This window comes from Haliotis asinina, chromosome 14 (assembly GCF_037392515.1).
Source record: "Haliotis asinina isolate JCU_RB_2024 chromosome 14, JCU_Hal_asi_v2, whole genome shotgun sequence".
NCBI lineage: Eukaryota > Metazoa > Mollusca > Gastropoda > Lepetellida > Haliotidae > Haliotis > Haliotis asinina.
In genome coordinates, this window is record NC_090293.1 from 33,455,374 (window position 1) to 33,599,552 (window position 144,179).

At 40.7% G+C, this 144,179-nt stretch overlaps 1 protein-coding gene across 1 annotated transcript; it reads right to left on the reverse strand.

Annotated features, from left to right (window-relative positions):
* Nucleotides 1-23,711: 23,711 nt before the first annotated feature.
* Nucleotides 23,712-66,779, reverse strand: LOC137262290 (inactive cell surface hyaluronidase CEMIP2-like). Its single transcript, XM_067800106.1, has 36 exons — nucleotides 66,677-66,779; nucleotides 65,328-65,545; nucleotides 62,714-62,918; nucleotides 61,517-61,683; nucleotides 60,536-60,680; nucleotides 60,003-60,179; nucleotides 57,894-58,130; nucleotides 57,545-57,649; nucleotides 57,125-57,318; nucleotides 56,536-56,608; nucleotides 55,631-55,749; nucleotides 54,718-54,890; nucleotides 54,179-54,248; nucleotides 52,294-52,455; nucleotides 51,217-51,365; nucleotides 50,070-50,141; nucleotides 49,352-49,540; nucleotides 47,325-47,547; nucleotides 46,720-46,935; nucleotides 45,580-45,670; nucleotides 45,204-45,309; nucleotides 44,264-44,434; nucleotides 43,909-44,068; nucleotides 42,723-42,773; nucleotides 42,081-42,168; nucleotides 39,079-39,369; nucleotides 37,904-38,067; nucleotides 36,615-36,774; nucleotides 35,715-35,816; nucleotides 34,766-34,917; nucleotides 32,083-32,191; nucleotides 31,112-31,186; nucleotides 30,473-30,502; nucleotides 28,498-28,582; nucleotides 25,304-25,407; nucleotides 23,712-23,998 (listed from the first exon to the last, which is right to left on the reverse strand). The coding sequence occupies exons 2-36, from the start codon at nucleotides 65,493-65,495 to the stop codon at nucleotides 23,775-23,777; spliced, it is 5,007 nt and encodes a 1,668-aa protein (XP_067656207.1). The 5' UTR covers nucleotides 65,496-65,545; nucleotides 66,677-66,779; the 3' UTR covers nucleotides 23,712-23,774.
* Between the last annotated feature and the right edge of the window lie 77,400 nt (nucleotides 66,780-144,179).

Genomic DNA, 144,179 nt, shown 5'->3' on the forward strand with positions numbered 1-144,179 from the left:
TGAGGCTACACTATAACTTGGTAGGGTTCATGTCCAGATACCCACGACAACATCTTTACTTTGAGGCTACACTATAACTTGGTAGGGTTCATTTACAGATACCCACGACAACATCTTTACTTTGAGGCTACACTATAACTGGGTAGGGTTCATCTCCAGATACCCACGACAACATCTTTACTTTGAGGCTACACTAAAACTTGGTAGGGTTCATTTACAGATACCCACGACAACAGCTTTACTTTGAGGCTACACTATAACTTGGTAGGGTTCATTTACAGATACCCACGACAACATCTTTACTTTGAGGCTACACTATAACTTGGTAGGGTTCATCTCCAGATACCCACGACAACATCTTTACTTTGAGGCTACACTATAACTTGGTAGGGTTCATTTACAGATACCCACGACAACATCTTTACTTTGAGGCTACACTAAAACTTGGTAGGGTTCATTTACAGATACCCCCGACAACATCTTTACTTTGAGGCTACACTATAACTTGGTAGGGTTCATCTCCAGATACCCACGACAACATCTTTACTTTGAGGCTACACTAAAACTTGGTAGGGTTCATTTACAGATACCCACGACAACAGCTTTACTTTGAGGCTACACTATAACTTGGTAGGGTTCATTTACAGATACCCACGACAACATCTTTACTTTGAGGCTACACTATAACTTGGTAGGGTTCATTTACAGATACCCACGACAACATCTTTACTTTGAGGCTACACTAAAACTTGGTAGGGTTCATTTACAGATACCCACGACAACAGCTTTACTTTGAGGCTACACTATAACTTGGTAGGGTTCATCTCCAGATACCCACGACAACAGCTTTACTTTGAGGCTACACTATAACTTGGTAGGGTTCATTTACAGATACCCACGACAACATCTTTACTTTGAGGCTACACTATAACTTGGTAGGGTTCATTTACAGATACCCACGACAACATCTTTACTTTGAGGCTACACTAAAACTTGGTAGGGTTCATCTCCAGATACCCACGACAACAGCTTTACTTTGAGGCTACACTATAACTTGGTAGGGTTCATTTACAGATACCCACGACAACAGCTTTACTTTGAGGCTACACTATAACTTGGTAGGGTTCATTTACAGATACCCACGACAACATCTTTACTTTGAGGCTACACTAAAACTTGGTAGGGTTCATCTCCAGATACCCACGACAACAGCTTTACTTTGAGGCTACACTATAACTTGGTAGGGTTCATTTACAGATACCCACGACAACAGCTTTACTTTGAGGCTACACTATAACTTGGTAGGGTTCATTTACAGATACCCACGACAACAGCTTTACTTTGAGGCTACACTATAACTTGGTAGGGTTCATTTACAGATACCCACGACAACATCTTTACTTTGAGGCTACACTAAAACTTGGTAGGGTTCATCTCCAGATACCCACGACAACAGCTTTACTTTGAGGCTACACTATAACTTGGTAGGGTTCATCTCCAGATACCCACGACAACAGCTTTACTTTGAGGCTACACTATAACTTGGTAGGGTTCATTTACAGATACCCACGACAACATCTTTACTTTGAGGCTACACTAAAACTTGGTAGGGTTCATCTCCAGATACCCACGACAACAGCTTTACTTTGAGGCTACACTATAACTTGGTAGGGTTCATTTACAGATACCCACGACAACAGCTTTACTTTGAGGCTACACTAAAACTTGGTAGGGTTCATTTACAGATACCCACGACAACATCTTTACTTTGATTTTCATACATTTATTGTGACACACAAGATGTATCTGTATATCCTGATTCGACATCATGCCTGTTTTGATGTGAAAGGGAATAGATGTTCTTGATTGTCATTCAGCAACATGAAGCTTGTTGACCTGTTCGTTGAATGCATTATTATCGACAACGTTTTTACGTTCTTACACTGATGAGCAAGGGTGGTGGTGTAGCGTTCGCTCGTAACGCCAAAGACCAGGGTTTGATTCCCTACATGGGTATGATGTGTGAAGTCCAGATCAGGTGTTCCCCTTCGTGGTAATGTTGGAATATCAATATATAAATATACACTCACTCACACATGAACACCGATACAGTGGAAGCTGTCAAAACTGGCACGCACTGGGGCTGAAGAAACGATCCGGTTTAAACAAAGTGCCGGATTGTAGAGCTGATGGTAAATGTACAAGGCATGGAAGGGCTGAGATTGTGTACCGGTGTTGACAACTTGCCGGATTGGACAGATGCCGGTTTTAACAGCTTCCATTGTATTTGGTTCGGAAAGGGTTGGAACAATCGCCATGTTGAAAATATCGATTGCTAAACTGAAATCGAATCACCACATGTATGTTTCTGCTTCACCCAACACTTCCGCAAGATGTACTTCAACATGTTATCCAAATTTTCACGCCTTCCTTGACCAGTATGGGCTCTCGAGGGTCGTCACACACACAATCCGATTATCTTGAACTCAGTGTTATTCTTGCCCAAACCTTGAAAACTCACACAGAGAGGACGACAGATGTGGGCTTACCGCATTGTCACATAGGTACTGACCCCAGTTTCCGTTATACAATACTTCCGATAAATTAGCGATACCAGAACACGCCACTAATATAATGAACACACAATCCTTTAACCGATAATTCTACAAGTGGTCCTGCTAAGAATAGAACCTTTTGAATGTCTTAATTCTTTGTAATTTCATTATGTATCCGAGTGGGGAGAGATAAAATGGGATTTGTGACGACGTCTAGGGTGGCGTGGTGATCACATTACGACGTTAAATACACGCTGGCTGTGAATTACATGGATGGCGTTGACGAGTGTGTACGTTGCATCTGGTAACGTAATATTAACGTATCCTCTCACACTTGGATGCAGTCTGCTGCATTATTACGTCTCGTGGGTTACGGACTGTAACACTCGGAGGTTGTTGATAGAATGAATTTACGACAAGTCGGTGTTCATTGTATTAACACAGTAAGACGCGACGTCGAAAAGTGTTGACGTTTGATAAAATTGTACTGACATCGCTAGTCCAATACTTGTTGGAAGGCTAGACGTTCCCGGTCTGTGTCGTGAGACTGCCACGGAGGTGAATTTAATGTCAGGTGATTTGAGATTGTAAGACACTTCAGAGCACTTGAGGCAGACACAGTTGACGTTCTGTGTTCAACGGAAGAAAGCGTTTCAGTTAAAAGGGGGAAGTCAGTGAACGAGGAGCTAATACTAGAAGCGACGTTAATTCGACACATGCACAAGTTGTAACCATTGTTGGTAAGCTTCGGTCGTATCGCAATTTAACCCAGATTAAGGTCCTGAAGAGAATGCAACTACATATGACCATTCCTTATTTCTGCAGAAGAGCATTAGCAAATTGTTTTGTAGGCTTTGACGAGGTCAGTGACGGATCTGTTGACTGAGTTTAGTTTCACGCCGCTTTTCAGCAATATTGCGGCAAAATTGCGGCGGGGGACACCAGAAATTGGCTTCACACATTGTACGAAGCCCACTGCGTGAAGCCTATTTCTTGTGTTCCCCGTCATGATGTTGCTGAAATATTGGTAAATCTTATCCCGTTATAAAACGCGCCACCATTCTGCTTAAAGCCTACGGTAGTTTCTCTTCGGGTCATGTATAGAATATTTGCTCAATGAATAAAGTTATTGCTCTTTATTATCTTGACATTTCATTGAATTGATACACCAAACTCGGGGAAACGTGCAATTTGACAAGGGGCGAAAAAATCGGCAGCGACAGTTGAATTTCTTACAAAAGCTCGCAGTCTCTTGGCATGCCAGATTAAGCCAGTATATACTGTCCACTCAGGGTAAAAACAATCTTCATTAAGAAGCGTTTCTTGGTAGTAGCAGGTATGTTTACAGTTTTATGCTGTGTGTCAGATTTATAGTCGTGAAAACATGAACTTCATGAATATAGTTGTAATACCCGGAAATGCGGTAAGTCTTCTCGTTTTAATTACTCTTGCCAACAGCACATGACGTTCATCCTTAATCATTGCGTTGGAAACACGCCCTTTCATTAAAGTTCATACTTGAATATCTGCCTATAGGGGTGCAGCAATGGGTCTATACTTGGAAAGGGCAGATCGATAGGAGCTTTACCATCAGACCGTGGCGGCTCATCATATTTGGACTTTTGAATTACCTTTTTGTTCAGGCAGTCGCGTGTAATGAGACAAAACAATCCTGATATTATTCTGCCATGTACATTGCCACTGTATCACTCAAACTCACCATTTTCATCATTATCAATAGCAGTCTTCGTTGTGCTTGCAGTAATACTTACGGTATCAGGATGGTAAACAAAAGAACGTGCAATTTAGGGGGTCCCTGGTTCACTTCCCGATTTCTTAAAACGTGAGACAATATGGTGTGGGAAAAATTAATATTATTGTGCTGTTTAAATACAACAACGTCATTGTAATGTGACAATGCACCAAAGTATCTATTGTAAGAAAATCTACTGGGTGGAATTTGAGCCAAGTCCATCGATCGAAAACATAGCTAACTTTGTGTTTTGGTATTGTGTGAGGCAGTCAGAGAACACCACACTGGAATCTGTGCTCTCTGCCAGGGTTCCTTTGTAATCCAATTCATGGGGCATCTGAGAGTAGGCCTCTCGTTCACCATTGTGCTATAGATGGCTTCTTATTACATGTTAACTGCCAGAGGTAACAGGCAATTAAGTTTTAGCAACCCGAAATGTTTTCGGGCATTTAAATGATATTTGTAGTCACTGATTTTTTATTTTTTATTTTTTTTGTTTAACTTTCCAGACAAATGAAAGAGTCCCATCGTCGTACCTATCGCAGTATTGGAAACAGTGTGCCATTGCAAAGAAACAGATTAACTTTTGGGATCATGGATAAACGAGGGCACTTGAGACCAACAATACTTTCCCACGGAAGTGTTTTGCTTGTTCGTATTTTTGTGTGTGAGTGTGTGTGAGAGTGTGTGAATGTGTGAGTGAGACTAACAATGCTCTCCCATTGAAGTGTTTTGTTTGCTTGTTTGTATTTTTGGGTGTGTGCGAGTGTGTGTGTGAGTGAGTGAGTAAGTGGATGAGTGTGTGTGTGTGTGTGTGTGTGTGTGTGTGTGTGTGTGTGCGGGTGCGTGTGTGCATGTGTTCTGCGTGCGGAACAATGAGTTACTTTGGGATGTGTGCACAAGTGCACGCAGCCGTATAGATATCATGGATTGTTGTGTAAATATTGTGGTGTTATTTACTCTGTGTATATTTACTCTCTGTCATAACTCTCTGTTATGAACGTATGCATACGTGTCCCCGAATTTGAGACAGTTTACTAATGCGGACGTGAAGACTAATGAGGCATGTGTTACATCGAAATAATTGTTGAATATTTTGGAATGTGTTTGAAACAGATCATTGTCATGCATTTGCAATGCCTTTGAAGATGCATTTGGAATGTGTTACAACATGATGATTGATGACACATGTGGAATATATTACTAAGATACGGGTCACTAATATGGAATGTGCTGCAAAAATACAATTGTGATGTTCATGAAATGTGTTAATTCTTGACTAATTTGGCATGTGTTACGACGAGATGCGCGTTGAATATTTTTATTTTATTTTATTTTTTTATAAAGAAATCATTGTGACGCACATGCAATGTGTTACTAAAACAAGATTGATAACCTATGCGGAATATATTACTAACATACTAAATGGTATTATTGAATGTGCAGCCCCAAAAGACAGTTATAACATGTGTTACAAATACTTCATCCACAAACACTCCGTAACACATTCTAATGTGTCATTATTGCTTTTTAGTACTTTCCAAAACAGGTGTCAGTTATTTCTTTCTAACATATTCAAGTTTCATCCCCAAATAACACAGTTCAAGCAATACGTAATTATTTTTAATATCTTTTTCTATCTTTCTGTAATAGTTGTTTTTTCACAGATGCCACCAATCGTCTTTTTTGTAATGTCTTATAACAGGTCAACAAGTCACTGTGTAATCACAGTGGTAATCTCATTAAATCTGAAAACAGATTATCTAACACTCAGTCGGACATAGTGTCTTATGTGGGTTTTTTTATTTATTTTTGTTGTTCCAGCTATTTATTATGACTTTTTGGCCACGGTTTTAAGGATATATATCCTACCAATACTACAATACTACTGATTATTTGCGAAACATTATAAGATTATCAAAACGAATAATAATAAGCAAGGATAGCTGCACACTGAAACATGTCGATCTCCATGGCCAATATTGCAGTTGCAATTAAGCGATGGTTTTGATAAACTTTTTGATTGTTTGATTGCCTTGCCTCTTAACATAAAAGGATATATATTCAGTGTTTCTCTGTGATCTCTGTAACTGTATACCACTGAATGCAATGGTCAGCATTATCTTCTTACATTGATCGCTGACCAGCACAGGCCTTGCAGACAGTATGGCATTGGCGCCGAGTACCAGCAACGTCATGGGTTTCACTGGAGGAGGCTTAAGATCTCCGCTGTTCACCCCCACACGCCTACACGTAAATATAGCCCGAATATTCAGGCTCCCCTGTATTTCGCTTCAAGTCAAAGTGCTCATGGAGGCTTTCAGTCAAACACTTACATCCCATCGAATTAAAAGATTCTGTTATACTTTAAGAATAATTCACTGTTTCAAACGGATATGAATTACTAGTAATACCACTTCATTCACGGATAATATGTAATATATCACAATGATCTCAAGTAATATTACCTCACGCAATACGAAAATGCAAATGTGAATATATGTGTGATTGATATATTTCTCCTAACGTCCCTAATCAGGTGTTTCGCATTGTCACGTTCCAAAGTAGTTTTTTTTTTATTTAAACAACAATATTATTCCCACACATTATTGTCTCCCGGTAATTAAATTAAATTCTGACAAGAGGTTTGGTTTCTGAATCGTACGTTACGATTTTTTGAACATTCCGAAGCGGTAAGTTAAGTTAATTAGGAATGAAAAATGTGTCATGATAATTAGGCAAACAAATAAAATAAGACGAAGAACTAGACTCAGACAAATGTATACGTTTTTACTAAAGCTACTACAGTAGGATGCTTGCTTTATAAAGGCAGATGATATTGAAAGTGCATACGCTTTGGACAGATTCAGTTGCATAAAGAAATGCAAACCCACATTCTCTATGACATTTTGGTTTTCACATCATTTCCTGATGAAATAACTACATAACTTGTTAAAAGTGTTAGTAGTTCAAAAGTGCATTCCAACCAATCTGTTAACTTGTATTAGTATGTGATACTGTCTTGACGAACTCTGTCGTGCCCAAATATCAATAGAAAATAAAATGTTTAAGAAAAACAACAAGAAAGAAAACAGAGATTCACTTAATCCACCATAGCACTGTGCTGTTGCAGCTACTACTACTGCTGCTGCTGCTGCTGGTGCTACTACTACTACTACTACCGATGCTGCTGCCGCTTTTACTACTACTACTACTACTACTACTACTACTACTACTACTACTACTACTACTACTACTACTACTACTACCGATGCTGCTGCCGCTTTTACTACTGCTATTACTACTACTACTACTACTACTACTACTACTACTACTACTACTACTACTACTACTACTACTACTACTACCGATGCTGCTGCCGCTTTTACTACTGCTATTATTACTACTACTACTACTACTACTACTACTACTACTACTACTACTACTACTACCGATGCTGCTGCCGCTTTTACTACTGCTATTACTACTACTACTACTACTACTACTACTACTACTGCCATTACTACTGTAACTTGTGCTGCTACTATTACAACCACTACAAATATAACTACTGTTGCTGCTACTACTACTACTACTACTACTACTACTACTACTACAACAACTACAACTACTTCCACTACTTCCACTACTACCACTACTGCTACTATGACTACTGCTGTTTCTACCGTTACTCCACTACCACACTTTTACTACTACAGCTGATACAACTCACATACAACATCACCCTCACTGTTTCTACTAACCTACGAGCTATTTCGTTGGTTCCAATCTACAGTTCCGTGTTTCGGGCTAGGAGGCGCGATATCCCCTCAGACATATGTGTTTAATGGAGGCCAGCGTGCGTCACCACTCCAAATGAAATGACTCTCACAGTAACTTCGATTTTTGAAACCTGTTTGAATGTAAGGGGAGCTCGTCAAGCAGCGGGTAGAGCAACATTGACCAATTTCTTCAAAAGGTTTCTTAATTTGCTTCCACACAAGGTGTGATCAATATCGAGGTATAGTATTAGTTGCCTCCTCACCACCTTGTAACCAATGCCTCTTGTATAAACTTAACCCTTCATACCTAAACAAGTGAAAACGTACCAAGACTCTTGTAAATGTCCGAGTATTTAATCATTTGTTAATATCCGTCGAAGCAAACTTGAAGCAAACATTTCAGTCAGATACCTGACGTCATTCGCAATTATGTCAAAGTAAGTTGCGCTTTTGTACTAAAAACGTTTTACAAATGGTTTCTTTAAATATTTCGAAACACTTACTTCAAAGATCAGCGGCCATGCATGTACTTGTGCTAAAAGACCGAGGAATGAATTTCGTTTTACACCGCTTTTAGCAATACCCCAGCAATATCACGACGGTGACAGAGTAACAGTGTACTCATGGGGGAATCGAACCCGAGTCTTTGGCGTGAGAAGCGGACTCTTTAACCATTTGGCTACCAAACAGCCCTTAAACACTGAAGACTAAGCGTTTACTCCTTTGAGTGAGTGAGTGAGTGAGTTAAGGTTTACGCCGCTCTTAGCAATATTCCAGCAATAGCACAACAGGGGACACCAGAAAATGGGTTTCACACATTGTACCCATGGGGGGAATCGAACCCGGGTCTTCGGCGTGACGAGCGAACGCCGGAACCACTAGGCTACCTCATCGTCCCTAATCCTTTAGAGTTAATATGAGCAGACACGCACTATATAAAGTTAAGTAATCCGTTTGCGTTGTCGTTCCGAAGAAAAGTAAACGGGGCCGGGTTACCTGCCTCTGCATTTGTTTGCAGCGTATGTCATCCTGAAGTGATTGATCGACCTCTTTGAAAACCGTCAAAATCAAGAATGAAGCCTCATGGGGCTGTATGGGGTACAGCTTCGCGGCGATATAATGAAAAATGGTGGCGCTTTCATTAGTTGTTTTTGCTAACGCTTATACTTCCTATCTAAAGTGAAAGTTCAGCTTCCCCTACGCCGTTTTAGGAGTATCTATAGATTAATGACTAATTAAGAAAAAATATCTTTCATAATATATTCACGAAATATACTGTCGATGCACAGTTTGCAAGTGCATGTTCAAACACGGCACGCTCTTTGGATCATGATGTTTTCCTATTTATGTGGAATATGTACATTTCGTTTGTGCGTTTGTTGTTTACAGGTGCATGTATGTTTGTTGTTTATTACTGCAGTTGCAATATTCCAGCTATATGACGTTGTAAATTATCCTGTCTCGCCCAGCAATCCAGTGATAAACAATATGAGTATCTAACAAACTTTATATTTGGGATTACATTTTCTAAGAAAAGTAAAAATTCGAGTACTTTTTGTTCAAAGTTGAGTTCCATCCGGGATTCGAACCCACACCCTAAGAGTCAGGCACCTAATTGCCAGCAGACAAAGTCAGATGCCTAACCCGCTCAGCCACTGCGACTTCCACAAAGTGAAAGTGGGACAGCTGGTAGTCTAGGCTTATCAGAGGGGTACACAAAAAAGACCGAAAAAAAGACTTTCATTTTGTGGAAGTCGTGGTGGCTGAGCAGGTTTAGCGGTTGACTAGAATGTGTACTTTACTAAGAAAGTGTAATCCCAAATATAACATGCCACATTTGATCACTTTCTAAATGACATTATGTAATAATATGAGCATCGATCTACGCACTGGGATACTTGGTGTCAACCGAGTCACCAAGCCTGATCATCGTTGTTAATTTTGCAATGAAAATGTAATGGTACGGTGTGGTATCACAACGTATGAGAGATTACATCTTTTCACTGTTGGTGGTCATTTGGATCGCCCCCATATTTTTACTTGCTGAACGAGAAGCCATTGTCACGGTTAAAACGTGGGGGCGAGCAAAAGTGTGGATTATACTCGTGGAATACTACGTGGAGACAAACACGGAGAAACGTGAGTTATGCCCTAGAATACCACGTGGTGTCAGGCTGAGAGAGTCCGATGTTCCAGAATACCAAGACTTAGTGTGGATAAGTATGGACAAATGGGAGTTATGCTCCAGAATACCAAGACATAGTGTGGAAAAGTATGGACAAAGGGGAGGTACGCTCAAGAATACCAAGACTTTGTGTGGAAAGGTATGGACAAAGGGGAGTTATGCTCCAGAATACCAAGCGGAGACCAGTCAGAGGTAAAGAGTTATCTTCTAGACTTGGACAAGCATGGGCAAAAGAGATTTATGACTTAGAATACCAGGTGGAGGCTAGCGTGGAAAAGAGAAAGTTAGGCCAAAGAATACCAAGTGAGGACAAACATGGAAAAAGTAAATTATGACCTTAGAAAAGCACGTGTGGACAAGCACGGGCAAAGCGGAAGTATACCATAGAAGGATAGCGTGGAGAGCTATGCTTTATAGCACCAAACGTGGACAGTCATGGACAAAATGGCGCAATACCACAGACTACCACCTTTCTGTAAACATGTACCCCGGAATTCCACGGGGACAGGGTTAACCGAGTTCCCTGTGAGGTTTCCCTCATCAGAACATAGACACATTGACCACTAACACGGTGATCCACTATACCAAACAATAATATTTACTCTTCTATCATGCTGGCACAACTCCGGCGCGGGCTGTTTACACAATTTGCTCAATGAGGCCCACCAATTGCGTTTTAAATTATGTCTGAAGGGCTGATAGGCCTCGCTGAGACACAGCCATGTTAGGAGTACAGGCGTTCTCTTCTTCTTCCAGGTGGTGAAGCTCCCGACACGTCCTCTTATCTCCTTGAAGGAGTGTTTAGATTTGAAAGACCAGACATTGGTTAACGCATCCTGTTTTTAACGCTTTCTGTAGTTGTATCGACGTAACCTAGCCATTGAAACAGGATGTTTTCGGGTCAATATATACAGTGTGACAGACAGCGTTGGTCATACAATGTACTTTGAAGAGTAGAAACTGGTGTGTACATTATACATCCATGCTTTTATTGTGGCGAAGGATGAAACAAACCGAAAATACTTATCTTGTGGTGGTGTGCGTGGTATCATAGCTGTATGTGAGACCTAAAGTTTACAGGTAAATTTTTATCCTATAAACTTTGCAATATTAATGTTTGTAACTCGTTGCTTCATTCAAGTCTATGCTTTCATTTCATTACGCATTTGTCTTACATCAAGACCGGTGGGGTAGCATAATGGTTAAAAGCGTTCGCTCATCATGCCGAAGATCCGAGTTTATTTCTCCACATGGGTAGAATGTATGAAGCCTACTTCTGGCGTTCCCAGAATATTGCTAACAGCGGTATAAAAGTAAATGCACTCACGTACTTATCTTAAATGATGGCGTGTCAGCATGACTGTAAGGGAATGCTGAAATAATGCATGTCCAAGACGTTTTGTATTTTGGTGGAACCCGCGAACGCAGTTCTTTGGAGAAGGAATTCTGGATTTTCGATGGCGACTTATATCAACATTCATGACGTTGCTATTGCAACGGAGATAGTTATCATCAACATTTCCATTGTTTTTATGCTACTGTCTGATTTATTCAGGTTTTTCGTTTCTTTTAAAAGTAATCTCACTAGTCTAAGACATTAACTACCCTCGATGTTGAACATATCTTATACATGAAGTGTACATTGTTGCAACAGCAAAGTGACATGAGTGAAATGGCGAGCAAGTTACGTACAATGTTGTTTTTACTGTTTTTGCTGCCATTCAAACACTTTCCAAGGAAAATTTGGCTTTGAGGATGACTAGTTTAAAGTGCTTAAATGCGAAGGTAAATGCAAACATGTCAATATTTTATGATACGGCACTTTGATGTTAGATGTTTCAGGTCGTTTGAGTGCGTGTAGTGCCAATGATTCCTGAATTGACACAGACGTTTGGGGAATGTCATCAGGCTTTACAAGCAAGCTGTCAGTGTAATTGTTGCTGAATCAGAGTATGAACAAATCGTATCACTTTGCGTCAATTCCATTTTGAAAAAATACCCCTGACAATCGCTAACTGTTTTTGCATCAGCCGAGACATTCAGGCTTAATTTTGTCAGGTTGATTGGAATAAATGGTACATGTCATTTATCATTAGGATATGATTACTGGCTAAGCTATGCATGTACAGCTACGACCGTCGTAGGGCTATGTTAAAGAAAAACCCTTACGGCCATCTAAGCGCTGATATCGCTTTGTGAAACTGAGCCCAAAACTTTCATTGATCAAGCAGCATGTGTATTGCTACGACTCTTATAAGGCTGGGTCAAAGGAAGGGAGTTTCGAAGACCTTAACGATGAGATCATTTTGTGGAACCGGACCCAAATCTTTCCCCACTGAACAAACGGTGTATGTTGGCTTGGATAGGGTAAGCCATTCTGCTTGAAAAATACCAAAATGGCAATGATATCTACGGATGTACTCTAACTAGTATCCAGGAAAGTAGTGCTTGTGAAAATCCGGAGAACTGATCTTCAACAACCCTAGCTGGTCGTAGGAGGCGATTAACGGGATCGGGTGGTCTGGATCCCTGACTTGGTTGACATCGTATCCCAACTGAATAGATCAATGCTCATGCTGTTGATCATTGGGTTGTCTTGTCCAGGCTCGATTATTTCAGCCGCCTCCATACAGCTGGAATATTGCTGACGCTGGCGTTAAACAAACAAAACCAAGTGCGGCGTAAAACTAACCTCACTTAATATTATCATATATCTACTAAACCAGTCCCGAATACTTAAATCAGCTATGTATTTTCTGAATGCATTGACCAACACTTAAAACCTGCATTCCTTCGTGTATAGTGTATCAATTATCTAATAACTCAGATACTACGTAGGTTCGTTAACGTGCTGCATGCGCCACTCATGAAATCATTAGGCGTTGATGAACCGGAGCTTCTGCTATCAATATGGGGATGTATGTTCACGTAATATGTTTTATTACACATCTGACCTAGTGACCTTGATCCTGCACATGGTCGGCAAACGGTCACTGTTCCGCTTCAGTGTAATACATCTTGTGCGACCCTTGTCCGGTCTTAACAAAACATTGTCTCACACGGCAGACAGTGCGAAAAAAACAACGTGATGTGTTTATCTGGCACAATTTTGCTCTGCTGACGCACTGAATTATCCTGACTGTGCGGATGTGAGACAACCTCAATAACGTATCAAACCATCCTTGGCACTGTTTCGTGCGTTTGAATTAGAAAGATCTATAATTCCCATCACAACAACTGGAAGGTCTTTCTGACCTTGGATCATTTTCTAGACTCAGAACCGTGAGGATCCGAATTAGAATTGGTGTTGCATCCCTCTCTCCTGACAAGAGGCGACTAACGGGATACGGGTGGTTAGGCTCGATGGCGTAGTAACTCTTGACGCGCCATGGTATCACAATCTTGTAGATTGAGGCTCATGAAAGTGATCACTGGATTGTCTAATTGATTAATTACAGGCCGTCGCTATATAGACGGGATAATGCTGAGTGCGAAGTTAAACAACACACCAACCCGCCAATCAACGAACTTGTCAAGACGGAATCATACCACCCAACACGTGCAGAACTCCAAGTTTTAAACAAAGAACGTCGGCCCCAAAAGACAGTTGTTATTAAATCCGGACCTAAAATGCTTCTATTTACTCAGTTGTACCAAACCAGAAGCATTTACTTCAATTCCGAAAATAATTAATAATAATAATAATCACTGCCAATATTAGGAGGAATATTCACCCTGATATTGAACATACCATAGTGGCAATTACAGTCTTAATGTGAGTAGATCGCGATTCAACGGACACTAAACAATCAGGGCATTTGGAACATCCAACGTCTCTTCCCAACAAGAGGACAAGGTCTAATAGGCTGGACAGATGTGCAGGGTTTGTTGGATAATTCTACAGGCCGCGTGCCACAGAAACATCCCACAGGGTTAGGGTTAACAAACAGCAACAGACCAGAAAGGGTTACTGAAGATCAGTTCTCCGGATTTTCACGAACAGCAAAAGAAACCCACCTCTGTTTTTTTTATTCAAATAAGACGTAAACATAAACGCTTTATGAGATTTCAGTTTTTTTTCGACACTTGCGTTTCTTTTGCTCTTCAGCATATTATGCTAATCTCCAAAGAGAGTAAGTGAGAATGTAGGTTAATCCGAAAATGTCATCTACGTGGCCACGGTGTCACTTCAGATGACGTTCCTCCAGCTGCATTAAGAGATGGGCAGCTGAGTTCAAGAGGGGAAGAGCGTCTAGAAGATGTTCCAAGGTCAGAAAAGACGTATATATAATAACAATCACTATGAAACCACTTAAACAACAGCAATAAACGTTTAGGTTATGTTGATCCGTCGCGACCATACATTTGTGTGCAAACCTGTTGTCACTATACAGGGTTGTAGAATTGAGAGGATTTAACATAATACCATTCAAATGGTTTTGCAACCGTCCGATTTCCTTCCCAAACTTAAGGAGAAAACTTATGCTGACAAGGTCTCTGTCGTGGATGATTTTGGAGCTTTTGAACTTTTGAGACATAGGCTCACAAACATTCATTTTGTTACAATATATTGATAGTTTATAGAGACTTCTCTCAGATAACATGTGACTGGTTGCATGCAACCAAAACATACACACAGAACTTAGTTTAACACCCTCATACACACCTCACGATTGAATGGCATAATTGTCATCGTGTGCAACAAAGGGATCCACCTGCACAGAACCTGGCCCATTTGGAAGCTGTTTTACAAGACGAAGGACGTAGACGGTACCTTCAGAGTATCAGGAGGCTGCCAGAGTATATGGGAAGGAGAGACCAGTCACATGGAGGTTACACTCAATATTGGTATTTTGAATGTTCACATTCACTAATAGATTTAACATTGAACATTCCAGAACAATATGCAGACATGGCTTTGTAAGGAAATCAGTGATTTTCTTATCATAAAATGAACGTGGATTCCAATCATTTTGTCGTTATTTTTTGAGTCAAATATACGTGTCAGAAAAAAAACTTACTTTTTTCCTTCGTGGTCACTACGAAACGTTTTATGTATGTGCCGAATAGCAATCAGTGCAGAAATACATTAGGTGCTTAATTGTTCTCTGTGAATATGTTTGTGAACGACTATCGTGGGCATAATATTGTTAAAAATTGGAAACGATTGTAGTTTGGGTCAGCACTCTGTCAAACCTGTCACACTAAACAAACCTCTTTGCAACCTGTTTTGCAATGTTCGCCCACATGCATCTGTTATATTCACCTTGCCGCGTGAAGGCAATACGTTACAATTGCAACGCATTACACCAAGGTTTCACAGCTATTGCGGAGCGGTTGCGATAAGCGAGCTGTTTATGCAATGACTCGTAACGCATGGATACAATGTACGAAGCCTATTACAGAATGTGCAGTAGATGGCCTTAAATATGTCATCTTTTGTGAAAATGCCATAGACTTGCATGTTAATTAACTGTTGCAAGAATAATTTTCAAAACTTTAGTTTCGGTCGAATTGTTTGCAATACTCATCTGCTACGGTATGGTAGCCAATGGGTTAATGCGTTCGCTCGTCACTCCGAAGACCCGGGTTCGATTCCACACATGGGAACAGTATTTGAAGTCCATGTCGGGTGGCCCATGCCATGATATTGTTGGAATATTGCTACATGCGACCGAAAACCATACTCACTCACTTCACAGCTATTGCATCTTTCAGCACTTCGAACCTACGTGTGTCGAACCTACGCAAATGCTTCGAGTTCCCCGCAGTTAATGATGAATAAACAAAACAACATTCAAGTCACTACTGAAAACGCTTCCTACAGAACTTGAACAGTGTCTTTCAAAACTCGAATCTTCTTCAGCGCTTTTCACTGGTTCATACCAGAATCGAGTCGTACATACGAAATTTTAGGCAAACAACAACAAGGAGCTTTTGCTTCGACAGAACCGTATGTTCGACACCACGATGTAACAATAACACTTATACCAAACGGTTTTTAATCATGTGGACTCAATCAAGGGATCGGTTAATGGCAGCTCCAAGATCTCTTTATTTGACTGTGTACGGGGGTCAGCTGAGAGTTTCCCTTGTGTAGCGGCATATAGCTGATTACTGTTGTGGGGGTGATATCAAAGCCTGGCATCCATGGGTCATCAATATATACCTCTCCATTAAGAAAGAAGCTTAATCCTATTATTTTCCAAAGTACTTTTGGGTGTTTATCTCTGACCAGATTTATGTGTATGAAATGGAACAAAAGCATACCACGAACTGATAATCATCGAACCATTATCTAACAATCTGCCTTTCAAGCTACTTAAATGGCCAATGAATGGATATGAAAGAGTTGATCACAACCTCGGGGGAGAGCTAACCTTAATCGCTCATATTCTTACAAATGTTAATCGTTTTCTATGATGATCTTAATCATTTAGGAACGTGTAACTGGTTGTTCAATAATTCATTATGAAATACATTCGAATGTACCAAACAGGCACCAGTCAGTGAGTATGTTTTTACGCCGCTTTTAGCAATATTACAGCAGAATCACCATAACTGTCCTTCACACATTGTGCACATGTGGGGAATCGAAACCCTTTCTTAGGCAGGAATAGCGAACTCTTTAACTACCTGGCTACCTCACCTCGTCATAATCGTATTGCATCAGTAATTCATTGAATGTGTCACATTCGGGTGAGTGAGTGATTTAGTTTTACGCCGCACTCAGCAATATTCCAGCTATATGGCGGCAGTCTGTAAATAATCGAGTCTGGTCCAGGCAAATCCAGTGATCAACAACATGAGCATCGATCTGTGTAATTGTCAGCCAAGTAAGCGAGGATGACCACCCGATCCCGTTAGTCGCCTCTTACGACAAGCGTAGTCATCTATTATGGCAAGCATGGGTTGCTGAAGGCCTATTCTACCCCGGGACCTTCACTGGTCGTCATATTCGGAAAGTAAGGCAATGGCAATATGGAATGACGTATGTTGTCGTTATATGAGTGCGCTGTCGCTTGACGTTGTTCATGCCGTGAGGGGTAAAATAACATCAAGAGAAAATGTCGAATGACAAAGACGTTCAGACTGCTTTGTGACGCGAAGTCCTGATGTCTGGCGTGGTATGGGAACATGAGATATTTCAAGGGTTGTATTACGTACGTCAGTATGAAAGCTAAAATCTTTCTATTTAATATTACGACAATATGCAATTTTAGGATTTCTCTACCTCGATTAAGCTGAATGTCGCACTGACATGTACTTTTCGTATAGAGAACGGATTTCGTTATTTTGCTGCTCACATTGTGTTGAATATATAGACATCATATGCCACTTTATTCTCTAAATGCTATTGTGAAATGAGAGCGAGTGAGTTTGGTTTGATGCCGCTTTTAGCAATGATCTAGCAATACCATGGCGGAGGATAACGGATATGGGCTTCACACATTAGGGAACAGAACCCCTGACGAGTGAACTCTTTAACCACTGGGCTACCTCCATTGTCCTTGTTGCAATAAAGAAGAATTATGTCATGATAACTGCTATAAGATGTTGTTCTATACTATACTTAATGTAGGCGTCATCTTCAAATGTTCGGTGAGTGAGGGAGTTTAGTTTTACGCCGCACTCAGCAACATTTCAGGCGTAGGTTAAAAAAAATCGAATCTGGACCAGACAATCCAGTGATCGACCGCGTATGACTATCAACCAAGGCAGCGACCCTGACCATCCGGTCCCGTTAGCATGGGTTACTGATGGCCAATGTTCTAACCCGGAACATCACGGGTCAACACATCTTGATGCTTCGTAGAACAAGGTGCAGTTGTTATTCAGATCACAAATGTCTTGCTACTCATGGTCGATCGTTATTGCAATCACGGGCCGACCGCCCATATTACCCTAAATACATTAGGGTAACGAACTAATCGACTAGGCACGCATGTACTCGGACAGTGATTGTCGGGATATGCTCATTATATATCAATCATGTCGATATTTATCAGAGACATATGTATCTAAACCGCTTACATATATACAAATATACATGCATACTAAATTGGTCAGCTCTCTGCTCAAAGACGCTTTTCTTCCCCTTGATCACTGGATGTCAGTCTCAACGGAACGTCGTATTATCAGTATCGACTCCCTGGGGAGTATATTACACTCGCTGCCACCATGCGCACAGAGTTCATTTGGCTTTTACATCCAAACGAGGTATCCATTCACAGCTGGGTGGATTTAGACACATAGTCACAGCACTTTATCCAGGTTCACTGCACGTTGCTGTACCCACGAACTGCGTGTTTGCACGTATTCATGTAGCAACCATCTGGTCCTATACCACCGGATTCGTACGAGTCAGCGGATTAAACGTTGAATTAAAGTTCTTAAAGCCAACTCGGCGAAGTGTTAGTTGAGATGGTTTTTTTTCTCTTGGTCCTCTTTTTAACTGTGTGAGTTCATTAGAATGTCTTTAAAACTCTCGTTAGTCAAATAAAAAAATAAGATGAAAATAGTTTTGTTTTTTTTTCCATATTCAACTCTCCGCCAAAATACAATATGTTAATGGGTGAACTTAAAATAGGTATTTTATTTGGCTTAAGCTGGGGGAAGAGCAGCCTTTAATATCATAAAAATGGTCCTTTTCATTTGAAAACTTTCTCGGAATACAACCAAACTGTATTTCATATGAGTGAGTGAGTGAGTTTAGTTTTACCCCGCACTCCGCAATATTCCAGCTATATGGCGGCGGTCTGTAAATAATCGAGTCTGGACCAGACAATCCAGTGATCAACAACATGAGCATCGATCTGCGTTATTGGGAACTGATGACATGTGTCAACCAAGTCAGCGAGCCTGACCACCCGATCCCGTTAGTCGCCTCTTACGACAAGCTGAGTCGCCTTTAATGGCAAGCATGGGTTGCTGAAGACCTATTCTACCCCGGGACCTTCACGGGTCTAATTTCATATGAAAGTATGTGTACTAGAAAATTAAAACCTGTACACTTCAAGGGGATTTTTGATCCCATAAAATGTTTTCTGATGAACTAAATATCATGGCTGATACATGTATCCCAACCAAATCCATGGTTAAAAACGACAGCTGCACACAAGCGAGGAGTGAGTTTAGTTTTACGTCGAACTCAGCAACATTCCAACTATATAGCGGTGATCTGTAAATAATCGAGTCTGGACCAGACAATCCAGTGATCAAGAGCATGAGCATCGATCTGCGCAATTGGGTGAGTGAGTGAGTTTAGTTTTACGCTGCACTCAGCAATATTACAGCCATATGGCGGCGGTCTGTAAATCGAGTCTGGACCGGACAATCCAGTGATCAACAACATGAGCATCGATCAATTGGGAAACGATGACATGTGTCAACCAAGTCAGCGAGGATGACCACCCAACCCCATTAGTGACCTCTTATGACAAGCATAATCACTTTTTGTGGCAAGCATGGGTTGCTGAAGGCCTATTCGACCCCGGACCTTCACAGGCCCACAAGAGGCTAAGGCTGAATGCTATTTCCGTCGCCATCCTATGGTTTATAATGTAAATAGGCTTACCTATAAACAAAGTTATTGTCAGTCTTGGCAAGAAGAAATTCACGCACGCCAATGTCCAGGACATGGTAAAGGCTCTAAAACCAGTATCCATCAAATTAAAATGAAAAAGACATCAGACATTGCACATAAACTAGATACAACTTTGGCTAAACATTCTTCCTCGTCTAAAACACGTACATCGATTTAAGAATTATCTAAATTAGCAAGAACAGAAACTTGAGAAGAAAGGTTTTCTATTCATGGACATCATAAAGCTGTTGAACAAGCTCACGATACTCATGCAGGAACTGAAGCACTTACAGTATCCTGTTTAGATACCACTTTTAATATTTGTGATAAAATTCGGAGAGACACCAAAATGAGATTCACACATGAATCGAACCTGGGTCTTTGGTGTGACAAGCGAACGCTTTAACCACTCGACTACCCCACCGCCCCATCACATTATGCCAGTTTCGAATGTAGATATCAAGTTTCTATACGACATTGGTTTCCACGTGATTTATACATAGGATTTGTTTTGCACACAACTGGGTAATTATATACTTTTGATTTAGCAAAGGTAAATATACAGCATTTATATGAACGTCTGTACACGAGTATACGATTTCTTGTAAGGTTTTACATACAGGACATAACATGAAGGCTTACTTTTGTGATTCACTTTACTGAAACATGTGTTTCTTTTGCTATTCATGCATGCAAATGAGTAAGAATAAATATACACGAGAACGGTGAAGAATTAAGTAGCATCCATAGAATGTTAGGTATGGCCAGTGCTGTTTCATTGAACATACAGTGTTCCCAGAAATTATTGAGAAAATCTTTGTTTTTTTTCTAATGATGCTAAGATTGGAAAAAGGGCTTTCACTATGCACTAAGCATACTAAATAAGGGAGACAACTCTTGAAGGCTTAGAAGGCAGCTCATTACGTCAAGAGTTATCTCCCTTGTCTGAGCAGACGGCTTCCTGTGTTGACATGGCAGAATTTACAGCAAGAGAGAAAAGAAAGCTCATTCTAGATGATTTTGAAAGGGGTGAGGCTGATGCTAAAGTGTTAGCTTGTAGACATGGTATTCCTCTGTCTACAGAATACAGAACTTTGTAGAATATTCAAACAGGAACCGGGATAGAGCACAAACCAGGGGCAGGTCGGCCAAGGAAATTCAGTGTTGTGGATCGCCGAAGACTTGGGCAGATTGTGAGTAGGGGCAAATTGAAAAGTGTTGAGAACATCAGAAATGAAATGATTAGCAGAGGAAGTCCTCAGGTATGCAATGAAACAGTTAGGCAGGAATTACGGAGACTTAATTGGGTGAAAAAACGTGGAATCCCCTCGCCGTTGATGAAAGATGCACAAAAGGAAAAACGTTTAAACTGGTGTCGGGCTCATGAAAATCAAGATTGGGATAATGTTTTCTTTTCGGATGAAAGTTCTGTTTGGCTTTTCCCTAATTGTGTGAACATTTGGACCAAAGATACTGTCAAACCCATCTACCAGCGACCAAAACATAGCCCGAAGTTTCACATGTGGGGTGGCATATCGGCTCGCGGAGTAACGCCATTGTGTGTTTTCACGGGAAACTTGACAAACGAAAGATACGTTGACATTCTAAATGGTCACCTTCTTCCGACAGCACAAACATTGTATGAAGATGATTGGATTTTCCAGCATGATGATGACCCAAAACACAGTGCGCGCTACACAAAACAGTGGTTGTCGGGCGAAAATGTTCAAGTTTTAGACTGGCCCAGTTACAGCCCAGACCTAAACCCTATTGAGAATGTGTTGGGAGTCATGAAGGACAGAATAAACCAAAAGGGACTGAGAAATATTGAAGATATGAAGGCCGAGGTGGTCCAATATTGGGATACCCTGTCACACGATTACCTACAAACTTTGATGGGTAGTGTGCCTATGCGTATTCAGGCATGCATTGCTGAGCGAGGAGGTCTAACAAAGTACTAAAACAAGACTGAGACTGTAAAAGGATGATGTTTTAACATGTTTATGTAAGTAAAACGCCAGAAGTTAATAAACGTAATGAGTTACATGACGCAACATGATTCTCAATAATTTCTGGGAATACTATATAAAATTAAACGGTGTTTTAGATCCACATACTGAACAGCAAAAAAAACGGAAGTTTCCAGAAAAAAGCGTTCATGTTTATGCCTTCTATTTAAAACGTTGACCAAAAACCTAATTGCATTTCTTTTGGTGTTGAGTATATTTCGGCTGGTTTCGTTAAAATTTGTATCCAGGCGAAGTTTCTTTAAACACAGGCACTTGAAATATTACACAGGCCACCTGTGTCAACATATTCTTATATTGGATAGGCACACACGCAGTAGATGTAGACAAAAGAGAGTTTGGTTAAAAATAGAGAGAAATGATGTGTTCAAATCACGTTTTGCGCAGCCTGCTGATATCGAAATGAAAAGGAATGGCTAAAAACGGAGCCCGCTGTGAACTGTTTTTCGATTATTTTCAATATTCCTATGCTGCAAGACACCGATGAAAGCAAAACAATGACAGGTTGACCAATATAGTCATGGAGAAGTGCCTCCTCAATGTCAAGAGAATGAGGGGTGAGGATGTCGATGGCGAGGATGTCGATGGAAGCCTCACGGGGATGCTGGAGCGAGACGGCGTTTACCACAATCAGCACGGTCAACTGTAGTAGCCGAGTCAAGGCCGTTATGCGACGGTAACAACTTCCTTACTTGGAGATGTTCAAACTACGGAGTGAGGTCTCTTGCTCAGGTGGTAGTTGGCATTAGTTCAAATTGTCGGTATTAAAACGCTTTCGCTTAGTAGTAGTATATTTGATCTCAGCTCTCATCAAAACTGGTTCATGCATTATCTGTAGAATAAGTGGCACTTGACAATGCCAGTTTAGTTGGAAGGCTATTTATTATTCAAGTTCGATGCCAAAAGGAGTAGAAGAAAAGAGTTTTCCCTCTCTCGTTATGTTCGGATTATTATGGAGTATTATTGTTGGTGTTGAGTTTAAAGATTTTGAAGATACTCATACAGAAGTTGTATTGACTACATCCAGAAATAGACATGGTTTCTTTTTTCACATTCCTTCAGATCTTGAGTATGAGGCACATTCAAAAGTGCGAGACACACAGGAATGAGTGTAGTTGTACGCCGTTGTTAGCAACATTCCAGGAACATCACGGCTGGGGACACCAGGCTCACCTTTCGTAGAAGAACAATTCTAACCCGTCTTCTCACGGATCCCATCTTCTCTACTGTATCACCAGTATTCACGGAACATTTTAGCACTGTTGCTGCCTTGTCTCCCATATATTCACGGTGGGCCTTGGCAATTCCCCGCCTTCAGTTACTTTACCGTATCTGAAATCCAGTGGAGCAGGATGTGGCTTCGGCAGAACTGGCCAAGATGTGCCCTTGGGTTGACTGAGTGAGTGAGCATAGTTTTACGTCCCTTTAAACAATACTCCAACAATATCACGCCTTGGCACCAGAAATGGGTTCTCACATTGTACCCATGTTGGGACTCGAACCCGAGTCTTCGGCGCGACGAGGAACCAACCCTGTAACTACTAGGCTACCCCACTAGGCTAAGAATAAATGGTAAGGCCTAGGTTTTCGAAGTTCTCTTTGCGCTAAGACAGTCGTACGTGCCATACATTAATATTTAACATTAACTTACGACTATCTTAGCGCTAAGAGAGCTTCAAAACTCTAGGCCCAGGAGCTTGGTACTTAGTGTCTTCTGTGTTACTTCCACCCTTTAATCACACAGCTACCATGCTTACTCTACTATATGCCTTCCATACATGTTTACTGCCCAAAATACACATCTTTCCTGTCAAGAATACACGTTTACTGTAATGAATACGCATCTTTACTGTGATGAATACACGTTTACTTCCAATAATACATGTTTACTGTGAAGTTACAGGGTCACGCGCTATCTTGCAAACGACCGCGTAGTCTTGATCCACGCATGGAGTGTTCTTCCACGAGGTATTTTTGTCAGAATAGGATATCTTCGTGCAGTAGCCACCGGTCAGTCCAGACATGCCGTGTCCGTCACTCCAGTTCTCGTAAACGGAGTCAGACCCGTCCAGCCAGGTGAACTTGTCAAACACGCTACGGTACCGGTAACCTGGCAACAAAACACAAGACAACTTCAAACATGGAAACGCAGTGAGATACAGAACAAAGTACTGACTAAAATGAAGATGGCGATTTGCCATTTATGGAAATCCATTAGCAGGTAAGGAGTGGAACGACCATGACGGCACTAGTGTAACGCGGCGAAACCGTTTGTGCACGCCGTTGGTGGTGCTACGGTATCCCATATGAAAACACACCGCAAGTTAATCCATAAATTGATAAGCATTTACTAGTCGGATTTGTACAAATGGACTCGGCTTACAAAAGAGATTCGTAATGATTAAGGACTGGGTTTTAACGCTTGCATCTGCGTATATGCCCTGAACTCCCGTGTATACATTTGTAATTATATACAATACTAATGATTAAGTATTTCTAATGAGACTGCTTCATTTAGTGTTTCACATCTTTACATATGACGTTTTTAGCAGACTTTTAGCATTAGCTCTGCAAACATGGCATTAATATAATTGAAAATGTATGTGTATATTTAGCTAAAACTCCGATGCGTGAACATAACGACTGGAACGATGTCTTTGACATTGTCGAGCTGGTGTTTTTACCTGAATACTATGTGGGTGTTTCAAAATTATACATGAAACATGCTTTAGCCATTTGCATAACGTTACATAATTTCTGTGTTCTGATAACGCTGAGTTTCATTCTTTACCTGACTTAAATCCAGATTGGAAGGTCGAGCCCTAAGCCCCCTTCCTTCCGATTACAATAAGCCTCTCGGCAGTATATTTTTTTCCTGAGGATTGTCCTCAGTGATAATGTCAACGATACTATCCACATTAAGCTGAACCATAGCATGAAACTGTTAAACAGTAAGGAACCCAATTCACTCCCCACCAATGTCATTACATACGAGACCTGTGAAGGTCCCGGGGTAGAATAGGCCTTCAGCAACCCATGCTTGCCACAAAAGGCGACTATGCTTGTCGTAAGAGGCGACTAACGGGATCGGGTGGTCAGGCTCGCTGACTTGGTTGACACATGTCATCGGTTCCCAATTGCGCAGATCGATGCTCATGTTGTTGATCACTGGATTGTCTGGTCCAGACTCGATTATTTACAGACCGCCGTGATATAGCTGGAATATTGGTGAGTGTGGCGTAAAACTAAACTCACTCACTCACTCATTACATACGAGACATACTTGGATACATAATAATCACTATATGGAGAACAAAATGTGTTAATGATAGTTGATGCAATGTGTTCTCCTGGCGGCTTTGCAGGAACTAATCTCAACTATTCAGACCATACAGTGTACAAGTGCTGCAACTACCTATGAGGACATCCTTCCCATTTCCGTCGTGGAAGTCCTTCACCAGGTTGTAGACGAAGTCGTTCTCAGCCTTGCTGTGGACTGTCACCATGTTGCTGTCGCCCCTGTTGCAATGCAGCAATACAAGTATACATTAATTACGTACAAACTTCAAATCTCATGTGTAACCTATTTAACATCTTAAAGCAATATATGTCAATGTCTTGAAGTAAAGGAAGGCGATTATTGTTGTCACTTTGAAAAAGTATCCAGTATGATAGTGATCCTAACTATGGTTACTTAGGTTATTGCCTTCGAAGACAACCACAGTACTACAAAAAGCAATGTAAACAATGTTACAAAATGGATTTTGGCGCTCATTCTATAATAATATATATAGGAAAGTGTTTCATACCATATATCGCATAACCCGAGCCTTACCTATCTTGACCAACAGTTGTTTGGGAGAATATCGGATAAGTCCTAGTTTACCCTTAAAAAATTGGAAAACTTGAAAAAAAAAATCAGCATCTTGTATTAGACTCGGAAACAAGACTCTCGTTGACCTGTTGGCTGTGGCCAAAGTCAATTGTAGCACTCAGGTCTGCTTGATCTACAATACTACTTGAGGTGGTAGAACTGAAGGCGGGAACACATAGGCTTTTTGTCCTTCATGTTCAGTGCTTGTTGCCCAGGCTTGAGTATCTGATACTAAAGTAATGTAAACAATACTACAAAAAAATGTTTTTAGCGCTCATTCTATAATAATATATAGGAAAGTGTTTCATACCATATATCGCATATAAACCAAACATTACCTATATTGAGCAACAGTTGTTTGGGAGACTTAACAGATAAGTCCTGGTTTACCATTAAAAAAATCAGAAACTATAGAAAAAGAAAATCAGCAATGTTCACGGTTGTATGAAACAGATCATAACATGACCCGAGTCAGAGACTTTCATGCATTGCATGGGAAAGGGTCATCTCATAAGAGAGTTGTCATTGTACGAGAATACTGAACACCATACGCACATAAATAATTTCAGGACATTAGAATCCGAGGACATGGTCAACTGTAAACGAGCGTTATACTGCTGACGATGTATGTCAGATAAGTGTCGAAATGTAATAATTTGTTTAGTTTTGAATTATATGTATTTCCATTGTTTTGTGTTGTGCTGGTATATATTTAATTTACTTATAGAATAATGACAGGAAAAGAACTGATGTGTTCACGTATCATGGTGTGCCGGTCAGCTAACATTATGGCGATGACTTCAGATGTAGTGTTGACTTGGAATGCCAAGTGTCATCATCGGTACTTGTGTTATCAACTGAATCATCCAGATGGATGATAACGGGGCAATTTTGTGATTTACACCTTCTGACCTGCGATAGTCCCCTTCGATTTTCAGCACGTGACCTTCAGCCGTTTGCCACACGTTTGGGGTAATTCTAGCATAGGAGGCATAGACCAGGCCCTTGACATCAGATAGTTTGAGCGTCGTGATGTTTCTTGATATGAACCCTTTGCAATTAGCCCAGATGAGCTCGATGGGGTTGAGCTAACAGTGCCTGCACGGAGGACAAAGTGACCATGTCGGAAAGTCAGGTCATCGGTGAGTAATGGACTGGTTTTACTGTTTTGCTATATCTTCTGTAACAAATGCACCTTGGTTTCTGATTGCTTGTAAGGCACATTGCAGGAAGTAAGATATTCCCGCATATGTGCTTTAAGGCTACTCATGGTAGGAGTAATGGTACCAGGAAACTGTATGTTATGGTATCTGGCGTTATCCATAATAATGACGCTGGGTTTGTCTAGGCAGGGCAACAGTTGGTGTTCAAACAGTCCAAGAATACCTCACCATTCATTTCATGGTGATAATCCCCGTCTGTGCACTTAGCCTCGAATACACGATCACACCCCTCTATCAAATCCTTGTCAGAGATGCCTGTGTGAAAGATGACCAGACGCTTGCCCTTTCCTGGCGGCAGTGTAGGCGCGTCGGCGTTATCTGACGGTAGCCACATACGATCAGTTGAGTGTTTTTTGTTTCCCCACGTTTTGTCAAGACAAACGCACTGAAAACCTTGGTTTCGATATTCCTCGATGGACCTTAGATACGATACCCGCATGGACACAATGGAATATTTTTTTCTCTGAAGGCATGTCTATTATCCCCGCTGTTTGTATATTTGAGCCCCATTTCTACCAGTGGAACGGCTAACGTTGGACGTGACACGTTTGTGATGTCTTATTTCCTCTTGTATTTGGGCACAGGTTGGTGGTACTTTCCGTTCATATAACTCCGGGACAGCTCCACGGATAACACTTTTATCAAAAATGTCCAGCTTGTGTTTCCTACCTGGCTTAATATGGGTTACTGGTTTTGAGACACCCCCCCACCGTAAATTTCTTTGCAACCCCATATACCTGGTTATATGACAACTCCAGTGCACAACTAGCCCTATAGTACACCCTATCAACGCTAAGAATGGTTTTCCTCAATCTCTGTCAAGACGGAAGTATTTAATGACGATATGAACAAGCTTCGCTGTAATGCTATCCACGATGCAGCACCGGAATACCGGGATTAATATGTCATATAAAACCTACACATCTCACACACAAAATAACTGATATACTACAGACGTTCGAGGCCTCAATAATGCAGACTGATTCCAAATTATGATTTGAAATAATAATCTACTCTAGTGTTCATTTCTGGCCAATTGCATAATTAATGTCTGCCTCTTATTAGTATTGTTTGGACAAAAATAAGAATTTCAAAGCGGTACCTTTTCAGAGTTTCCCCTCTTTAAACGATGGTACTTGATCGGTGATATCATTGAAAAAAAGCTTGAAATCCCAACTAGGTAGTTGTTACCTTAGTTGATATTTTATATGAGCCTTTTGAAGAGAGTTGAGATGAGAAAATACACGGTAATAACCACTTTTGTAGCACTGTTAACTGTACAGTGTGACTTCTGGTTACACAGTGTGGCCACAGTGACTACTTAAGTGTGACTTGCTGCCTCCACAGAGCGGCCACTGACTGTACGCAAGTGTGATTTACTTGTTACACAGTGCGGCCAAAGAGACTGTGTTAAAGTGTGACTTGCTGGCTATATAGAGCAGCCACAGACACAGTACTAAAGTCTGACTTACTAGTTGCTTTCAGCGACTGTTCTAAAGTAGTGTGACTTACTGGTTACACAGAGCAGCCACAGAGTCGTAGTGGGGTGCCATCTTGCCCGTGTACAGATAGCAGGATCCACTATGTTGCTTCCAGCCTGGGAACAGAGATATATCATCAGCTATCCTGGAGGATGAAGAAATACGACAAGTTGATCAACTGCGGGTAGACTGGATGTGTGGGGACTAAGAAAGGGCTTACGGCATTGTGTTCACAAGACTTGTTAACAAGTTGGGTGAGTACCCATTCTTGTAGCATTAATATTACCAGTGTCTTTTCGTAATTTTCTGATTTCTAGTTTTGCATTACAGCTCACGGCTTCACAACTGATTTTGAAACTACAGTAGAAGTTGATAAATAATATACTGTTGTTATTAAACTAAATGTACTATTGTTTTGTCCTACGCAAAAGACATGAGCTAAATTGAATGGACTTCAGTTGATAGGAATGTGTAGTGTTTTACGACTATTCTGAATGTTTTGTTTTGTTTATTAGGTAAAGTAGCAACTCAGCAACATTGTCTATAGAAACATCAAGTCATGACCAGACATTACAGTCACCGGAAGCATGGCAATCGATCTGCACAAGCTCCCCCTAGTCACATGGTATTACATGGTACCATAGAATCTAGGGATGGAGTATTTCCAAAAGCATCTTGAAACCTTACTCACCAGTGAAACGATGAAAATGAATGCGTCTGTCAATGATCGAGTATATTCATTATACACTGTATACACTGAACAGCAAAAGAAACGAAACTTTTTGTCAAGTTCTATTATTTGAAGAACGCAAAACATGAACGCTTGCTTTTCAGATTTCATTTTTGGACATTTGCGTTTCTTTGGCGTTCAGTATAGTATACATTTCAAGACGTTTGTTCTGACATTCCCTCCTAATGCAGTCTCACTACACTTCAACCAGTGTCTTATCGGAGCGGCCTGCTACATTGGTGAGTGAGTTTAGTACTCAGTAACATTCCAGCTTCAGCGGTCTGTAAGTAATCGAGTCTGGACCAGACAATGCAGTGGTCAAAACATGAGTATCGACCTGCGCAGAGGAGAACCGATGACTTGTGTCAACCAAGTCAGCGAGCCTGACCGCCCGATCCCGTTAGTCTACTATTACAACAGGCATAGTCGCCTTTTATGGCAAGCATGGGTTGCTGAAGGACTATTCTACCCCGGGACCTTCACATGTCTCTGCTTTATTGCCTTGGTTACAAGGCAGTTATTGTCAGTTGTAGTGAAATTGATAAATTTGAATGGAAAACACTGGCAAAACTGTACCAGTTGATTGATGGTACATTGACTATTAGTTTTACTTATGAAAGGAACTCCGATCCTCGCTGACTGGAAAGAGTTCTCATAGAAATCGGAAAGTTATATATGCTTGGCTCAGATCTGTTTGTTGGAGGAATATTGTAGCGTCTTGAGTTATGATCCCCAAGGAGCCCAAAGCTCGATCTAATTACGAAACCTTTCTGAAATTCCTCAACAGCAAAAAGGCACATGTTCACGTTTACACCAATATTTGAGCAGCTCGTGGAAAAGATTTTAAACGGTTTTGAGTTTATGCTCTGGAAATGAAAGGTGACGGACACCAAGACGCAAAACATCCTTCTTACAATCCCCTCCAACCTTTTGTAATCCCCTTCCAATTCCTATATCTCCCTGCCGCTTCCTATATCCCCCTCCGACTTCCTACATTTGTGTTTTCCCCTCCCAGTTCCAATATCCCCCTAACATGTCCTATATTCCCCACTCCCTCTTTCTTTGCCCCCCCCCCCCCCCCCCTCCCACTTCAAATTTCTTTATCCACCTTCATATATCACTACAACGTGTGAAGCCCATGTCAGGCGTGCCCCGCCGTGATGTTGTTGGAATATTGCTAAAAACGGCGTAAAACCAAATTCATTCAGTCAGTCTTATATGGACCCCCTACTTCACTGCGGTATATAACAATAAGATACAAAAGTTGTCATCTTACGTTGTGGGCAGATGCTGTCAGATGTGGATTCTGGAATAAACAGAAAGGTAGTCAACATCAGCATAATCAGGATTTATTACATGCATACAGTTCACTGACAACGTTCCTGAGCACCATAGTGAGTATGGATTTTACGCTGCTTTTAGCAAAATTCCAACAATACAACGGCGGCGGAGAATGGGGTTTACAAATTGTATCCATGTGGAGAATCGAACTGGGTGTTCTGCGTCACAGGCCAATGCCTTAACCACTGGGCTATCCCACCGCACCTCAAGTGCCGGAGAAACACCTATATAACACAAACATTATTTGACATTCTTATTGTACATCCATCTCATAAGGAGATGATGGGTGGTGGGGTAGCCTACTGGTTAAAGCGTTCGCTTGTCACACCGTACAAGGCGATGTGACAAACATCTTAATCTACGTAGAAAATACTTAACTTGTATATTGTCATGAAATGAAATATAAATATATTATCTATCATGCTGACGTACGTAATACAATCCTTGAAACATCTCATATAGATTGTCACTTTACGTGGACGTCTTTGTCAATGGACATTTTCTCTTGCTGTTATTTGCTGCAGAGGACATGCACGCACGCGTACACACAAAGAACAACGCCATGCATACCAACCTAGAAGACAAGCGACGCCGTTCCTCACAGTGGCACGGGCAGGCTTCTTGTTGAACAAGGAGGTGAAGGTCAGTTCTGACAACACAATCAGCAGGGTAACATCCATGTTTGATTTCAAAGAATATCCTGTTTTACATTCATGATATCCCATCTGCATACAATGAACTCGTACAAACCAGCCATATTTTGTTTTTTTTTGCCTCAAGGACTATTGGCTTCCTCTTATTGTCACTATATCTTTACCACCGTCCACTGTTGTTGTCAATCCCCTTGATGTATGCAAGTCCGTTCTGCAGTGATGTCCTTGACAACGGTATAAGAATCCATACCGAAACGTTGCATCATAAGAGCTGTTATCCGCAACGAATCTTGCTTTGTTATTACTCACCAACTTCTAAGTGTTCGACCCGTAAAGGTCCTGGGGTAGAATAGGCCTTCAGCAACCCATGTTGCCATAAAAGGCGACTATGCTCGTTGTATGAAGCGACTAACGGGATCGGGTGGTCAGGCTCGCTGACTTGATTCCCAATTGCGCAGATCGATGCTCACGTTGTTTATCACTGGATTGTCTGGTCCAGACTCGATTATTTACAGACCACCGCCATGTAGCTGGAATATTGCTGAATGCGGCGTAAAACTAAAATCACTCTAAGTGTTCATGATAACAGTGACTTAATAACGGATCTGTGCAACAACAGTTCTATGAGATCTGACATGGTTTACGGCTTTCAAAGAATAAAGGAAAAATAATATAGGTAGTATGTGTACCACCACACACCACACACCACCACACCACACCACACCACACCACCACACCACACACACACATATATATAAGAGAGAGAGAGAGAGAGAGAGAGAGAGAGAGAGAGATTGATAAATAGTTAGTATGTATCTATCCCTATCTATCTAGTTAAATATAGTAATATTTTTTAACTACAAGAATAATTACCACAAAAAAATGATCTCACCATAATAAGTGTCAACACGCTCGTCGGTGTCATCGCTGTCGACCACAACGTCGTTAGTCCAGTAGTCCATGTCGGCGCCGAATGCCAGCAGCTGGTTTCTTATCTCTCGCTAAACAAAATGACAAGTCGACACATCACACTGCCAACCACTAGTGCTGTTGTTCGCGTAAACGTTTAATGACAATTCTAAGATGCTTCGGTGAAAGATCAAAGGCGCCGACAATACTTTATCAGACGACAATGTACCCCCTCGTAATCGAACTTTTTTGCATTACGTCACAATGTAACCGACGTCACGTCAGAGACACGGTGATGTCTGCAATGTTTACATTCCCACAATGCAATCGTGGAATGTCGCATGACAAGTCAGCTTCAGCTGAATGTACTGATCTAAACTTTCGTTGGTAGTAGAAATGAGACGGTCGTATTGCCTTGTATGGTTTACGAGAATCACAGAATCACATGTGTAATTAAAGTGATCTGGAGAAGATATTTAACCCGGACATAAACCGTCACCAAACTGTTCATTATTTTTTCTAGTAACGCTTGTCTTAATGTAGGGGGCTGACACGTCAAAAGAACAGCGCGTCAGTTAGCCCTGTGCGAGGACTCTTAAAGGTCACAGACACCGTCGTTTGTTTTCTGCCATGGATTAATAGAAATTAGGCTTAGAAATTATTAAATACGGCATCTTTGAAAAGAAATACAGTTCGCTCTACCACCATGTATATATAGCGTAATAAAGCACACTTTCGTCCTGAACTATACTGAACATCATTGAAAACGCACCACCCCTAAAATTGTGGATTTCTAAGAGCAGAAGTGAGCAATCTATGTAAATTTTACATATTTGTGTAGACCAATGTTTGATAAAGAAAAGAAGCAAAAAACAATCAAGCAAAACAGTGAAGATTTAATGCAGCTGACAATGAAATAAAGATGGGGTCAAAATGGAAAGTCAGTAGCGTGTATGACCCCCGTTAGCAGCAACACAAGCTGTGCAACGTCTCCTCATTGAATGGATAAGTCTCTGAATAAAGTCCTGAGGCACTGCATTCCACTCTTGCTGCAAGGCATTGTCGAGTTCCCCAAGGTTGTTGATCTGCGGACGACGTGCGAGGCGTTGGCCGATGTAATCCCACAAGTGTTCGATGGGTGACAAATCTGGTGACAATGCAGGCCAATGAAGTAGAGGAATGTTGTTGTTAGCCAGATACTGTATCGAAACACGTGCAGTGTGGGCTCGTGCATTGTCATGTTGAAATGTGTGCAGATCTTGATGCTGGTGAAAGAAGGGAACGACGTTGTTCTGAAGAATGTTGTCACGGTAGTAAACGGCATTCACTCTGCCACGACAAACAATCAGAGCGGTTCTGTGGTGATAACTTATCCCTCCCCACACCATAATGCTGCCTCCCCCCCCACCGATCGGTTTGCACAACACAATCCTGATGATAACGTTCACCCCGTCGACGCCATACCCGTAGACGCCCGTCAGCATTTCGCAAGTGAAAACGCGACTCGTCGGAGAACACCACACCATGCCAACGTCGTAACAACCACACACGATGCTGTTCAGCCCATTGTCGGAGTTCACGGCGATGCCTGTCAGTCAGGATGGGTCCAACGTAAGGGCGTCGACAACGTAACCCTGCCGCACGGAGACGGCGTCGGACGGTGGAAGCGCTGATCAAACCACGTCGACCCTGGACAGCGTTGGCGGTTCTGGCAGCGGGCAAGGTTCGATCCCGAATATGGCGCCGTACAATTCTCGATCTTGACGAGGGGTGGTAACACGTGCCTGACCTGGGCGTTGCCGGTCCCTGCTGGTTCCTGTTTGTTGGTATCTGTTAGCAAGCCTCAGAATGGTCGAATGATGACACCCAAATCGTCGTGCAATGTTTCTGCTTGAAGCGCCGACCTGCAACATACCCAAGGCCTGTTCTCGTTCCTCTGGTGACAATCTTGGCATGGCGAAAAAACTTTACTTACGAAAGTACTGCGAAAATGAGAACGGTTTTGTGCCGAAGGTCATTTATACCCCTGAACAGCATGCTTTCTGCATGCAGTTTGTGCCCTTCGTGTGTGATGTGCATGAATTTTGTTGTTTTCATGTGATGTGTTCGATGATGTGTTCGAACGATCCGTTTTTTACTGTAGAGCGTTATTTACGATCTAGTGTGTTATTATCAAAATTCCCACCATTAATTTTCCATTTCCAAAAGATTCTATTGCCTTATTTCAAAATTTACAGGTGGTGCGTTTTCAATGATGTTCAGTATATTATAGTTAAAGCACGAGCGAACTGTATTTCTTAATTAATGGACTCCCTTATCGACACTAAGCAATCCATACGTTCGCTCTTTTATCTGATTGGGTGGCCACGTGGTCATTTTATCAACGCATCCAAGATAATATTTCACAGTATTAACAATAGTCCCATATCTGATGTAAGGACTGAGAAATCTGACATCAGACGGACGCTCAACGAGTGCGTGAGTGAGATTACTTACATTCATGCAATGTCACGGCGGGGGACACCAGAAATGGGCTTTACACCTTTTACCCATGTGGGGAATCGAACCGAGTCTTCAGCATGACGACTTGAAGCTTTAACCACAAAGGCAGCTCACCGCGACAAAAGTCAACGAGCCTTTAAACGAACATGTTTATTTTAACAAACCTGTGCGACATCATCTGTGATGGTGGGAAGCACACCCTGGCGAGTTAAACACTGGTACTCTGCTGTGTCGTGGTCAGTCTTGGTGTTGAGGATGATGTAGCACCTGCCGTTGCTGGCCAGTCTGTGTCCGTCACCGTCAGGTCCGCAGCTTTCTGATAATTAGGGAACGGGTCACCAAAGGTAAAATGTTAAATTAAATGAAAAACGTTTCCCGTGAAAATCCGGGTTACAATTGGTCCTCAGCAACCCGTGAATGGTGTAACAGGCTACCAAGGGGATCGGGTTGTCAGGCTCGCTGACCTGGTTGATAAATGTCATCGTAAGTCAACTGCGTAGATTGGTGATCACGATGTTGATCACCGGATTATTGGGTCCAGATTATTATTTACAGACCGCCGCCACATTGGGTGGTTCTTGTTTAATTCCGCACTCAACAATATTCCAGCAAACTAATGGCATACGTCAATTCAGTGCCGTACACGGTCTAACTTGGTGTTAAAAGGTTTGTTAAAGCTATGAACATTTCTGTGAACTGACAAATGCAAAATCAATATTAACACCAGGTTAGCACGTCCTGACCTTGCCGCAACACCAGCAATTCGCAAAGTTTGTTTCTTATTTGACGTCGCACTCAGCAAAATTCCAGCTGTATGGCGGCGGTCTGTAAATAATCGAATCTGGACCAGAAAATGCAGTGATCAACTGCATGACCATCGCTTACGACAAATATAGTCAAATTTTATGGCACGCCTGGGTTGCTGACGACCAATTCTAACCCGGATCTTCACGGGCAACACCAGAAATGGACTTCTGGCACTTTGGCCATGGAGGGGAAGGAAAACCGAACCCGGCGTGACGATCGAACGCTTTTACCATCAGGCTACCCCCTTTTACAAATAGGTTACAATATTATCCACAGTGCTACCGTCTCCTCTTTCCCATTCCTTACCAAACTGAGTAATTACTGGAGTCACTGGCAGCTGACAGAGGTAACGGTTTTCGTGTTGCCATCGTCGTCCACGCCACTTGTAGTCTGCACCAACGTCCATAACTGAAACACGGAAGGCATCGACTCTATAAGACAAATGTTATTTCTTATCTATGCAACATCAAAATGGCTGACGTTATGCATATCGTTTCTTAAAGGCACAATGTCACACATTTTCGACAATATTTTTGTTAACTGGGAAACATGCAGTCACTTTCACTTCCTAGTGATGCAATAAAAGTCTTATTATCCCACACCAGTTGCCTAAAGTCGATAACAGAAACCTCATGGCGAACAGCTTCCAAACAGAACACTTGCAATACATGGAATGTAAACAGTTGCTTCGAAAATCAAAAACTGTAGCACGTGGTGTCTGCCGAACTGGTTTCCATCACATGTTGTGCGTACGCCTTTATTGGATAATCGTAGAGAGCGCCCCAAAGGGACAGAACATATGGAGTTCGTTTCAAACAAATCACATTTGACCAGTAGATGGCGGTTCCATTTAATGCAACGTTGCATTAATTCAACTGTTTATGTTACATTGCAATCCAAATACGCATAAATTATATGGCATCTTTCACGAGAGCTAATAAATAGTATTATCGAGGGAAATGCACTGTTCTTTTCTATAGACGTGTGGTGTGAAATAGTACCTTTAAGGAACACCTTCCTTAAGCTTGTTTTCTTTATGATCCTGGGCCTAGATTTTCGAAGCCTCCTTTTGGTGCTAAGATAGTGTCAAGTTAATGTTAATGTATGGCACATACGACTGTCTTAGCGCTAAGAGCGCTCCGAAAATCAAGCCCTGTTCTTTCTCCGCTAATACGATCTAAAGCAAGTTGTAGGAATTTACCGTACCGACAAAGTCGTCGTAGATTCGTTTATCGTCGGGTTTGAGGTCGTTGACATATGTAGCTGGCGTGCCATCCATGAAGACGAATGCTCCTTCTTTGGCAATATCCGTCAAACCAATCCAAATGTGAAACGGACTCTGCCCAAGGTATGCCTTGATTTCAGTCTAAAATGAACATACACTTAACAGCAAACGTTTTGGTAAAGTTTTTCAGCGGGAGACAAACATGAACGCTTACTTCTATGTGATTGTATGTTTTCGAAAGTACTGTAAAAATGACCGTCAGGCCACAACGTTGTGAAAACGTAAATTTTGTTTCTACAGTTCACACTGTACCTGTAACAAAGCCTAACGTTGTGACAACGTGAAATTGTTAGCTGGTTTACAAGTATCACTACATAACTTAAATACCAGCCGTACCTTCTGTCGACTTAATAACTATAATATAATATATTTACTATAATTTCGTGTGGCTATGAATGGGGGTCGTATATCTTCTTAGAATGATAACTGCCTATTGCTAAGATTAGATGTCATGTGATTGAAGTTATTACTTTATATTCATATTTGCATGAAATCCAAAGTACGTTGACACTCGGCACAGAAAAAGTCAGAACCTAATACCAAGCAGTGTTGTAGGCCATGAGTGATACATAACGTATGTTATAGTACTTACGTATCCAAATGAGCTTTAAGATTAAAACACATGTATCGATGTCAACTTAATGTAAGTAAGCATAGAAACGAACATATCTGTCCAATGAGTGAGTGAGTTTAGTTTTGCGCCGCACTAAGCAATATTACAGCTACATGACGGTGGTCTGTAAATAATCGAGTCTGGACCAGACAATCCAATGATTAACAACATGAGCATCGATCTGCACAATTGGGAACCGATGACGTGTCAACCAAGTCAGCGAGAATGACCACCCGATCCCGCTAATCGCCTTTTATGGCAAGCATGAGTTTCTGAAGGTCTATTCTACCCCGGGACCTTCACGGGTCACTTATCTGTCCAAACCCCCCAAAATATACAAGTATGTGACTGTTCTTTAAAACAACACTATACAATACTCGCCATGTGTGAGCGAGTGAGTATAGTTTTACGATGCTTTTAGCAATATTTTGGCAATATCACGGTCGGGACACCAGAAATGGGCTTCACACATTGTACCCATGTGGGGAATCAAACCTGGCTCTTAGGCGTGAAGAGCCAACACTTTAACCACTAGGCTACCTCACCGCCGGATGCCTACTACGAAAACAACCATGTTGGAGATGCCAGAACACGTACATGTTGAGCTTCTGAGGACACAGTTGCCAGGTTACCGCCCATCTTGACGCATGCGCGTTGAGCGTACATGAAGTTGAGTCGATCCTGTCCAACATAATAGCACCTTCCGCCATAGACAATACCACGAGATCCCGGACCACAACTTGGCCATGCACTGGGGGCAACTGAAGAGATATTTATTACGCCATCCAAAAACACACTTCAACTAAAAGCTTTAAGTCGTCATTCTTGATGAAGATGAAAGTATTAAACTAAACAACACATCTAATGGTAACACATCAGTAAACACACTCTTGCTTTTTCTAAAAGTATGTTACGTTTTAATCGTAATATTTATCGCAATGGTAAGATTCCTGGAATAGTTCTCACCATGATATAGACATGCACTCATCATCTATGCACAAAGAACTAAAACACCCCCTCGTATTTTTGCAATGATAGGTTTTATGCACATGTTGAAAACCTTTCATTCTGACCATGATGGAAAGCATGAGGTTTTCTGATCACTATGATCCTTTGACTCATTAAAATCCAAGTTGATTTTCTAATCAGTGTTGCATCCAGGAATCTGAGATTAAAGGGAGGATTCCCCCTTAAAAGAGGGGGACCTAACACCAAAGAAGGTGGGGGATCACATACTGACTAATGATAGTTATGTACTATAATGCTGATGCCGTCACAAACATGCTAAACTCTTCACATGAAATTTCTGTAATTACAATTGCTCATTTTCTTCTGAGAAAAAACCCCACAGATTTTCATACAAAACCATGCCTGTACAACGTTTACTGAATTGATTGGTGAATGTGAACGTTCAAAATGCCATTTTGCGTGTCTTACAAAATTCAAGGTCCATACGGAGTGTAATCTTCAAATGACTGACAGCCACTACATTCCTCCTCATACACCTAGTCAGAGTCCTGATCCTCTGAAAGGGCAGTCTAAAGCAGCTTACAGTCGGGCCAGGTTCTGTACAGGAGGATCCCTTTTGTTGCACGCAACGACCAGTGCTCTCCCAAATATGCTCCAAAGGGTTCAGACAGAGATATGTCAGGTGGTGCTTAATACAGTTCTCTGTGTATACGTATGTAACGATCGATCCTGCTAGGCATCCAGACCCATATCTAAAGTCGTTAGAACACCAGATCAAACGGTTTCAAACTCGACAGACTCACCTGCACCCGTGGCAAACACCTCATTCCTCCAGCCGCCCCCACAGGAGATCCCATTTTTCGCGCTGCACTCCTTGGTACAACCCTCACCAGAACCGTACAGACCGAAACTGTTGCTACATCGACATTCAAAGCTGTACTGCAGGCCAGCATATCTGTAGCCGTTCTGACCACATCTCTGGACACAGAAGCCCCTGGTCAGGGATTTCTGGAGCTGTATGGTCATGTCATTCATGTCCCTCCGCCAGTTGTCCACAGCACATCCTCGGGACTGACTGGACTGTGGTTCAGGAGCTGAAACACACAGTTGTTAAGTGGCATCAGTTAAACCTGATCCCCGACTGGGCATTACCGACAGGGGACAGAAACAAAGAGTCTTTGAGCAGGTGATCTGGACACTGGCGCTATATAAATATATATAAATACATATTTATATCTGCTATGGTAAAGTCAGGGCAGGACCAGCTAGACCAGTGACCATAACGGACCAAGACCATGGACCTAGCATCCCAAATACACAACCAAACCACTTCGATGCTTACGATACTGTGTAACAATGCCGCACTCACGGGTATTTTGTGGTGGCAGCATGCTGATAATCGAGTGTGGACCATACAATCCATAGTTTGGCAACTGGCATCATGAGCATCAATCGAAGACCAATTCTGACACGAATCATGGGTGGATGAACAATAAACTTGAGAACGGAGTGCAAAACATACGCTTCAAAAATGAAAAAAAAACAACCAAAAAACATGATATGTGACACCAACCAGTCCATGCTGAATCCCAACATGTTGAGGAATGGCCGCCAACTAACCGTTTAACACTAGAAACGTTCAACAGAAATGTAACGTTACACTCACGTTTGTAGTGAATCGCCATACATCGCCCGATTATCATGGCACTGGGCATCACCTCGAGCTGAAGCGTATGATTGCAAACCTTAAACACAACGGTAGTGTACACCAGTTGCTTTAAGCCACTATAGACGACAAAAGAATGCTAGGACTGACAGAAGTTCAATTCAACAAGGCGATCGACCATCTAGGAAGGGCATCGCAGCATCAGCCGGCAAGGTACTTCGGCGTGTCAAGACAGACCATCTCAAACCTAAGGATCTGATACGACAATCCTGGGAGTGTTGATTATAGACTCAGGTCAGGCAGACGGCTATGGATCGCTACATTCGTTTGAAACATCTTCGTTTATACGCACCACGACCCAAACATCCACATCAACCCCAAAACCACCAGGACAGCGCCGAATCTCCGACTTTCGGTGGCCATCGGACCTGTTCGACGAAACGTCTTGAGACAATCTCACCGGACTGCAGGTCTGCAATGGTGCAGACTGCGAGTAAGATGGTCGCATGTGAGGTGGAGATAATTTGTCCTCAGGTGAGTCTCGCTTTCGTCTCGGACGTGCTGATGGACATTCACGTCTATATAGGCGTCGGAACGTTACAAACGGTATAATAAGGTATACCGAAACGTCGCTATTGTGGAATAGCGACGCTGATCTTCCATAAAATTACATCTCAACTGTACAGCTGGGCCTCGATTTTCGACAGTCGTAACTGAATGATAATGTATGGCACTTACGACTATCTTAGCGCTATGAGAGCGTAGAAAATCTAGGCCCAGGTCAGTAGATTCGGTGATGGAAGTGTCATGACGTTGGTAAATATCCATCATAATGGCCTGACAGATCTTGTGCACGTGACAGGTGTTTTGAATGGGGCTGGTTATGGAGACACGATTTGGCAACGTTCAACGGCGGTCTTTCCAGCATGACAGGGGACGACCTCACTTTGCACGTGTTTGTCATGACTTCCTCCAGAAAAACAGTGCTCAGGTTCACCATGGCCTTCATGGTCAATCGATTTGTACCCCACTGAACATGTATGGTATTCTCTTGATCGGCGCTTGCGACAGCGTAATCCGCCACCTCATGCACTACAAGAACAACCAGCTCTTCAGCAAGAGTATCAAATCATTCCTGAAGAACTCGGCATCTTCATTTTTTTTATGGGCCACCGCTGCCAAAATGTTATCGACGCTCAAGGTGGTCGCACCAGCTGCAGATGCTGACATCTCTGCCCAGGTGGCTGTAATAGACCCCGTGGTTTAGCTAAAACTCTCTCTGGATAATCATGTTTCGGAAAGTTGTGAAGTGATATTTTTGCTGTAATTTAGCAATGCTGTCATGTTTGAATCAGCTATATGCATTCGGTAAATAAACTCCGAAACAGCCAGTCCAAGTAAACAGAGGCTCAGTATTATTTATTGCATGGAGCTGTACTTTGTCGAACAAACTCTAGTAGAAGGTCGCTTTAGCTAACCTTTGAGCTACCTGTGACCGGGAAATCAAACGCGGGACGGCCGAACGCATTTAACAAATCAGACAAAGGCCGCTATTTTGGGTTGGGCAGGACAAATGTTTTTGGATCTTCTCTTCCCCTGTCACGGATACTCATCTCCCACCAAACGAAACTCGGCATAGACACAAATATTATTTGACCTGCTGAAAAATGTTTAGGGGTTTCTGATGACACTGTTACAATTAGCTTATAAAGTCCGCAAGATGACACCCTGGAATACTGACAAGGCTGTTTTCAGCGACTGTTGATTCACTGTTGTGAATAATGGCGTCCTCCATGTATGTCACTCGGAAACGATCGTGTGGAAAATGGCATTTGGAATTAGTTCGAGTACAAACGTTAAACGGTATGTGCGAATGTTACCTTTCGCTATTTGGTAAGCTGTTTCTAATTGGTCCAGTCAAATGGTTAGCTGACGCGACCTACTACTGGGGTTTGTTAGCAGTGTAACGAAAAATACATAGCCCAAGTGTACATTCATTACAAACACTACGTCAAGTATATTTTTGAAGACTACATGCCACACAATAAAATGTCGGGTAGTCAGTTCCAAATAATTCTAATTTAAACTTATGATCGGCCCATTGTGCCCATGTCGGTGTGAAGAGAGGTGCTACGCTACCTGGTTCGGCACGAGGTGGACAATGGTCCTCTCCTCGGTCACTGGTCAGTTTAACAGTCGTAGGTCGAGTCTCACCGGCGCCAATGCCCTTTTGGAGAAAACAAAATATATTTACACATTATGGCATTTTTGGCCGGCTATGGAAACCTTTCTTTGTATAAAGAATGTAGAACACTTTCAGTAATATAATCCAGTGAACATCCAGAACATTTGTTCTGATGTAAGGACTGAAATTACGGATATAAGAATTCATCTTCAGGAACCCATGCTTGTCGCAAAAGGCGACTAAAGGGATCGGTTGATCATGCTCACAGATTTGGCTAACACGCCAGCTGCGCAGATGGATGTTCACGCTGTCGATCACTAGACTGACTGGTCCACATTTGATTGTTCAGAGACGGATGTCATACGACATATTGCCGAGTGGAGGGTTACGTAACAGTCAAACAAAAAGAATTGAGTATCGGGCAAGAGCACTTTACATTTGCAGGTGGATTTCACCGCGGTAACCTTGACATCCAACTGAAAGTATGCCGTAACAGTGACATTATAGCGACGGTAAACCTAGCGAACACACACACTCGTTCCGTATGATATGCATATGGACCTATTACATTTGTCACCCATTATAGAGTTACCTACCTTTGATGATGCCTTGACACAAGAGGGCGCTGCGGTCTGTACTGTGGCCTCCTGCACAGGGATTTACACATTACTAATCAACCAATGAGATTCGCAGTTGTGAAGAAAAAACAAAGTTAATCGGTACTCACTAGTTCATTGTCATCTTGGTTTTAAACCTCAATGTCATTTAAGGTTCACCATTATGTCGTTGCAAAGTCATTACGAATTAGGTGCAATGACTGCCGTTGTTAAACTGGACCCCTAGCACGGTGCAATTGTAACAGTTAGGTGGGACAAAGAAGGTTGAAATGTAACGATCTGTATATTTTCCAGAAAGAACTAAATCCTCAAAATAAAATCGATCTTGATCAATTGAGGTTGGCATCGAACTTTTATCATCATCGACATTTAAAATATGTTTGGTTCTTGTATTGGTATGCCCAGAATTTAATCCAAAAATTAACACCAAAACTTTCATCCGAGGGCCAATACTGAAAATGTTTACTACCATAAAACTAGCAAGGACGAAGCATTAAACCACCATAATTTGCTTCATTATCATAACACAAGGAAAGAATTACATGGGGTCAGTAGTAACGGTAATAATATTAATGACTCTAGACTTCTCAAATATTTCATACCAAGTAACATTAAGACTGTTTTCTTACGTTTTTTGAAAAAAAAAATCACTTACCCTTGTGAAAAACGCGTTTTCGTCAATGTATCTCGCCATGAGCGAGCATCGGAAAAAACGCCTGGATGTGTACCGCAGTGAAGCAAAGGGAAATAACTGAACGCACCTTTACAATACTTGAGCAAAAAACCTTTTCGTGAGTAATAACCCCTTGTTACAATTGACGCGTGATTGGCCCCGGTCTCCCTTACATCATTATATATATATTCGGTGAGTGAGTCAGTGAGTTTAGTTTTACGCCACACTCAGCAATATTCCAGCTACATGGTGGCGGTCTGTAAATAATCGAGTCTGGACCGGACAATCCAGTGATCAACAACGTGAGCGTCGATCTGCACAATTGGGAACCGATGACATGTGTCAACCTAGTTAGCGAGTCTGACCAAACCATCCCGTTAGTCGCCTCTTACGACAAGCATAGTCGCCTTTTATGGTAAGCATGGGTTTCTGAAGGCCTAAACTACCCCGGGACCTTCACGGGTCTATGCTTATTCAGCGTATATTCAGTACCTCTGGTTGTCTGACGTAAGGGCCATAGGCTGACTGCCGACAGTCTGCAGTGTTGCCTCCGTCTTTTCTCACGATGTTGAAGTGTGGACATTTTCCGTTGGGGCACAGCATCTGCCTCTCAGTTCGAGTCTCATTTGACATCAGCTTGATGAAGACCATGCTGTGAAACAGGGATAGTCAGTAATAACGCCAAGAGTTTAGTTTTACGCCGCACTCAACAACATTCCAGTTATATGGCAGGGGTCTGTAAATAATCGAGTCTGGAACAGACAATGCAGTGATCAACAACATGAGCATCGATCTGCGCAACTGAACTGAACTTACGCACTCCCTCTCTGGATCGGAGCAAACTTACCCAACTTGTTTGTCCCAGAAGTACACCGCACCGGAAGTATCAGCATCCAGTTCTTGTATAGTGGCGACCTCTCGCGGTGGCCGCCATTTGTTGTAGAAAGGGTACCTGCTTGACAGCTCGAATGTTGTCGTGTCTTTGGGCATGCATACGCCGATACGAATGACGTCTCCTCTGAAATACAAACATTTTTTTATGATTGCTTTCTTCTTGTGTATTTGTTATTTAACGCCACTCTCTGCAACATTCCAGCTATAAGGTCGGGGTTTCTAAACCAAACAATCCAGTGATCAATTTAATGAGCATCGCCCTGCGCAAATGGGATACGATGATATCCATCAACCAAGTCAGCGAGCCTGAGTCGCTTCTGTCGATAAGCATGGGCTACTGAAGTCCAGTTCTAAACCTCACGAGTTTAAAACACAGTGATGATCAAATGTGCTAATATTATACATTCATTACACCGATGTGCTCAGACTATAGTACTATAGTCATGTTCGAGATTTTAACTGCAGGTAGACCTATGATTGGCTGAACATAGATCTGTACTATAATATCTATTACCAGACTCTGAAGCCGGATGTGTGGTTCAAATTTCTATTTGGTCGTCAAAGTGTGCGAGTGAGTTAGTTTTACGCCGCTTTAGCAATATTCCACCAATATCACGGCAGGGGACACTAGAAATAAGCTTTCATACGTTGTACCCGCGTAGAATCGAAACCGACTCTTCGGTGTGACGTGCGAACGCTTTAACCAATAGACTACCCTATCAACCGACCTTGCCATGGCGGCGATAACAGAATGATACGAAAAGCTAAGCACGACACTGGGAACATGGCAGAGCCAAACTGATATCAACGATGGTCGCCGAATGCAAATTAGAACTGAGGAGTGACATAACTTGTTAGGTCCTTATCTATCACAGTGTTGACAGATTCCTCACCTCTCCATGTTTAACGCCACCATCTTGAACTGTTTAGGTATTGCTTTGTTGAAGTGGACGGTGTAGGTCTTGTTAACCATGAAATTGTATCCTCTGCCCTGATTTCCTGAGAAAATAACAAAGGTGATTATGTTAATATTTTTCTGTGATCGACTTTTGAACAAACTCACTTGCTTAAAGTGAAACCAGTTGTATCACATGTGTTTTGTTGTGGGGATGGACTGAAATCCTACAAACTCTCAGAATTCAAGCTGCTGAAAACGGCCATCCTTCCAAGGACTGTCCGAGCACGACGTGATATAATGTAATTGATTTGTCACCTGAGCACTAGGCACATGCCCACATACCGTCACAAATATAAAGAAAGGGAACTCACTGTTCATTGCGAATGGGTGTTCATGGGCGTCATCTCGGATGAAGGTGACAGGCTGTTTACTCAGTCTCCAAATATCGGTATAAATGTTAACCTTGAAAAAAGGAGAAATGGTATCATGAGCCAAATTACTGAATCATTAATGAAGGTTCAGGCTGTTGGTAACATTTTTAAAAGTAGTAAAATCTTCGGGTTTTTTTTAAATATACAGAATTGAATGTTTTACAAACTTAAAAAGTATGGAAAAACAATCAGGCAGATCTTCAGAACACTTCATGTTAACAATGTAAGGATATCCAGGAGCACCGACGGTCGACGTTTAAGGGACAGCCGTATTCCTCTGTAGGAGACCTGAAGTTCGTACACCACTAAAACCAACATATCTATAGTTCAGATGGATAAGATATGGCCGCTGATGTAAATTGTGTCGTGTGTCTTAATAAATGGTCGACCGACGCTTGGGCTAAGATTGTCGGGGAATTCCTTAAGCAGCAGGGTGTAGGGACAGAGGGATTGGCCAGACCCAGGTGAACGTGCCTGGGATGAACTGTGACGTGTGTACATTCATCATCCCGCACCAGGCGTGTAAGAAAAGGTATGTAGTTCTTTCTAACGAAATACCTATCGACCATCCATGACTTCTACGACCGTCAACCGTGTTGTTGGCTAGAAGTGGAACAAGAGAACCTTCTGGTCATGCATAAGCTTGAGCAGCTGCTAGAATCCGCCCAAAAGGGGACCTACCTTTCGCTAGCCATGGTGTTTGTCTGGAAGGTCGGGAGGAAACCTGGAAACACTGCATACCAGTCAACGAGAAGATATCAACGCACAAACCTAGCGACTCCTTCCACATGGACACGAAAGAAGTTTGTCTTCGTATGCATGTTTGCATGCTTTTAGGTTGTTGGATATTGGAAAGGACATCAAACAACGCCTCTGCTCGTGAATCATGATGTTCAGAGGTTAGTGGGAACTGAATTTGCCCAATAGATCCGCCATTCCCCATACTACTTCTTACATCAACCATGGACTGTTGAAGATCAATTCTTCACGGGTTTAATTCACATGCATTGGCAATGGCAGACTGATGCCAATGATTCAGGCTACTTGTCGATCTTAGGTGTCATCACCTACTCTGCTCACCTTGACGTATTTGTGGGGGCATACGGCCATGTTCCAGTTGTCCCTCAAGGAACACTTGGGTGTGGTAAAGAACGGATTGTTCTTGACAACCTGCGAGTTGATCATGCCCGTCACGCTCCCGTCAAAGTCGTGAAACGATATTTGCTGTTTCCCCTCGCCGTCCTTCTCAAATCCGGGGGTGGTGTTGTTGCCGTCGAATACTCTGTTTCCTTCCGACTGTTGGGAAGAAAAGGTTTGCATGGTAAACAGGTAATGTGACAGCGTGTGTAAATAGCATTTTGGACAACATGCCTCTCAAAGCTCCAGTCTGTGTTTTATCGAGTCTGGACCAGACAATCCAATGATTAGGACAACAGCATAAGCATTGTTCAGTGCAGCTGAGATACGACAACGTGTCAACCAAGTCAGCGGTCATGATCATCCTGCCTTGTTAGTCGCCTCTCAAGAGACGCATGGGTTGCAGAAGGCCAAATCTAAGCAGGATCTTCAGATTTCAGTTTCTGTATTTTGGATACCAGGGTAAATACTGGCTACAGCTGGGGATTGATGATCTCATGTCTGACCTGCGGTATCTAGCGCATCTTGCCATAAGGGTACCAACCCACCTTATCACAGAATCCAAACTTGAGACCGGATACTGAGCTTCTAGGATTGAAGACAGGCATGCTGGTTCTCTTGAAACCAAGTGCGCCTCCAGTTCGATATCCAGGGATTTCATAGACTTTATCCCATGTAGTGTTCCAGTGCCAGTGAGCGAAGTCGTTGAAGTAGCAGTTGGTGACGTAGGTAGGTCCGTTGTAGAAGACGAAGCCTTGCAAAGGATCAGTTCTGAATTGAACAAATACATATCACAATATCTATTCACTGCTATTAGCAATATTCCAGCAGTATCTGAGACACCAGAAAATGGCTCTGCACATTGCACCCATGTGAGAAACCGAACCCGGGTTTTTGGTGCTACGAGCACAAACCTTAGCAACGAGGCCACCCATGGCCCCTACACGCTTTTATGAGATGATTCATTTTGATAAAGGATAAGCCAGAGTATGCAGTGAGTGAGTGAGTTTAGTTTTACACCGTACTCAGCAATATTACAGCTATATGGCGGCGGTCTGTAAATAATCGAGTCTGGACCAGACAATCCAGTGATCAACAACATAAGCATCGATCTGCGCAATTGGGAACCGATGCCATGTGTCAACCAAGTCAGCAAGCCTGACCACCCGATCCCGTTAGTCGCCTCTTATCACAAGCATAGTCGCCTTTTTATGGCAAGCATGGGTTGCTGAAGACCTATTCTACCCCGGGACCTTAACGGGTACCAGAGTATGCATAACTAACTGACAGTCATATTTAATGTAAAGCTCGAGCTGACGACAGTCACACGAAGTCATAGCTATAGCGCTGCAGATATTGTGTGTCTGATAGGAATAGCACAGCTTCACATGCCTTAGGTTAAAAAGTATGTTGCAGCGTTAAGGTCACCCATGCGTGAATAATAAGCATTCTTTAAACGTTTGAGTGAGTGATCAATTACAGTTTCAAACAATACACCTGCAATACTAAGGTGGGATATTCAAGAAATGAGTGAGCTTCACACATTGTACCCATGTAAGGAATTGAAACTATGTTCGAAATAGTAGGTTCGATGCTCAGAGCGAGTGAGGAAAAATTAAAGTAACTTTGGCAACAGTGATTGAGGAGTGAGTGAGTTGAGTTTCACGCCGAGCTCAGCAATATTCCCGCTACATGGCGGCGGTGTCGCCAAAAGACAGTAAAACTAGTACATCATAGAGATTTACAACGAACATGTAACTTAAAATTACATGCTATACTGAACAGCAAAAGAAACGTAACTATTTTAGTAGTTCCAAGTTTTTAAACAGAAAACAAAGCTAACTTTGAGATTTTATTTCTGCGAACGTGCATTTCTTTAGCTGTTCAGTATATTTAGGACACTGCAACATAAAAATTGTCTGTAGATCGCCACCAACTGAAGGTGTATCACTATACTAGGTAGCGTGGTGACCTACAGCGCCTTGCATAGATTCGATGTTCAGAACAGTTTTTCAGTCATTTACAACTGATTGTGTAGTCTGATCTCACTGAAGCGGTCTTTAATGGAGGCCATACTCGATGCCTAAATGTGATGGCCTCCTGTCTGACCCTTACGTGGCTTGATGTTACCAAATGGCACAATGTAATTATACCATTGATGGTCCGGATTAGAATATCGATCTTCGGTAACCCATGCGTGTCATAAGCGGCGACTAACGGGATTGGTAGTCAGTTCCACGTGGCTGACGCTTGTCATCGGTTCCCAATTGAGCTCATGCTGTTGGTCACTGGCTTGTCTGGTCCAAACTCACTTATTTACAGACCGCCGCCATATATATAAATAGTACTGCTGAGAAAGCGGCGCAAAACTAAGCTCACTCACTCACAATGACGCATTTTTGATAACACCCACCACAACTGAGAACGTAAACCTCTCAGACAAATTGCACAGGGCAGGAATGACCACATCGTCGGCGTACACTGAAGATAACGCTTAAAGGCTTTACATCATGCTTGTGGGAAAAAACATGTAGTAGGTGATGCTGGATAAATGGTATAGTGGACATGTACTCACGGTCTCCTGTCTGGGAATGATCTGTTGAACGTGTGTACTGGCTTTACTGGCCCTTTATAGCTCCACATAGTGTATGTAGTGCCGACACCCAAATTGCCCGACATCCCAATAAACACGGAGTTCTTGACTTCATTGACGCGGTTGCCCTTTGACAGTGGCATGATGAGACCGCGCTGGGAGTCAGCAATACTGGAACAGGAAATTGTACTCATGGCGGTGGGAGTCAGCAATACAGGGAAGGGGACATATGATATACATGACTCTCAGAAACACATACATCCATATCACAACTGTGGGATCTCCCAGACAGAAACACGACATCATATGACGCTCCAGAAATCCCTCAAGGCTTTAGTAGTAGTTAATCGTCTACAGATGACCAAATCACTTACCATTCAATGACGGGGTTTTCAGTCTTCGACTTGTATATCACGTTGTTTCAATTTAATATGAGTGTGGGGTGTGGTTTGTGGGGTTTGGGGTGTGAGGGCGCCCGACGTGATACAGCCCTTGGATATGAAACAATGCTATAGGTACGGCGTTGTACCCGTGTGGGAAATCGTACCGTGTGTCACAAGCAAACGTTTAAACGACTAGGCTACTCCACCGCCAACCTTGAAGCAACACCGAGACTAAAAAGGAATTCGACAGCAGAGTCAGGGGTTCCTAGTAAACTAGCGTATTCTCCATGACAGAACTGCCCCTCGAATAGTCTCACCTGGAGTTTACCAAAATGGTGTTGGCAGCCCTCAGCCAGATATTCTCCCTGCGGTTCTTGTACACAGTAAGTCTGTCGGAGAGATGGAAACAGGTAAAATACAACAGTTTTCTGTGCACCAAGTTCAAGCTGGTGAGTGAGGCTTTATCGCGCTACCGCATATTCTAGCTATATGAGTGAGTTCAGTTTTAAGCCGCACCCAGCAACGTTTCTGCTATACAGCGGCAGTCCGGTAATCAGCAGCATGAGCATCGATCTGATGGGAACCGATGACGTGTGCCAACCAAGTCAGCAAGCTTGACCACCCTATCCCGTTAGTCGCCTCTTGCAGGCATGGGCTACTGAAGGCCAATATTCTAACCCGTACCTTCACGGGTTTCTAGCCACATGACGTTATAGTACGTTTAGAGTTCTTACAGCCGACAACTTACACCAAAAACGTATGATCATTGACTTCTTTACATTACTTATAAAAAAAGTCTGACCAATCCCTGTATATTTCTGGTTCATGTTCTGTATATTGTTTGACTACTCTTGCAAAAAGTAGGGGAACTTCATTTTTAATTTGCGATTGAACAAACTGGGACATATATATGAATCAATGATGATGCGGTGATGAATGTTTTGAGAAAGCACGAACTCTTGTACATCTATAAGACCATAGTTGTTTACATAGTACTTGCTCTTGACTGATTTTTGTGTGCCGTGACATGAAATATGCATGTGTACGATTTTCATTTAAAAAAAAAACACACACACACAAAAAAACAAAAACAAAAACAACCAAAAAAAAACCAAACAAAAAAAACCAAAACGCTAGAAACATGCAGTTCCAAATGTACATGATTGTCAAAATAGTCTACAGTCATGGAAAACCGTCCAAATCAATGACCCGGTGCACGTGTATGGGGCAACTCCGTTGTGGACGCATGCCCCATGCATTGTGTTTAGAAGAGGGAATAAAGAAAAATGGTGGTGCATTCATGAGATATTTGTATTTGAAAAGTTTGTTAACGCTTATATTCCTTATCAAAACTGAAAATTCAGGTTCCCCGACTTTGGTGTAAAGACTATGCTTTAAAAGGTCATAATTCTTACATAGACAGTAATTGGACATCCCTTACTCCATGTGGTATGAACGGAATACCTCTTAATGGTGGTGGTGACGGGTTTTCCTCTTGGGGTATTCGGCACTCTAGGGTCATAAATGTTGGTTCCAAACCTGGCATTCTCCGGCACGAACGTCTTCCGGCGCATATGGCCGTTTGAAATTCTGTTGTCAAACATCAGACCTCTCTGTAAGTACAATATTGGCAGTTTAAGTCTTGGCCTACATTTTCGAAGCTCTCTTAGCGCTAAGATAACACACATGAACATTTACTTACGACTAGCTTCGCGCTTCGAAAATCTATGCCCTGGTTTATTTTGTTCACAGGTGTCTGTCAGCCCAACGTTTGGCGCCCACCTTTTTGTCGAAAATCTTCCAGATAACACCAACTGACCACACGCCATTAACGTATATCTTAGTGACCAACTATACGAATTACGAAATTTACACATTTTAAGCTGGTCACGTGAGGAAAAACGTTATCTGTTTTTTGTTTGTTTTGATGTCAAGAGACGGGGAGTAGTCTCAGTAAACGTAATAGCTTCCGGGCTACGTCACCTCGCTGTTTACGTGCATAAGCTCGGGTCATCTTCACAAGTGACCTAGGACAGAGTTGTTCCCCCCTCAAGATAATTTCCCAATGTTAAGCAAATATATGCAAACTTAGATCAAGAATGTGTATAGCTTTGTGTTGTGTTTTTTTCTATTTACAAAAATGAAGCCGAAAGTGGGTATCATTTACAATCTATCACCGGTTTACAGAAAGAACAGGGTCAGCTTTAGAAATAAAGCGTTCAACACCTCATCGTCATCTCCCCTGATCAGGTAATTACTAGTAGTCATTTAGGGACCGTCTCAAAATCAAAGATTACTGTAAAGTTGGACAGTTTCAATTTGAGACTGATCAGGGCTATAATTCGCCGTTTTCAAGAGAGAAGCCATCTCTCGTCCACAAAACTGAAGATCATTCTTAAAGATGAACACGACATGTGTATTTCCGGATTTACAATATGTCACTGAATTTGTGTTGTTGGATAAAACGTGCATTAACCGTAACTATACGCCTTCATATCGTGCAGGTTTGAAAACCTGCACAGATATAGAGAAATGTCTCACCTCACGGTTTGAGTGCGCCACGTTGTTGTCAAACTCCAAGATGGGGGTGTGTCTGGTCTGGAACTCTGTGACAGATGGCTGGTTGTTGGCCAACTTCTCTGCTTGACGGGCTGCTGATGGTCCGAGGGGACGATCGGCGTAGTTGAACCAGAAACCAGCGTTCTGGAGAAGGAAGAGTTCATCGATACGTTATGCTTCAAATCCTGTTCAATAAGTCGTTGTCACTGTCGTCAGTAAGACAGGAATAAATATTTTACACTAAATTATGTCCTTCATAATCTATGTGAATTACATATGAAACCGCAGTGTAATATTTGAATAAATAGTTTTTTTAATAAACTGAAAGGAAAAAATATCTAATGATCTGTTTTCTTCCCACCCGACTCGTTACAGTACTGTCGGACATAACAAAACAACTGTTTTTAGGCTGTTATCCAAAAAAATATACAATTGCAAACAGCATATGTCGAATTAAGCTACATCGGCTTAACTTCGTGTTCAGTGGGAAGTGTAATACCACATCCAGAGAAGCATGTTTACCAGTAAATTCGGACAAAAAGGAAAAGCTGCTAAAAAGAATAGATCAGACTATAAATTGCAGTTAGGCCACTCAGCTGGGTATCATGATGGGGCGTCAACTCACCCTGCCATCAAATGCACGTGCTGTTTCAAGGGGTCATATTTGTGTGCTTTTTCATGTGTGTTCAATATGCCTCACCCATTGTTTAATATCTTACGTGGCTTGTTTTCATAAAGTTTATGTTGAGATATGTAAATGTATGATAGTTATAGACAAACTTAAATCTGCCGTTGTATTAAATGTGTCAAAATATCTAGGTGACATGATCACGACTGGATATTATTTGTAAAGTGTTATGACATACCGTCTACTTACCAAGTTTATTTCCCCTAAAGGGTTGCCTTATCTGATATCTCTGACCACAACCACTGTCCGTCCTGGTTTTGCATTTGAGAGGACCCCTTCTGTCGGTTTCTTTCATTTATAGTGATAGTGAGACTCAGTGGTAGCTGCAATGCTCATTTCTGCACTGATATGTGCTCAGTAACGTCCCTCTCCCTGTTTCCTATCTCCCTACCACTGAAACTGAATGTATTTTAACAGATACTTCACACCCTTACACATTAACTGCACAGATTGTGGAAATAATGCGAAAACTGGGGATGTTTTTTTATCTATTTCCCACAGTATTTTAAGTCTTATCTATCAGTTATTCTCTGCTATGAATCGTTAAGTGGATTTGATTTTACGCCGTTTTTTGGCAATATTCCAGCAATATCACGGAAGGCGACATCTGAATTGCGGTCCATGTGGAGAATCGAACCCGGGTCTCTGGTGGGACGTGGGAACGTGTAAACCACTGGACTACCGCCCTTTGGAATCTTTGAATGTGAAGTTTGTAGTCCGGATACGCTAAGGTGGGGCTGCATTCCTTGTAAGTCAGTTAACAGCTTCGGGTAGTCAGACTGGGTGAGATGGCTGAGACATGCCACCTTATCCCAAATGCATCGATCGATGGTCATGATGCTCATCAATGGATTGTCTGGTCCACACTCGATGACATAAGCTTTCCTCCCTCGTTTGCAACCAGAGACTGATGCGGTGGGTTACCTACGTGAGTGAGTTTAACTTTGAGCGGCATTCAGCAATGTTTCAGCTATATGGCGGCGGTCTGTAAATAATCGAGTCTGGACCGGACAATACAGTGATCAACAACATGAATATCGATCTGTGGAATTAGGAACCGATGACTTGACCACCCTATCCTGTTAGTCGTCTCTTACGACAAGTACGGTCGCCTTTGAGGCAGGCGTGGGTTGCTGAGGACCTACCTACCCCCGGATCTTCATGGGTCGTGTTACTTACGTCCGAGCCGGCGGCCACGTTGTTTCTGATGTAATTGTTGAAGTGAGTGACCCAGAACGTGGACAGAGAACTGGACGGAGAAGGAAGCAGAGATAATGAAAGCGACATGAAGACGCCTTTACCCTATTACTGAAATATACTGAACATCAAAAGAAACGCAACTCAGTTTTTGTTAAGGTTATAAATAGCAAACAAATATGAACGCCCTCATTGCGTTTACTTAGCTGCTCACTATACTAGATTATTCATATCATTGGGCAAGTTAGTGAGCATGGTTTTACGACAGTTTTAGCAATGTTCCCGCGATATCACGACGGGGTACACCAGAAAAAGTCTTTACATGTACCCATGTTAGGAATCGAAGCCGAGTCTTGGGCCTAACGAGCGAACGCTTAAACCACTAGGCTATCCCCATAGCCACGGGTCAAAAGCGGATTTTACTTATGTCCAGCGGATACTCAAACGTGGACAATGGATAACGCCGAGCATGAAATATCAATTCCCGAGTGGTACACCAGTCAATACAATACACGGCGTACTTGCAGTTCCAAGCCAGGGTTTTATTGCACCAGCGGTTTTTCATATCCGTCATTATGTGTGTTCCGTGTTTCGTTCCGATTCCGATGTTCCCGTCCAGAATATTGTACTGCTCCACACTGTCTTCTAGGAAATAGCCATGGCCAAGATGATCGTAGCAGGTGTTGTTGCTCACCTGCACACATAACGAAATTTATAAATATGCCAAGACACCGCTGTGTTAAGTGAACAGACATCGATTATTGGGAACTTCTGAACAGTGTATGTACACATCTGAGGTGTCTTCCGGAATGAAGGTGAAATTGCGCCGATGCGTAAGCAATGTCTACTTTATGTTCATAAAAAACAAGACATGTGGCTTAATAAAGTACTTATGGCTTATTAAAGTACCTCTTAGGCTCAAGTTTACACAACTGCAAACAGGAAATGTCGAAATACCTTACTTCGGCCTAACTGGGCATTTTGTGAGACGCGTAAGAGGATGTCCATATCTTTATTCGTAAAATCGGTGCAAATACGAGTAGCTGCTGGTAACAATAGATCAGATGATAGAGGACAGTTAGGTAGCTCGACCAGGTATGATGACGGAAGGTATACTCACCTGGCATCCATGATATGCATACTCTGCCTACTGGCGCAAGGGGCCATCTCAAACATTATGTGCTTTGTCATTATTATGTTTTGAATGTGTCTCATCTATTGGTTAACCTCTTACGTGTCTTTCTCTAGTGAAGTTTATGTTAAGATATGTAAAGTGAATGATGCCTGATACCCATTGTTAGGCATCGTATTAAATGTCATGTGCATGATGTTGAGGTAGCTGGGTCACTGAGAGGACAAAGTAAAGACTTTATAAACCCTAGCGTCATCATTTGTTGTAGTCATCTCAGCCTACTGGGCACAGTGGGCCTTTACCTCAAGTGAGTCTGTGCCGTGGATGGTGACACATCTAGCCAGGCTGTGGTGGATGGAGTTGTTGCGGACCCAGGTGCCGTTGACGTCGTCACACATGTGGAAGTGTATAGGGTAGGAGCCTGCAATTTACGTAATGAATTCGTAAATTCACGACGATATAGATGTATTCTGAACAGCAAACGAAACGCAACTTCCGTTTTTGACAAGCTTTTGAATAGACGGCATAAACATGAACGCTTACTTTTATGGGATTTCATTTTCTGGAAACTTGTGGTTTTTTTGGGGTTTTTTGGTTTTTTTGTTCAGTATACATGAATAGGGTGCTTTCTTAAGATATTGTCTAATACGGTGAAACGATTCCATATGTTATAAAGGTGAACAGGCAGAATGTTTAAACGTTAGCGCATCTGTGTCTCTTTTGAGGGATATTTTTGTGAATTCAGCAATCCATGCTTGCCGAAAGATGCGACTAACGGGATCCAGTAGTTATACTCGCTGACGTAGTTGACAGGTCATCGTATCCCAGTTGCTTATGCTGTTGATCAAAGGATTTTTGGCAAGTATTCAAATAATTACATACTGCCGCCATACTGCTGAAATATGGCTGCGTGTTACGTTAATCAACAATCAAATATTTTAACTTATATAATAGAGGACGTCAAATACTGAAAATCTGTTGATGTTGACATAGTGAGTTTAGTTTTATGTCGCTTTATGCAATATTCCAGCAATATCACGGCGGGGGGACACCAGAAATGGGCATTACATATTGTACACATAAGGAGATTTGAATCCGGGTTTTCAGCGCGACATGCGAACGCTTTCACCACCCGGCTACTCCACCGTACCTTGTCAAATAAGTAACTATTGGACTTATTGACTTCTTATGACTGATATCACATTACCTGGGAACTCCTGTTGCCCCATGTGGTAGAACTCAATGCCTTGGATGTGAACTGACTTGAAACCCTTTGTCACCTGTAAATACGTTCAACGTCATCAATACGTTCAACGTCATCAATACGTTCGGTCGCAATGACTGCGTTTAAGAAGACACTGTACTTGTTCTACCTATGTTCCTGGCGGGATGATCATACAATCCCATGTCACAACACCGCGATGCCCTGTTGAGGTGAAGTGTTTGGGGGTTGGGGGTTGGGGGTTGGGGGTTGGGGGTGTGGGGAATTGAGAGGGCAATGTTCATCTTATATCCACAGAATCGTTTACATCAATGACTTGTTTGTTGTTTAACGCCACACTCAGTGATGTTTCATCAGTACCCACTTGTTCAAATTTGAACAAAATCCATGATTTTGTTTGTTTGAGTTATAGCCATATGATGTATGTAATGCAGCGAAAAACGAAAAAGTGCGTATTTACGAGTGATGAAAACTTGTATTACAATTTGCGTTAATATTTATCACATTTTACCGTTAAATTTTTTATTACAAATGTTGTTTTTATTACAATTTACGTCGAAACAACTTGTCTTACCTTTAAATGTCCACCGAAGTGGTCAAAGTCAAAGAGTGAGCACAACCATTTTTCTTTTTCCATATATGTATCTGTTACGTAACATCCGGTTTCCATCTGACCTTGGATGACGAAGTCACGTGAGAGCAGAGCCACTTCACCTCTCATGTCCACTCCGTCATACACCTCGCCGTAGTGGGGAAACTTGAATTCTCCTTCACAAAGTAACGTGGATGAATTTGGGAGGATGGAAAGAAATTAAGTGATATGAACATACTATTTCGATTAGCGCATCACAAACAACATCTATTACAAGCATCTTAATGCTTCTTTCATGTTTTCATTTTTTATATACTTTCCACGTGTAAATATTAAATTAACGCATCCGACACGTGTACAGACCGACTGACACAACCCTGCCAGCTAACCACCTGACCTAACCTTTGACCCGGAACTGATGGCTGGCGCAGTCGTCACAACGAAACACTTCAAGTTCTTCCGCCTGCTTCCAGTCAAAGTCCGTGGACGTGAACACAAGACGATCACCTGAGGAGATAGGCAATGTATACTATGTGAACACATGACGAACACCTAAAGATATCGCCAATGTATACACAGGTGAACACACCACGATCACCTGAAGATATCGCCAATGTATACACAGGTGAACACACCACGATCACCTGAACAGGAACAGTCAATTTACCAACTTGTGCAGCAACTTTCACCTGTATTATTCGTTGCTGATAGCAATCACTGATCAATACATCAACAACCGATGCTCGTTTACCTGGTTTCCATGTAGGCACGTCATTGATTACGTCGATCTTTGGGTAGGCGACATCAGTTGACATCACCCGGAAGTTAACGTCGTGAGGGAGCCTCCAGTCTCTCACCAGCCTGACAGCACTTTCAACATAGAACTTGAGTTTCTTCCCCCAGAGGGTGACGTGAACGTCGTCAGTGATTGTGTACTTTGTGTTTTCCTGTGCGGCTACGTGCTGTTCCATTGTGACGTTCGGACTTCCTGAGGCAATATATACTACCCATCAAATGTTAAGATTCACTGGTGTAATTGTAGCTACTTACTTCAGTCAACTGTTCTAACCTAGATTTTGCAAAATATTCCTCACTGTTTAAATGTACAGTTTACACATGCACTGATGCATTGCGAAACAAATTTGAAACATTAAAAAAAATATAGTCTGGAGTTCAATAAATAATGACACTCAGTGAAAATTAGCGAATTCATAAATCTTCAAACCCAAATGCAATTGTTCACATACACTATATTTGCACATGCCTTTTTCAGCAATACGATGCACCGTCCCCGTGCAATTCATCAGTATCCGGTTTACAGTTGATTCCGATAAGTTAGTGAAGATGACCATCTTCGATGTAACCATATTTAAGCGGGTCTAGTGAGCGAGTGAGTTGGATTTTATGCAATATCACTGCAGGTGATGCCAGAATTGGGCTTCACTTCACATATTGTACCCATGTTGGGAATCGATCACATATCTTCGGCTAGCAAAGGCGAGTGTAAACTTTTCTCCAAACCGAGGAGGTATTAATGAACTTAGTCCCCAATATTTGAGTTAAGAGACACTGAACAGTTACTTTGAGCTTTCTAGAAAAAATAAATAAATAAAAAAAATTAGAAAATACCCCCTACTTTGTTGCAAAAGAAAAAAAATAACTCTTAAAGGATTATTTATAGAAAAGGCATGTGCTTTAGTTTCAAACATTGAGAAATGTTACAAGATTTGTTGGCATGTTTCGTGACTTAACTGTTTGGGGCAGCAAGAATTTACGTGTTGCTGCAAGCTATACGAGTGTCAGTTTATAAAGGTAAGGAAGAACTTGTTCACCGGTCTTTATAGCGTGGAAGCTGTAAAAACCGGCAGCTGTCCATTGTGGCAAGTTGAAAACACCGGCATAAAATCTCAGTCCCGTCCGTGGCTTGTACATTTATCATTGGAAAGCTTCGCAATCCAGTATGTGTCATTTCCGTATCTCGGTGTGAAATGAGCCTCCCGAATGTGTTTTTTACTGTAATTAGTGCTGTCTAACCCGGTGCATCACAATGTATTTTCTTTAAGAGGAAGTCATTCATCTTATACATGAATTTGGAATGATGCCTAATATGGGTTGTTAGGTTCTTTATCGTTTCCCCAGCATAAGAGTGAGTGTGAGTTTGATTTTACGCCGCTTTTAGCAATGTTCCAGTAACGACAGGGACACCAGAAATGGGCGTCACACGGTATACCTGTGTGTGGAATAGACCCCGGGTCTTTGGCGTGACGAGCGAACACTTTAATCACTAGGTTACCCCACCGCTCCTCACTGCATAAGAGGTTCCTTAAATATACTACTCCCACTTTCCTAAGGATCAAATAATGGGTTTCAACAGACAACTTATGTAGGATCAAACTTGGTCTAATCACCAAAGCATGGGTCCTAGGTTTCAGTCTGTCATTGTATCTTGTGGACCCCATACCTGTATTTGACATGTGCTGTTTATTTGTCCTGGACTTGTTCCATGATTTGCAAAATGATTGATTTGTGCCATGAAAACCATTTCTATGGTTGCTCGTGTATCAAGTTTAGAATAAAGTGGCTGTTTGCCTATAGGGGTGTTGCCATATGATTATTTATCCAGTTGTAATTGGATGCAATTTCCAATTATTACACTGCAGTTAAGGAAAGTTGTGAAATTTTGTGATCCTTTGCAAATTGTGAGCAGTAAACTTAGTTTGATTTAATCGACAACATGTTAACTATGCAGCGTGTCACACATATGCATATGTTTGCAGTTGAACAGTGTGCGAGGGCTACGCTTCAGAAAAGATCTGTAAAGGTTTCGGCAGGCTTACATTGCAATTACTCTCGGCCATACCTGTCATAGTTATAAAGGCATAAGCCTCTCTATCCTTCACATCCCTGATCCGTGACCGTTTCAATCCACCGAGAGTCTCGACGGCAGAATATATGGCCTCCCAGTTCCAGTCTGGTCTGACTTCAACACCCAACCTCCTCATCACACTGATGGCCACGACTCTACCAGTGGGGATAACTGATAAAACCGTAAAGACGCATTAATAAGAATATTGACTTGAATCCGATGTGAATTGGCGTTTCACACTTAGTCGCCCTGTCACGCAGTGCTGGTTCGATTTGTTTTATCAGCAATAGTTCCGCTACATGAAAATAATCGAGTCCGTTGCGTAGAATCCAATGATTAACAGCATGAACATCGATACAATGACGTGTCACCAAGTCAGCGAGCCTATTAGTCGCCTCTTACGACAAGCATGAGTTGCTGAAGATCGATTCTAACCCGGATCTTCACGGACCCGAACTTGTTACGAGACAATGCTGTTGGTGAAGAACTATTTACACTGTTTAGAGAAGAGTTAACACTGAACTTACTACTAAGGAGCTTCAGAAACAATCTCTCCGCGTCAGACTTCCTAGTCTCGCCCGTGTAGAAGGCGCCGAAGTCATAAAGACTCCCGTCTTGGTTCCACACCACCACATGGAGCCCCATGCCTGTTTCCTTACCATAGTCGGTATCCTTCAACAGACAAGGTGCATGAAGACTGATAGGGCTGTTCAGGAATCACTTGGTCCTCAAGGAATGGAGATACGGGACAGCAATTCTATCAGAGTGCCAATATCAGTTTGTGGATCATAGTACATGTATAAAGCTTGTAACTGTACACACTGACTTCAAGGTCGTATTCGTGGAAGCGTGATACTCTTAATGTGCATCTGAATCTGGTATTTGTGTTTACCGTTACCAAGTCAGCGTGCCTGACGCCCCGATCCCATTAGTCGCCTCTTATGACGAGTAGTTGCATTTTATGGCGAGCATGGACTGCTGTAGGCCTATTCTACCCCGTACCTTCACGGGTCTACTCTCTTTAACGATTTAAAAGTGTTAAGGTTTTATATACTAACTGATAAAGACAGTGGACAACCATAATCACAAAATTATGACAAATCAGCCATCAGTTTTGATAGCTACTACAGCTTGCGTCAAGACATATGTAACGTTAGTTGTTTGGTTGCTTGGCTAACGCCACACCATATGGCGGCGATCTGGAAATAATTAAGTGTGGGCCAGATAATCAAGTCATCCACATCACGATCACCAGTCTACGCAATTGGGTTTACGATGACGTGTGCGAGTCTGGCCATCTGTTGCCTCGTGCTACAATCAGGGGTTAATGAGGATCAATTCTAAATCAGATCTCACTGGTGACACATGTTAAGAAACTGTCAATGTATAAATGTTTAGAGGATATTTCTATTGTATTTCAGGATCAGCGAATCACACTTTTCTCGACCCGAGTATCAAGACCTCCATGGAAAGACGATAGTTTCATTCTCTCCTTCCTTGAACCGTACCATGTGATTGTAGACAACTCCACATGTCTGATCTGCAGCAGGGATGGAGGTTGCCAGCTTTGTCCATGACATCTTCTCTCTGCCGTGAAGCTCAAGAACGCCCCCTGCCGTCACACCGATGAACTTCCGGCCGAAATCAGGAACATTCAGCGTCGAGTTGCTGAGGCCTGTAACGGGAACGTTAACCTATAGCTACTTGGGCTGGGTGGTACCTTACCAACCCAGTTAACATCACGTAACTGGACCATTACTGGCCTAGTAAAGTCAGAAAAAAATCAGGCCCATTTGAGGCGTTCTAGAACTGGGCAGTACAATTTTGCACATTAACGTTGAACTGGCCCAGAACATCCAATGAAGTATGACACCTGTACACAGCAATAGCGGTTGGAAATGGGCCCTTTACAATTTCCCTGCACTGGCCTGGTTGAGTTTGATACTGTTTCTACAATTTAAAACAAGCTGATACCAAAAGGAACTCTGAAAAAGAAATAAACATCAACATCAATTAAAGTTTAATTCATAAAAGAACATATTCTTTCATTGCCCTTCTGGATGAGCTTGTTCAACATCAGGTTCTACATTAAATTCATCTGATACAGTCTTTTCTTAAAACATTTTTGAAGGTTCCATTGACCAGTCAATCCTTTGACATTTTGTCCACTGTGACAGGATTATCAAACAGTACTATAACCTACGCCATATATTGAATTTATGCTTTAGTTCCACGCATAACCTTAGTTGAAAATGTAACCTTTATAAGTGCTTCTCAACAAATACCCTTACTTTCTAGTGTCACGTTAAGTAAATTCACATTCAGAAATGCAGAAAATGTCACGCTACATTTGGACATCTCTCTCGGCCCGATGACATGGTACGGATATAATCCCCCACAATTCACCAGACAAGAAGTGCACAGTCTGTGATGGGCTAGTACTGGGCCTGTGAAGAGCAACTAACGAAGAACAAGCACTGGTCTAATACTGGCGTACATTATACCAGTACCAACAGTGCAGACCAGACGACGCCAGTATTGGCCCAGTCATGTGATGCTAGCTGGAATGGGTATTTAAAAAATCAGGTCGGACTTTTCATCTGTAAAAATCATAGCGATGTTCGTTTGTTGGCTAATGTGCTGTCGCTATGAAAACTTTGCTGGGAAATCTACTGCGGTTTACTTGGTGGGGTAATATACTGAACCTGTAAGGACGATGTTGCCTTTCTGGGTGAATCTGCAATCGTCGCTGCCGACGTGGAACCCCCCCTTAACCAGGACGTAGCTGACGGTGAGGGTGATGTCGGCCTTGTCGTCCCACACTAGACTGGCGCCAGACTCCACCGTGATGGACCCCAGTGACGGAGTGGACTCGTCCAGTAGCACGTGCATGCCCGGAGTCAGGCTGACCTGCAGCGTAACTTCAAGTCATCTTGCGCTCATGTGAAGAAGCTTAACTTATCACAAATGTCTCCTTAGGTTTTCCTTAACATTTACCTTGTGTCTTTACATGAGTGAGTGAGGTAAAGAGTTTAGTTTTAAGCCGCACTAGCAATATTCCAGCTATATAGTGGCAGTCTGTAAACAAATCGAGACAATCCAGAGTGAACAGCATGAACATAGATCTACGCAAATGGGAACCGATTACATGTATGAACCGAGATTATGAGCCTGACCACTCGATCCTGTTAACCTCTTACGACAAACATGGGCCGCAGAAGGTCACATCCAATTCGTATCTTCACGAGTGTCAGTTTTCGTGAGGATACCTGTGTAATTACGCACTACAGTTGGGGATTGAATGGTCTCATGTATGACCCTGAGTATTTGGGGCCAAGTAGGAGTGAGTGAGTGAGTTTAATTTTACGTTGCACTCGGCAATATTCTAGTCATATGGCTGTGGTCTGTAAATAATCGAGTCTGGACCAGTCAATCCAGTGAGCAACAGCATGAGCATCGATCTGCGCAGTTTGGAACCGAAGACGTATGTCAACCAAGTAAGCGAGATATACTGCCATCACTGACTTCTCTAAAGCGTTTGATAATGTTTGGAGAGTCAGTTTGTGGCTTAAAATACTGAAGCAAGGTATACGTGGGCAGGTTTTCGACTTAATACAAAATATGTACAAAAACATCAAAGCATGCGTATAATAATTATTCAAACTACTGGTGTACGACAATGTCAAACTACTATTGTTTTCACTGTTCGTAAGAGATCTTGAGGTATGCATTTCTGATGATAATTGTGACGGTATCTATATCGAGAGTCTAGATGTGAATGCCGTTTTACGCCTTTTTATTCTCTACGCAGATGACACAGTACTTGTTAGACAAAGTCCAAAGTCGTTCCGTACGTATTGTATGCAGTGGAAACTTGACGTCAATATATCCAAAACTAAAATCGTCATATTTGGCGGTGGAGAACCTCCTAAAAGTAAACATATGTTCTATGTTGATACACGCTATCAAAACGTTAGTGGACTAAGGAACTAAGGCTATGTTTTGTCTCTTAGGAAAGGCCAGAAATATTCATCTTACGATAGATTGTTTTTGATGTATGATTGTTCCCATTCTCTGGGTGTGAAATCTGAGGATATGAATCATTTGAAATTATCGAAAAGTTCATCTGAAGTTTCTGAAAATCATCTGTAATCTTAGAGTATCTACCCCAACTTGCATGGTCTACGAAGAAACGGGAAGGTATCCTCTGAGAATTAAGATGGTAAAGCTATTGATTAAATATTGGCACACCCTTGCAGTACCTAAAATATTATGGGTTAAATTTTCTCACACTTTACACAACTTTGTTACTCTACTAAAAAGCATTATGGATATCAAGATACAGTACGTTAAATCAGCAAGGTCTTAGTAATATTTTCAGAAACCCTGAATGTGTAAACACTGAATGGATCGCCTTAAAGGCAGAACTAGTCTTAAAAGATCAGTTTACTCAGAGCTGATTGTCTTTAATGAATAAAAGCTCCAAGGCTCTTTATTATAGAACTATAAAAGACTCTAACATTTGAACGTTACTTTATTTTCTCCCAACCAATGTTTATATGCCAATTTTGAAATTCAGAACAAATAACCACCATCTACCCATTGAGACCGGCCGCTGGGAGGGTATAACAAGAGAACATAGAACGTGTAAGTTATGCGACTCCCCAGCAATAACCGATGAACTTCGCTATTTACTGCGATGTAGATACTTTAACGATATTAGACGAAAATATATTCAGTCCTCTACGATACCTCAGATGGAAAAATCTGGCTACATTCAAGCAACTAATGTGTACAAAGAAAACAGCAGAATTGAAAAAGCTGTCGATGTGTATAAATTGTATACGATAACACTTTAAACACTAACTTTGCCCCATCTTGTAATTTTCTATGCAGTCAGATATTTTGTACTTGGAGAATAAAGAAGTTGAGTTGAAGTTGAGTCTGACCATCTGATCCCATTAGTTACCACTTATGACAAGCATAGCCGCTTTTTAATGACAAGCATGGGTTGCTGAAGGATTATTTTACTCCAGATCTTCACGGGTATGCTAGGTAGGAAATAATTCGGAATTCAACCCGAATTTCAGGGGTGGCAAATGAACATTTGAACCTCTATCATACCCCACCGACCAGGCTTTCTAAAAGGTGAATAACGTTAATCCGTGTTTCAAGCATTATTATTATATGACTGAGTGAGCGGGTTGAGTTTAAAACCGGACCTAATATTTCGGTTATATGGTGGCGATCTGTTGTTTATGATTTAAGGAAATCGTATATTGTATACGGTAACAAAATACATGTCTTGACTTTCGTCACCTGTTGATCTCTCGTTGGCTTGGTTCCTCCCCACGTGCTGGCCTCGCTCCATCTCTTCAGACTGGGGTTCGTGTGGGGACAGCCAGCGTCTACTGTAGCCAGACATACCACTGTCAGCACTGCAGTCAGTGTCCGAGATGACCAGCCGTCGTTCATCGTAGTCACCATGACGAAGATGAGGTCAAGGATTACACTTATGTCAGGCCGTCTCGTGAATTCTGCAATTTCCACGGTTAGCAAGCTCATGTCTGATGATGATTTAGAGATTTAACGTGAACTTGCCGACATAAAACGTATATCGCACCGGCGCTTCGAGATAGGTCGGCCATAAAACATAAGAACACCCACGTGTCAACGCAATACTAACAATGCACCCCCACCCGAAGTAATTCAACAAAAACGTTAACTTAGCAGGAATCTCATTTGTATCTGCGCTGTATTGTGGAGTGAATATCGTGTTACGCCGCTTTTAACAATATTCCAGCAACATCACGGCAGAAGACACCAGAAACGGGCTTCACACTTTGTACTCACGTGGGAAATCGAACCCGGGTCTACAGCGTTACGAGCGAACGCCATCCCGTTTGTGTCTATAGAGGCTTGAGAGGTGGATACCATTCTGTTATGCTGTATATATTTTTTATAATTGATTATTGTTCCCAATATATATTTTAATAAATTTTGTTTTTTTGGTAAGAGTTAATAAATAATATTACTGCACTGATACATACTAGATGTATTAAGAAACCTAACGCAACAATTACTAGAGGACTCACAAAAATAATCAAAAGCCCTCAAATTATAATTAAATACAATATATAGGGTTGAACCACTTACCATTGTCTCTGTTTCTCTGTGGAAGAAAGAATATGGGGGAACGGAAGGAACTCTTACTTAGATTCATGATAGTGGATTATTTCAAGAAAATGTTCATCCAAATTCGTTATTACATTCTGTTCATTTTCGTTGAAACTTGTCATATTACTGTCAATTTGCCAGTAACTGAATAAACGTCACCTAAAGGCCGTTTGCTGCACAATGGTGCAGATGAAGTATCAAATACATTATACATCATGAAACAAGTCGTGTTAAGTGGCGTTATTTCGTTCCTATAATTCTAGACATCTGCATGAAAAAAAAGGAAAAGTTGTTTGACATGTCAGTCTCTCAAATTGTAGGGACAATTTGATATGGACAAATGAATGACGACAAGACAATTTGTTGCTTTGATATGCATGTCTATTTGCCATTACATCGGTATGATTTTACAGCAAATGACATACTTTGAGACAAAGAGAAACACATGGACAATGTTCTCAAAATAATAAAGAACTCAAATGACTACCCACCAGACTTTGACTAAACTTATTTCACTCAACTATTTGAGCAAAGTCTTGACTGCCCCCACATGTCCACCCTGTCGGTCGAGAGAGTGGCAGCATGTATGCTACTGACGCCAGATTATGTCCTATTAATAAAGCCGAAAAGCATGCAGTCATGCGTAGCATGCTTTTACCGAGTCATAATGTCCCATGGCCGGGTTGAAATTCCGACACATTTCTGAGACAAGGTCATGTACTAGTCTTTCACCAACACATTACACTTCCATAATGTGAGTGAGTGAGTGAATGTGTTTAGTTTTGCGCCGCACTCAGCAATATTCCAGCGGTCTGTAAATATTGGAGTCTGGACCAGACAACCAAGTGATCAACAACATGAGCATCGATCTGCGCAATTGAGAACCGATGACATGTGTCAACCAAGTCAGCGAGCCTGACCACCTTTATAAGAGTGAATGGTTGTGTTTTACGCCGCTTTTACCAACATATATACAACATGCAACAACGTTGACACTTTACACACGTCTTTTTGTGTGATGACGAGAGCTTTAACCACTAGGTTATACTCCACTTCCCTTATTGAGAAAAACGAAAGGATTGTGTTAATAATAACTGCTATAAAATACTGTCCTATACAAAATTAATGAAGACGTAATCTACAGATGGTCAGTGAGTGTGTGTGTGTTTAGCTTCACGCCGCACTGATAAATACTCCAGCTTTATGGCGGCGGTCTGTAAAACAGTCGAGTCTGGGCCAGACAATCTAGTGATTAACATAAGCATCGATCTGCTCAACTGGAAACCGATGAAATGTGTCAACCAAACCTGCGAGTCTCGCCTGCGAGTAGGTCGTCTTTTACGACAAGCATGTATTACGGAAGGCCAGTATTCTAACCTGGACTTTCATGGATCTACAAATGTTGATGGTACGCAGAACATGCCAAGGGGCATTGGTTATTCAAATCACAAATGTTTTGCTAGTCATGGTTGATCATTATTGTAATCACGGTCCGACAGCCTCCCTTGCCATAATTTCATTAGGGTTAAACGAATTACTGCCTACACCCACGGATAATGATGTGATGCTTGATAGAGCATTTACCAAACCCATTAACTGGACAGTTCATTGGCAATGATGCTGATTATAAATGTACGCACTATTATTGCAGGTGAGTTTAATATTGATATGATTTGGTTTATTTGTTTATTGTTTAACGTCGCCTTCATCAATGTTCCAGCCATTTGGCGGCTGTTTGTAAATAATCGGATCTGGACCATTCAGTAATCAACAGCATAAGCGTCTATCTACTCTGTTATAATTCGAAACATATCAGCGAGACTTTTCCATCCCAATCCCGTTAGTCACCTCTTACGATAAGCATGGGGGGGACGAAGACAGGTTCTGAATCGAATCTTCACGAGTCAATATTGATATGTAAACAAACAAACAAAGAAGATCGGTTGATATCGACACAGGGTTTGAAACATTTTTAGTACGATAAAGCAAACCTCCTGTGCGTCTCTAAACCCCTTACTAGTATTAGTTTCACTCGCCGATTTCGTCCTTCGTTACGCCGAAGACCCGAGTTGGAATCCCCACGTGGGTGCAATGTAAAGCCCATTTCTGGTGTGATATTGCTTGAATACTGCTAGAAGCAAACTCATTCATTTATGGCGTCATATATCCGTTTTGTGGTGACCGTTTTGAAATTTTGTGTATTTATAAAGGACACTGACCTCATTCCTCTGCTTAACTGGAAGAGACGTAAAACCATACTTACTCACTCACCCATCCACTAACATATATGTGATCTCAAGACGAAAACACTGCGATTAATGTTTCAAACAAGTAATATATGCTACCAACTGTTAACAATTCTACTAAATATACTTATATCTTTGCTAATGCACTAGGAATGAACTTAAGAAGTTTATAGGGCTACGAACGTTTCGAGAACAGATAGCCTGAGTCACAAATGAGAAAACTACACCTAAAGGTGTTACTACAATCCAGTATGTGAATTAGTTTCCATGTTTTGCCAGCTAGTCGGGCTAGTTGTACCAGAAAATTACTAGCCCCCGAAATTTGAATGTAGAAAACTAACCAAACGACTGAACAAAGGTAAGCTGCTAATACGATTAATATTTTTTATCAGCCATAATTCTGCATAATTTTAAAGTGTATTATAACTTCAAGTCGGAGGGAGTGAAATATTTACAAAATGACCCTGGCAAAAATTAGCCAGTCGGACCAGTGATTGTTGAGATGTTAGGGCCTATCTATATTAGTACTAGCCACGGGCTAATGGCTATTTCGCACACTGGTACAATCTGCGTGTCCAGAGAGATACTAGTCTTGAAACTTATATATGTAGAAACATAATATACACCCGACGTAAATAGGAGAAATAATGTGATGTTCTTCCGTAAGATGTTAAATACGTCAGCTCCTGTCTTTGTCTTATCTCGGGGTAGGGGTTAGTTTAGTAGTTAAAGCGTTTGCTCTTCACGACGAAGACTCGCGATTGGGTTCGATTCCCGACATGGGTATAATGTGTGAAGTCTATTGCTGGTGTACCCGGCCCTGATATTGCTGGAATATTGTTAAAAGCCGGGTAAAACCAAACTCACTCATTCATTTTCTGACCTCGCTCCAATTGCTTCAACATTTAGTAATTACTCTTTCAGGAATAGTTGAAACTAAGAAAGATGTTTGACGAAGTACAGAAAATCATTTATTCCCGATGACCCCCACTTAAGGAATGTGCTATAGTCAGATTTGACAAAAGCGGTTCAGTTGGATCCTTTGACCGAAGTACTACTCACATCGAACTTCATCACAGCATTTCCACCTGGTATGTCAAATCTATCACTCGTGGCGCAGAAGTGGATGTATTGATATGTGGGGTTTCGTCCGGATAGAGTATCGGCAGAATCGACTCCAAAAAGTCGTCTCGTTTCATTGGTTTCTTACCCGTTTGAAATTCTTGGTAAAGTTTATAGAAAGCTGTTGATTTGATAACGAGTTAAAGTGACGATAAACAGCCAACAGTTTTATAGATACAAGGATGCAGATTGTGTTTTAGAGTGATAAAGAGAAAAAGCAATGGAAGCTATGAGCGAGTGAGTTTAGTTTTACGCGGCATTTAGCAATAATCACATTAATTCACCTATTTGGTTGGGATGTATATTGTGTTTCTACATATATAAGTTTCAAGACTAGTGTCTCTCTGGACCCGTAGATTGTACCAGTGAGCGAAATAGCCATTAGCCCGTGGCTAGTACTAATCCAGATAGGCCCTAACATCTCCTACCTGGATATGAAGTGTTTTAGAATCGTCCGATCTGGTTGACAGATGCCTACAGTAATACAATCACACTAAAAGTTAAAGTTTCAGTCTCATTCACCAAGACAACTCATCCATCTTGACCCAGTGGACGGCATACTGCTTATTCCTCAAAGGAGAGCAGAAATAAAGTGAAGAAGTGCACCAACGCTGCCACAAGAAGCGAAACAAAGACTCTTCTCGTGTTGCATCCATCAGTGCAAAGAATGGGCTGTCCATCAGTTGTCTGCGGGAAGACGTCCAGGGAGACTGACCTTCCTACAAATGGCATCATCATCACTTGTTGGCAGAGTCCATTCTTCATGGAATAGTAGGAATGTGCCGTGGGCTTCCAGCTGACCAATATCAGATCATCGGAGTTGTCGCAGAATCGTGTTCATGTACGGAGCTAGCCTTTTTCAGTGAGACCCCATCCTCTGGTTGTGTTCAGACTGATTCCATACGAAAGGCCCAGTTTGATGCATATATGCCGCCTGCAGCCTCTAGATCTGACAAGTATAAGCTGACACGACTCTCAAGGCTGAAAGATATAAATACTCAATGACATTTCGAAAATTGTTATAACGAGAGCGATCGCTAGCTTGCGCACGCGTGTGTGTGTGTGTGCATGTGTGTGTGCACGTGTATTTATGCTGAATTACAAAGGAGACGCAACTTACTTGTGCTTACAACATGCGTTTCAAACACATTTATTTTAGGCGAAAAAGGTACACCATGATTAAACCACGCATTCCAAGATGTTTTTTTTCTCTTTGTTACCTGTTATTCCCGACTATGTCGCCCGGCAGTGATTGTTTTTCACCGGATAAGCACCAGTTATGTTGGTCAGGCACGCCGGGTGTGACGTGACATCAGTCTCCAGACTTTCCGCAAGACATCGTCAGACCGGAAATGCTGAAGACCGGCTACGCCCGAGGGTAACAACCCCAGCTAAAGTTCGTAACATCCGGGTTACCCATCTGCGTAACCGACAACAACGAGCAACATAACGCTGTGTGAAGCAGCGGTGGCCGAGTCGTTTAGATGGATGACTTTGTGGGCTGTCGATTAGGTGCCTCAACTGAAATGAAGGGTTCGAATCCTGGCTGCCACCCATCCCAACACGTACTAGAATTTATATAGTTCACTTAGAACGACTTCGTGTAACCCCAAACATAACTGATTTTACGTCTGAAGACATCCTGCATGGCATTGTGCATTCATTCATTCAAGAGTAAAGCCAATATCGGAACGGCGTATTTTAGTGTTACACTTTTGTGGATAACATTCCTAAGAATGAATGGAGATCCCAAAGTGGCCCTGTCACCTGGAGAAGAAAATCTTATGTTCAACAAACACACAACTACCTATCTGCGTTTATTATCTTTTGGATTAAACTCAGCTGTTCTAAAATTTTACAGGCGTAATTGAGGCGTATATTTCTTGAGGTGGTGGTTCATCACGTTGAACACGGTTCGATTCCCCACATGGATACAATTTGGGAAGACCATTTCCGATGTCCCCCGCAGTGGTATTATTGAAATATTGCTGAAATATTGCTAAAATCAGCGTTAAACCATACTCACACGGCAGGCAGGGAGGCAGGCAGGCAGGCAGGCAGGCAGGCAGGCAGGCGGGCAGGCAGGCAGGTATTGCCCGGATGGCAAAAGTACAATTGCAATGTATACAGTGACGGTGCCACCATGTAATGTAATAGGATACCACAGATGGGCAATGTTAAGCGAAATATACAGTTATTGTCGATTTGATATTATTTTGAGTATAAATCCTTTATCAAACCTAATTTTATATCTGTCGCCTCTAACATCTGCATCTATCCGTCTGTGAAGAATTTTAGCTACATGGATGTTCCGATGTAATGGTGATTATTTTAAGATAAAAGCTGCAAGGTTTTCAAAACACGCACATGATGAAAGTACCACATGTGATCTGTGTAACCTCTCAGAGCATGAATACCTTGACTAGAATGCCATCAACATTGATGTTTAAGACACATAGTTACCTTTCTATCTACACAGACAACCATCAGTACACGTTGCAAAAGATCTAATTAGGCTGACGCCGTCGGTTCCATATGCATTCCCGTGCTTCAAATACTCAATAACAGCCGGAAATTGGCCAACACATGATGTTTATCGACATTGTAAACACAAAAGTAAACCAAAGGTTTTCACTGTCTGCACTCGTTTACATCGAGTACGGGTACAGCAGTGAAGTGTCACCAGCAGGCCGTTTCAGCTGGTTCCCATGGTAGCATCGGGAGTTGCTCATTTGTGACGTCATTCGGACTTTACGTCACAATATGATTTGAATGTTGATGACTCAACAAAACAATTGTTTGCGAGGTCAATACGCAGTGAATAGTCTTGCAGTTTCCGGGAATCTAATACCATTTGATCATGTTTTTCAACCAATCAGATTACAGAACACAGTGACATCTGGTTTACAATGATACTTAAAGAATCGGCGTGATGGACCCATTCCTGCTGGTATTTATTTATTTAGAACAGTTTTGGAAACGAATGCCTGATGCAAACATCTTGTACGATCCATATGGTCAAATAGCTATGTAGTAACCTATTTTTGTAGAATTGTAAAAAACTCGCAGATTCCTAACGAAAGGACAGAGGTGTACCTTTGAACGTTTTTCGGGTTGTGAATAGTTTAACATACCTTCCTGAGACAATATCAATTTCTGTTATGTCAGAGAACAAGCGACCGGTCAGTATTTCTTTGCTGTTGTTTTAAGTTCTGTGCCCAGAGACCAAACCTATGATTTACGAAAAATCCAAAACGGTTGCATGACTTGTGAAATGTTGCTTACTGTCTTTCATGACAATTAAACCTTGTGTCTAGACGCAAACGTTGCACTATCGTTACACTAATGCTGCCTGCAATGCTAAATGTATTAATTTGTATGACGACAGAATTTCGGTTCATGCTTGTCCAACGATGCGTCTAACAGGATCGGGTGGTGAAGCTCTCTGTTGTGGCTGATCCTACACGTCATCTTACTCTGTATCCGGAAACTGATGCTCATGTCAGTCACTGGATTATCTTGTCAAGACTCGCTTATTTACAGACTGCATTCATACCGCTGGGATTTGGGCTGGGAATTTGTTTGAGTGTGGCGTTAAACAACATACTCAAAAAAGAGGTGACTTAACTCTCTAACTCACTTGGAATCGTGGGCACTTCTATTGTGTGTGGGCAGACTGTATGTGTTATAATCACAATCACAATCACGTCGAGTTGACGGGTTTTTATATATGTAGTGTTAACCTGAAAGTTTTATTCATGAAGACCGAAGCGACAATGCCGAAAGAGTTTCGACTGGCAGCGCCAGAAATCCTCAGAAGATATACACCATACGAAAAATGAGACACTTTACTTTCATACTTCAGTGGTGGCGTGGGACCTTGTGTATAGAGCTCAGGTCACAAATCAGTTGCTCTTTACCAACGCTGAGCGCGGGCAGTCCTTGCAAGGATGAAAGTGTTTGGCACTTTGACTCCTGAAAGTTTGACTTTGACGAGCACGTGGCCTCACCTTAGGCAAGTGAGTTTATTCAAAGTTGCGACTGTTCACCCAGCACAGAGAGTGCCAGGTGGGATAAGTCACGTGATTAACAATCTTCTAGTACTTAACAGGCTGAGGAAATAATGTTCTGGCGCTTTGACATGCAAAAGTGTGTGGGAAAGGTTAATTATTATTATTATTATTATATTTGTCAATGAGTCACTGCCTTGTGAATATTTCAAAATTAGTAAATATGGTTACGAAGGGATAAAACGATATGAACAATCACCAATATATGCGACATTCCTGTAAGCAGATGAAGATCCCATATTGTCATGACACCGCTTCGCAGGTGGAAGCCAGACAATGCACGTGGTTTGAAATAGACGCAATTCGGAAGTGACGTCAGTTGTGTCTTTGTTGACCATATCGAATGGGAGGCTCTGGATCCCCACTTGGCTCGGGTAATTACTCCCAGCTGGGTATTTATAGACAGAGAAGCAACACAAGTTGTTAAACGTCATCACTGGGTAACGTACTCTACAACATTACTTGGAGGTAGGAAATGGAACTACAGAATTAAACTCCCTAACCTGATGTGTGACGAAGTTCTACTATTTTTATATACTTTTTGACTAAATTTGTTTTTATAGAATTCCGCACGTTGCTATTTATACGCTGTTAATGATGTGTTCGACTTTTGTAGAAACTTTGGGCTTCAAAATCTGTGTCAATGTAATATTTTTTCGGTCTGCTCTTTAGCTGTGTAATACCTATCTGTAATATATGTTGTGTGTCAGCTAGTCTCTGTCAGCTACGTTTATTACGTTGATCTATGATGTTACTACGTTTGTTTTTATTTTGAAGTGTTAGTATGAGGGAGTTTACTGTCATACTATGTCCCTGTTGGTCAACTGTATGACTGTGTCAGACTGTGATACGATGTTAGTCAACTGTGTTACTATGTCCCTCCACTGTTGGTCAAATGTGTGACTGTGTCAATCTGTGATATGTTATCAGTCTACTGTGTTACTTTGACTATCCATTGTTGGCCAGATGTGTGTCTGTGGCAATCTATGATACAATGTTAATCTGCTGTGTTACTTTTTTTACGGTTAATAAATGGCCGTGACAAAGGGTATAAGAAATCCCATCTGAACATGCAAAATATACCAAGTCTAAAATATCCAATAATATATTGAGCAAACACAAGTTACAATGAATCACAATACGGATTTTATGTACAATGCCATTGGGTTACACGTCTATGGCAAAGGGTCACAAATATATAAAATACCAACTCACCAGAGTCTTGGTATTACAGAGAGCATAAATACTAGATAGACTTGTTTACAAAGTCAGTTGTCAGGCAGATTGTGTTGAACGATGGTGATGTAGATGATGCTGTCGAAAAATGTCGTTGCTAGGTAGAGACACACTACTCCAGTAATTCCGAGTGTAAGTCCGTGTGTTATCTTCCTTATCGTAACACACTGCAACCAGCCTTTACATATACGACACACAGTCGAAACAATTCGATCTAAGAACGGCTGTCGCTATTCACTTAGAATTTGCTCGAACAGGAAGTTAACAATAGATTCCCAACGGCAGGTAACTTTGCCTGCGGCTAAAAATACCATTGCTGTGATACGCAATGTGACCAACAAGTCAAACTGAAAACTCTAAACATTGTGGTCCCATGATAACTGTCATTTAATCAATGATAATACAAATTAAAGAAAACACACTCTCGTAACACTTTCTCCGATTTTGTGAATCAACTGTGTGTATGTCTATCTGTGACACGATGTCAGTCTACTGTGTTAGTATGTCCGTCCATTGTTGTTGAACTGTGTGCCTGTGTCAATCTGTAATACGATGTCAGTCTACTGTGTTACTATGTTCGTCCCTTGTTGGTCAATTGTGTGATTCCGTCAATCTGTGATACGATGTTAGTCTACTGTGTAACCATGTCCATCAATATCTAGTACTCCAAAATGTAATCGTCTTCTGCAGTCATAAAATGCAGGCATCTTAATCATTTATCAGCATATTACATGTATATCACAAAATGTTACTGAGACAGTCTTCATTATCACATTCTCACTTTGTTATGTAATCTTCAAAGTGTAATATGGTCCAAGGGCCAATATTAAACCACCATCTTAAAAAAACTACCATCCAACGATATGATGTCAGTCTAGTGTGTTGTATATGTTCGTTCTGTCCAACTAGCGTGCCACTGTGTTAGTTGCAATTGGCAGTTATCCGTATCAGTCTTCGTGAGAGAATGAATGGGAGAGCGAAAGTAAGCGAATAAGAGATGTGTCGTGTCGTGTCTAGGGTGGGTGGGGGTAATGCTGCTGAAATGGGGGAAACCAGGAAAATGTAACAAATCATTGCTTATTGACACTTAGGAGGTTTACAATTATTGAGAAATACCTCGGTTCTTGGTTTCATACAACCGACTGATATTTTACTACTGCTTCATTTAGACATGCAAGGAGACAGGTCTGGCATCTAAAGTTTTCAATCTTGCCAACGCGAGAAAATCAAATGAACGTCGAACTTCAACTTCAACTTGGGTTCTCAGCTTGGAACAGAGTCCTTCTGACACTCGGAGTAATGCAGAAGGCTGCTGTGTTTGGGAGTAGCCACATTTTGGGTTCTTGGTGGGTTCAACAAAGAAGCACTTCTTGGAGTGAGTTTTGTTTTACGCCGCACTCAGCAATATTCCAGCTATATGGCGATGGTCTGTAAAAAATCGAGTCTGGACCAGACAACCCAGTGATCAACAACAAGTGTCAACCAAGTCAGCTAGTCTGACCATTCGATCCCGTTAGGCGCCTCTTACGACAAGCACAGCCGCCATTTATGGCAAGCATGGGTTGCTGAAGGCCTGTTCTACTACGGACCTTCACGGGTTCGCTTCTTGGAAGAAGTCCAATTCTCTATCCGGGGGAGGGAACTTGACCTGATAACAAGCATTACTACTCTGACTGTGCGGTTACTACCCAGCCTCTTCCTCCTGCGTCATATCATATCACGTGAATATCGTCAGTAACTCATGCTTGTCGTAAGAGGCGACTAACGGGATCGGGTGGTGAGGTTCGCTGTCTTGAACACTTCTCATTGTATCTCACCTGCTCATGCTGTTAATCACTGGATTATCTGGTTCAGACAGGATTACATACAGACAGTTGCCATGTAGCTGGTATACTTAAACGCCTTAAACATGGGATGTACATGTATTTACAGTAACTTATATTGGTTGAATTCCCCTTGTATTACGTGTGTTCTCTGAACCGAATGCCGTTCGAATCTTTGTATCACTTGCATAGTTTGATTCGGGAACAACATGCTGCTATCACTTTTTTCGAGTGTTGTATACTTCTTTCCGTCTCAGTAGAATGTGAAAGGATAACACATGGGAACTCGGGTAGTTCCACCATACACACAATACCCTGTGCATCAATGGAGTATACACAGGATCTTGCCACATATAGTTCGCGTTGCATAAGAGCCACTTTTAGAGACGGGTCTATCTGTACTTAACAAATTCGTACACTTGCATACCTGAGGACAAATTCCATCAGAAAAACTTTTAATTCTTGGTTATAAAGCTAATGAACATAATTCGTGTACGAAACTACTGCAATTAAAGCCATTTGTACTGTGATGATGATGATGATGATGATGATGATGATGATGATGATATTCATTAAGATAATCTTGATAGTTCCGAGTACAAAACTATTGACAATATGCATTCCTTACATCCTTACAGTCTAGTCGGCCCAGGTCATTTACGATGATGACGACGACGACGACGACGACGACGACGACGACGATGATGATGATGATGGTGATGAGAAAGTTTCGGAGGTGATGGAACCAACCTTGAGAGGTTCACAGACCAATTGATAGCGAGATAAATGTCAGCATAAAACAAATTTAGTAATTATTGTGGTAATTTTGAGAACATGGGACAAAGTTTCTCGACATACCTGATGACCTCATTGTGATCTGTGTATTACATTCATTTCATACAATGGCAGGAAGTTTCCAGACTGACGTTAGGTGAAGTGTTGTCATCTTGATTTCCAGAATGATTCCCAGCGAATTATGTTCTCATTAAACTTGAAATGTCATTAACTTCGCCTCAACCTAGACTGCACAGGTATAATTTAGTGAGTGAATTTTGTTTTACGACGCACACACAACATTCCATCTATATGGCGTCAGTATGTAACTTTCGACCACACAATCCAGTGATCGACAGCACGACCACCTGAACCCGTCAGTCGACTACTACGATAAGCATCGGTTAATGCAGACAAATTCCAAACTTGATATTCACGGGTCCTGAAGGTAAGTGAAGTGCCATCGTGACAATCATTTCCAGGGAATAATGGTACTATAAAACTTGAAATGTTCTTAGCTTCCCTGCAAATCGCGACTTAATCTCGATTTCATTTGGAACTTGCACATATAGAAGTATCGCCGTGTCGTACATTTATCGTTGCATTGAAAAATCATCGATCTATCCTTATTGCAAGTGCGATGTCGTATTTTATCGTTGTCTTGTTTCATTACAGCTTGTAGATGGTGGGGTAGCCTAGCGGTTTAAGCGCTGGCTCGTCAAGCTGAAGGTCAGGGACTGATTCCACCTATGGGTACAATGAGTGATGGCCATTTGTTTCGTCACTCGTCGTAATATTGCTGGAATAGTGCTAAAAGCGGCGTAAAACCCAACCCAACTCACTCACTGCAACGTGTGTTGTAGACATCAAAGACACTTATGTACTCTTCTGCCATAAATCATAAGAAAGCGCAACGCGGAATATTTTACTGTTGCTTCTGTCAGTCTGTGGCACCGTTTGACCTTCTCAAATCCCACGAAACACGAACACGTTTTATTTCTTTTATTTTGCTAATTGTGCCCTCCTTCACACCTCAACAATTTGTGTCTTAAATTTAAAATCGCAGGATCAAAATCGCATTTAAAACGTTTTACTGCCGTCACACTACATTAAATGAGAATGTCTTGACAACGGAAGCCATTGAAAAACAAATACCAACGATTTACCATCAATATCTAGCATCACTCCTACTATTCTGACATTAATCATTTATCTGCACTTAAACATTCCCGTTAGAATTCGGTCACCAGTAACTCATGTTTGTCATTGTGGACGATTCGTTTGATTGCACGTTGTTGTTTCGTGGCGAGTGAGTGAGTTTAGTTTTTCGCCGCACTCAGCAATATCCCATATATATGGCGGTGATCTGTAAATAATCCAGCCTGGAACGGACAATCCAGTGATCTACTGTATGAGCTTCGATCTGAGAAACTAGGAACCGATAACATGTATCAACCAAGTCAATGAGCCTGATCCCGAGAAGTATAGTCGCCTTTTGTGACAAGTATGGGTTGCTGATGACCTATTCTACCCTATTCTAGTCAAGATTTCACTTGCGAGTGAGTATGGTTTTATGCCGCCCTTTGCTATACCCTTTCACGACGATGAAACGGGCTTCAGACATTGTGCTGCATAGCTGGTTGGTTGTGTGGTTGATTGTTTAACGCCGCACTCAGCAATATTCCAGCAAAATGGCGGCTGCCTGTAAGTAATCGACTCTGGGCAACACAATCCATGTAAAAGTCATCTTGCTTGAATATTGTTGAGTGTGGCGAACGGGCACACAAGCAAACCTCTCTGTGACAACTTACGTCAGTTAGTCAGCTCACAAGTTGTTAGCTCGTCGACCCGGGTTCGATTCAGCACATGGACACTGAGTGAAGCCAGGTGATAATGCTGGAATGTTGCTAAAATCGGTGTAAAACCAAACTCCGACGGTCAATTGGCACACAGCACACATACCCTCCCTCCCTCCAACTCGCTCTCTCTGTCTCTCTCTCTCTCTTTCTTTCTCTCTCGACTGTATAGCGGGAGGTCTCGGGATCGATTCCCGGTCACAAGGTGAAATAGGTAAAAATGTGTTTTTCCCGAGTATATTGATTCGCCCCTGCCTTACATTAATGGGTACAGCAACGAATGGGCGGCTCAGAGTCAGTATAATGTGTCTGAGTGGGGTGTTCATGCTTAACTGACATCATGCGCCGTGACATTAAGATGGCGCTATAAAACCAGCTAGTGTGGACAAGAACAAGCAGCCATTAATCCTTCCCCCCCCCCCCCCCCAGTCTCTCTCTCTCTGTGTCACACACACACACACACACACACTTACACACTCACGCACACACATACATTCACAAACACTTTCTGTCTCTCTCTCAAACACACACACGTACACCCTCAAAACGCGCGTAAACATCCTCACAAACACCGTATTTTGATAATTCAAATAATAGAATTGTGCCACTTGACTGATATTTTCATGACGCCACCACCTCCGTATTCAATCTCACCAGTCAACAAGGAGTCCCTGAACCCGGTATCTAATATCCTACTTCTTCCGAGACAAGCTGTGGAAACAATAATAACAACTATGACTCAGCTCTTTAATTTAATCTGACCTGTTGTAGATGAAAACAAAGTGTATGCCTGTAAACTGTTTTGGTTGATCAAGTTAAACTGTTTCGATATCTTACACCTTTTGTCTCGGGAAGGAAATGAACGGATTTAGTTTAATTACCGCATATTGAAGGATTCCGGTAGATTTTTACCTAACCGTACGGATTCTGGTTATTTTAGCACAATACGGCTAATTGAAAACTAGTTCTTGGTCTGCGGCTACTTGACGTCACAAATGAGATCCCGGAGTATCTCGTTAGTAAACGTGGTTTCGACGCGCCATCGACCAGTGAGTGTCCTGAGCATGTACAGACCAAACACAGACTATACTCAAAAGTTTGATGGGGCAAAGATGAAACGGATCCCCCTCCTAAATAGGAAATATGTCCTTCATTATTAGTGTATGAGGTAACGGTAAACAAGAGGTGTTTTCAGATTTGTTCTATTTAAAGGAATATAGATATATTGATGATTCAGCAAGACTAGCGCCGCCTAGTTACGACAAAATATGTCGCGTTGTCGCATTGTCGCAAGAAAAAAACTATTAAACATTCACTAAAACGCGACACGCGTCAATGCGCCAACGCGACATATTTTGACCTTGAAAATTTAAATTGTCGGTATGTCGCGTGTCTCACTATAGAGGAACAGAGAAAATGTTACTCTAAACGCGACACGCGACAAATGGGTAAAATGTCGTGTTGTCGCATTGTCGCACTGTGGTTAATATTTGCCTCACTTTGCTTGTTTTTGAGAGGGCGACGACGCGACAACGCGACTATGTCGCTTCTCGAATTCCATACTCAGCAGAAGCCAAACCAATAATGATATTTAACAAATGTAAAATGCATGACTTTGATCAGGGCGGTTAACTGCAGATAATTACATATTGGTGACCCGATGTTGAAGTTGTCGATTTCCCTCTTTCATCGACACGAACTAGAATTTTCTTAATTCGTTCCAGAACAAGAGTGAGGAAACACCATCCACCATCGTCATCATTCCAATATTTTCCAGTATTTTCCCTTTATGTCGAACAGTGTTCCAAAATCTTTTGTATCTAGCTTTTACAAAACCTTCAGGGATGCCTCTGTATCTCTTGCTCAAAAGTATTTGCCTATGCACACAACATTCAAGATCGCGTTTTTTGAAGATTTGTTTCATTATGCAACGATCAGAATTTGAACAAAATCAAAACATGTGAATCTGGCCAAGACGTTAAACTTAAGTTGAACATGTAATGAGTTTAAAAAAAATTAAAACGCGTGAATTTGGCCACGGCGTTTTACGTAACCTGAATGAACCTATTTAGGGCTATAACCAAATATAATTGTCTTCTCTGTTGGTCCACACGAACTAGAAATGTAAGAAACCAGTGATCAACCTTCAGTTTTTACAATTCGTTTGTGGTGATATTTAAGAATGTCTTCATTTTCCCACACATGTCGAACAATGTCCCAGGGGCAGGGTTTGAGTCACCCATCTTGCTCTGGGGAGGTAGTGGGGCTCAACAGTTATGTGCACATGTCCTGGAGGGAGGGTTCACAGATTTTGTACAGGCAAGCAGTGGGGGTCACTTACTTTGTAAATTAATATTAGCGGGGTGGGGTCATTCACATTGTATAATCAGCAGCAGCACCATGTACATAAATAATAACATGTACGCAAATAATACCGTGTACGCAAATAATACCGTGTACGAAAATAATACCATGTATGTAAATAATACCGTGTACGTAAATAATACCATGTACGTAAGTAATACCATGTACGCAAGTAATACCCTGCATGTAAATAATACCGTGTATGTAAATAATACCGTGTATGTAAATAATACCGTGTATGTAAATAATACCGTGTACGTAAATAATACCATGTACGCAAGTAATACCCTGCATGTAAATAATACCGTGTACGTAAATAATACCGTGTACGAAAATAATACCGTGTATGTAAATAATACCGTGTACGTAAATAATACCATGTACGCAAGTAATACCCTGCATGTAAATAATACCGTGTACGTAAATAATACCATGTACGTAAATAATACCGTGTACGTAAATAATACCGTGTACGTAAATAATACCATGTACGCAAGTAATACCCTGCATGTAAATAATACCGTGTACGTAAATAATACCGTGTATGTAAATAATACCGTGTACGTAAATAATACCATGTACGTAAATAATACCGTGTATGTAAATAATACCGTGTACGTAAATAATACCGTGTATGTAAATAATACCGTGTACGTAAATAATACCGTGTATGTAAATAATACCGTGTACGTAAATAATACCGTGTATGTAAATAATACCGTGTACGTAAATAATACCGTGTATGTAAATAATACCGTGTATGTAAATAATACCGTGTACGTAAATAATACCATGTACGTAAATAATACCGTGTATGTAAATAATACCGTGTACGTAAATAATACCATGTACGCAAGTAATACCCTGCATGTAAATAATACCGTGTACGTAAATAATACCGTATACGTAAATAATACCGTGTATGTAAATAATACCGTGTACGAAAATAATACCATGTATGTAAATAATACCGTGTACGTAAATAATACCATGTACGTAAGTAATACCATGTACGCAAGTAATACCCTGCATGTAAATAATACCGTGTATGTAAATAATACCGTGTATGTAAATAATACCGTGTATGTAAATAATACCGTGTACGTAAATAATACCATGTACGCAAGTAATACCCTGCATGTAAATAATACCGTGTACGTAAATAATACCGTGTACGAAAATAATACCGTGTATGTAAATAATACCGTGTACGTAAATAATACCATGTACGCAAGTAATACCCTGCATGTAAATAATACCGTGTACGTAAATAATACCATGTACGTAAATAATACCGTGTATGTAAATAATACCGTGTATGTAAATAATACCATGTACGTAAATAATAACGTATACGTAAATAACAACATGTACATAAATAATAACATGTACGCAAATAATACCGTGTATGTAAATAATACCGTGTATGTAAATAATAACGTGTAGGTAAATAATACCGTGTACGAAAATAATACCGTGTATGTAAATAATACCGTGTATGTAAATAATACCGTGTACGTAAATAATACCATGTACGCAAGTAATACCCTGCATGTAAATAATACCGTGTACGTAAATAATACCATGTACGTAAATAATAACGTATACGTAAATAACAACATGTACATAAATAATAACATGTACGCAAATAATACCGTGTATGTAAATAATACCGTGTATGTAAATAATACCGTGTACGTAAATAATACCGTGTACGAAAATAATACCGTGTATGTAAATAATACCGTGTACGTAAATAATACCATGTACGCAAGTAATACCCTGCATGTAAATAATACCGTGTACGTAAATAATACCATGTACGTAAATAATGCCGTGTACGTAAAGAAAACCATGTACGTAATTAATGCCATGTACGTAATTAATGCCACGTACGTACATAATGCCGTGTACGTGAATAATACCGTGTACGTAAAGAAAACCATGTACGTAAATAATGCCGTGCACGTAAATAATACCATGTACGTAAATAATACCATGTACGTAAATAATACCATGTACGTAAATAATGCCGTGTACGTAAAGAAAACCATGTACGTAATCAATGCCATGTCCGTACATAATACCGTGTACGTGAATAATACCGTGTACGTAAAGAAAACCATGTACGTAAATAATGCCGTGCACGTAAATAACACCATGTACGTAAATAATACCATGTACGTAAATAATACCATGTACGTAAATAATGCCGTGTACGTAAAGAAAACCATGTACGTAATCAATGCCATGTCCGTACATAATACCGTGTACGTGAATAATACCGTATACGTAAAGAAAACCATGTACGTAAATGATACCGTGTATGTAAATAATACCATGTACGTAAATAATAACGTGTACGGAAATAATACCGTGTACGAAAATAATACCGTGTATGTAAATAGTACCGTGCACGTAAATAATACCATGTACGTAAGTAATACCCTGCATGTAAATAATACCGTGCACGTAAATAATACCATGTACGTAAATAATGCCGTGTACGTAAATAATACCGTGTACGTAAATAATACCGTGTATGTAAATAATACCGTGTACGTAAATAATACCATGTACGTAAATAATGCCATGTACGTAAATAATGCCGTGTACGTAAATAATACCGTGTATGTAAATAATGCCGTGTACGTAAAGAAAACCATGTACGTAAATAATGCCGTACACGTAAATAATACCATGTACGTAAATAATACCATGTACGTAATTAATGCCATGTCCGTAAATAATACCGTGTACGTGAATAATAACGTGTACGTAAATATGAGTATAATCTGTGTCTATGTTAAGTGTATGTGAGACTGTTTCAAAACTACGCCTCAGCGTCCAAGGATCTGAATCTCACTGAATTTCAAATTTAACTTTTTAATTTTATCATTTTTCAGCACATACAGATGATCATTTTAAATGTATTTTAACAAAATACTGACATCTCAGCATCTTAATGTACGTTTTCTATCAATAGCAAAGATGTTTAAAAACTATGTATTTGCTCGCATGACTATCTAAATCAGTGTCTAAATCAATGGCGACCAAATTATCAGAGCTTTGAAAATTCTCGTCGAGTGACAAGGAGAACAGCCCTTGATTGATGAAAGATTTAAAAAACAGACAAGTCCATTTAAGTAAGGCTCTTAAACCATTTTACACTGAAAAGGTAGATTAGTTATTCAGAAAATTTTGAAGTATTTCTATGCACTGATTTTAATAATTGGACACGCAATTCTAGAAGGCGATATATTAACTGTGATGCTTGTTGATATTTCATAATGTTGTTTGCAAACACTGGAAACATGGATTCATACTGCAGTGGAAACTAAGACCCCAAATAATACATTTAACCGAGTTCTACATTCTCAATGTCTTTCGCGTTGGTCCAGAAAGTACGGCCCATATTGTTCTGGAAACACTGTTTGGTATAAATTGTCTCAGAACAGGATTCTGCACATTGTTCGGGAAAACGTGTTCAGTGCTGTCCCGTGCGAATTCCCTACTGTTCTTGAATATGTGTTCCTAACAAAGTGTTCAGGTAATGGACTCCCTTCATTGCATTTCACACGGAAAGTTGCATATTATAAGTTCTGAAATGCAATTGCAACATTGTTGTGGAAAACGTGTTTCATATTGCTACGGAAACAGAAACCTACGTCGTTCAGGAAGGCATATTACATACTGCCTTGGAAACAGAAACATATGTGGTTCTGAAAAAAATGTATTTCATATTGCTCCAGAAATAGAAACCTACATGCTTCTGCAGAGTTTGTTTCAATTTGCAACGGAAAAGGAAACCTACATTGTTCTGCAAAATGTGCTTCCTATTGTTCTGCGAACAGAAACCTATATCTTTTTGGAAAACGTGTTTCACAGTGCTCCGGAGTGACGAACGTTCATCGTTTGCATACTGCCCCAAAAGCAGAAACCTACATCTTTCTGGCAAACACATTTCGCCGAAAAGAAACCTCCATAGTTCTGCAAAAGGTGTTTCGTATCAATTGTTTCAGAACATTATTCTGCAAACTGTTCTGGAAAACGTGTTTCGTGTTGTTTCTGAAAACTGATTCCACATTGCTCCACAAAAAGTCTACATTATCAGTTCTGAAATGCAAGGACAAAAATGGTCTGGATACGAGTTTCATACTGCTCCCAAAAGAGAAACCTACATCGTTTTGCAAAACGTGCTTCACATTGCTCCAGAAATTGAAACCTATGTCATTCAGAAAAACATATTACACTTTGATTCAGAAACAGGAACATACGTTCTGCAAAACATGTTTCATATTCCTCCGAAAACAGAAACCTACATCGTTCTGTAGGTGTTTCATATTGTTCCGGAAAACGAGTACCATAATCGTTCTAGAAGGATTGCCCCATAAGGTACTTGAAACTGAGCTCAGTGTTGTAGCGAAAAGCGAGACCAAATTTAGTATATTTAATCTATAGAGCTCTGAGCTCTGCATATCATTTCTTAGGAAACCGAGCCTCATATCGCTCGGTAGTCCCGACCTTCATTGCTCTTAACCCTGAGAGTGTAAAGAACCAGGGTGAGATAATCTATTCACGCAAAAAGACCCGGGTTCGATTCCCCACATGGGTACAATATGTGAATTTCGCGCGCTGATATATTGCAGAAGTATTGCTAAGAACAGCCGCTAAAGTCACTCACTCACTCACTCCTATGTCCCTCCCAGAAACTAGTGAAGACACATGGCCTCGTGCATATCTATGGAAAGTTGTAATGGAGGTGCCGGGATGGAGCCCACCAGTGACCGGGTGTTAAAGAAACCGTGGAGTCAACTTTGTGTGCAGACTCTTTCAGTGTTGTCACAACCCCAAGTATGCAGCACACAACCCTGTGCACTTAAAAGAACCCACGAATCCGTTGGTAGATGACCGGATGGTAGCCACACGAATACACCTAGTTGTGGGTACAGCAACGTGCAGTAAACATGGACAAAGTACTGTGACTGTCTGTCTCAGTCCACCCAGCTGTGAAGGGGTACCTCGTAAGGATGGGAAAGCCGCATTAACTGGTAAGGCTGCAAGAGTTGTATGATCCCCAGGGAGTTGAGGTTGAAAACACGATTTGCCGTTGTGATGGACATCCAATGACCGAGGGAAAAATCACTCTTGAGCAGTTGAACTAATTGGATATCGGCGCTATACGAATATCTAGTTGTTGTATTGTATTGAATTGTTACCTCGTAGTAGTGAATGACTATAATGCAGTAGTATAGTATATGCAAAACGCGTGAATGCTAGTTTGAAGACGTACACATTTCCGTTATCTTTCCCCAATTTGATTTTTAGAAAATCTTAAAAAGCGAAAAAGATATTTTTCTGTCTAAAAAATTACATATATATTTCCGTCAAAAGAAGGCTGTTTTTTATGTTCAACCTGTCTGAATTTACTACCACCTTGGGCTATTCAGAAACTTAATTTGGATGTTTCTACACAGCTTGAAGTTCTAATTATAGTCATACTCATACAAATTATACTCATCACACACCCACTCGTTATTCGATACAATGGGGTCACTTGTTTCATACACACACAGGTGCCATATTGGATGACGTTAGTGATGGCATGGCTGGGATGACAACATATATAGATTGTGACCGTCATCTGCGTCTGATTTCATACAGTTTTTACAATTTTCTGAAAGACAAGACATTACAGAAAGAGTGCACTGGCTGTAGTTGTGTAGGATTCTCTTGGAACGATGTTTAACTTTAGGTGAGTAAATTTTGTCGTTCTCAGCGATATTCCAGCTATATGGCGGCGGTCGGTACATAATCGAGTCTGGACTCGGCAATCCAGTGATCAAAACTTTGAGCATCGATCTACGCAATAGGGATACGATGACATGTCTTAGCCAAGTCAGCGAGGCTGACCACCTGATCCCAATAGTCGCCTCTTACGACAAGCATGGGTTACTGAAGATCAGTTCTAGCCCGGATCTTCAGGGGTATGTAATTGTATGTTATGACCTAAGCCCACACCGTCAAGGTGAGCTGAAGTATACTCAACTGCAGTTAGAAACCTGACACTCACACCATTTATAATTCTTTTCAGATTTCTGTTCTGTCGTACACATGGCAAGGTTGTACAATTCGGGGTGAATGGTATCTGACGTTGCTATGGCAACTGTTGGTGGATTGTTGGAGGTAATGCCGTGCAGTTTCTGCTATCTAAACCACACAGCACAACCGCCAGAATGCATAATGCTGACGTTCGCAATCGTTTACTCATTTGACGGTTAACACGCTGTCATCCATCACCTCCGATCAGGCGGTACCGGCTTCCTGTCTGAACGACCCTCTGCAATTAACGGCGCTGATCGTGTTTTTTCTATGACAAACAAACGCAGCACAAACGGAATATCAAATGGCCGAGTCGTATTATCAAGTGGGGTTCCGTCACCTGCTTTTATCTTCATCCTAACGTGATTTCAGCCTTGAAATAATTCAGTATGTCCAGTACTTTACAAGTTGAAATCTAGAGAGAAGTTCACAAAAGGGAAGTCCCAGTCGTAAATGTAATCAGCATATTGTATTTGCGCTTTTAAGCATCAACTGATCAATAAAAGTTTGCGGTTTCCCTTGATCGTAGTTTGCATGGCTTCCTCGCGATTAGATCAAAGACAGACAGCGCTGGAATTCGTCCTTGACTCAAGGCAGACTACTCTCGCGTGTTTTGAGGTTTCTGCCGCAATGATTATGAGGCAGTTGAGAACAAACGTCTTTGTGTGAAACAACTTCATCTTGTCTAAAGCAAACTGACAAAAATACCTTATGGACGAAGGTTGGGGAGAAATACAGGAACTAAGAAAGCTGACGATGAATCAAATGTACATCATGCACTTGACGTTTTATGTTCCATGTCAACAAAAATATGTATAGGTGAAAATGATGTTAACTAGTTAGATTTGGTTTTCTACGGAACAAGATGATGCATTTTCAAAGTCATCCACCAAGGTGTGTATATGTGAGTGTGAAGTGTGAAAATAGAGAGTCAGCGCCATGTTGATTGCTTGCCCATTTGACTGATTCCAATCAAGGGTGACTCAAGGGTGACAGACAGACTAGTGAGTTAAAGCGTTCACTCATCACGCCGAATAACCGGGGTCGATTCCCCACGTAGGTAAATTTTAATATCATGTGTTCGTCGTCGTCCCGACTGTTGTCACAGTTTAAAAAGAGGGAACTAGAGATGCAGTAAACTGAGAGTGAGTAGTATGACCCAAAACCGTCAGTGTCACTTGTCAAACACGTTTCCTTTCGAGACCACGCCTGTTACTCTATTGCCTTTTGAAGTTCACTGTTAGTCGCTCTCTCAACCATAATGGTTTTACGAGCCGTTCTGTCCAAGAATCCCCACGGGGAAGAATAACAAAGCAAAGGCTATGTATAATGGTACCAAAGATTTTATTTGAGATACCAATGATATCGTTGATCAGTCCATATATGGCAATACAATTCCGTGAAACACGTGCTGTACGGAAACTGGCGAGACTGTAACGCTAAAAGTGACGGACAGATGTTAAGAACAGATATCCCATTGTTTGAAATTCACCAAGGCTTAAATAGTTGATTGTGAGTAAGGTCCTCAAAGAGTTCATTCATTTTGTTGTCATGGTAACTTGTTGCTATGGTCGACAGACCATTTACGCTTGGCGCTTCCTTCTTCCTGGTCCGAAGGGATTCTGTGCGATGTTATTTGCTGAAACATAAAATTAATTCAATTTGTTCAACAATTTAGGCATTGTTTAGCACATTCAAAGCGTCAATTAAAAGCTGGAGGCTGTTTATCTCCTATATCACATTAATCATGTATAGGTTTCCACGCTTCTTTCTTTGGTGACCATTAAATTCACCATCAACAAACGCCACCGGCGCTGCGAATTGTGGGTAAAAGCTCTTCCGATAAGGTAATTAGCTGGTTTGTTCGTCCCGTTACCCTGTAAATAGCGACTTGGTAAGTGCGTCATCTTCGACGTGCCACTCCGCATTCCCATAGACAGACATTAAGGAACTTCGCCTACAACACTTTAGTGTGGTCGTCAGGGATCAGACAAAAACCCCTTTTAAATTAAGCTTCTAAAAACACTGAAATGTCGTGGGGACATTTCTTTCTTTAGAAAAACATTTTATTTGAATAAAATAAGTTTAGTTCCCAAATAGTTGATACGTGTCGGATATATGGAGGAAATCTGGAGGAGAGAAAATAGGGGACTGTTTATTTGTAATTCTCGTTGTGACATTTTGAAACTAAGGGCAGGCTGACAAAAGGCGCATTGCTTAGTTGACGCTTTGGGGTTTTTTTCGCACTGAATGCTTGCAAGAAAATATTGTTTTTCGCCACAATCAGAAATATTTAGTCGTATTTCGCTATCTAAAAGTAATGGATATAGAGACTCTTCCCCGACTGTCTTTTGATATCAAACATATCATCACGAGTTGATAAAGTTACACACTAACATTAACGAAAGTTGATATATCTGATATCAGAAGACAAGAGGACGAATTACTTTTTTTCATCGAAATTATCTCTTTTACAATGAATAATGTACATCTCTGAACACGGGACTGCCATTAGACTCGCAGGGCAGCGATGTCATAGCACTGTGACCTCATCACCTTTTTGACGTCATACAATTGTGAGTTCTGTAATTGATGATGTCAAAACATTTAGGAGATAAACATCATGTGTTGGCCAATTTCCGGGTGTTATTGAGTATTTGAAGCACGGGAATGCACTTGGAACCGACGGCGTCAGCCGGAGGTTTCAAATGAAATATTCCCGTGCTTCAAATACTCAATAACACCCGGAAATTGGCCAACCCTGATGTTTATCGACATTGTAAACACAAAAGTAAACCAAAGGGGTTTTACTGTCTGCCCTCGTTTACATCGAATACGGACACAGCAGTGAAGTGTTATCAGCTGGCCGTTTCAGCTGGTTCTCATGGTAGCATCGGGAGTTGCTCATTTGTGACGTCATTCTAACTTTACGTCACAATATGATTTGAATGACGTCACCACTGTTGATGACTCAACAAAACAATTGTTTACGTGTCAATACGCGGTGAATAGTCTTTCAGTTTCCGTGAATCTAATACCATTTAATCATGTTTTTCAACCAATCAGATTACAGAACACAGTAACTTTTGGTTTACAATGTACAAAATCTACTGCCAAAACGGTATTTTCTAGGAGATAATGTTTGGGATGAAAAGTTCTTTTTATTTCGCGAGAGTTTCAGCGGTTATTTAATTAACTGTCATGACAATCATGTGACTACGGGCAGAAGCCCATACTGTCAGAACATCTACACTTAAAATACAACATACCTACTTCTAGAGTCAGTGACATATACATTTAATTACCAGTAATTCCAAGTTTGAAAATGATTTACGCCGTTTAAAGTCAGCAAAGCGATCATTATCAGCAGTCCATTCCACTGCAGCATACAAGACAGAAAAACACCGCAAACCTCTCCATTGCGCTCATCAAAACTTTTAAGATGTAACTTTTGTAAAGCATCATTGTAAACACTTCACAGGGTTTTCAATTCAGCATGTTCCTCGTTCATCTAGATTAGGCATATTTATTATGTAGCGTATTTGCTATTTCTAACCAATGAATCAAAACACACCCCGGCTCCACCGGGAGGGAAGCCAACGAGAATTCTGACCAATGAGCGCTCAGGTTACGTTGTTAAACGCCAATATGCCTCGCACACAATGTGCAGGAGCCTCGCGACCTTTACTCTACAGAGGTGCGGTGGAAAAGCCTAAAGGTTGAAGCATTCGCTCGTTACGCCGAAGACCCGAGTCCGAATCCCCACGTGGGTGCAATGTAAAGCCCATTTTTGGTATTCCCCGCTGTGATATTGATGAAATATTGCTAAAAGTAGAGTAAATAAATAGTTAAGCGGTCGAGCATATTCGTGGGCCTTGGTGGAAAGTTCTCCGTGCACACCCGTTATACTACACTGACCATGTCCCTCTCTGTATACATTCTATATTGTGTGGTGATGGATACGTTCGTGAACAACTATTTGGGAAAGCTTATGTGAATCTCTAAACCAGATATGTACTTATTGAAGAAAAGCCAGGCACGTTAGGAAATTGTATTTTACATAACTTCAGTCTGTGCGTCTCACAATGTCTTGTCTTAAAGATTCAGCGTGAACTAGCCAGTGAAGATCCGGGTTAGAATTGATCTTCAGTAATCCATGTTTAGTAAGAGGTGTCTAACGGAATCGGGTGGTCAGACTCACTGGCTTGGTTGGCATATGCCAGTTGCATTGATTGATGCTCATGCTGGTGACCATTGTATTGCCTGGTCCAGATTCAAATATTTACAGACCGCCGCCATATAGCTGGAATATTATTGAGCGTGGCGTTAAACAACAAACCGAATCTCTCGTGGAGATTTATAAATACTCCTTGCCTAGAGAATAAAACACAAAAGACTGATGGAGACGGAAATGAAAATAAAGAAATTATTGAAGATCATAGATGACACTAGGAGTTCGCCAAAAAGGTAAACATGTTTACTGTACAACAACATCCGTGACATACATGGTTTAAATGAAGAAAATAAATGTTTGGTAGCTGTTTGCAGCTCTTACTGTATCACAATGATAATATGAATGTATACTTTTTACCATCGTTAAATACCTACCATTCGCCTTCACCCACAGCGTCATCAATAACGCAAGACTAACTGCTTCTCGAGGGGAAATGAGTTTATGATGTTATTTGTATATCTGGAAACTGTATGACGCGTTTCTCTAAATCCACGATGGGTAATTATTCTGTTCTACGCCTGACCTTTAAGCTTGTAAATGTTGCTTTGAGAAAACTTCACAGTTTTCAAGTCCCAAAGGTGTACTGATTCCAGCGTTCATTTACTCCTTCCTGTCTATGAAGACAGTGATAAATAGGTATTGGTAGATGACTGAATTCACAAACATGAAACCATAACATTTAGATATTAAACTTTAACTAAATCGATATCCGGGCTAATTTGTACGTCATACACGCGTCTCTACGTTGTCGCTTCAGGGCTGGCGTAACAATGGCCGCACAGCGGGATTCCTGAGGAATAACACTGCCGGTGTTTTTATTTTTATTTCCACGACGCCCATATCCAGCTCTTTTTTCTTTGTATTCGAAATAAGTAAATGAAGCATCTTGTACAAACATTCAAATGTGTTTGGATTGTGTTCGAAAGACGACAGTGATGGTTCCCCTGCTCGGGGGTCTACTGCCTAACGAAAACATTTACTCAGATCTTGCCGGGTGATGTAAGCGACTGTGTACATACTAGAATAAGACATCGATCTGCCGCGGTGTTGTGAGTTTGGCTCCGTCATTTCAAAACAACTGGTGACAAATTTACTGACAGAAATGATTCACGATTCACATCGGGTGAGGTTTCTTTGCAGTGAGAAAGACAAAAAATGGAAATTGTGCTCGAGAGATAGGGATAGACAGCGAATTTGCAAGGGGAGGAAAAAGACTTAAAGAGGTCGTTAAAGAGGGATATGTCATACCAGGAAGAAAGGAAAATGGTTCGTTGGTTGTTTAAGGTCGAACGCAGCAGTATTCCAGCTACATGTATATTGCGGTGGTCTGTCCAAAATAAAGTCTGGATCGGTAAATCCAGTGATCAACAGCATGAGCATCAATCTACGCAAATGGGATACGATGACATGTGTCAACTAAGACGGCTGGCCTGGCTCCCGATTGCATCTAGCGTGGGTTATAGAATTGTGCTAAAGACCAGTTACCCGGATCTTCACGGAATCACTCACAGAAAGGGAGCAACCGCCCTTGAAATAGGTACACGAGGAGATAGATAATTGCTTATGTTTATTAGGAGGAGTATGGGGACCATCTTTGGCACGCTGGCCAAGGAATGCCAAATGTTGATTAAATAATAATCACTGACAAGCATAGTGACCACACAACTCTTTTCCATGCTTGTACCTTGTGTGATCATGTTCGTGTACACATCGATAGCGAATAGGAGCGTTTGTGTTTCCATTTCATACTATCTAACTATGAGTAAATCCATTCTCCAAGACTATATTATACCCTGTAGTTCGTTTGGGTATCTATGAGGCAATCCGACTGGGTCTAGCAGTTACTCATGCTCAAATTTAAAAAAAAAACAACTTGTGTTTTTCAGTTTCTCCAAAACGTGAAATAACACAAATATTACCAACTGTCCTCACCATACTTTATCGTTTTGCAGTATCCTTAAGCTGCTGGTTACAATTTCGGAACAGAATAAAGTCAAGTTAGTACAAAAAACAACACCATGGATTTAGAATGCTATCATTTGTGCTCTTATGTTGTATACATATATGGAAAATATTCAAGATTGACTTTTTTAGCCTTTATGATATATGTGATAACGGTATTCTGGAGCAGTACAAAGAAACATAAAACTTCACTCAAATTGCATACATATGTGCTCAGTGTTTAGGAGTCCTATAATGTTTGCTGGGGAAAGTATACCGCTGTCAGATTAACATCCAGCCATGTACAAGGACTGTATATTAGTGAGGGGGGCAACTTATTATTAACTGCATGGAATCATGGGGAACTTTTTATGAGAAGGTAAATTTGTGACAAATGACCAGATTCGTTACACGTAGAACTATGTTTCTATAAGACGCTAATAGTTGGAAGGTCAGTTGTATTTAAACGAGGCCGATTCTCTCCGGTTCTCGCGCTGTCAGCCAACATGAGACTTGTATTGTTCTGTAAAAAGGCTTGTGTGATACTGTGTTTGTTGTTTAATGCCGCATTCAGCAATATTCCAGCTACGTGGCGGTGGTCTGTAGATAACTGAATCTGGACGAGACAAATCAGTGATTAAAACCATGGGCTTCGATTTACGACATAAAAAAGTTAATGAACCTGACCACCCGGTCCCGTTAATATCTCATAAAGGGTGGGCAACAGAATCAAAGGTATATGTCTTGAAAAGAAGATTTAAAAAAAACAATGAGAATTGCATTGTCTCGCTTGTCGGGTATTTTACGTGTGTCAACTCACATTCTTGTAAGGACAATGTTCACAAATATATCCCCGTAGTCTTTGAGAATTACACTGAAGACATGAAAAAGCAGTTGTTACCTTCTGATGCTCTGGCGTAATCTGACCCTGCAAAATGACGTGACATCAACCCGAAATCAGCATGACCTCTGCGTTCTCTGTAAAGACAAATTACTGTATTAGATCGCTGTATCACAAAAGTTTGTCATTTAACGCGGCAATCAAAATTAACAGTGAGTGAGTGGGATTAGTTTTACGCCATGTTGCAGTAATATTTCGGCTGGGGACAGCAGAAATGGGCTTCACATTTTATACCCATGTGTGGAATCGAGCATGGACCTTCAGCGTGACGACCAAACACTTAACCATTAGGCTACCCCACCGCCTTTTCGAAATTACGACATCAGTACCTGCTTAGCGCTGTTACACAATAAACAAATAAGTGATTTGAGCAAATGCACAAAAAAGCAGTGAGCGGAGTTTTTGGCTCAAGTACGAATGAGGTGAGCGGAGTTCCATCTCATAAGGATCAGCACATGCTCTATATTGTAAATAATCGAATCTGAATCACACATCTCAGTGATGGACAATAAGTATCGATCTACACATAAGTATCGATCTGTTGCTTGGTTGGTTCGTTTCTTGTTTGCCGCAGTATTCCAGCGGTCTGTAATTAATCAAGTATAGACCAGACAATCCAGTGATCAACAACATCAGCATAGATCTACTGGGATACGATGACAGATATTAGCCAAATCAGCGAAACTGATCACCTGATGGCTTTAGCCGCCCTTTGCGACAGTCACGGGATGCTGCCAGAATAGAGGAATAGAAGCAACTTGTAGACACAACCGAGCACAACATGAATAAAGACCGAATATCAGGGAGTCTACAGAGGAGTGTGTGGTATATACTCATTTGTCAGACCAGGTGAAATGAATGTGGAAATATTTCTTTTAATCCTGCCTGGAAATGGATATAAAGAGATTCTTTGGTGTGGAATGGGTATACGCGACCTTGTTATAACACCAACACTGTGTATTCCCAAGTACGTATTTCACTTGAATCACTGACGTGGTACACGGACTGCAAGTGGTATGCGGTTATGCTTTTTTCAGGTGCATAGATTCAATTAATTCAAATATTAATTGATATGTTGTTTCTTGGAAAATCACGTTCATATTTCATATCTTGAAATGAAGTTAGACAACGGCCAATGAAAATATCGTTATTTTCAATTACGAGACCGTATAATTTATCTACGGTTCGGGAGGGACATCTTTAAGACATCTGCATGAAATCACCACCGCTATTTACAGACAGCATTGCGACCACTGACAATAAGACTTGTAAAGCAACCGGCCCAAATCAGAAACAATAATTATCTCCAGCTTGAGGTATTCGATAATCCCCAACAGTGGAGACCCGTGAAGGTCGGAGGTAGAATAGCTCTTCAGCAAACCCATGCTTGTCATAAAAGGCGAGTATGCTTGTCGTAAGAGGCGACTACCGGGATCGGGTGGTAAGGCTCGCTTACTTGATTGACACATGTCATCGGTTCCCAAATGCGCATCGATGCTCATGCTGTTTACTGGATTGTCCGGCCCAGACTCAATTATTTGCAGACCGCCGCCGTCAACATTGCTGAGAGCGTCGTAAAACTAAACTCACTCATTCATTCCCTCCGTGTCACCCTTACGATACTGGGTTAAAGTTAAAACATATTTTCAGTGCATGTATGTTATCCTAAGCAAGGACCGTTTGATAGCCTAGTAGGTTTAAGCGTTCACTCATCACGCCGAATAACTGGGATCGATTCCCCACATGGGTACGCCGTGATATTGCTGGAATATTGCTATGGTAAAACTAAACTAATCCACACACCCATGTTGGAGCATTTTGATATGTGCTGGTCTTCGTTCCGACCGTTGTCACAGTTTAAAAAGAAGGAAATATAGACGCAGTAAACTGAGAGTACAGATGACTTGACTGACACGTCATCGGTTACCAACTGCGTATCGATGCTCATGCTCTAGATTGTCTGGTCCAGACTCGATTATTTACAGACCGCAGCCATTTAGCTGAAATATTGCTGAAGGCGGCGTAAAACTAAACTCGCTCACTCACCCAAGAGTGGAAATCTCATATGAAGCCCAGCCTTCAGCCTTCAGCGTTCAGGCTTCTCTAGAAACATGCTTAAACATGTTACATGAGCCTGTATTCTGTCAGTCAGTGGCTGCTGGTGTTGATCATACGAGTAGAATACAGAGTATTGGTTGGTCATACAAAGTGACCTGGATGTCCCATTGATCATGCTGACAGTTGCTATCTGCCTGTCCGCTTCATATTGACCGTGTTTGGCAGCCTGGCTCCTGAGAGTTTCCAGGACTTCGGTCATGCCCCACAACGAAGCGCATAACACATGCGGTCTTACCTTAGACAAGAGGGTTTGCTCAAAATTGCCACTTTCCATCCAGCAGAAAATGGGTATCCAGTGGGATAAGTCATGTGACTATTAACCTTCTAGCGCTTCACAAGCAGCTGGGATTATCAGGATTGATGATAATAATAATAACAATCAGATGGTATGTTAGCGCTTTGAGCATGTGCCTTTCACATCGGAAAGGTGCATTATCACACAATTATATAATTCATATGCCTGGAATATTCATGATCACAGTGGAAAGCAAAGTGAAGTGTGGTAATTTGTAATGGTTGTTGCGAACTGCGGAACCCAACACTCGCATACTAATGGAGTTAACTAAATATACAGAAGTGTTTTATATATGAGTACAGGTTTTGGCTACGAGTATGTATACTTACACTTTCTGGTTGCGTAGAGACTTCAACAAATAGTCTACCAATGATATCGTCTCATCTTCAGTTAGGCCAAGTGCAGGTAACTCTTCCTCTGCCCTGGAAGAGACCGTTATAAATTTTCATCGTTAAGACATTGTAGCACGGTGGGCAAACCCAATGTGTGGTCTCAATGTTTCGTGCTTTCTTTCTCTCCCTGTCGTTCTCTTCGCTTGTACATACGTTAGTTAGTTATAGGCTATTTATAGAGCACACATATCCAAGCATTTATTGCTTGCTAAAAGCGCTGGTATTTGTTTCCCTCGATCATTGGATGTTCGTCTCTGCGTCACATCGATTACAATCTCAACTCCCTGGGGAGTACACATCTCCTGCTGACACTAGGCGCGCCGGGTTTATTGTGGCTCTCACATTCTATAAGTATACGGCATGCAACAGTTTCTCTACTCTGTACATTGAAATATACGCCAACTACCATGGATATCATATTTCATTCGCACGAAATTATTAAGACACAGTTTACGGAAAATAAATGGAATTTATTAACATAATATAAAGGGACATAACTGATACCAAGACATATTTTCCAGAGGTAATAATTCGCAACGGCTTAAATCGGAGCCTTGCAGCTTCCAGATAGCTGCAAGGCTTACAAAAGATGAATGCTATTTGATAGCCATTGAAGATGGCTTGAGCTACAGTTCGTCAATGCATGTGGCAGCGACGACACGATCCACAAACCCCACAACACAGGGGAAACAATGGCAACAAATGAAGGGCAAGACCGCGAACTATGGCAGTCCCAGAGCGGGCGGTAACCATATTTTCTTGGAAGTGATTGCTTTGTTCGAATTACACATCTGGTGTTTATTCTGACGCGGACCAGGATGATGAATCAAAGGGTAGAGATGGTGTGCACATGATTTCAATAAAGCTTGCTGATGTGTCAAAACTTTCCATGCAAATTATGACAACTCGAGTGAGGAATGGTGGTCACATGAATACGCATCGGACCAGTCGTTTCACTTAAAATAATCTACTTGTGAAACATGGCAATGAAACGTGGCGCTTAGTTATAACGCAGGCTGCTAAACACCAATACAGAATCAACTGTGTTATTGCTCACAAAGTGAACACCATGCACAGTATGAATTAGTTACATGTTCTTGTATGGTGAGTGAGCATGGATGGATTTTCGCCGGGTTTAGCAGAATTCCAGCAATATTGCGGCGTTGGACACCAGAAACGGGCTTACACTTTGAACTTATGTGGGCATTCGAACCTGGGTCTTTGACGACCGAACGCTTTAACCACTTGGCTATCCCACAGCACCTTTCACTGAAGGAAAAAGTGTGTCTTGTTTGTTAACTAGGTTTTTAATGATCACAGATTACGGACAAATTTCCACGAATGAATGTGATGGGGTAATGTGATCAAACCATATCATATTCAAACAATAACACATGTTAATTTGAATAAGGGGAGATCATTGAAAAAGTACTCATAGCAAAAACCCGAAAATAGTAATTAAAATATTTGAAAAAATCCATGTGTTCTGAAACATTATGAGTTTCAAATATCTTTGTGGATAAAACAAACAGTTACCATTGCTTACAGATCGACTGAGAACCTCGATCATTTTCTGTTTTATCTCAACGGCCAAATCAAAGAGTTCCTGAAGGATATCAACCTCATGATAATTCTAAGTTTTTGTAACCATTTTGTGTGAAGGCTTGAGAGAAAATGTTTGCTAAACTGGTTGGGTATTATGACGATCACATGCCGGTTTGTTGCTTGCAGCATTTCCATAGTGATTTTTCTCTCCCTTCTTTCAAGATGAAACGCAAAATTGGAAAATTGACGGAATGACAGCTATTATCGCTCGACGAATTTGCAAAAATCTCCATCGCAATATCGGAAATTACAGGCAAAGAAACGATGCATAGTAACATGACAAAATAAACAAATAATACAAAAATACAAGACTGATATTACACAAAAGTGGTGCCTCACCTATTAAGCGGTTTTGTTATTCAAATTGTTCGGGGAAGACAATATTGGAAAATAATCAATTCTGGACAAAAATCATAGTTGTATGAAACCAGTCTTTTAGAGGGGCATTTTAGTCATAAAAATCGAACATCTATTTTTTATATGCTATACAGCGGATGCCTACGGATGGGACGTTTTTAGCTGTTTTACATTTGGTGAAATGAAATGAAACAATCATCAGCTTGGATTACGTATGAATAAATATAAGTCATGAAACCCTTCCCAAATCCATAAAAAACCTTTCTCAAACATCAATTACATGACATGTTGACAGGTTTCGTTAATGAGTGGAAAGCAGAGTTGCCTAATGGTTAAAGCACGTCAAACCGAAGGCCAAGTTTGTTTTCCCAAATGGCTGCAATGTTGTAGGTCAATATTTGTGTAGCAACTTATATTGCAGGAATATCAGTGTAAACTAGGTTAAACATTTTTACGCGTTCACACACATCATACTGATTTATGGGACGGTAGGGTTGCGTAGTGGTTAAAGCGTTCGAAGACCCGGGTTCGAATCTTCACATGGTTACAATGTGTGGAGCCCATTTCTGGAGTTCCCCTTCATGATATTTCTGGAAAATCGATAACAGAGGTGTAAAACCCAACTCACTCACTGACATCTGTGTTCTCATCTTTGGCTTATCATATGCAAAAAATGAAAAAAAAAAGGAAAAACACTTGTATCGATAGATGACACTTTATGCAATGGTATAACAATAAGACGGTTGACACAAATAATGCCTTCACACATTTGATTAACCAGGTATGGCCGAGAACAAATGTTAACACAATCACCATCAGCGGCCAAATACCACACCTACGTGACGGAAGGAAGGGATCGAGAGGTTCAGGGGTGGGGGGTGGGGAAAGACACGGAAGTCTTTTGTCACGCTTTTTTTAAATTTAACTGACGTACCTTTTGACGGTGAAGGCTGTGCTGAAGACACATAGAGTCAGGACGCACACATAGAATAGCCAGGTTCTTTCCATGTCACCTGCAAAACATCACATTCAAGTAGAATATTCTTCAAAAATAAGTAAGGGAACTTATTATTTACGACTGAAAAACAACATTTGTCAGTCAATGTTGATATGATAATAATGAATGTTTCGAGAGTGCATCACCACTTACACTTCCGTATGACCATAGTTGTTTGTGCATAATTGCTCGTGAAAGAAATTGGCATGTGTACTACTTTCATTTAAAAAACGGCTTAGAACCAAACAGTAACAACTGTGATGCAAGGTGATTGTCAAAATTAATCGTTTATCGTTTATCGAATTTTATGTAAACCGTCAAAAACCGTGTTCAGGGGTGGTAATATGGACAAATTGTGGTGCCTAATGCTTATACTTTATCCAGATTGAACGTCCAATAGATATACATGTCAACACACACGCGCGCGCGCACGCACGCACGCACACGCACACACACACACAGAGGCCTGGCCACAAGTGATCTTCAACTGAACTTGTTCTTATTAGATGCGGTCGGCATGGGATGGGCTAACTTCAAACTGCGTCGATCGATGCTTATGATGTCAAACACACGACTCTCTGGTCCACACTGGATTATTTACAGACCGCCGTCATATAGTTTCAACATTGCGACATAAAACAACAAACAAAAACTTCTTTGGGAGGCGTTGTAATGAACAATATCACCAGCTTGAAAACGGTGTTAGAGCCTACACCGAAACGTTTCTCTCACTGTAATAAAGAGGCTTTCATCTATACATTGTTATCCTTCCTGAACAAACATACAAATGGATACAAGCATTTAATCCCGAGCTACATAACATTTTAACGAGAGGACCTTAATGTTACGAGTGTCTTGGTGTCGTGTGAAGATATCGCTGCTTCAATATCAGTTCGGAAAATTAGATCCCTGTGTATCAAAGGCCTTGTTATCCTGCGTTGTCTATCTCTGTGAACACAAGAGATAATGGTTAGGTTGTGTGTTTGGAGATGTGTATATTGAAACCTCGGATTCTCTTGATTGACTTTAATAGCGCAGGATATCTCTAATTCCAGTATTTGGTTAGTGATCGTCCTGTGAATCCTTCGTCTAACAGAGTTTGGTTTGAAGATCAAGATTTTAAACTTAGCGAGTGATAGCCTATATTTATGCCACGGTTCAAAGCTCACTTGCCATGAAAAAAACACGTGTCCCTGTTTTCACGCTTTATACAGCGTCTGTGCATGTTCTTACCACATGCGAGTAGAATGTTTAAGATAGAATTGTTTCAAGAAGCGATGGAGTGAAAATGTTCAAACCGATTCTTGAACCCCTGCGTATGATTATTTGAACAAACCTCCGTGCGAAATGTTTGTCAAAGTATGACGTCACAACTACGTGATAGTAGATGACGTCACTTTAAAATATGTAAAACATATCAGATTGCGCATAAAAGCATCTACAATACATTTCATAATTTAATGCATATGTACATGTATCACAATAGGAGATGATTTAAGTACAAGATACGAAATTGTGAGGTTCAAGAATCTTTTCCTTTACTGATGAATCTTTGTGCAGGAGGGAACACTTGGTACATCACAACTAGAGCCCCATTGCTGTGGTGATGTGGCTGTAATCGATTTAGAACTTGTTTTCACACATATGGACGTCCTGACTATGTAGAACACAACAATGATGAATGTTTGAAACGTGTGAATGTTGACTGTGTAGAACAGATATGCTCAATGCGTCGAACACAGGAACGTTGACTGTGTAGAACAAAAGAATGCTGGTAGTAGAAAATCATACTTTGTGTTTAGCATATGATGTTCTCTGTACAGAAACACAGGAATATATCTCAGATATTATGTTTCAAATTGAAAAAAAGACGCTCCAAAAAATTCATTTTCAAGCACGGTATATGTGTGAGGAACACTTGTTTACAAATTCATTTTCTCCAGTCTAAATGGAACCTATTGCGTTTGCTTAATCAAATATCTGCCGCGAGAATGAGTAAAGGTTAAACAAAAATTCTCAAATTCAACAATTCTGTTATTTTTATTGCATCCAGAACAAACACCGTCACTTTCATTTACACCTCTCTATATGTAAAAATATACTTTCGAAAAGACAAAAGTGAAATAGACTCTCCAAGACATCTGCTTAATTCAACCTTCTCCAGTACTTTATTAAAACCTACCTGATATAAAAAAGTACGTTGGCGTTGAAAAAGTCGTATTTAAGGGGTTAATTTATTGATCATATATACTCGTAGAGCCATGTTAAATACACGTAACTTTTATATATTTTATTAATATTTCAACATTCAAAAATAGTTTACTCTCTAAGCAAAGACAGCTCTAAAGAACCAATTCTCATCGACGATGTTCTAATTAGCTGAAGTCTGAATCAATATACAAACAGAACTATAATTAGAACAGCACCTTTTACAGACACTGAAAGGAACCAGCATTCTGTAAAGTGTATGACAAAAATACATGGACTAACGTTGAAACGGGGGATGGCTAAATTCTTCTCGAAAAAAGAAAAAAATGTAAAATTGTGGCATTTGACATATGAATCAGTTTAACTGCATTGGGTCGGTAACCATGCAAACCATGGTGTAGGTTACCAGGCAGTTCAGTTGTCATGGAGATATTTGGCACCGATCAATGTACCGTGACGTTATAGCTTTCATAGTGACGATATAGCTGTCTCCGAGCGCTTGATAAGAGGTAGGAGTGGGTACTTCAGAACAGTTCCAGTATATACTTAGCCAGTATCAGTTACAGTTTCGAGTGTAGGTGAGTTGGAAAATACCGATCTACCTGGTAATTAGTTATGGAATCGTTGAAAGTGCAATCTTGTCTTTGACATAATTATACAAAATAAAGTCGTAATACAGATACTCCCAAAAATACCAGTCAATGCTCTCGAACTAGCAAATACGGATGAATGTTTTTCACTGTGTTGAAATAGTTTATTGCTTTGCAGAAAGTGTCCTAAAGTGTACCTATAGGCAAATTCTCGAAGTTGCCATATGATTGATAAATAACGTTTTTCTATCTGGAAGTACATTAAGGTTTAAAATATCTTTACAAATTGTAGAAGATTGTTCAAACACTGTAATGGGGATTATTCCAATAACATTGTTGATCCATTGTGGCTCATTTGCTGTCTTTAACTACAAGTATAATGACGTAACGACGTGTGACGTCATCACGGTCCGCCAATTATGCAAATGAGCCCCGCTAATATCACGATGTGATTCGTTAAGCGACAGAAAGTCCAACCAATGCATCTTGATAAAGGAGAATAGGAAATGATACAAGTACATGTATATAAGTAATGAACTGCTCAGTACGTGAGACTGAGAAAGCACATTCACAAACAAGTATATCGTACAAACGACCATCGAGTATAGACTCAAAACGAGCCGAGGATTTAATTAAATTAATATGGACTTCTCTCTTAAGTTTTATCTGTTAACTGATTTTGTACACACCAGGTTTTTGTACACACCTGATTTTGTACACACCTGATTTTGTACACATCAAGACAGATTGGGGATTTAGTGACGAGGAAACAGCAAAACAGAATATCACATCAAATGGTATTTCCTTCAAAACGATGACTACACTTCGCGGATGATGGTCGGTTCCTGTAACGAAACCTTTATAGACACAGAAAACTTGCAAACAAAGGCAGTGGATCAATCATCGTATTCAAGAAAGGTTCTATGCCCCTCATAAATGTAGTCAGTGAATGAGTTTGCTTTAACGTTCCTTTTCTCGTTTACTCTTCCTTTACAGCATAATTTCCATGAAGGTTCCAGTGGTTCACAGCTGATCATAGTAAAGCCAACACGTAATTTCGAAGGATCCCATCAGAAACATGAAACTTGAACAAAAATAACAAAGAAACGGAAAATGTTACGAAGTGTTAACAAAATCACGTAATATACATATAAACAAAATCAAAACGTTCCATAATTTGACGTCTTAGTAGGAAACGACCAGGGAAATGAACCGCCGACCTCCTCCGCTCCATGCAGACGCCAAGGACGCAATATCATATTCAAAGTCCATCATTTGAAGTACTTGCAATTGAACTATCAGAAAGGCTAGTAAAGCAAGATTCGAGTTCCAGATACTCATTCGTTTTATTTAATGAAACATTAAAATGTTTCTTGAACCGGATCATTTAATTGTAATCAGTTTGTCTTTAGATACATATTTACATTCATGTTTACCAGCGTCCGAAATATTTTAGTTTTAATGTATGTTTAAGCTAGTTTTGAATTTGTTCTGTGATCTGGCACATGTTTGGTAACCGGCGGGATAGATCAATAATTATTACAGCTCTCAATCAAAAAGAGTATGGATATACATATGGGCGGAAGTTCAACATAGCCGTAATTGCCAATTCTATACAAGAAATATATCAATACAGACGAGTTCGAGATAAGAAATACAGACTGAGTCGCAAAATAAAGTTTCAGTTCTGGAATACTGATTACCTACAAGAAACGATGGTTCAGCTTAAAAAGGATAGGACCCTTCGGTTAAAATGTATTGCAAGAAATTGTTCTGATCAGACTACAATGTTCAAGAGGTCTTCAAAGTGAATTGTCTGGAACAGCAATCAGAGGAGCAGCCACAAGTAGCAATAAAATTCAAGTATAGCATGGAAGTCTTACCTGTTGATGCAGCCAACCAACTACATAAAGAAAGTCATATATCTAAACAGACATTAAATATATCACCAACGCCTTCAGCTTTTCAGTTATTAATCCATTCATTGGCTGTCTCCTAGCTGATGATCACGCCCCCATGCTGTCTTAGCAACACCGTGTAGCCAGACTGCGAGTGGTCGGCTTTACCTTGAATGTTCGTAAAGAACGACCTGCTAAAGCTTAAACCTTAACCTTTGGTTGGCAAGGAAACGTCCCAATGACTGACAAAGGGAAATGGTTTCTAATTAGTGGCCTTCATGATGTACATTGTGTATATTTTCCGACACATACCCAAGCTGGCACAGGCGGAAATGAAAAAAAGCGACACTGTTCGTTGTTTGATATATACAGGATGTCAGCTGGTGTTCCAGGATGAAGGATAAAGGATGCTTTGAGATGGAGACTGGCTAAAAAAGATCAGACACGATTCATTCAGTTGTGTTTATAGGTGTGAAACTGAATCAGGTGGGGGTGAGAGCGCCGAGACATGTCATGCAATTCAGTTAGATGATGTTGTTTTAGGAGATATAGACTCGCTTCCTTTCCTCCTTCGTCGACTCTAAATATCACCCCCTCTCTCTAAATCATACTCTGCGAATCCGAATCTTTGCTTCAATATTTCAACAAATGCTTGTGTCTTCTGATATATGTGAATGTGCGGACTTGTCTATGAAACCATGGTAGACAGTGTGATAAATGTCTTACGATCTATGAAAGAGTTTGATATGTCTTGTGGTCTTTGCATGTGCATGTATCTCGTGGTCTATCTAATCATGTCTGCAGTTCAGTATTCTGACATATGTACGTGTCTTGTGAAATTGCGTCTACTTTTACAGACAGGGAAGTATGACATCACGTCTACTGTTACAGACAGGGAAGTATGACATCACGTCTACTGTTACAGACAGGGAAGTATGACATCACGTCTACTGATGAATGTATGTCAGGATGTTTCAAATGATCTGTGACATGACGCTGGCTGTTCAGATCACAGACCTCTGACTCTTGTTATGCCAACGTTTCTCTTGTATAGAACCATGATTCGGCGCATCGGTACAGCCTGTCCATAGCAATACTATGGCCCTGGTTCACTATTGATTTGAAGACCCACCGTCCCACACAAAACACAACGGTATTGCAGAATTAATTTACACTTTGCATACAGAACGAACGTCCCGAATAACACAGCCTACCGTCCACTTTTCACTCAATAAATGAACATTCAAATATTTGATCAAATAATATATAATGTCACAGCACGCGCGCGGATCTGGTATACAGCACCTCAGTGGCGTTGATTGAAGGGAATAGATGTCACAGCGGACACCGACAATATACACATGTGTACAACAGGGCAGAATTCACACATTACAAACGCGTTAACCGTGATATCGACCTAACACGGCAGCAAACGTGATGAAGTGAAACTTATAACTACGACAAAGAAAACAAGTCGACTAGATATGTTGACGCAGCTATTGGGTTATTGATACACCGCTGATTAAACGCGTAATTTAGATTAAACAAAACGTTTTTTACAGCAAAGTCTTTTGTAACTGATATAGCGCTTGTCCTTCTCAATAAAAATCGAAGGATGTAGTTTGTGTTTGAAGTAATAGCTTTTCCGAAAAAAAGAAGGAGGTGTCGTTATCAGTAGAATGCCATTAATCAATTATCTCGTCTCGACCATGGTCATTAGAAGCACGTTGTATGGGAGGAGAAAGGGGGTTGAAAACCTATGAATCTGGTCTTATGTGCCTAGCTGTTTTCTCGTTACCATCATCTGCATCATCACTTTATCATCATCACCATCATCATCATCATCATCATCATTCTTTTAAGGTGATGATGGTGATGTAGCTTGTTCGGTCAGCATTAAGATGACCACCATACAGACAAAACAACCCAATCTGTAAATATATTCTGAATGTGGATTTCATTTCCATTGCAGTCTGCTCATTGCACATGCGTTCTGTTGTAAGGTTCACGGTCGGCCATGTTCATGCTGAAGTTCCAGATATGTCACTGTCTGACAATAGTACATTTCCTTTGTCACATCTATTCACAGGATATGATCACCCTGAAACTTTGATGTTAATGGCGGTTAAGAGGCGACCATGGGAGATAATACGACTAAAAGATATGAGGCGTGACATCTATGGGCAATTATGCACATATTATTGGCTTGTTTAAATACAAGAACACGTCTATCCTTTTCAATATTCAGCAGAATTCATGAGTACAAGCAAATTAGTTTTCCTTTGCTGTCAATAAAATAGCCATTGCTCTTATATTTCACAAATAGATGCAATTTCCTTTGGGTTTTACGTGACATAGTCACATTGCTTCATAATTATAATGTAGAGAGGAACCATTCACCTCTGTTTCACGTTATAAAAGTGGCCACAGACTCTATTGGCTTCGGTGTAATGGACAAAGCATTGCATCTTCATGTGGGGAGGGGCTGTCCATGGGTTTGGGGGCATTTTTAAAAGAAACAAACACATCGAGATGCTTGCGGCTACTGTTGACCCCAAAACTGCCTCTACTCCCATCTCTTCCCTTTAAATACAACCTTTCAATGATGACTGGTTTCGGTTTCACGCCAAGGCAATGGTCTGTTCGTGACAAATGGTGATAGAGTATACCAGATAAGGCTTACTACACATGCCAATTGAAATATATCTTGAAGTACAACAAGACTGTTTTCTTAAAAACCTCAGCTAGGTTCTGTAACTCCAAATCTAATCAAAATTTTATGATTGTCTTAACTCAATAATGCAAGAATTAGGGATATAATCTATACTTGATCTTATCATAACGTAAATTCGGTAATTTTACACTTCTTAATGATAGGTAATACCAGAAACTTCAAAAGAGATTTTTTGCCCTCACAACATTTGTTTTGCGATTAATTACAAACATCTGATTGGGACTATTGACAATCCCTGCAGCATTGCGTAAACCTGTGGACAGTTTAACTATAGTGCCATGCAGCATAGCTTATCACTACAGATTTTTTAGTTTATCGATATTATAGTGCAGCACTGATTAAAACTATCGATAGTGTACCCACAGTCGAACGAAGCATTGCCTATAGACAGGTGGTCTGTGCTGCATCGTTATAACTTCTGATGGTTTATACTGGCGTCGTTGTAACTGTCGATGGTTAAACAAATAAATGCCTCTTCTGTATAAATGCTGATGGTGTATACTGCAACGTTAGAAGTGTAGACTGTTTATGCATCGTCGGTGTAACTGCTGATTGTTTGCACTGCGTCGTTATAAATGTTGACTGTTTATGTTGCATCGTTATAACTGCTGATTGTTTATACCTCGTCGTTTTGACTGCTGGTGGTTTATACTGCATCGTTATAACTGATTGTGGGTTATACTGCATCGTAATAGCTGATAATGGGGTACGTCTTATTGTTATAACTGCTGATTGTTTATGCTACATCGTTCTGCATGCAGTTTGTATATGCTGCATTGTTATAAATGTTGATTGCTTATGCTGCATTGTTCTTACTGCTCATCGTTTATGGTGCATCGATATAACTGCTTACGGTTTATGTTGCATTGGTATAAATGATGATTTGTTTATATTGTATTGTTATACATGTTGATTGTTTATGCTGCATTGGTACAAATGATGATTATATATATTCCATTGTTATAAATGCTGATTGAATGTGTTGCATTGTTATAACAGTTATAACAGTTTCTTGATCAAGCGCAATGATTATTAGTACTTACCAAACACTTATTTCAATAGTGTATCGATAGTATTACGCAAATTACTCATTATTTATCAATAACAACAAATACTACTAGTTCATCGCTTTTCGCATCTTTGGTCTTACTGCCACACTAAGCAACATTTCAGCTACATGGCGGCGATCTGGAAACAATCAAAACTGGACCAAGCATTCCAGTGGCCAACCGCATAAGCATCAATCTACGCCATCGGGAACCGATGACATGTGTCAACCGAGGCAGCAAGCCTGACCACCCGATCCCGTTAGTCGCCTCTGACGACAAACATTAGTTGCTGAAGACAGGTTCAAGCCCGACTAGTTTCTCATTGTCATAAACGTGATCATACCACTTTGTGAGCAGCTATCGCAAGGCGCGCTTTTGTTAAAGGAAGCATCCCGAGAGTTCCTCAAAATTTGTGATATGTAACCACCTTGCCCTGTAGCAACAGGAATAAATCTTGAAAATATTTACATTGACATGGACACCATTGTATCTAATAGTATGTATTTACGTTATACGAACGTCATTTGACGCTGCCTAACTACTCACAAGTATATAATGACGTTCATTAGCGTGCAGTGACTAACACCCTTGTCTACATATTGTCGAGGCTTAAGCAGTTCTTCAATGGAGGGCTCCTAGTTAGTATAATCACCACAAGGTGATAACTTAATGATAACTGAATGCGGCTGTACGGGCTTGTTAGTGACTAGCAAGCCCATAATAACGCCATCACTGATCTTTCTTCCGTCAACCTCAAAGAGACGTGTGTGAGTCATTTGACAGGAGCTACTAAGTTGGATAGTTATTATGTGGAGGATAGTGAATCTGTGATGTTTATTCAGCACACGTGACGCACGGGAAAAGACGGCTCGTTGACGCTGAGCGTTACCTGTTAGACGATACGATTTCCCTGACAACTACAATCCTCTCAAAGTATCTCGGCGTGCTCAGACGGAATCCTCGAAGTTGTTGTTTGCTTAACTGTCGGCGAGGAAATTGTTATAGAATCTAAAGGGCATATTGGTTTAAAATGCACCTGGGGACAAACGGGACAAAGTCTCTGGCCACAAAAAGATTATCGATACGTCTGCAACATAACCAGTCTGAACCACAGACTTGGCCAAAGGACAGGATATTAATGCTAACCAACAGTAACCAATGACACTTAACGTCTGATTCTTAAATATTGGCATGGCTAACATCTAAATATCACGTTTGTCATACAGCTAAGGCTCAATCATACAGTAATATTCGCTATGTTGGAAGTAGTTGCACGGGGAAGCGGAATGTTTAGTGTTTCTGGGTTCTGAAGTGTATAGAATAAGCCGGATGGTTGGAAAGTTTCTGGGGAACTATACCACGAAAAAGACTATGCTAAGTAGCTTCGAAATATGCCTTCTGCATGTTTACTGCCATTAGTACAGACGAGCAGGCTGCTGTTGGACAGGGATTTCGTAAGCTGAATGCATTGATGAACGGTCCTAAATGTGAAATGGTGCTGGTAAAAAATGCCTCACATAGGAAATGGCAAAAGTTTCAGATCGCACAAAAGAACAGAGATATTTCAAATTGTAAACACTTGAACTTGTAAACACCCAGATCGTAAACAAATACTATGCTGATATCATATAGACATGATGAAGACATTATACAGACATCACATCACGTTGATATCATAGAGTCCTCTTTCATAAACAACGCATACAGCCAGCAGATGTCGAGCAGATATCGTAGTCAAATAAAGCTATCACGAAGGGATAATGCACACACCATATAGTCGTCTTAGTGACATCTCGCATACATCCTACAGAATTCATGCCAAAATGATACAGACATCACACAGACGTCGCACAGACGTTAAGCAGACTTCATACAGACATCACGGACATCACGTAGACATCATACAGATATCACGCATACATGCAGACATCACGTAGACATCATACAGACATCAGGCAGACTTCATACAGACTTCACGTAGACATACAGACATCAGGCAGACATCATACATACACCATGCAGACATCACGTACACATCATAGAGACATCACGCAGACAACCAACTGAACAGCACCCACGTTTGATGCAGACATCATACAGACATCAAAATGACATCGCACAGACATCCTAAATAAATTCTGCAGACATCATACACACATAAAGAAGAAATCATGCAAATGTCATACAGACATTATACAGATACCATGCAGGCACCACACAGGCATCCGATACAAATGTTACATCGAACATACATAATAGAAAATAAAACACACCTTGTATTTGCATCAGACTGACATCAGAAAGACAGCACACTAACGTAATACAGACAGCGCACGTCATCGGGGAAACATCAGACTATACGTCATCTGACAAATTGCCTGACGACATCCTTTATTTCTTCGCACAAACCAAGTGAACGTACTTCCTCTCCCATCATAACCAGCTATACATCATACCAACAAGCCAGCAGGTAAATTAAACGTAATTGTTTGTTTGTGTGGACAAATCGGAAAAACCCTGAATTGACAGAATGGTCAAAGTCTCTCGCCATCTGACAATATGACCCTGGCTCCCTGACATACTTAAGTCGGTTTCCAAAAGTGTCTAGAACAAGTTCAGAAGCGGAGTAGCCCCAATACACATAGAGACTGGACGATACACTAACACACCTTCTGAAAAGAGAGGATATCTTCTTCTGCCTTATAATACGAGTGATGAGGTAGCCTTCGCCGAAGACCAGGGTTTCATTCCCAACATGTGCTTAAAGTGTGAATTCCATTTCTGGTGTCCCACGCCGTGATATTGCTGGAATATTGCTAAAAGTGGCGTAAAACTAAGCTCACTCAGTCACTCACTCTTTATTATGATATTCATATTACTCTTTTATGCAAGTGTTTAGACTGCATAAAAAATAAATGTTTCTCGGGCACACTTTTTTTCAAAAGTGAAGAGAGCTGTAGGATTTATTTTAAATCTGTGATAGAATAATAGTGACGAGGTAGGAACACATTTTTATTTTTTCCTCTCAGAAATAGAGCTTGGAAACTTTAGCACGTGTTAATGAGTTGTAGATTCAGACAGACAGACAGACAGAGAGACAGACAGACAGACATTCAGGAATAGGCCAGTGGCCCAAAACACAAACATAGGTATAATTAGAACTTACATTTGTTTACCTAAAGACATCAGAATCTCATATTTTCCCAACGTTATATAAAAATAGTCATAAGTTATTCATAACATCTATGTTTTTTGAAGTCATAATGTTTATAAAACATTATTCAGTCATACTCGTTCTTACAGACATTCATTCTTATAGTGGACAAATGGATGATCGGTACATTGAGAGGTCAAAATTATTTTTTCAGTTTATTTTCTAGCTGTATGAAGGCTAAACAATCGATGCAGCCAAGCGGTAACTAATCGATCGTCACAATCTAAGGGAGTCTCAACATTTACTGTCACAAAATGATTGAGCAATCTGATTTTATCAACTATATGGAAATTATCTGTCACAGCGTATTACTGTGAATACCTTTCTGGACATTCATCATACAATAATTATTTCATTTTCCCTTCTGTGTTAAATTCAATTTATGACATGAATGACGTATTCATTAGAAACTATTGGCAAAATAAACTAAGACTTGAAAACTGATTTTGACCAAAAACGTACAGTGAAGCAATGCAAATAAGAGTTTTAAAACAAAACAAAAAGATGTGAAAAAAAAATATTATTGCCTGTATTTGTGTTGTTAAGCATCATCAAACATGTGTAACACTATCTTTAAACTGACGTTTTACATTGTGTTTTGTTGGTGTTAATAAAGAAATAAGTTCTGTTTCGATTTGGCAGGGAGGGGTGTTTGGGTCTTTTTACGCTTTTTAACCATTTTTTATATGCAAACTGCGTTGTCATGAAGCGTGTAACGTCTTTCATTGCAGCAAGAGGTTATGGTATCCTAAACCTATAGTTTCACATAAATGGACACCACAGTGAGTGAGTGAATTTAGTTTTACGCCGCTCTCAGCAGTATCCAAGCCATCTGGTTGCGGTCTGTACATAATCGAGCCTAGGACAGGTAATCTAGATGAAAAGCACGTGCTACACGATAAAAACAATCCAAAGATCAGTCGCATGAACATCGATCTGTGCACTTGGGACACGATGACGTCAGCCAGCCTGACCCTCCTGATCCTGTAAGTCACACCTTACGACAGGCATCGGTTACTGAAGACCAATTCTAACCCAGATCTTTACGAACGAGTACAGTTCAAATAGGCTTTCAATCACTCGACCTACGCACATAACCATTGCTAAAGAATGCAAAGAGTATTGGTAACGAAATGGGTAATTATGATGCGTTCAGACATAGCTTATTGGCAATGTTTTCCAGCCACAGAAGTACCTCGAAGCTTGTGCTAAGCTCCGGTTGATCACTGGATTGTCTGGTCCAGATTCCATTGTTTACAGAAAGCCGCAATATAGCTGGAATATTGATGGGTGCGACTTTAAACAACAAACCAACCAACCTAAACTCTGGATAATAAAGATAGTATGTCTGTGTCTCTTGTCTCTTGTGTCTGTGTCTCTTGTGTCTGTGTCTCTCAGAATAGAACACTTGGGTGTTAATTTATCCATCTCGCTAGATCTGCCAATAGATCTTTTATAAACGGGATGCAATGAACATGTCAGAGAAAGTGTTATAGAACTGTCGTCCCAGAGTACAGTACCACACACGACGTACATCAAACCGTTTTGCCCGAAGGATATCGGCATAATGAATATATCAAGTTTACCATCTATTATTTACCACAATTTGGAAACAAACAACAAAGTTCCAGGTGACAATTTGTTTAAGTCCAAGCTCGATACATCGCGTACATCTGCATCGACGTGTACATTCAATAAGCAACCGTTACGTCATATTGCTGTATGGAGTTAGAACTACAGAGGTTTAAATAATCGACAAAACATATATTTAATTGGTATAGTTGCAACAGTTAATGGTAACAGTCAACTGAAAAATGTATTAAAACATCATTTACCACTAATCTTGAAGTATTTTACATGTTTGGCATGACAACACGTTTTAGTGCCATGATAATCTGAAGTATCCTGCAGTTCAAAGAAACCACGTGTTACCCGATATGCTTGTCTTGTATGAGAAGAGGATTTTATGTGTTATCAATACAAGTCGATGTGTCAGCCTAATCGCTGAAGCCGTGTTCAGAATACAATACCCATACTGCCTCTTGTCTCAGTATCCCAATAGACACTCATTGCATTGCACTAGCAGACTTGCAGCAGGAGGCTTCAAAAGCTGGTTGCATTTTAGACAGCGCTTACGTACTGCAAAATCATCAAAGATGGCACAACTAGCACGTTAAATGTGTACCCGAGCCCAACTGATAATTAAATGCATGTCCCCATGTGGAATAATTTCCTTGGCATGCCACATCATTCTAATCTATATCATCCTTGTTTCATGCAAAAACAATGGTAAAAATATTCAGTCGACGTGTCCAGGACTGACATATGTCATACGAATATAACATTAGTCACCCAGAGATATACCTATTTTGCTAGCCCTAGCTGAAAACATTAATCGAAATCTGCAACAGTGTACACTCAATCAGAGAAGAGGTAATGACTTATTCATGGTAATAAACACTATCTCTGCTCAAAATATGCAAAGGTCTTGACAGTTTTTACTTAGGTATCGCCATTTACTGTAGCTATTAAACGCCTTGTGCAAATTCCATTTTCGTCGGTGATTGCGAAAATGGTGCATATATGTACATATATAAGTTATTATGTATTCTGCATCACTGTATCCTTTGGCTACTCAGTGCGCTTATGATTCCTTGGTATATAAGCACCAGATGGAAATTGACTCCCCGGCGTATTTAGGATGATGCTTTGGCGACATGCACCATGCGCAATAGAAACTTTGGATGTAGAAACACATAGATGGCAGTCCTATGCATAACATTACTACGTACATTTGTCGACTTTCCATATTTCATATCTGATGTTATTAAGGTATTCGTTGACGATTAAATTTTACAAATTCCCCAGAGTGCGAGATGAGGAAGTGCGAAGGAGGAGCGTTTTCAAGGATTATTCCAATCTAGAATCGGAATACCTTATCCTTCCAACATGTTAATGATGCATTTTCTTTCCACTTGCGATAACTAAATGAATTCCCTCTGGCGTCGCTAAAATGTTTAATTTCGCGAAAAGAAAATTACTTGTAACTGTTTCATTAAAATTATTGCTTTAGTTTTCAAAAACACATGTTTAAGCATTTGAGAGAAATGAGATGTAAAAACTGAAGTGGCATTGCACTATGAATGATTCCTATCTGCCTTATGAACATGGTCGTAATGCCAGTAAGTTCCACTGACATTGTCCGAGACAGCCTGACCAGCTTATTCAAGCGAGCTACAGTGCATTGCACAAATAAACGACAAAGGGTTAGCTGTCGATGAAATCCTAACCCTATAAACGTCACAAAAGCGCATTGCACAAGTAAACGGCAATGGACCCAATAGACGTCACACAAAAAAATCAGTCTTATACTATCGCTGTCGCAAGTCATTTAAGATTTGTAATTCATAAACTGATATATTACACAGAAGCATGGTATAGACCGGATTAGAAAACATAGTTCTGATGTGTAAGGTTATCATTGTACGATATTTATATGACGCACATATCAACGCAACTAGTACTCGCTGAAGGCGCTGGTATTTTCCCCTCGATAGCTGAATATCAATCTCAAAGGCTATATCGTGTTAGCAGCTCAGGTTCCTGGGAATCACACAACCATTACATACCCAAACATGTTCATAATCTACAGAGGAAACAAACTCCGTTGTACAACACCAACTAGATCATGAGAGCGTGTATCACTAATTGAATCATTATCATTTTGTGATGCAGGTCCGTTTGAACATGTTTAAAATGGCTGTGGTCACCTTTGGTTTGTTAGCAGTGTCCAGCTTCTGGAATGCCGATCAAACATTTTGAAAATGTTACACTAAAAAGAAAACCATTTGGAACACGAGCTTTTCGTTAAAAATATGTTCACCGCGTATCAACCCTAGAGAAAAACACGAATTATCCAAATAAACAGGTACGTATTCTATCAAATGTTGAAGCATTTCAGATTTATTTCTTACTGGCTGATTATACATAATACACGGCGGTGTGCTACGATCAATACCAGTGGCACCATTCACTGACCAGAATCTTCGGCAACTTGGAAGACAAAATACACTAAGCCTTTCCAATTCCCCTTTAGTTAAGACATTTAATTGTTTCTTAGTTAGGTGTGATTCTTCTTAGTGGTGATTTGCTTCAAGAAATACTCAAACGCATAAGAAAAGCAAGATATATGGACGTCAACTTCTTGACTCTGATTAATTGTTCACAATAAAATAAAAGCTGACATCCATATATATTGCTTTTCTTATGTATTCCACTCCCACATGCCCTTCAGAGATTTTGACAGATTCGAATAACTTCTTTGAGTAGCATTTACCTACAGTATAGCACTTCACTTCATTGATAACGGTCTTAGCAGCTAAACCGAAACTTCGGTTACATTATAATAAAGAAGTTGTATATATTGAAACTTTCCCGTTGTCCACCACACTAACGCTTTGCCATGGTTATAGATCAGCATTGAAAAAGGCCAACGGTAAGAATTAACGGACACGAAAACCATTAACAGTGAGATACCTAAAATAACATTACTCACCTGTGTGTTGATACGCACTCGGATGAAACTGTCCCTGATCAGCAGGTTAGTGTGAGTGGACCAATGTGACTGGCTGTGACTTGGCCTGTGACAACAAACAGCGTCCTCCCTCCTCTTGTTGCCCTGCTTGCTGCCAAAGTAGCGGATCACACCTGATAGGAAACTTTTATGAGCCGTGCCCGATGAATGACACGCTGATGAGACTATGCTGGAAAGGCCGTTTGATCAGCCAATGTACAGCCTTTACGTGCGAGTCTCGTCTCTAATAACAACTTAATTGTAGAATTACTGTGTTTATTTAGCGGATATACCACGGCCGGATCTACCCGTGGTGAGGAACCACTGCTGATGATGGCTGTAAGCGTCTCTTGATGCTAACAAAGGCCGCGCCGGTATTTGTACGTTTGTGCTCAATGATGCCAATAACGACGCTACAAGGTGACGAAATCAACCGATCCCTTCAACTTTGGATTCATTCTCTAGCCTTCCTGGTTCCTCCCAACAGAGCAGCGGCAATTACACTGCCCTCAGTCGCAGGCGGCGTCCCTGGGGGGTTTGTGCTGCAGGCTGTCGCAAATAAGATAAACCCTTCAAGAAGGAGCTTGATACTTCATTGCATGTTTTTCTTTGCTATTATTACAACTATTTATAACAAATGCAAATAAACCGTGGAGAAGAGAGAGACTGCATGATCCAAATTTGCAATCGTTACAAGGAGCGAATAATGTTAAAACTTTAAGTTTCGATTTTTGTCTTTTGAATAAACATGGGGTAGTGACATTATATTTCAAAATATAACGCTAACAACAACGTACTGTATATATATCATGAACTGCACTTGTAAGTTGGACTTTAATTTTTGTCACATTGACTGCTAAGAGCGTAACATGAGCGTTCATTGACTGGTAGCAGTAGAAGTGAGGGAACATACCGCCAGCATGCGCTGATCAGTGACAGAACCAGTTTATGTTGACTGAACCTAAAGCCAACACAGGGGCTTTTACACATTGTAACCATGTGGGGATTCGAAGCCGGGTCTTCAGCGTGACGTGCGAACGCTTTAACCTGTAGGCTACCTCACCACCGGAAGTGTTCTGGAAGAAGCTACAGGCTTTACGGATATGTGCTCATTACACGAATGGGTTTGTTAGTCCAAACCAACGGTTTCGATGTGCAGAGTTGTTAACATGTCGTAAGTCCATTCTTAACTCACACGCTAAAACGCAATGCAGTGGCATACATCATCAAAATATTGAAATGTGATCTCATACTGAGATATATATTAGCACTATATAAATAGCATCAGCATCAGCAACTGCAAAGAGATATTAGATATCAACAGCACAGATACATCACCAGCATAGGTATGTCATCAGCATAGAAGTATATCCAGCATGGAGCTATTATGAAATGATATATAGCGTCTATATAAAAATCGGCATAGACATACCATCCATGCATTATAAACTTTCTTTTTTACTTATTCAAACTGACAAGTTGTTGTCCATCGTTAACTTTGTAACTGTGTGTTACTTTTGTTTTCATGTTCAGTATTGTGTGGTGAGTAGAGAGGATGCGGTGTCTGTACGTACGTGCGTGAGTGCGTGCAAACGCGAAGGTGGGTGGGTGGGTGGGATATGTGTGTGACGGGGAGGAGATACGACGTCTGTGATAGTACTATAGTGCACAGTACACAGAAGATAATCAATGCCGAGTCATTCTGACACTCTGGAGTCCGTTCCGCAAACCAGTGGTCGATAGTGTGAGTAGCAGGATACGATGACCTCAACCTGACTATATGTGGGGCTCTCTTTTAAGATGATATATACACAAATGCACAAACACAGGGTATTTACTGGGACCGTGGTTCCAAGGCCTTTCAACACAAATATACACTGAGTAATCGTAAGATATACCAAACACGTAGTGTGTGGGTTTTGGGGTTTTTTTTGGTTTTTTGTTGGTTCTTTTTTTTGCTTTTTGTTTTTTCTGATTATTATTTTCTCGTATCCGAAACCAAAGTATAGAACCTAATCACTGTATCACAGCGCGACTATTTCCACAATGCTCAAATATTTTTGATATGAATCCACAATGCTTTCATAGCAGGAACCCATCATTCAAAGAGCCCAATCACAGAGAAATAAATCATCTTGGTGCACGGTTCAGAGACTTAATTACATTTAATCTTAATTCGGAAATTACATGGAGAATATTCTAGATCTGATTATTTGATGAATCGTCTGTTCGCTGTAATATCCTGACATTCGATTCTTTAATTTGGTCTGCATTCAAATACCTTTGATATGGGCCACCTTCATAAGGGATTGATTTAAAAAAATACCACGTGACTGAAGGTCTTTCCTTATTTGTCGTGAGGAGTTCTAGCATAGACTGTTCATTTCCGGAAAATGTACTTTTATCAAAAAACAAAAATGAAAAGAAATGTCGTACAAAACGGTTTCCTTTGGTTATTCATTAACGCATGCATATAATGCACTAGGAATCAAGCTATTTACTAGCATTATGAACAGGAAAAGCAGCCCTTTTACGTATAAAGCAGCCCCTTTGCAATATCGATACGTAAAAGAATTTTAATTTTATGAATTCATCACAATAATTTATTCAGTTGTGCAGATCATTGCTGTGCCATAAACACTACGATTATTTTTAAAAAATGCAATTTATAATTCTCATTTGAATGAATCGGTTCATGGTATGGGGAAAACTATTAGCAAGTTTAAATTGAAAACGTAGACAGTTGGACTCACCCTTGTCTTACAGACAGCTTGGGTTATCCAGGGTAATAATAATCTTCTTTTTTTCCTTTTTCCTTTTTTAATTTTTTTTCACGATAGTAGTTAATCAAATGTTCAAACGGCTGGGTAATACAGAGAATGGATATAATAACACTGTGAAAAAAATGGGAGAAAACATAAGTTAAATGACTCTATCAATAAAGTAGAAAGAAAAAGATTGGGGACGGGGTAATCAGATTGTAGTGCCCTCATTAGTATTATTATCATCATTATTATGTTTTACAGATTAAAATACAAATTAAAAATGAATAAGCATCAGACAGGGTTCGGGAGATCCAGTACAATCAGGTTGGTAAGGATCACTGACCGTTCAGGGCCCTTGCTCCATCTACACGCAGCCCTAACAACAGGGCTTCTCCCAGAAAACTCTGCTAAGTCTAACCTCCCACGGACGCTTGTAACGATAGCTATAGTGAGTGGCCCTTTGCGACAAGCGTTAAGATTCTACACAAAACAGTAACTGACAAGATAGTTGTTATGTCACACGCTAATCACATTCATAGATGCATCATTTACGCGTATATATGTTAATATCTGCCTACGTGTATTCATGAAACGTCAGAAATGGAATACGTGGAGTCAAATTACATGAGCATGCAACCGAGCATGTGTCCATACGTATTACTTATGTCCCGTTGTAGAGCTGTTTGTGTACTGTTGCGCTTTATTTTCCACTAATGATACACATCAACGTGCTATTGCAATGACGTCACTGATCTTCCCTTCAAACATATCTCACAGTCTGTTCTGTAATCACATGTTTATGAAACACTTGTTTTTTACAGAACCAAATGATACAGAAGCCGGACTAGTCATCAATTCTAGAAGAACATTTTGTTAAAAATATTTTTATATTTATTTATTTATTTTCTATAGCTTGTTTGAAAATATCGTTGCTCTACAAAACATAAGTTTTATATGTCAATCAAAATGGCTTATTAGATGTGGGTAACTGTAGGCAGAATTTGGACAAAAATGTCTTTCTTGGAGAAACCAGTGGTTATGACAGGTAGAGTGACTATTCTTTGTTCGTTACATCAACAACTGGATGTCATGTAACTGTAACGCACCACGAGCAAGTAGGATATTATTAAGATATTGTGCAGTCACCAAATTTCCACCTTGAAAGAGAAACATGACAGGCTAAATTCACATATCTGAAGAACTAGTTTTTCATGACAATACGGCCATAAATGGGAAACATGCTGTGTGTGTTGGTTTAATTTTACGTCGTTCCCCAGCTATGTGAATATTTCAAACAATTCAGTGATCAGCATTATGAATATAGCATCGGTCTGCGCTACTGGGAACGGATGGCATGTATCAAGCAACTCAGCAAGCCTGACAAGCATGGGTTACGGAAGATCAACCGGATCTTCAAGGGTGACATACTCTGTGTAGGTGGATGAGTCATGTGTAGTATACGGTATACATGTAGTTAACAGAATTAGACAGTTAGTTTGAAGATTTACTGAACGTTTACACATTTACTGAAATTTTCTGATTTTTCACACACATTAACTGATCCAGGTATGATAATGGTACAGAACATGATCGAAGGTTAACAACGCCATCTGTATCAACTGTCAGATTCCCAAGCAAACTCACTCAAATCTCTACACCTGATCACCCGATCTATGTAATCACATCCAGATTAATTGGGGACGTATTTTAGGGACTGATCGTAATCAGTATGAAACAGTATTATACAGCATGCTACCAAAAATACTGACTTGTTTAAGAGTTAGGCGCCACAAAAATGAAATTCCAGTTTGATTCTTGTTCTAAGTTGCCTTGCCTCAGAAACGCAAGGAATCCAAGGACATCGGGAGACATTAGCCAGTATCTGCCCGATGGGTACACACACAAGCATTTTCAGAGAGAAAAAAATGCGTAGTTAATGAGTTACACTACGGAAACGAATTCGACTTTCAACCTTGAAAACGTTATTTTTCATATTTAATAATTCCTGATTGACTATAAAGTTGAATTCAATTTTGGTGTTAGAATGAACAAAAATCGATTCCTGAGCTTTGCTTCTTTCACGATATCCACCTTCCTGTAATCCAGTTTTGAAGAACTAAAAACTTCGCAATAGCAAAACTATAAAACAAAAAATAGTCAAAGAACACCCACCCAAAAACAAACCCAAACATTACGGAAGCAACAGTGATTTTACCTATGTCAAATCGTTCTGCTAAGGAATATTGAACGGATTATTAGTTATTCTTCAGAAACAATTCATGGTCGTATGATGGACACGTCCCGTGTTTAACTGTCCCGCATCCTTCTCTGGAGCGACGGCTAACAATTTAATGGTTCCAGTATCAGTGATGCTCGCTGCCTCTGTATGTATGTAGTCTGTCTCAACGCTTATACATGAACATCGGAACGTCAACCAGCGGCGTTAGACGACCGTGAAACAAGATGGCATGTATGCAATAAATACGTGTACTAGCATTTCTCTTGTTTACTTACTTCAATATTTATTCACAGTAATTGACGTTCCAGCATTGCTCAGCTTCCTCGAAATAGGAGGAAAACGTTCCCGTTGACTTAGCTGTTTTTTAAATAGTATTCACCGTTTGATGTTTCATGAAACATAAAAGTGGATGTTGGAGCTGAAATTATAAGGATTCTGAAGATAGCTATTAGCTCAAACTTTCGCTTGTTGTTTCGAGCGATCAAACATGCCCCTCGTGAAAATTAAACGTCACGAAATCACTGACAGAATCACGCATGGCATAAAACTTCGTTAGAGTCAATCCGTTTTCTGTTCTAGTTCTTACTATTTGTTTGTATAGTATAGCTCTGTATCTCTCAGTGTAGCAGTGTCAACGTTTCTCCCATTGTCTGAACAGCCCCTATGGTTCATTTTTCACTATGGACCGCAGGATTCCAAATGGAACACCTACTTCAATGTGCGTATACTACAAATCTATCCATATCTGCTCCTGTAAATATTGTTGTCAGTGTAAGTATCGTGTCTCCACATCTTAGTGTGAATCTTCCATATGCCAAAGTGAATCTCCCACCATATCTAAGCATGAATTGACCACATGATACTGTAAATCTCCCACCTCATCTATCCATGATTCTCCCATATACCGGTGTAAATCTAAGCATGAATCTCCCATGTGATAATGCTAATCTCCCACCACATCTAAGCATGAATTGACCACATGATACTCTAAATCTCCCACCTCATCTGTCTATGATTCTCCCGCCACATCTCAATATGAATCTCCCACATACTCCACATGCACTTTCTTTATGTTCACAGAAAATACCTGCGAAAGGTTGAATAATAAGTAATACTAGAAAGATTCGAATGATTTGCTTGACTGATCAAAATATACTGATGTCAAGAGCTTTGTTTCCTACGCTTAATTAAGTCCTTAGCTTTATCCCACACCACATATGTAATGAAAGACGTGATGCAGGATGCAACTTGTCGCGAAAAGAACAGTGGATCTGTATGTCTTTATGCATACGAGTATGATTGTGAAAACATCGGAATATTGCCAAGGGGATTACCTTAATCTTCAGATGTATTGATTGCTGAATTATGGTGATATAGCAAATCCCATTCCACTTATTTACCCGCTTTATGGTGACAAAATAAACGAATATTTTCTGTTTCCGATTAAGGTGTATACATACAGTCACATAAAACATGAATTGGCAAGTTTCAACTTCCAAACAGTGAACCTTCATTCCTGCTTAAATCCAACAGTCTTGGTTGCCTGTATTTCACAAACTCTGCGGTACAATCGATTATGTTCTCCAGGCGAAGATTTCAAAGGCATTTCATATACGACTCTTGCTCAAAGGATGTTTGATCAGGATAACAACATTCTAGACTCACGAAGAACTTTCTAAACATTGTATGATACCTTTGACATGTGGCAGACATTTCAAATTTGACGCATCGGTGACCAGAACGATCTCTGATGCAATTCCCAGTGACTCGCGACATAATAAAAATTATACTCTAAGAATGGAGGAGGACATATTGAAATAAGAATGTCAGCATAAAGTAGATCAAAGTTTTGACCACGAAGATTTGTCAACAGAATATTTATTTCACTAAGTGAGTGAGTGAGTGAGTTCAGTTTTACGCCGAACTCAGCAATATTTCAGCTATATTGCGGTGGTATGTAAATAAGTAGAGTCTGGACCAGGCAATCCAGTGATCAACAGCATGAGAATGGATCTGCACAATGGGAAACCGATGACCACCCGATCTCGTTAGTCGCCTCTTCAACCATGAGTTACTGAAGACCAATTCTAGCCTGGATCTTCACGTGTTCACAGGAATGTAACGTTACAAGTCTATAAAGAGTTTTACGTCATTTTAATCATTGATACGTCAAAATTGATCTGTACGTGTCTGGCGTTTAAGAAGCTTCACCGCAGCTGGTGACCGCCCCATCCCGTCAGTTTCCTCTCATAAGCATGGTTTGCTGAAGATCAATTCTAGCCCGGATCTTCATGGGGCTTTTTGTCGTTAAACACCAAGAATGATCAAGTGATCACTTGCTTGACAACGGCATTAGAATCTATGTCTAAAGGTCCCCTATATCAAAATAAGGAACCTGTATATCCCTAAAAATGGTCTCCATTCTTCAACTTCTATAATGCCAAACAAAGCAGAAATTAAACACCAAGGCACACTCTGTGTGTCTCCGCCTTTCGCAGTAGTGTCATACACTTGTGCCATTCTCGAGTTGGACATTTTCAGGGAAGATCAGGAACCCTCATAGATATCCTTGCTGATTCTGCTTATAATGCAGTTGTGACTGGCGTGACTTCATTCTTTGTTCGTGCATGAAACAAGCGCTGCAGCGTCTGGAACACGCAGCTCGTATACGGACATCCTGGAAATTGGCAGACGTTAACGTGCAGAGGCAAATGGTTTCGATACTGCACAGTCTGTGACGAGCAGACTATGGAACAGGAACCAACAAACTCCCCAAAATGTTGACGCTCGACCTCCCTCGTGGTGTGCCAGGTCACCTTGAAGGGTATGTTATCGATTGATTTGAAACGTAGCTCGACGTTACTGGCCTTCAACGGCGAATGAAATGAAACTTTCATCTTGTTTCTGGGATAAGAGTTATTGGCCTGTCGATTAAAAATAGTCTACACATAGCTCATTCCGGCGACCTCGTATTGTGGCCTTCCTTACATATTGCCATATTGGTAAGAAGCGTCAATAGTTGCACAACGTCTAAATTGTGGAGGTCGTCACGTGTTATGTCTTGTGGTCGTGACTAACGACGTCAAAATGAACGTCAACCTGGGACTGATGTGGCGTTTGATCGATTGACTTGTGGCATGGCATGGCACACTGACTGAGCCAACCCCACTTTATTTTGTGGAAAGGACACCTAACAGTACTATCAGGACAATATACTGACATCCTTTGTTTTCCCTTTTGCATGACGTGTGGGTTATACAACTAGTATTGGAAACCAGAGAAGAATGCCTTTGCCTTTGCGTGTGTTTATGATAATGCCAAGGACTGGACTTTGCGAAAACCTGGCATCATCCCTCTTTTCATCATCACGCTTTTGTCGTAATAGTGAAAATACGCTGCTCTTAGTAGAAGCTTCTGTAGGTTATAGAAACATGTTCATTCCATTTACGTAGGCTATGGTAGTGTTTTGGAACACGTGATGAACATTGTGTGTGGCCATTCTCGTGTTGTGCAAATATATTGATTAGTCGTTAGTTTCATTTTAAGCAAGTTATTGTCAAGTCAGAAGGCCTTTTCTGCTAACTGTAAGTCTTTTTGTATGGTATTTAAGACATGCTGTCTACGGTTGAATCAATTTTTAGAATTTATGAGCCTTCTCAAATTGGCGTTAGCGTGATGCACCAGTTACACTGAGTCAGTGAACGTTTATCGCTAGGTGTCATGTCATACCTCCAACGTCTATGAAGCCAACGTCACCGGAGTACTTGCTATACGGTTTTGAACCGCTGTCACAATCTGGTCATTTGTGGAAAACATTTACTTCATTTATGTCCATTTTAATTTAGGTAACGTTTGTTTCCAACATCTCCCGACATTTACAATGAACAATTTGAGTTGCCGTTTCTAAACGGTTGTATTTAAAGCTGAGAATTGTTTGGTGATCATGTACGGAACAGAACAGTTGTTTACTAACTGTGTGATTACAGTTCTTCAACAGTTGATATTTAGTCTGTCGAAATTGATGTGTGCGCAAGACGCTGAATATGTGTTTCGGATCATTAGGCATTAACCATAAAGTTTACAACGTTGCTAATAGACGTGTAGCTGCAGAATTATCGGAACCTACTATATTTTGGGGTTTTAATGTCACTCTCAGCAATATTTTAGCTACAGTCTGAACCATAAAATCAATTGATTATACCTCAGATGATTTACTATGAAATGTATTCATTATGTTATTTACGCTATTGGGGGCACGGGGCGGTGGAGTAGCCTTATGATTAAAGCGTTCGCTCGTCACGCCGAAGGCCCGGGTTCGATTCGCCACATGGGTACCATGCGTCAAAGGGAGAGAGTATTATCCAGAGTCTGATGCTTCTTTCGTGTGTTAATACAGATTCGACCCGACTACCTGACTATGTTGTATATTGCAAGCTTCATGCACATATTTGGAGGTTTTCACAAAATCAGAAACGTTGAGTTACGATGTATAGGGAATACGCTTCAAAGCGGCTTTAAACTCACTCACTCACTCGCGATGAAACTGGAACACTGCAGAAGATGGCGATGAACCCAACTCTCCCACACATTGTTACACTATTTGCACCATTCCTTAACTTTTCCGAATCGTAATAATGAGTTACCTAAACCAGTTTAGACGTACATCGCCAACGTTATTACGCCCAAAAGTTATATTTATTTAGGACTGTGAGATAGCCTTGAGGTTAAAGCGTTCGCTCATCATGCTGAAGATTCGGGTTCGATTCCCCACATTGGTTCAATGTGTGAAGCCCATTTCTTATCTCCACGCCGTGGTATGGTTGGAAAATTGCTAAAAACGGCGTAAAACTAAAGTCAGCGTCAGAAGGATGAACGAGTCAAGAATCTTCATACCATGCATTTATTTCTACTTCATGTTGCAATTTTTATTTGACCGTAGGAACTAAAAGATATTGTAATATTTTGCACTCTGTAAGGTGTTTTTTGTCAATTGAGTAACGGATTAAATATTGAAGGGAAATACCATATAATATTTACCTGTAATAGTTACAGTTCATCTAGAAAAAAGATTACCTTAGTAAATTTACACAGAAAGCTTTTCAGTCGGTACAACATTGTAACTTTGATGGCCTCAACCAATAATACTGTTATTCATAATATATGGCATTATATGGAGAATGTTAAAAAAAATAAAGTCAAAAATAAATACTTCGCATATACGTTAAACAATTTGTAAAGAATATTGCCTGCCTGCCTGTTTACATCAGACGCTACAGAAATTCCTGCAACTGAGGACATGAAACTGCATGCGGTTGAGGTTACACTGACAAGTGTGCCCTTGGACACGCTAAGAAACAAAACGTTGATATAATAAGTGCGCAGTCCACATGTTCATTGTCAAAATCATTCAGCAGCATGTGGCTCTTTGAAGGACAAGAACTGAATATTTATGTTTACAATGTATCTTGTAACCAAACAGGAAGGTCGCACAAGAGTTCGAAAAAGGGTGTCATATTTGTCAGAACCAGCAGGTAATGCACAAACAGAGTTTGAGGAAGAAGAAAAATCATTGATGATATTAGCATTGATCAAATACCTTTTCTAACCGGCATGTGTGACGTTTTTCACCATTAAAAAAATATGTTTTCTAGTGAAGATATAAACAGCATAACCATTGAATACTTAAAAGGATTGACAACGGCAAAGTTTATTGAAAAAAAACACGTTTGTACACATGTCTGTTCTATTGTTCTTATTCATATATTAAAGTATGTAACTAGGTGAGGCAGAAGGTTCGATACTAATTTTCATTTCATGCTTTTATTGAAGAAAAGGCCGAGGTGGTTAAAGCATTCGCTCGTCACACCGAAGTGCGGTTCAATTCCCCGCATGGGTACAGCGTGTAGAACCCATTACTGGTGTCCCCAGCTGTGATATCGCTGGAATATTGCTAGAAAACCCAGCTCACTCACTTACTGATTATTATGAATGTGCAGTTTGATCCTATTAAAAGAAAATATGCATTCGTTAATTAACCTTCCGAGTGTTACTTGTAGATGTTACAGCTAAAATGTTGCCTAACGTATAAATTTCATCGACCAGTAATACGACACCTCGAGTACACACATTTTCTGGTATAATGTAAATCGGTAAGACGTATGAATGCCATACCTTGGAGACAAAACACCCGTTAATGTCCTTGAGTTAGCAGCGGATGTATGTCGTAAGAGGCGACTTAAAGACTCCGGGGCTAATGGTCACTGATGGGCCTAATATGTAATCTGTTATCTCATTTGTATAGATACCCATGAAGGTCCGGATTATAATTGGTCTCCATCAACCCATGCTTGTCGTAAGAGAAGACTAAAGTGAGTGGGTGAGTTTAGTTTTACGCCACACTCAGCAATATTCCAGTTATATGGCGGTGGTCTGTAAATAATCGAGTCTGGACCAGACAATCCAGTGATCAACAACATGAGCATCGATCTGCGCAATTGGGAACCGATGACATGTGTCAATCAGGTCAGCGAGCCTGACCAATCGATCCCGTTAGTCGTCTCTTACGACAAGCATATCGGGTCTGTACATATGGGTGGAGGTAATGCACATAACCTCCAATTTACTAGGTCTTGACATGTGAAGGAGACGATACTCACAACAGGGGAAAATACTGCACACAACGACACACAATTTACAGGGTCTGTCGAAGTGGGGGAGGTAATGGACACAACAAATGACAATTTACCGGGTCTGTACATGTGGAGGAGATGCAACACACAAAAACACACACTTCACAAGGTCTGTATATGTGGAGGAGTTAATACACACAATTTACCGGATCTGTACATGTGGAGGGGATAATACACACATCAATCCAGATCTGTACATGTGGAGGGGATAATACACACATCAATCCAGTTCTGTACTTGTGGAGGGGATAATACACACATCAATCCAGATCTGTACATTTGGAGGGGATAATACACACATCAATCCAGATCTATACATGTGGGGAGATAATACACACAGCACACAATTTACCGGATTTGTACATGTGGAGGTGATAATACACACAACAGCATACATTTTATCGGGTCTGTATATTTGAGGGGAGATAAAGCACACGGCAATCCACAATTTGCCTCAAAGGTAGGATCTCATCATATGTGAGAAGGTAATGCACAGGGCAGCAGCTCAGTTCATCTCTACATTTGAGAATACGTAATTCATATGGCCACCGTCCGGTGCTGGCAACTCTGCATCTGAGTGAATGCGCAGGCACAAGACAAGCAATTGGAACAGCTGTAGTTGAGAAACATGAAGACGTGTGTGTCAACATGGAACTTACTCAAAAGGAATTATTTCTGTTTGAATAGGAGCAGCAATATTTTCTCTCCGGGTATTTTGTGAGAACATGTAACCCGCCAGATAATTTACACAGTTGGCCTAAGAATTGCATCCTCCAAGGTTAACATTAGCAAGTTATAACGTTTCAGAAACATGGTAACTAGAAATAATGCGTGTTAATAGGGCTTGGATATTATGAAATAGTATGGAGAAACAGTGTGATGTTGTCAAGGAGAATGACAAGCAAACTAGTATTCTGTTCTGTATATCATTGTCGTAATTAAGACATCGCAGACTGGCATGTAATAGGGATGGCACTAATGCATGGTTTCCTCTACCAGAGTGTCAGACAGTCATGTTCGGGATTACTGTTATGCTGGTTTGCTTCGTTTTGCAGTATAACACACCACACAGGTACTATTGCCATTGATCATATCGGTATTTGAGGCTTAGGTCCTTGTGCCTTAGTGACTGAGTATGGTTTTACGCCGCTTTTAGCGATTTTTTAGCAATATCATCCCGTCAGACACCAGAAATTGGCTTCACATTGTACCCATGCGGGGAGTCAAACCCATGTCTTTGGCGTGAAAAGCGAACGGTTACCCAACCACCCCAATTTTCATAGGGGCATTACATTTGGTTACACGTAAGCTTGCCGTAGTATCAAATATTCCGCGGAGTATTTTGCAACTTTAATGAGAACATACAGCCAACTAATTATTGAATTTGTACAACGCACGATTTTAATTTCATAGCATTGAACAGGCATATACATGTACCTGTCACATGTAACTTTACTCAGGTTAACCTTTACCCCCATTCTTTACCACTAAGGCCACCTTAGTGACTTGCGATAAGATTAGTGATTTGTGAAAGGAGGCCTTGGACATTGGTCCTGGCATCTGTCCTCGGTTCATTCTCAGAGGGAACGTCCTCCTGATACTAATATCAGTCATTGCGAAATTCAACTCAGTAATGATATTGGTACGACGTCGACTCGTTTATGTAGTAGGTCATTTTTGCCACGACAACTGTGGTATGACCTATACAGGGGCGTATCCCGGAGTCCACGGGGGACTGATAACTCGAACAACGATCCGTGGCGAGGCAAGGGGACATTAAGAAAACAAAGTGACTGATCATGACTTACAGATCCATTTGATAGCACTCTACTGCACATTATTTACTGTTCTGAAAGAAAGAACAAATGAAACGCAAGTTTCGAAATAAAGTAAGAGTTCATGTTTAAGTCTTCTATTTAACAACTTGAGAAAAAGTTTGATGTTCAGTGTACTAAATTGTCGTACAGTTTAGGTAGGGATGCAGTTGTGGGTTCACTGCCATTATGTCTACTCTCTGTTTAACAAACCTGTAATATACGTATACAAAGTTTTAATCGAAGTAGAGGATTCGTCTCCAAATGTCAAAAACAAACCATGAATTATCACAGGATCCCTGATTCACTTTTTAATGATGTAAACAAAGGTAATCACATGGGAGATTAGATAGATCGGGTGTGATCAATTACAGTACATTCGTCTTGAGGGGTTCCATTACATATTTATGTTCATGAGTAGACAAACTGGGAGTAGTCATAGTAGGAGTAGTCATAAAGGGAAGATACCTTGTTGTGAATACTAAAGCAGAAATGATCGGAAAGAATTATTTCATTATGAAGACTACTGGCATTTTCATTCTTGCATCTCATGGAACATGTATTAATTGTTTCGTAAAACACTTTGTTTGAGTTATTGTTCCATTTGGATATAAATTTGAATTTGAGCACTTATGGCACGGATTCATTAGTAGTGTACTTGTTATAGCCATTCGAGACAGGACGGTAATCTTAAAACCTGCTTTGTTGCTGTTGGTGAGTAGGCGATGGGTTGCACGGAAATACGTCAGTGCGAAACTTCAATGAATACGGCAATAAGGGGACAGCGATAGAATGGATACACTTTGGATTCTAATCCAATCGAATCCCAATGACCCTCTAAAAATGCTAATATTTACCATTACTCCTCATTCTGAGAGCTGTTTAGGCGACTATTTGTCGTGCAAAGGCGAAAGATATGCTTGTGGAAGTAAATCAGGTCATTTTATGTTCTAAATGTATGTGGTATCAAGACTACAGAGTAGACTTCATAACAAGTACATAATGTCTGGTAGTCTGGTTCAAGCTGCCAACACACACACACAGACACAGACACACACACACACAGACCCACACACACAGACAGACACACAGACACACACACATACACACACACATACACACACACATATACACTCTCTCTCTCTCTCTTTCTCTGTCCGAGGATCACTGTTACTTTGAGAGTAGAAAAAGATCCATAACTATTTGATAAATGTATGTTGATTACGTCACAGAATGGAATTCTGTAGCTGATATTTCATATCTGAATCAATTAAGTTGAGAGAATGTCGCTTAAACCTATCGCCAGATGTGCAGGTATTCATGTAAAATTAGCAACTATTTGTGTTTAATAATTATTTATAATTTTACAGCTTAAAGACAACTGCTTATAAATAATCAATTTATGTCCGACGAACAAATTCAGTGATGGATTAATCCGACCATGGCCGATTACTCACAATCAAACAAGCCGAGGGCTGATTTGGATTCTATCTATAGTAAATCGAATATCAATTCTAAGGAAATGTAAACACATACATTGTAGTTGATGAAGCGCCTTGTCAATTTAAAAACAAAAAATTAAATATAATCAGGTCAATGCATGAAAATAGATCAGAGTAGCAAAATCGCTGGACAAGACTGTGTGACAAGGGTATTACTCCTACTTGTCCCACTGATAACTATCTTAACATCTGTCGAGCAGCATTGCAGCAGTTCCAGGCCTTTGGTGTTCATATTTCACAACTGTTGAGGTATAATAGAGAACATTCGTTTGATCAAGAGCAAGATATGACCCTTCCTCACAGGTTGATCATCCAGGTTATAGAGTCAAAGGCTTCAGCAAAACTTCCAAAATACCGGACACGTAGAGATCAAGCTTGACGCACCACTGAGTAAAATATCATAATTCCCTATTTTGACTTGTGTCGCTACATCCCCGTGAACCATTGAAGATCCGGGTTAGAACTGGTCTTCAATAACACGTTCTGTTTTCAAGAGGCGATTAAAGGGATCTAGTGGCGAGGCTCACTGACGTGGTTGACTCATCACAAGCTGGAATATTGATGAGCGAAACGCAAAAATAAACTCCCTCACACGCACATTCTTTTCTGTGGATTGGGACTTCACGACGTAACTTACGGACATTAACAGTCTCTGTCGGTGAGCGTTACGTAACTTTTTAACATAAACTGGGGAAAGAAGTGACACGTGACATTGATATTTTTGTTTATTGTTGAACGCCACAGTCAAATGTTCCAGTATATTACAGCGGTCTGTAAAAATCTTTTTCTGCAAGATCAGTGTATGTACCATGGGTCATGCGTTAAATGTTCAATATGTCGCACTCAGCGCTTTTCCGACAGTATGACGGAAATTGATCTCATCAGGATCAGACAGACCAGTGATCGATATGGGAAGTAACTATCCCCGGGGTAGAAGACACAATCACCAATGTCAACAAATCAGACCACCCGATACGTTACGTCGCGTCATTCAACATGCTTACTTTTGAATCAGTGTGCATGTGTGCGTGTGTGTGAGTGTGTGTGTGTGTGTGTGTGCGCGCGCGTGGCTGTGGCTGTGGCTGTGGCTGTGGCTAAAAATCTATTTTGCTTTCTGTTGTTTTTTATTTTTTCTATTGTAACAGATGCTCCAAGATACTTGTCAAAAGACACTGGTTAGAATTAATTTTCAGTAACCCATGCGTGTCGTAAGTGGCGAGTACTGGGATCTGGGGGTCAGGCTCGCTCACCTGGTTGACATGTCACCTTATCCCTGTTGTGTAGATCGATATCCATGCTGTTGAACACTGGGTTGTCTGGTCCAGATTCGAATATTTGCAAACTGCGGCTATATAGCTGGAATATTGCCTTCTAGAACTTTTAGGGGTTGAGCCCCATCCTATACACAATTCGCAAATACTGCAACGTTGCACTTCTGGTAAACAATGCTGTATTGATCTCAGCTAAGAAATCAGTTTGATAATCACAGTGACTGTAGTCTATGGGATGCCTGATCCTGAGTTCTGTATTAAATGTCAAATGAGGTTCAATCGAATCACATCTCACTAATGACCGGATGGAACGTTCATATGTGATGAAGTCAGATCTTTTTCAATAAAAATAGCTTCACAAGAATCTTTACAAAGGGACTAAATATGAAAATGTAAATTTATTTTCGTAAGCTTTGTTTGTGGGGCGCCGAATTAGAGCATTAAAGGTCACAATAATCACAGTGTCAAGATTTGGAACACAACGTGAGTCTGGCTGCGGTCAGGGTTAAAATTGAATGAGTCTGATGTTACGAGGATTATGAGTCAAGATGTCCGGCGTTACGAGGTGCGTGAGTCAATGGGTCTGATGTCACCGTGTATGTTAGTCAAAGAGTCCAGCGCTACGAGGCATGTGAGTCAAGGGGTCTGGTTGTTGCCAAGTATGTGAGACAGGTTATTCGGCTATACGAGGTATGCGAGTCAAGGGGTCTAGTGTTGCCAAGTATGTGAGTGAGGTTGTCCGGCGTTACGAGGTGTGCGAGCCAAGGGGTCTTGTGTTACGAGGCATGCGAGTCAAGGGGTCTTGTGTTACGAGGTATGTGACTCAAGGGGTCTTGTGTTACGAGATATGTGAGTCAAGGGGTTTGGTGTTACGAGGTATGTGACTCAAGGGGTCTGGTGTTACAAGGTATTTGAGTCAAGGGGTCTTGTGTTACGAGGTATGCGAGTCAAGGTGTCTGACGTTACGAGTCAAATGATCTAGTGTTTTGACAATTTAGAAACCGAGTTTACGAGATTTCAGGATGAAGGTCCTGTTTTTACGACACCCGAGAGACAGATAGTTGATGTGCTGGAGAACATGTAACAGAACCATACAACCCAGCGACTGAGATTGAGAGCAATATATCCAAACAACACTGACAAAAGGAACGCACTGAACTGTTGCCGCAATAGGCAATTTGCTGTAATTATTTATTGAACATTTTAAACATCACTCTCGCGATTCAGTCACTAGCTGATAGAGACAATACATAAGTGTGAGGAGTTCAATCGAATAGATTGACCCAGCCAACCTTGTTACTTGGCAAACTTGTCACTGAACCAGCGTCATGGATAATTAATTCGTTGATTTATGTTGCGGCCAGGCTGAAAGGAGCACTTAAGGAAAGCAGTGTGTCGTTGGCATCCTTTCTCGCAGCGACGGTTGGCCATTTTTCACCTCCAGTGAAGAACTTTACCTCTTCGGAGGAACATTCGATTTGAGTTTTGGTGCTTTTACAAATAATCAGAAAGCACGTGTTCATGATCTGAATTCGAGATTCCAAGTTTTGTGAGCTCCTCTTTCATCTAGACACTTTCAATTACTTGTTTAACCACAGAAAATAGTTGTTTGTAGAAGATGTATATTGGCCTACGTGATTCCTGTTGAAGCATGTTCCAATCAGGCCAAAGACGAGCGCTGTCCGTGCCAGACTGCCCATGGGGCTGGCCATTACCTACTTCTAGTTTTTTTTTTTTTTTCTGTAGCTTATTAAGCAATGTAGGTTTAAACTCTACCCCAAAGATGTTCGTGTCATTTCCACGTCGTTGTATCTCGTATACGAGGAGACATGTCAACCAAGTCACTGAGTCAAACAAGTCACTGAGTCAAACAAGTCACTGAGTCACCCATTAGTGGTCCCTTACAAGAGTGAGTGAGTTTGGGTTTACGCCGCACTCTGCAATATTCCATCTGTCTGTTAATAATCGAGTCTGGACCAGACAACCCAGTGAACAACAGCATGAGCATACATCTGCGTAATTGGGAACCGATGACATGCGTCAACCAAGTCAGCGAGCCTGACCACCCGATCCCGTTAGTCGCCTCTTACGACAAGCATAGTCGCTTTTTATGGCAAACATTGGGTGCTGAAGGCCTATTCTACCCCGGACCTTCACGGGTCGCCTCTTACAAGACAAGACCAGTTCTTAACCGGGTGTTCATTGCAGTATCATGAAAGTTATCCTGCTTACTTCGCAAAATTAAAAAAAACAACAAAAAACAAACAACACAAAATGTGTTCTTTCTTTTACATATCAGTCTCTTCAAATCGACGATCTTTTTCAACTACTTAGTACCTACTTCATTTATTTGCATTTCCCGCGAATTGTACTGGTTACAATAGCAACAGACTGACTGTCATATTCATTCGTTTTACTAGCATGGATCTTTCATCTGTGTACAGTCATGTTAACAAGTTCTCACTGTGAAAGGCGGACACCGATAGTGACGTCACATATCAGCATTGTTGACCATAACTAGCTTCTTGAGATACACGCAATAATTCTACTAGTATCCTTAGGTACCATGATGTCAAATTTCTATGATGTAAATTATTTATACTTTGGATGTGTATTTATGTTCTATAACATATGTAAGCAAACATTATGAAATAGAGAATTGTCCTTTGTTACATTTCCTAAATTTAACAGAAAAATTCTTACATTTATTAAAACATAAATTAGGAGGTAAACATCATGTGTTGGCCAATTTCCGGGTGTTATTGAGTATTTGAAGCACGGGAATGCATTTGGAACCGACGGCGTTGGCCAACACATGATGTTTATCGACATTGTAAACACAGAAGTAAACCAAAGGGGTTTTAGTGTCTGCACTCGTTTACATCGAATACGGACACAGCAGTGAAGTGTCATCAGCTGGCCGTTTCAGCTGGTTCTCATGGTAGCATCTGGAGTTGCTTATTTGTGACGTCATTCTAACTTTACGTCACAATATGATTTGAATGACGTCACCGCTGTTGATGACACAACAAAACAATTGTTTACGTGGAATCAAATACCATTCCATCATGTTTTTCAACCAATCAGATTACAGAACACAGTAACTTTTGGTTTACAATTAAATATAAAACGTGTTAGGAAAGGGCATGTCCGCTAGGAAAGAGCATGTACCCCTTTGTTTGGTCGTGAAATACTTTGCATTTATTTGGCTAAGTGAGGAGACACAGCCGCCCTAAAATAAAATATACTTATCACTATTAAAACCAGTTTTTACAATTTTTAAACAATATTTTTATTGTTTGATTCACGTAGATATGATGCTGAACAGTTACTCATTTTATTCATAAAAAGCTGGGCTATTTCAAGGTACGGGGCGGTGGTTTAGCCAAGCAGTTAAAACGTCCGCTCGTGATGCTGAAAACCGGGTTCGATGTGTGAAGCCCATTTCTGATGTCAGCCGTCGTGATATTGCTGGAATATTGCCAAACGTGCTGTACAATAAAACTCACTCACTAATCACTCACGGTACAACCAGCCACTTCGTGTTGCATCATAAATTTTACATGAAGCAAGTGTTTTCATTATAAGCCCGAAAATTAGCTGAGATGCCTGTACATCAACACATCAAGATCTCACTGAAGTGGTTGACACATACCATCGGATGCCTACTGCTTAGCTCAATGCTCATGTTGTTGATCACTAAATTATCTGGTCCAGAGCTGGTAATTTACAGACAGACGCCATATATCTGGAATACTGCTAAGTGAAGCGTTGATCAACATGCAACACAAAAACAAGATTTTCTTTCAGGCCCGTTGGTGGAGCGACATAACTAACACAAAATGTGGCAGGACCCAGATCGATGACGTGAGACCGGTGAGAGTCAGTGCGAATGGTCTTTTTGATTTTTCAAACGTGGTCTTAAAAATGATTTCATTGATCTAAACCTTAACAATAAAATTGGCCTAATTGCCTTTCAACAAACTGATATAAAAGTGAATGAATTAGCAAAATGAGGAAAATGAGTTGCCAAATAATTAAATAAAAGTAACAGAGGATTCTACTCTTCATTCCAAGAGATGTGTCCGCTCGATCCTGAACACTGCCGGCAACACGTTATTTTACGGTTGCTTCTGTCGGTAATTCTGGAGAGGGCTGATTTTTCGATTTTGTTTTTATAACAGACATGAGGTAGTACAGCAAATGAATGTGTATCAGGTCATGGAAACCAAAACGAGCTCCATTCTTAGTCATTACTCGCAGCGAATTCCCGCACAATGGGACACTTCTTCCTCAGAATTCATAGTGTTCACTAATATATCAGAGCTATTATTCCAGGGCAATTTCGAAGGGAATTTTCCGAGTAAGGGTACCATTATGTGAAGTACTGTTGTACGGCGAGAACTGCTTGACTACAGAGACGCGCTGCATCCTCTTTGTCCAGATTTGTTTTAGTGATATATATATTTACAATATTTTCAAATATTAGTAAGGCCACTCAGCTTGTCGTAAGAGGCGACTAACGGGATCGGGTGGTCAGGCTCGCTGACTTGGTTGACACATCTGTTCCCAATTGCACAGATCGATGCTCATGTTATTGAACACTGGAGTGTCTGGTCCACTCTATTATTTACAGACCGCCGCAATACAGCTGAAATATTACTGAGTTCGGCGTAAAACTAAACTCACCCACTCACTCACACAGATATTAGCATGGAGATATCAGTGTCACTCAATCAGAACGTTTTCTCACTTAACTTATGCTGTCCATATGTTTGTCTATGACTATCACGTGTGTATGGAATCCGAGAAGGGACAATGTCTCGTTGTCGCATTGTCGCGTTGTCACCCTCTCAAATATGAGGAAAAATTAACTAAAGCGCGACAATGCGACATTTCGCCTATTTGTCGCATTGTCGCGATGTCGTGTTTGGAATAATAATTTTCTTTTCCCCCCAAACTGCGACACGCGACATAGAGACGATTTGCAAGGTCAAAATATGTGGTGCTGTCGCCCTATCTAAGATGTGTAATAAAATCACTAAAACGCGACACGCGGCAATGCGGTTGTCACATTGTCGCGTTTTATCAAAATATTGATTATGGTATATATTATAACATATTGACTAAAACGCGACACGCGACAATATATCTTGTCGCATTGTCGCCCTTTTCTGTTACCGGTGCGCATGCCGAGAAAGAAAGAAAGAAATTATTCAGTATCTGCGCCCCAATATACACCTTAGCTGTCCCACGACTCACTGCAAATGTCATCTCAAAGACATCATCAGAAAACAACCATAAGGGCGTGGTGAAATGTAGATCTGAACTCATTTCCTGTCTTTTGCCAGTACTATAAGGGAAATACGTGTGATCTCATTAACGGCTAATGGGGAAAGAAAATGAAAGTAGCAAACACTTTGATTGTTGTGGGTGATACCTTTAAACGATCATCTCCCAACAACAGCTGAACCAGACAATCCTGAGACAGTCATGTCCTATGCTGATGAATTTGTTCCATCTTTATTTGTTTTGTTAAAATATTGAGTATAGTATATATTATAACACATTGACTAAAACGCGACACGCAACAATGCGACAGTATATATTCTGTTACCGGTCATGCCGAGAAAGTCAATTAATCTACTCATGCGCAGAAAATGTTATTCTCTACTCTATACACAGTTTCATGGTACAGTCCTGTCCGACGCTGAAGAATGTGTTCGAGATCTGCATCTGTCAGCCAGCAGTGGATGGATACCAGGTAGAATGAGATATCACTTAACCATCCGACACCTCAAAGACAGTTAAGGTCAGCTTTGAAAGTGATATTGGGAAAACACCATACAGCTGTTATCATAGTGATATACTATCCAAAACAAGAAACGCATAGACGAGAAATCTGTTGCGAAAATTTTCAAACATGTATAACTCGTCCACAAGTAGACTTTAGTGCACGAAATTTGACATAGGTAATGAGTTTATGAATTTAGAAGAAGGCAATGTCTATACAACAAAGGGGGTACTTCTAGATAGCGAAGACGTTGAGCACGATATTGATAGGAGAGCCTCCATGCCGCATATTTACACGTGGAAAGAAGTATCACAACACCTTCATTTTTTCATAGTGAAATAACTATACCAAAGGAATAGGTCCAACACTCAGTTTAAGCTATCGGATATATTGACACTCGTTATTCCCCCTGGCGTCTTTAATTCGCATTCTAGAAGTTGGGTAGAATAAGGAAGAAGACTGTTTTCTATGGATGTACAATTTCTGTCTGCATTCTGTAAAGACAATATACTGCCCTGTATAAAAACTTGATTATTACATGGTTACAATATTGCAACAAAAGTGGGATGTATTGCTGTGTTGGCAGTGTTTACCAGTGTTTAGCAGTGTATGGTAAAAACAAGCACTCTTACATGGCGATAAAGTCGGGCACATCCGATTTCAATGGACAAAAACAGTTCTTCTCCAGTTCAAAATATAACACGTGTAAGTACAAGTACAAGTGGACCCGCTGTGTGGATTACGTTTTTTATTGTCATAATTTCCAACATGGAGCAATAACAAATTCTGGAACATAAACACCAACATTGCGTGTCTAAATTTGTCACCTTGTTCACATTTGAGATTTGGACAACGTCAAAAGTAACTGAAGCCCGACACGTAAAACCAGACAAAAAAAACTTTTTTGAGAAGATAAAACATTCTGGAACCGTGTTCCCTCAACGTATGCAACACTACCTATTCTACTGGAGGGTTTACAGTAGTAGACACGATTAATACATTGCCACAAAATGTACGAACAGTTAAACATCCACATTCTTGGCAACAGATTCCTTGATCCACATCGGTCCATGGAATGTCTTCTTGGCAGTCGTCCTGCCTCTGGGGGACTTCAGGGTCCAATTCTGTCCCCAGGATGATGGTTTCCACGGTCCTAATAGTAAAGATAAGGAATAGGTTAATGTTTCACAACATTGGTACTTAATACTTATATAACATGTACAGTCGGCGGGGGCTACGCGGAAAGCGGACGTACTATGGAGCCACCATCAGACAAAAGCTCATCCCATCGGTCTCCCGAAAAATCAGTGTACTGAAGTCCGTGTAGAAGGGGGTGGACGGAGAACACCAAATCCGGAATGTGCCAAGGTTGCTGCGTTTGAAGGGAAAAGAGTCATGCATAAGCTATGTAAATTGGTTTAATAACAGCGATTTGGTGGTTTTTCTTTCTTTGGGCAATATTCCAACGGCGGGCATCAGAAGTTGACATGTCTTTCACTATGTTCAGGTACAATTAACAAAAAACATTGAAACTGATCCTTTTCACACGAGTAATACATGTTCAGGTCAAATGACTTGACTTGAACGAAATTTAAGGGGTATACATTTGGATGTCTTTACAGCGGACGTCCCACATAATACCTATGAGGAGACTCTGGCACGCAGCACGGCGAGCGAACATTTAAACAGCTAGCCCACACTGCCCCTTCGTTTTCCCCTCCGTTTCCATCATTGTTTATATATCTACGTGGCTGGATACTTTAAGGACGTGAGTGTGCACTATACAGTGATGAGACATCATGGTAAACAAGTATGTTTTCTTGAAAATAAAGTTGGAACAACTTGCCTGCCCGGTCCTCTGCCGGCTTCCTTGCAGTCGTCCTGCCTCTAGAGTACTTCTAGACTTTCTGCCCCCGCGGCGAATATTGCACATCAGGGTGAGTCGGTGATCAGACTCCAAACGGGCTTCAGTCGCTCGCTTCCGTCTCTCGCTGAAAACGACAAAGGGCAAACCAGCCACCTTACGTAACCTAATCCCAGTCGCCGAACCCGAAACAAAGGGTTAAACACCTCAATCACAAGTGTTTGCACAGAGACAAGTTTTTTTTATTTAGCGTGAGCCAAGTAAGACCTGATAATATACTTTATTGAAACAAAAAGAAACAAAAATTTCTTTCATTTGTTAGAGATTTATTTATGTAAGACAAAATAATTAAAACATAATCAACGGCTAATAAAATACAGGCATGACGCATTCTAAATTTAAAATTACAAGTTAAACCCCAAGTGACAAAGGTGTATGGCTCATTCAACACAAATGAATTAAAACAAACTGACGTCCGTGGGTGGGAATGTTATAAATTGTGATGTGCGTGTCACTGCTCATCGCATTCGTGACTCACTCGTGTAATTCTGCCATCATAGTGTGTTTGTCGTGAAAACGTACCGATGAATGTCTCTTTAAGCAAAAGAGTAAAGCGAATGAAGTGAAATTAAGATTGCAAATTCTCACAATTTTTCCTTGCAAAATTGAGACTTTTATTCAACTTAGGATGAAAGTTGTTTAACAAACGATCATAATTTCAAATCACTTTCTTTCTTTGTGTTACAAGATGGTATGCATATTATATTTAACGCCGAGATGAAGTTGGGTTGGTCTAAGTTAACGGTTATCATGTACCACACGTGCACGTTTCACTGTTCTAATTGCTGCGCTTACCCTCTTGCAATACAAACCAGTAATAACGGTTTGAATCCATGATCATTTGTTAAACAACTTTTATCCTCAGTTGAATAAAATCCTAAGACTTAAATTTTCAATTCATTTTTCAATATCAATTTCACTATGCGTGGTTTATTTTTTGTTTAATGTGAGAAATCATCTCAACATCGGAACACATGTACATGAGACACCACCATCACATTCACCAATACATGGCGCACCACTACCGGCATTAGATGGGACCCCACAACATCCACCAATACATGGGGTACCACCACCACATGCACCACTACATATGGACACCACAGCCACCTACACCACATGGGACGCAACACAGACGCCACTAATTACGACACAACTACATCCACCACTACACCAAATGGAAATCAAGATATGGTGGCATGGTAGACACTGAAGTGTCTTGCAAGGGCAGGCTGGGGCTCCCCTGCTTACAACGATCAATGGCGATAATTCGATCCGTAACATTTAGTATATTTTATCTTCGTTTACGTCGTAATTTTCGCAATGAACTGATAAATTTGGTTTGGCCATTTATAGTCGGTCTCTATACTCACGTGTGGACATATTGAACATGCACTTCGAGGAAGACGTTTTCTGTGCTTTTAATGTATCGTTGAAAGACAAACGTTCACAAACACATTTAGGTTTGCGTTTGTGCGCTATACTCAAGACCTACGGCATGATTAACGGAATTAACGGATGATTTTAACAGAGGAATTGTCTATACATTACGACTGCTGCCAAAATGTATCGGATGTCTTTGGAAGAGTGTAGATCTCGGATTTATTATGTGAACATGCTTTGTGAGGTGCTTGGTGAATCGCAAACAACGTCTCTCATTAACATAGCGCACTGTTTCAGGCAAATCATTCACATTCACACAAATCTGTGTGTCTTACCCATTTTACACCTTACAGAAGTACAGAGTCACTTTATAATTTCCCAGGCTATGTGTATCTCCTTCATCTTACACAGAACAGAAGTACATACTGAATGCATGTTTCAAAGTTTACATGTGACTTGTATATCAGACAACTTACAGAAGTACATAGTCTATGATTGTATATATTACACCTTATAGGAGTAAACAGTCAATGTATGTATCAAAGTGTATGTGTATCTTGTACATCTTACAAATTGCAGAGGTTGATAGTCAATGTTAATGTACCAAGCCTGTGTGTATCTTGCACATCTTACACCGTACAGGAGAACATCCTCAATGTATGTGTGAATGTTTATAAAAAAATATGTATCTTGTATAACTGACACCATACAGGAGTACACATTGAATGTACGTGTCCCAAGTCTGCGTGTATCGTGTAAATCTCACACCTTAATGACACAGTCAATGTATGAGTCAAACTCTGTGTGTTGTTAAAACATTGACTGCAGGGGTGTATTATAACCACAGGGGTATGAATCAGTGTTTGGTCTCCCTTCGATACACATCGAGAGTCTCCGTGGATTTTGTACAATTATACCGCTGAATTTGACATACTCTTTTACTAAAATAAATACATGTATGTAAAAATAGACAGTATGATCGGCATGCTAAGACACTACCATAAAAAATACATTCAATGCTTTAAAACGCGTCCTGAGTACTGTTGTCTTTATGGCTTGATGCCAGTATCAGGGTACACATTTGCTATACAAATAGAGAAAAATAGATGACTTTTTGTTTGCTACCCACAGACATAAAAAATGTTATGCCTGCCTATGTAATTAAATAACGTGACAGGGAGAGAACCCAGGTGAACAAAGTATAAATGATTGTATTCTGTAAATGGCGTATAGCCTTATAGGGGTTAAGTTCAAATTCCATGTGGTCAATGACAGAAGTTGTATCTCTTGGCGCAGATCAGGGAGTACCCGGGTTCTTGACCGGAAGCACAGCCCCTCTGACAATCTGGCTAATGCAGGAGGCTGCAGTGTTGGGGAGCCTCCATATATCCCCGGAAAGTTCTTGGTGGTTTCGACTTGACAGCGTTTCCTGGGAGAAGTTCCATTCCCTGTCTGAGCTGCGTGTAGAGCGAGGGAGGGCCCTGAGCTGATGATGAGCCTTACCAGCCTGTGTTCACCCGAATCCTCTCTGATGCATTTCTATCTCAATCTGTAAAACAACAATAATAGTAGTAATAATAATCCGAACGATTACAACAGGTCTTAAAAGCACGGGGTCCTAAATATATTCTTCTTTATTATTGTTCCCTTTTGAAATCGCATACATTGACAAAAATACATGGTTGAATTAATCAGTTTTATGTGTTACACATGTATTAGATCTGTTCATTATTAATTACATAATGTGTTAAACCACATTTTCTAGCTTCTATGACTGGGCGTTGAATATATTTCCAGCATACAAGTGGAGAAAACTGGGACCAAATCATCCAATCATACGCCATCAAATATGCTAAAATATAGATGCTAACTATATTCAATCAACGGGGTCGATCAGATCCATATTTTCTTATT

Excerpts from the sequence above, each read along its gene's own strand:
- LOC137262290 (XM_067800106.1), bottom strand. The coding sequence starts at position 65,495 with ATGGTGACTACGATGAACGACGGCTGGTCATCTCGGACACTGACTGCA. Across the intron at positions 60,180-60,535 it reads GTTTCTGAAGCTCCTTAGTA|TTATCCCCACTGGTAGAGTC; the intron begins GTAAGTTCAGTG and ends CGGTTTTATCAG. Across the intron at positions 23,999-25,303 it reads TGGGAAGGATGTCCTCATAG|GTTACCGGTACCGTAGCGTG; the intron begins GTAGTTGCAGCA and ends TTTTGTTGCCAG.